The sequence below is a fragment of the Hevea brasiliensis genome, chromosome 15, assembly GCF_030052815.1.
Source record: "Hevea brasiliensis isolate MT/VB/25A 57/8 chromosome 15, ASM3005281v1, whole genome shotgun sequence".
Lineage (NCBI taxonomy): Eukaryota > Viridiplantae > Streptophyta > Magnoliopsida > Malpighiales > Euphorbiaceae > Hevea > Hevea brasiliensis.
In genome coordinates, this window is record NC_079507.1 from 51,344,524 (window position 1) to 51,488,702 (window position 144,179).

The following is a 144,179-nucleotide window of genomic DNA, read 5'->3' on the forward strand; positions in this document are numbered from 1 at the left end:
GTATCTATATTTATTTGATATGTGACTCTATATCATTGTTCTGCCTTGTGTAAAATTTGAGGATGAATTTTTTGTAAGGGGGAAAGAATGTAACACCCCAAATTTTTAAATAATTATTTTATGTATCATATATGAGTCTTGCCTATTTTTGGAGGGCCTAGGAGGGACCATATGATGTTGATGGGATATGGATTGAGGTGTATGATTTAGAAGCATTATTTAAGCCCTTTTGCAGGTTGGGTAAATCCTAGGCACAAGAGAAATTCCGTCAAATTTTCAGCAAAACTGAGGCTATCTTTGACTCTTTCAAAGTTTTATTTTAAGTAAATATTAATCAGTTTGTAATGTAATTATTTAGGTGAGTCGGGCCAGCCTTTCTTTTCCGCTTAGCTATCGCAGTGACTTGTAAAGTATTGTGAGTAGATATTGATTTTATTTACAATTTCAATATTATTGTTATTATATGTCACAGCATGCCCATGCATCACTTATAGATATATGTATTAGCTACTATAGGCACGCTTTGTGTTGCATCTTTACTTGATAGTTTGATGTGGGTGTCGCCTGGGGTAATTTGGAGCTGTGTGCATGAGTTGGTGTGCGTGTGGTGTATTAGTGGTAGATATGGGTAAGACGGGCAAATCGGCTCGAGCTAGTCTCGCTTAGGGCCCAGTCCTTTTGTGATAAGTCAGGATGAGTACGACTTTGAGTTGATTTCGCTGACTCCCGCACTTGGATTGTAAGAGAAAGTCTGGCTCGAGTTGATCTCACTGGCAAGCCTTGGATTGAGAGAGCTGTATAAGGGATTAGCTCTCATATTGTATTTATACTGGTGTGACATACGGGTGTGTGAGTGCTCTAAATTATTCTTTATGCGAGTATTATTGAAATTGTTTAAAATTGCTGATATATGCTGCATTTCATCCTTAGGGATATATTAGTACTAGACAGTTATAAAAATTGTATGTAAAATCAATATCTTACTTTATGAGTCTAACGCTTACTCCTGTTTACCCTATTTTTTCAAGTTATAAGAGGACCTTTATTTGTCATTAATCTGCTTTCTTCCTTGCAGGTCCATTAGTTGCTATTTTCGTATTCCATATTGTTTATTTTGAAATCTAGATATCTGCATGTATTAGAAATATTTTATTTGGTATGGGACTATAAAAGAATATTTATTTTGGAATGTAACACTCCTCACCCATCTATAGTGTAGCCGAGCAAGGCATGTCACACTCGGTGCCAGAGCACCCTATCTTATCTTACTTTATCCCTTTAAAAATTTTAAACTCATTATATTTTAATATAAATTAAATTTATAGGAGAAACTGACGGAGTTTCCCCTAATTTATTACCGTTTGGAGTGTCTCGCTATTTACCTGTTTAAAAATCTCATATAAATTTTTAATAAAATAATATATGATCTCATCATCATCAACTCACATTCAATTCTTGCAACTAGCATTCATGCGTATTCATTCATGCGCGATTTATATATCAAAATTCTCAAATTTATTAATTTACATGATTTACACACTAATTATATAAATTCATAATTTACATAATATACAAATTAATTACATAAATTCATAACGTACATTACAACATCCTGAATATTTATAATGTACAAAATACATAATATGACCTATATAGGCTTGATCTACATGCATTACTGAGGAGGTGACAACTTTGGACACTTCTGCAAATCCAGACTCTAAAATTTCAGTCTAATATCTACTGGGCTTTGTTTTCAGTATCTACGAGAAGAAACAATCTATTGCACTAAGCATTTCTGCTAAGTGGTGCAATAATACAATAAGGAAATAATATACAAATAAAGATAAAAATAAAGCCTAATTCATGTAATCAAAAATTATTTTGATTCATATAGAATTTTAATACTAAATATGTTTTTCATTCTTGACATTCTTTGGAAGTGCTTATCTCTTAATTTCACAGTAATATATATATATATATATATATATATATATATATATATATATATATATATATATTATACAAAATTAATTAAAATATTAAAACTTATATTCATAATACTATAGAATATGCATTTGTAATATTTATTTAAGTTAAATTTATTTTACTAATCTTTTTATCACTTTATTTCACATTTTCTTATATTTTAGATTATTTCATAATAAATAAAACTTTATAGCTAATTTAGTTCATTTCAGGTATCTCTTACTCATTTATTTAATTTCTAATATTATTAATTCTTAATATTCTTAATTTATTTCACTGCCCAAGTAACCTATGACAGGCTGACTAAACTGGATAAGCGGGTCCTTGGCACTGGACACCGTGGTGTCTCGACCCGTCATACCATGGGACGCAAAACGTCAACCATGTATGCAATCAATATAGCTAACACTAGGGGTGTGCAAACGGTCGGTTCGGTTCCGAACCGAACCGAACCGATAAAACCGAAAATCGAAAATAAAAAATTTTAAAAACCGAACCGAACCGATTGATAAGAGAAAACCGAACCGAATCGAATCGATAAATTTCGGTTCGATTCGGTTTTAAACCGATCAAACCGAAATTTATAAAATTTCATATTTTTAACATTAAATCTAAATAATAAAAACATAAAAACAAAAAAAAATTAGAAATCAAAACTCAAAAATCTTTAGGTTCGGTTCGATTTTCTTTGATTTTGGTTCGATTCGATTCGGTTCGATTCAATTTGATTCGATTTTTTTTATTTCCTATATATTAATAATTTCGGTTCGGTTCGGTTTTTTTGATTTTTTTATGAAAATAACCGAACCGAACCAATTAACCGAAATTATTAAAATTATAAACCGAACCGAACCGATTAATTTTTAAAATCGAACTGATTGAACCGAATTAATCGGTTCGGTTCGGTTTTTCGGTTTAAACCGAAAACTGCACACCCCTAGCTGACACAGGGCACCGCAGTGCCTCAAGCCGTCATACCATTAGACGTAAATAAGTAAAACGTCAACTACATATGCAATCAATATGGCTAAGAAGCCATGATAACAAATAGTCAGGCATACAAACCATAAATATGGGCATAAAGCTATAAATACAGGTATAAAGTCTTACGCAGTACTGCTCAATCAATCTCCTATTGGCATGCTAATCTATCCAATCTGACACACGTGTCTAGGCAATATATGGGCACTTTAGTACCATTAAGTATTCCTATGTTCCATTACTTTATTATATGTTCTATTTATATTTTATAGCATTTAAATTCTATTCCTAGTGGGAGCATAAATTACCATACTACATTTTTTTTCATAATTCATGTATTCATCATATCATTCATATGATTTATTTATTCATTACAATATTTATATGAATTATCATTCACAATTCAAAAAGTGTTTTATATACTAAGTATTTGTAATTCACATTATTTACACTCTTGTACCATTTATTGTACAAGGTATTATTATTTTATTTGCAATGGGAACATATGTTCTAATTATGGTTTCACCTCATTTCTACATTTAATGATTCCTTTATGTGAATCACATTTCATAATTCAAGTTGTATTGCTAATATATTATGAGTTCTATTGGTGATAGAGTACAAGCCCTAACTACCTATTCACATGAATTAGACGTTCATTTAGTCACTTAAGTGGTTACCATTCATATTTCAAGTCATCCCTAACATTTTCTTGGATTTCAGATTTATACCTTAGTTTCCTCTAGCAATTTGGCCAAAATGCATAGTCTATTTGGCCATACTTCCTTCATGAAAGTTGTTCCTCATTGTTTTAGATTTAATTCTCTTTTTGAATCATTCAATTTGAAGTTATATAACTCTAATTATGGTTAATTTACTAAGACTGGTTCACTGACCAATTCCTGTTCTAGAACTAGGTAGATTCTAGAAATCTCACTTTGTCCAGCTATTGGGACAAACTATAATTTTATTTTGGCTTAGTGTTCTTCATATGAATTGTTTCCCTATGTCTCTTGGTCATACATGTTCAAAATCACTAATTTTCAAGCTATATAGGATGAGTTATGGTTATTTAACTGACCTGGACCCCTAAACTCTGTCCATCCAGAATTTCAGGTTCAGGTCAATCTTTGCAACCCACATTTGAGGTTCTTACACTTAAAATTTGAGTGAGATTTCTAAACCAAAATTTTAGCTTTATTTCTTAAGCTTCCATATCAATTTGGGTCATCTCAATTGTAGTTTTCTACAGGAAGTTATGGCTCATTTACTATTCAGATGTCAAATGGTCAATTTGTCCAGGTGCAGGAATTTCCATATTGGAAAGTCCTAAATTCTCCTAGCAATTTCCTTAAGTTGTATTTATTTTTGGATTTTGGTCAAAAAATAAAAATTATAGTTCTAGGTCTTATGAAGATTTTGGCTTTGGTTTCACTACATTTGCAGCTTTGTAGGCTAAGTTATGGCATTTTTGCCACAACTGGTCGGATAGGCTAATGTCTAGGTTTTCTGGTAAGGTTCTGGTTTTGGTCAGCTTTGCTGACCCAACTTGGTCTAACAAATTGATTAGGTTAGGGTCAACTGGGATCTAAGTTCTTCATAGGAAATGTTATCATATGTCTAAGCTTTCCAATGGTTCAAAAATCAGGTCATTCTGACCTTCCTAGAGTGAGTTATGGCCATTTGAACATTTACTATTCATATGATCATTTTTCTAGGTCCAGATTTTGGTTACCCAGATTCAAGCCAATTTTAGGTCATTGGGTTTGGTTTCTGGGCATAGTTTCTTCATGAAAAATGTTGCATTATGTCCTAAGTTTCACCTCTAATTGGCCTTATACCAATTGAAGCTACACAATTCAACTTATGGCTACCAAAACTCATTGGACTCAAGGTCCAGAATTCCTACACACAAGAACACTTCCAATTTCCAACATTCCAACTTCACAACCAACTTCAATTCAAGCTCAATATGCATCAATCGGTCAATAATTGACCTCAATGCTTCAATTAAACATTTCCAGCCAATAACCCTAAATTTTCCCTCCAAAACCCTAACTTCCAATCCATGAATCATGCAACACATCCCAATTAAGGTCATCAATCATTCATATGTCATTATCTAAGCTTGTATTTAGATTTTAGTTCAATAAAACTCATCAATTACTCATCCTATAAGTGTTGGCCAAAATTTGCTTCTCAATTTCACACATGATTTTCTTCAATTTCTTAATTATTTGTTCATATTCAAACTAAATTTCAAGAAGTAAACAAGATTAGGAAGTTAATATGCCCTAACCTTATTTGATAAAATTCCCAACTTGTTAAACCTTCACTTTTCCTCTTCTTTTTGCTATTAAACACTTGATCAAGGTCTAAAATCAACTTTTAATGTTAGGAGCTAGGGTTTTTATGGTGAGAATTGTGGGAAATTTAAGCTTGGGAGAAGAAGAAAAATGAGGAAGAGAGAGTAGAGAGAGGTTCGGCCATACATGCTAAGGGAAGAAGATGAATTGGTTTTTTTATTTTAATTAATCTCTTTTTATCCTTTCATGAGTGCTTGCCAAGTTTTAATTGGGTGGAGGTTTTTAATTACATCATTTTTGCTTATGGCTTATGTCATAATTAGGATTTAAATTTCATTTGTTTTTATTTCTTTTTCTTCTTTCTTTTATCATTTTTAATTAAATTTTTATCAATATTTATTCATAATTTAGGACATGGATCTCACTTACTTAAATGGACAAGTTGGTCAAAAATCATCTCTGAAGATGAAATGACCAAAATGCCCTTCATTTTGTTTACTAAGCTAAAATTGTCTGTATCAATTAACTAAAATTTTCTTATGTTTTCTTGGCATCCTATTATCATCTAAGCCTCAAGAATCCTTCACTTGAGTCCCAAAAATTATTTTACAGGGTTTCCCACGGGTCTAGGGTTGCTAACTGTCTTCATAGTCGCTTCCCGTTAGGGTTACCTATCGCCATAGCTCCGGCTCATTTAACTTCTTTGTATCTCATTTCCTAAATTTTTTCTTACTTGTTCTTATCATTATTTGGGTTATTTATGACTCTTCACTCTAATTTAAATATAGTTTCAGACATCTGACTGTGTGGATAGACATTGGTCATCGAAACAGTAGAACGTACGGACTACCTAAAGTCAGGATGTCACAATTGTAAACTTATTAATCTATGTATGTGTGAATGTGTAGATGAAGGTTCACCTTGGGTTAGGGAGCTGAGCTCCCATTTGATTTATATTGCTATGTTGGGAATGGTGAGGGTGAGCTGAGCTCCCCGAATATATGTATTATATGATTACAGGTCGAGCGAGCTAAAAACTCCCCGTTGGATGGTCCAGGTTATGGTCGGACTCTGTCCGATTATTTTCTTGAAATGGGCTTCAAGGTTAGGCTAATGAACAGTTAGGCTTACTACGGGCTTTATGCTGATCCAAGTTCTAGTGTCAGTCCGGTTCATGGGATTCGGTCGTGACACTTCCCCTTTGGTTGGAGAGAAAATCTCTCCCTCCTCACGTCCGAGCAGGGCTTTGTGGATAAATAAAATTTTAGGGGTAGATTTAGGGGTTTTCTATGAAGGTATTGTTTGATCTGTCTATTATGATGTTGTTTTGCATACAAGTTTCTCTAAAAGCCTCAGCTAGTTAGCTTGAGCATATGGATTAGGAATGGCAAAAGGATGAAGAAACTGACGATAGTATCTCACTAAGTCTAAAAGACTAACCCATAAGGTATAAGTGAGATGCTAATAAGCCCTATCACCTCCATCATCTACCGACTCCAGTGCTGCTCTGATGCTTCCTACTCCATCGCTAGGTCTCATGGCTAGTGTTGCTAAGTCCTAGCATTTATCCTCGAACCTTGGGTTGTGTTTTTTAGGGACTTCATTTATCAGGTGTCTAGCCGTTTGTCCCCTTTGGAGCTTTAATTGGGTTCACACTTTCCCTGGAGATGGTCCAGATGGTGGTTTCTGGGACAAATCGAGCTTTATAAAGCTTCTGCCATGTAATGCGATAAAGCTCTCATTCTGGGTTGGGTTTGAGGCAATATCCATCTCTAGCTAAGGTTTTATGGTTGTAAGTTTAGACTTTTTTGAGCTGGGTTAGGTCTTGTAATAGCTAGAATTTTATTTTTTTGGCCATTGGCTTTCTTTGTATAGCCTTCAAGGGCTGTTTCATGTTGTCTTTAGCCTTAAACCTCCTGTTGTATCAAGATTCAAGCCCTTGATTATTAATGAACTAACTTTTTTGTCCTTGAGGTATAGCATAATTAATACTTGTGTCCCTTTATTTTTAAAAGTTAATGGTTTCATCCTTGAGTTTTAATTAATTCGACATTTAAGTCATTCCATCCAAATTTTCATTAAATTTCAGCTAATTAAAAATGACCAAAATGCCATTAATTTAATTTTTGCTAAAATTTTTCATTCTTCCCTCCCATCTCTTTTGTCATTAACCAAATAGAAACCATTACTACATCCTCCATTCACACTAAACAAAAGCTTAAATCTATAATGGATAAAGCAAAGAATCAAAAACCATAACCATTCACAAATGGTGTTTCTCTCAGGCATTTCATCAAACAAGATACACAAATTGCACATATATTCCCTAATCCATTCAAAATATAAATCCAACAAGCAACATATATAAAATCCAACAAATACAATAGCCTGCCAAAAAGTCATCTCCCCACTCAAATATACAAACCCAACAAAGAACAAAATAAAATCTAATAAATATCAGCATTAGGAGTTTAAAATCGCATGTTTTGGAAGTAGATGGTAATGAAATTAGATTTGGAAGAATGAAAAAGAAGGAAACAAAAGAAGAAGCTGATAATCCTCATCATATACTCTACCCCCATCCATGGAAGAATCCAAATTCAATGTAGGGCCTAAGTGTCTTGATCACCACAGTCCGATTCAACAAATTCTTCCCCCAAACAGTCCCCCTGGCCTTTCATATATTCACTAAAGAAACTTTCACTTTCACCTTCTTTTTCTCGAAGCACCATTTTCAGTGTAATAGAGAGGCTAATAGTGTAAGGAGAAGTTCTCAACATGAGTTATGCAGGTGGGGGAGAGATCTGCAATGGCATGGGTCAGTGGTTTGGTTGAATGTCATTTGTGCACTACGGGTGATGGTAACTTTATGTGTGGTCTAGAGGTGGAGTCTAAGGGGGTTGTGCTTTGGAGTTACAATAGTCGTTATCGCGATGTTGAAATGTTGCGGAAGAAGGAACTAAGGGTAGGGGTTGAACACAAATTGGGGAGAGGGGATTGCTTGGATAAAATTGGGTGGGGAGTATTTATTATTATTATTATTATTATTATTATTATTATTATTATTATTATGATACAAGGGCGTTTTAGAGATTTAAAATAATTTTCTCTTTTGATCCATTGATTAATTAACAAAATCATGGATGGAAGGACTTCCATTTTAATGGTATCAAAATTCAAGGATAAAACTATTAAAACTTTTAAAAATAGAGAGACAAAAATATTAATTATGTCATATCTCAAAAATAAAAAAAAATTAAAAAAAAAAACTTTCCTTTAACTTTTTTCATGCTGCGTGTTGTTTTCCATTAGGACAATGCTACCTACACACAATTTTGCAGGAAACATGAAAGCCTCCTTTCTAGTTTCTCTATTTCGTCTACCTTCTTCTCATTTTCTAAAGAGGATTAATTAGGTTGTGGTCCCACCTCCACTGGGTCCTGCTCCATTCTAGTCTTAATTGTATACAGATACTGATTTCTCAAGTTTTCCTTTTTTTTTTTTTTTTTTTCTTTCAAAGTTTGTAGAACATGAATTATTTCAATACGATACATCTAAAGAATAAAATAAAATTTAAGATTCTATATTACCACAGACCACCATCATGTACTTATTTTTAATCACATGCTTATGTGATGATGTGTAAGTGAAAACTGCAAAATTAGCCCATTTACTTTCTTCATAGGATCAAAGAGGTGCAAAATCTTCCCTCACAACAGAACTAGATTAGTATGTGATATCTTAACCTCAAAAAAATTAGAAAAATATTAAAAACAATTAATTTTCCTTTCATACCAAACAAATCATATTTTCTTAGCAGATCAGAAATGTTTAAAACTAGGAAAAGAAAATTAGTTTAAACCATTTAATTTTTTTAATTTTCATATTAATAAAATTCAAAGAAAAATTCAAGTATGCACTCAGAGAATTAAAATATAGTACTCTGTACTCTTCATAGATACATAATTATAGTTATTCCTTGAATAAAAACAGTAAATTTCATGTTTTATATGAGAGAGAAAGCATGTATTTCAAGAACACAATAATCTCTCAGAATTTGAGACTTTATATAGGAAATAAATTATAATATATTACAATAACAGATTTGATTTGACTTAAGAAAATAAGTTTAATCAGTGAAAAAGCATAACCTCCATAATAAGGAAGAACAGTATGGAGTCAAAAGTAAAAGAGAGTTGAATTGAAGAGTAGAATGCAAGGCCCATTTCTGTAAGCTGCATGAACGCAAGAGGCAACATTCCCCATTAATTAATCACTCATTCTTTATTCATTTAGCAGACAAAGAAAAGGAAAGAAAGTCTCATATATCTCTTTCAATTAATAATGCCAAATCAAGAATCTAGTAACGGAAATATTTACACAACTAATAAATTATAATAAAACAAAACAAATTCACCTAATTTCAGCAATCTTTCAGCTCAAACTCTTCCGATTCCATAAACAGAATTATTAGAATGGTGGAAAATTCCTGCCCATGCCGTTCAGATTAGCAAAGAAACCAACCAGTCCTTGCCTGTAAGGTAAGTATGATTTTCTCTTATCTCCTTCCTTCAAGGCCTTGTTCCTCACATAGAACACCTCGTGTGCCGATACTTTCTCTTTGGCCTTGCCTGGTTTTGCAGCAATTATTTTGCCTTTATCAACTTTCTCCTCTTTCTTCCTCCCCAGATTGATATTATTATTGTTATTATTGTCACGACGATGATCTGGATTCAAAAATATCAAAGATTCCTTGCCGCCGTCGCTGCTGCATCTACGAAGATGCAGCAAATCTCGCAATCGCCACCGTTGCTTCGACGATGATCCAGTGGAATTGCTCTTTTTGCACCTTGACTGCGAAGGCGAAGCCGAAGGAGAAGGTGACGGTGACGGTGACGGTGACGGTGACAACCTTTGCTGTGTCCAAACACAAAAAGTTCCCTGTGAGACTCTGTCTAATTCGTCCGCCTCCGATGAAGACGAAGACGGAGGATCTCGATCATCAATGAACAGATTCTTCAAAGGTAATCGAACAGCGGACGATGTCACTTCTTCGCGATCTCTTCTCTGTTTATTTGACTCATTTCCACAACTCAAAAGGAGATCTCGATCGAAGAGCGGGAAAACCGGGAAGGCGACTTCATGATCTCCGTCGATTGTTGTGCAAGCGTCGGGATTTGAGCGTACCAAAACAAACTCGAAATCATCGTCGTCGACGTCGCCATAGCTGCCGCTACTTTCGTTCTCGTTTTGGTTCCTGGAAACAGGAGCTCCGTTATTTGCTTCCTCTTCCCCGACTTTTGCTGCGATACACGCCAGTTGATCAGAGGAGTAGCTATTGAAGCTGAGACAAAAGGACACCGTAGATCCTGGATCTTGCATTTGGAACTGCTCTTTTCAGTTTCCCAGATAGAGAGAGAGTGAGAGAGACAAAAAACGGGGAGAGAGAAAGAGACTTAGGTAGAGAAATGAGGGATTGTTGGGGTACGAGCAACGTGTGAATGAATACTTATACGCACGAACGCCAGTGATTATGAAGAAAAAAAAAATCATTAAAAGGTAATTAAGTTAAAGAGGAAATTGACAGTAGATCAGAGTTGTTGCTTTGAGGAAAAAAAAAATAGAGTTGTTGCGTATTTGGCACGTAGAAAGAAGAGTGGATTAAGGTAGTTTGAATATTAAAAAAAAAGAAATTCAAAATTAACAAAATTAATAGGGAATAATATATTTTTAAAATATAATAATTAATTAATTAATTTTAAAAAATAGAAAAATTAAATAATATTTTTTAAACACAAAATAAATAATTAATTTTATTAAAATATAAAAATTAAATAATAATTTTCCTAAATTAAAATTCGGTATATGCCTATGTCAACGGCGAGCCATCGAAGCGCCCGCCAATCGCATAATTTTTTTTTTTTTAAAGAAAGTACAGAAACTTTGGTGTAAAGTGGACTAACAGAATGATTTAGTTTTTGGACTAATAAAATGAGATGAAATGAATTACAGTCTAATAATAATAACTTCGGGCCCTCTCTTTTGTGTCTCTAGAAAATGTAAATAGTCTATGCCTTGAACCCTGGAGTAAGTTTTCAATGTATAGACCATGGCATTGCTGCAAGTTTGCACCTTTGGGCCTACAAGGGAAAAAAAAAAAAAAAAAAAAAAAAAAAGAAGCGCAAGAGCGTCAATAGAAATTTGCTTATCCACAAAATAAAGCAATTTAAAAACGAAAATTTTTCATTTTTAAATTAAAAATTTGTATTTTTAATTTGAATTAGAAATAAAAAAATTATAAAAATTATAAAGATCCATTTCTAATTAGTTTGTTACTAAAAGTTATAAAAGGGAAAATTTTTGTCTGTTTTTAAATTAAAAATGGATTTAAAATGAAATACCATCTATTTTTAATTTAATTAAAAATGAAAAAATATTTTGTTTTTAGTTTCGTTTCTATTTTTTTTCTATTTCTAATTAGAAAAGGAATTAGAAACACAGTATATTCTGTTTATAATTAGAAAAGAAATTAAACCGTTTTAAATTAAAAATAAAGTCTTATTTATTTTTAATCCATTTCTTTTTAAAAATAGAATTTTGCTTATAATAAAAAAATATTTTAGAAAAAGTATGTTTAGAAAATGATTTTTTTTCTCCATTTTATAATTAATAAAGGTGAATTTTTTTTAAAAAAAATTAAATTAATTATTTTTAAGTATTTTAAAAAATAAATTTTGAATAAAATAGTAAATTACTACAAAAATTACAATATAAATACTATTTTTAATATTATAAAAATAAATATAAAATTATTAAAAACAGAATTACTAATAAAATTTTAAAAAAATTATCATTAATATGTTGGAATGAACAAGTATTAAAAAATAAATTAATAAAAAAATTATTAATAAATTTATAAAAAAATAAATTATTACTAAAAACAATAAAAAAATATTATTAAAAATTTACAAATAAAAATAAATTAACAAAAAAAATAACCATAAGTGCATTAAAATAAAATTTACTAAAAATAAATTACTAACAATAATTAAGGTGGAGAAAGTATTAGGAATAAAAAACGAAAAGGATAAGAGAAAAATGAAAAAAACAAAGAAAATGAAAAAAAAAATGAGAAAAACGAAATGAAATAATATTAAAAAAAAGCAAAAGAACAAGAAAAATAAAGAAAATGAAATAAAATGGAAAAAAGAATGAAATGAGAGAAAAATGAAATGAAAAAAGTATCAATAAGAGGAAAAAAAAAGAAAAAAAAATGATACAAAAGATAAAATAAGAGAATGAAGAAAAAAAATGAAAGAAAATAGAAAAAATAGTGAAGTGAGAGGGAAAAAAAAAAGAATGAGTGAAATGAGAAAGATAAAGTTTTTTTTATATGCGAATTAGATTGAATAAAGCACACTTGGTCTTATTACTCTTTCCTCAACTTTTAAATATGTCAATTCTGAAAAGCTATGGAACTCAAGTGTAAAGTATATAGAGTCGAGAGAGCTTATTTTCTCTTTAAATAAATTATAAATTCTTCTCTATGATCTCTATACCCAATTTGAAAGATAAGAATTAATTTGTTTGCAAGCTAAGGCAGTACCAATTCTGATCTTTTGAAATGAAACTTGACGGAGCAGAGCTTATTGCTAGTGGAACAAAAGAAAGGAAATAGGGAAATCAACAAAATGATTAGTTCCTCTTTTCTTTTCTTTATAGTTGTATCTATTGTAATAAGAGAATGTTCTTAGTTTAGTTTGGTAGAACATGGGTCTCCAAAACTTGATGTTGTAGGTTCAAATTTTACAAAGCATGAATCCAAATCAACAAATCCCTTTGTCAAGATATGACAACATAATTGTATTGAATACATTTGCTATTGCGGAATTCATTTCTTGCATCTAATCGTCTAGTGTTATAACTAAGAAGATGGTTAGTCAAAGAATTGGTAATTGCCTTCTTAAAGGTCACTAAAGGCATTTGCTGACTTGTCATGAATATAGTTCAATTTAGTTTAGGCTTGAGATGAAGATCCTTTCGTGGTAATATTATAGACATAAATAGTTCAATCTTTCTCCTATACAGAAAGTTCAGTCTTATGTTATGTAGTGAGAGACTTTCTTTCATGTTTAGTCTTATGCTTTGTTTTCTCTTTCTTGATCTCACCTTTGCTTGTAACTTGACTATTAGGGTTGCTGACGGTTAGGGTAAATTGGCAACTCGCGTAGCCATACACATGCCAATCTTTTACTTGTTTCTAAATATGTGGACAAATTTTTTGGCACTAATTAGAAATGGAAATTTTTCATTTTTAATATGTTATTAAATTTAGCACCATTTTTTGTGATAAATTAGCAACAAATTCTTTTTCATTTCTAAATTCGTCTTCTATTACATTTATAATTTGTTGCTAAATTTAATATACAAATTTAGTTATTATTTGTTATAAGTCTATTGCAAATTAGAAACGAACATAATCCATTCTATTTCTAATGCTTAATTTCATCCATCATCTTTCAACTCTAAGGTTATTTTATCATCGTTACTCAACTTTAATTTGTATTAGAAAAAATATTTAAACTTCAATTTAATATGATGAAAGTCATTTTACTAGATTCTATTAGGTATTTCGATTAGAAACTATTCTCTGGACATGCCTAGATAGATTAGGCACAATAAAAAATATTTCTCTTTCTACCACGTGAAGAAACTAATTTCTCTAATTGTAGTTGAAAGATTACTTATAACCATTACATTTCATCTAATTTCTTCTTTATTTTTGGACAAATCAAATCTTGAATTATCTTTTATTGCATCTAATCACCTAAACATGTCCAAATCAACTTCTGATTAAAGTACCCAACGAAATCTGTCCAGACAGACTTTGACATAATAAATTAAAATTTGAACAGATACAAATTGAAATTAAGAGATAGCAATAAAACAAACTTTAAAATTAAGGGACGATGGATGAAATTAAGCAATAAAAAATTTGCCTCTCAAACACGAAGCATTGTCTCCCAAAAAAATCTAGACATCAGCGAGCTCAACATTTTTCATGCTGCAAGCTGTTTTCCATTAGGACAATGTTACCTACACACAATTTGCATGAAACATTAAATCTACTTTCTGGTTTCTGTCTGAAATTCTTTCTGGTTAAGGTTTATTTATAGGTATTAACAATTTAAATACATTGTTATTTTCTATATATACAAATAAAACAACATGTATAATTAGAAAAAAAAATGATTATATGGGAGTAATTAATTTTGCTAAATTTGGTGTCAAGTACATTTTGTAACTCAAGTTGATCAACATTCAATCAATCTGTGGTTCTATTTATAAGGGACATCTTCCTTCATTCTTTGTCATTATATATAAAATTGATTAAAAATAATAAATATAATTTATTTATTGATACAAATATAATTAGAATAAAATATGAAAAAAAATTTATATATTCAATAGAATTTTGTCAAATTTCATTATTATAATTTAAAATGTAAAAACTTTTAAAATCATTTTTTTGTCAATTCATTCATAATTTATTTTTTATTATAATTTTTATTAATCATATTTATTATAACATCAATAATATAGTTATTTTATATACTATTAAATATGTTATGATTATTGATAGCACTCACTATTTTTAAGAAAAATGAAAGTGCTGCCCTCTTTAGTATAATATTATTAAATTTCAATTATTATTTTTAAAATGTAAAATCTTTTAAAAATCTTTTAATTCTTTTAATCAATTCATTGCTGATTTATTTTATATTATGATTTTTTATTATATAATTACTCATTTTTCATAATAATAATAATAATATAATTATTTTTATGCTATTAAAGAAATTTTATCCTGTACTTTTAGAATAGGAATATAATAACACTTCTACTGTAATTAGTGGCATTATATAATTTTTCATATTTATTATAACATCACTAATTAGTTATTCTGTGCTATTAGATTTCATCATTCTGGACTGATATTTACCATAAGGGTATAATGGTACTTTAACTGTTCTAATAAAAATCTTAAAATTTTAGTGTTTAACATCAACGAAGCCATCAAATCATCAATTTACAGATATCAACAATAGATACCTTCGCATTGCAAGTATGAGAACCAAATACTTCTGGTAATTTTCTCTTTGATCACCAAAAGCAATGATGAACTTAGTAGTCTTCAAGATTGGGCTTGCAATCTCTGAAAAATCCCTGAAGTCCTCTTCTCCCTGTCGCACGCACAACTGCAGGCACTGTTTTACGTATTTCGGTTGATCTTTCTTACTTTCATCAACACTAATTTTATGGGTTTAAATCTCAATTATAATTTTTTATATTTTAAAATAATATTAATTTTACCATCTGATGAACATATTCAGTATAAATGGGATTAATTCTGATTTATTGAATTATGATTAATTTTGATTCATTGTTTTTTTTAATAATAAATAATAATGAGTCTTAGCAAATATATTAAATTGGTATATGATGTGAGGATATATTTCTAAAAATATTTATAAAAAAATTAATTGTATTGTTTGCAAATTAGCACAAATTATAATTAAAAAAAATGATAAAAAAAGGAAAGAAATCTGGACTGAGAAGTGCGGAGGCGACAGCCGACAGCATTATTGGAACCAAAGTAAATGAGCGGATTCAAAATACGGAGGAGAGAAGTGCTGATGGCGTGGACTTTCTAGAAGATAACAAATCAGTTCCATGACGTCCTCACCATAACCTCTGCATTTGTACACATGGAATCCTTCCACGCACCAGCCTCAACTTGCCCCACGTGGCTTTTGGTGTCTCTTTTTTATTGGATTCGATTACGAAATTAATATTATTAATAAATTTAAAAAAAAAAAACTTTGTTAAAATTTGAACCAAAATACCTTAATTTTGGTTTTTTTAATTTTATTTAAGATCACTTGAATGTAAAAGATAAAACATTTGCCGTTAGAGATGATAATGAATAAATAATTAAATTTAGAATGAGTTTAAAGTAAAAAAATAATATTCGTAATAAATTTAAATTAAATTTATGTTAGGTATTAGTTATTTAAATTTATTTATATAATTAATTAATTATAAAATATATTTTTTTATAATAATATTTATAAATTTTTATATATTATATTTTAAATAAATAAAATTAAAATATTTAATGAAATTATTAAATTTTTAAAACACAAATTATTAATAAAAAAGATTTTTATGTAGATACGTTCTAAGTTTTAAAATTTATTATATAAATCCTTTTATATATGTTTTAAATATGTTGGTTTTATTTTTTATTCATATTGTCATAATTTTTTAAAATAATCAATTAATATTGAGTTTGAATCGTATATTTGAATTTAAAATTTGAATTTTAAATATTATATTTGAAATTTATATAGTGTTTGCTATAAATAAATTTCATAAAATAAAATTTATTTACAAATCTAAAATTTTAATATTTAGTCTAAATAAAAATTTATTTAAATTTCTTAATAATTAAGTATATGAAATTTATTGATAACTTCAAATCCATGATTTCAAATACAAGGTAAACTATTTACCATAGTGAAAATTCTCTTTAAGGTATTTATTTATCATAATTATAAATTTAGAGTATTTAGTTAATATAATTAAAAGTTTGATAAAAAATTTAAATTTTCTAAATTAATTTCTCAATATGAAGATTAGAATTTATAATTTAAAATTAAAATGTTTCGCTATAATTATAAATAATAGCAAACATTTAGTTATTTACAGCCACTTGCCCTTTATTTAATTATATTAATCTTTTTTTATAAAATTGGATAAGGAGATCATATGCTAAGTTGACCTTTTTTTTGATAGGCTATGCTAAGTTGACCTTGAGTCGGCATGTAAACACAATTGGTCGAGCTAAATATGAATAATTTTTTAGAAAACAAAATCAAGTCCACAACTAAGCTACGTTTTGTTAATTGACGTATAAAATCAATGCTCCAGATGTACTGTATAATTAGTCAATACTTTCTGATATTTGTATTAATTAATTATAATTAAATATTTACATTTAAATTCATAAATTTATTATATACACTTTAATTAATTTTATATAAGTCTTAATATAAATATTTATCCTTCATAGGGATGGCAATGGGTAGAGTATCCGTGAAAATCACCATACTTGAACATGAATCCGAACTCGATTAATATTATTAAAACTCAAACCTGTTCTAAATCCGTTTAAAATTTATTTTCAACTATCCGAACCTGTCCCAAATCCGATTACTATTATCCGAAAAAAACTCAAATCAGTTTAATTTTATATATTTTAATTAATATTTTTATATAAAAAATTATTTTAATTAATAATTTATATTTTAAAAATTTAATAATTTTATAAAATATTTAAATTCTATTTTATATAAAATAAAATATATAAAAATTTATAAATATTATTAATAAAAATATATATTTTATATTTGATTATGTAAACGGGTTCGAGTAACGAATACCCAACATATAAAACTTGAACCTGACACGAACCCGCTGCGGATATTATTTTTCAAACCCGAACCCGTTTTCAAACCCGTTTATGTTATACCCAAACCCGTCTTATTAGAGTTTGATCTGATTGAATACCTATAAAAAATTCAACCCATTGTCATCCCTAATATATAGTTATTAAACTCATTTTCATATGAAATCGAAATACATTAAATATACCCTATTTAGATGTGGACCTTCCATATATTTAAAATGGGTATGATTGCTTTAATTTGCTTGTGCATGGAGGGATTTTTTCCTTCAAGGTTTAGTTTTAATTTTTATAGCAGCCATTTATAGTTTAATCGGAAAATTTTAGTCAGTTTAGCAGGCGCAGGCATCACTTAATTATCAGAAATTTCTAATCTAAGTCAAACCTTTGATGATACCAAGATTTTTAGGACTGCTTAATTAATCTAAATTTTTTAATTAACTTATCTCTTTTTAATATTTTAATTTTTAATATAAGATATTATGTTTTTTTTTTTAAATATGTAATTGTCTACATTTTGACTGATATCGTATTCAAATAAAACTCTCTTAACAATAATACTTTTAGGATTAGAATCTTAACTTTATGAATAAAATTTACAGATATAACATATTATGTTGTTACATTCTTAGAAAGAGGTAATTAATAATTATTTAAAAATATAAATTTATTTAGTTTTTAATAGATATATAATTATTTAAAATTTTAATATTAATTTAAATTATATTTAATATAATTAATTAAAAATTTTAATATTAATAACATTATTTTATTAATGTATCGTGCAAGTTATGCAATTAACGCTCCTGATTAAGGGACAGCGAAGCCCAAAAAAATCTATATTAAAATTTGAACCTGGCGTCGCCCGGACTCGAACCGGAGACCTTCAGTGTGTTAGACTGACGTGATAACCAACTACACCACGACACCCCGTTGAGTGTCTTAGTTTTCAAAACTTACTTAAGACGTTAACTCTCTCTTTTTGTCTCTGCATAAAAATGCGTTCCATGGTTTTCCCAAGCGAGATCAGAGTCGCTCTCTACGTTTCCTGGATGATTATTTCAATTTCTTTGGGAACTTTTAATTTTCATGTAAACTTTTCCTTTTAAAAAAATTGTTTCACCTTCACTAAAAGTTAAGAGAATATTAATGGGATTTAACTTAATGATATTAAAATCGTTTCACTCTTAAGAATATGAGTTTTTAAATTCAAATTTAAATCGGATCAATTATATAAAAAAAAAATAAAAAACAGTGAAATTACAATGTATTTTGTGGTGGAGATTATATGACATTGAAAATATAAAATATTTTTTAAAAATTAAAATTGGGATTTTTTTAGAATAAAGTATATTTTAATACAATATATTTTTACATTTTTAGCATTGAGGACATATATTTTATTTTGTTATAATTAAGGACATGAACTTTGATTTCATTTGCATCATAAGAACAAAATGCTACGATGTGTTAAATGATGCTGATATGGAGTCATGCATAATGTTGCATGTCGATGTGGCACTCATGTATAACATGGCACTGACATTGCATCATTTATGATATAGTGATGACATCAATGCCACGCCAACTATTTTAATTTTATGATTCATTTGTCACCAAAATATGTGAAAGTATATGTTCTAAATTATAATAAATAAATAATTAAAATTCAAACTTTAAATGTTAAAAGCACAAAAATTTCAAAAATACATAAAAAAAGGAAAGAGAGAGGGGATAATGAGAGAGAGAGAGAGAGAGAGAGAGGGAGGGGGGGGGGGGGGGAGAGGGAGAGATGAAGAGAAAGGCATGGGTTTTTATTTTGTATTATATAACATGAATTTAATTAATAAAATAAAGATCAAATAAAAATAAGGATCTCATTTCTATTGGAGAGGGAGTTAATAATTTTGTTTTAAGGATTTTTGTTAACAAAAAAAACCTAAACAAATGAATTTAGTAGAATATTTGATTTTTTTTATATTATCTCTCCCATATCGATTTTATTTGATTTTTTCATGTACTTTTAAAATTTTTATGCTTTTAAAGTTTGAATTTCATTTTTATTTTTTTATAACTTAGGACATGTAATTTTTTTGCATTGACAAAATAAATGACGACATAAAAATTACTAATGTGGCATTAACGTCAACACATCACATTAGAACCACATCATACAATATGTCACATCATCACAACGTCATATATAAGGGCCACATTGGTTTGTCACAGGTATATAAAGTCAAAGTTTTTATTCTTAATTACAACGAATGCGAAAGTACAGGAAAAGGGTACTTTGTTGTTTTTTTTTTTAACACTTTTACTTCCTGTGCATACATAAACACATTTTTTTTGTCATTATTGGAAACACTCCATTTTGCATTGCATTGCACAATACAACTATACAATAGGACCAAATAATTAAGGACATGATGCTTAATTAATTAATTAAAATAATCCAACCACCTAATCTTCACTACTGCTAGCTCGGTAATGGCTGTAATGCTCTGAACTGAACCAGCTAACTCTCTCTCTCTCTCTCTCTCTCTCTCTCTCTCTCTCTCTCTTCCACCACAACCAGCAACTAGATTGACTTCGAAGTTAACCAAATGTGTATTTTTATGTATGCAAAAATCCATTAGACTTAGTAAACACAACAATAGAGAGACATAATTTTGTTTCTTCACATTTAAGGAAGGAACATAAAGATGATTGGGTGCAGAGAGTTTCCTTTAATGATGTAACACCCCTATATGCATAGTCCTGTGCAAATTATTGTTCCGGTAACCGGTGTCGGTCTGGACAATTAAGAGGATTAGAATCATATTTAAGTCACCTAGAAAAGCCCTGAACAGAAATTAGTAGTGATTATCAGAAGGTTAAATAAAGATCAGAAAAATAGAACATCAAAGGTTAAATGAGCAGGGGGACACAGCGATGGGTGACCGCACCAAGAAGTGACTATGAGATCAGTCAAAACCCTAAATTTATACGGGGCATTGTGACACCGCAGGCCTAAGAAAAATTGCGAAGCTAAGGGAAATGTGAAAATCACAGGAAAAGGTAGAGAACCAGATCAAATAATTAGATCAGGGTTCCAGAAGAAACACAGTATTATTGGCAAACCGGATTAGACCGGTGATGGGCAAATTGGTCAATTCACCCCTAGAGGTGACTCATGACCTAACTGTCCAATAAAATCTGAGAAATGAAAATTTTGAAATATAGAATTAAATTTAAGAAGTATGGAGAAAAAGAAAGGAAAAGAAAAAGAAAAGAAAATAGGATTATTACATCATGGTGCCATCATCTACATGACCTCAAAATTAATTTCCCATTTGATTAAGAATTTGACCAAGTCAATTTTAAGGATAAATACTCATAAAAAAAAATAAAAAATAAAAAGTTATCTTCAACCTTCCTAGCCGTCCCTCTCTCCTCTCCCAATTCTCTCTCTAATTTTTTCCATGGAAGCTTATTACCAAGCTTTCTAAACCCAAATTAAGCCATAAATTCTTGGTGAAAAACAATAGAAACTTCAAATGGAACCTCAAGGGGGAAATTAGAAGGTTAAGAATTGAAAGAAATTGAAGAAAAGATGGGATATAATTTTGCTCACAAGTAAGTTTTTCTTTCTACCTTTATTTGTTAAATTATATTTGAATTAAGGTAGTTAGTGAGGTTTAAAATGGTTAAATGGTGTAATTTAGAATGTGTTTGAATGGTGAGAAGTTAAGTCAAATTCGGATTGGTGAGGGGTCACTACTGGACAACCTGACCTAGGTCCCTTTCAGGGACCAAAACTATAATTTTGCCACTCCAATTGGTGTGAGGCTAATTGGAGATGAAAATAGACACATAATGACACATTTTTCATTTAGAAACCATGCCTAGAAAGTGACTCTAAGTTAGTGAACAATTAGGTCAAACCCGGAATTGGTACACTGCCACTGTACAAAAATGACCAAATGAACAGTCATTTGCCCATAACTTGGTCTAGGAAGGTCCAAATGACTTGATTTTTGTGGCATTGGAAAGGTATGACATAACACTACAACTTTTATGGAGAACACCAACTCAAATTCTGCCCATAACCAAGTTGAATTGTCACCCAAATTTGGGTCACTAAAACTGCCAGAACCAGAAATTGCCCAGAATTTCTGGGTTTGAACCAATCCGGCCAGCCTTAGAAAAATAGGCATAACTTGATCTACAAAACTCCAAATGGAGTGATTCAAAAAGGGACTTAAAGCTAAGACAATAAGGAACAACTTTAATGAGGGACATTTAGCCAAATTTCTACAGTAACCAGACCAATGGAACAGAAGAAAATAGTAACCTAAAACTGAAAATTTACAATTTCTCTTAGAAGACTTAAAAATTGAATTGGCAATCAATGCCAATAAAATTAACACCCAAAATGTGATATATGAGTGCAATTAGAATTAATAAACTTATTAAGTATGAAAAAGTCAATATTTTGACTTGAATAGTGCTATGAATAATACCACTATACACAAAAATGTGAAAGACCCGAAATTATAAACCATAATAGGTATGATAAGTCTGCAAAGAAATTGTTGGAATTTAAGTATTAGAAATGGATATTAAAGCACTTTAAATTTATGTGTTTCAGTTAAAAAGGAAATTTTCGAAGGAGAAACGAAAGGTGGAGTAAATTAGTCAACAGAGAGGTTTGTGCACAGCTAGTTTTACATTGTTAAAGTTTTGCATATTTTATTTGGTTAAAGGATTTTAGTTTCTTTATGTATTATGTTTACCAATTATTGAATTTATTTCAATAATTATTGAAATGTGTTATGGTATAAATGAGTTTAGTTATGGGCAAATGATTAAGTTATGATTTTATTTTTGATATGGATTGAATGAATCCAGTTTCAGAAATTTGTGATTGAAATGGGATTTGCATGGGAAAAAAAATACAAATTGATTTTTTGAATTGTGATGGGCATAAAAATTATTGGATATTGGAATTGACATTGAATTAAATAGTGTTGTGATTTATGCTCACAAAAAGGACAAAGAGATTCATTATATTATTTTATATCTCACTATAGATGCTTGACTAGGTTATTACCCGTCTCTTTCATTTGTTGAGGAGACAATGGAGTTAGCTTTGTTTTGATTACTATGGTACGTGCACAGGCTTAAATTCTCCTCCTATTAAAGGTTAGATCTAAGTTTTTCATTTCCCCTTTTGGAAGTTGCATTATTGTGGTGTATACTGTGCACCATGATTCGACCTCCCCGACCATAGGGGGTTAGAATCCGATTCGATCTCCCTGACCATAGGGAGTTAAAATCGCCTCGAAGATGGCCCTTACGGATTAGTCTTGCATAGTTAGTGAGATGAAGAATGGGTTTTGAATAGTAAGAATTATGATTTCAAATGGGAGTTATGCATAATTGATTTTATTAAAATTAAGATTTGTTTCCATAAATTATTGGAATTACTTTAAATGTTTAGTTATGATTTGATAAATTGAAATTCTTGAGCAGAGTCTTTTTAACAAATGATTTATTTTATTGGCAACGAATATTTTGATTTTTGGAATTTTGATTGAATTTCAAGATTTCCAAATTCTTTGCTAAAATTATGGCAAGGTATTGTATATTATATTTTAAATTATAGTTGTGCACCACTGAGTTCACCACTCAGCGATAGCTTTGTATGTTGTCGCAGGTGAAAGTAAAGATAGAGCAGTCGAGTGAGATTTCCGGTAGCTACGCCTTAAAGACTCATTGGGATTAGCTTCGGGTATATTAGAGGTATACTATTGTACATTAGAGTTTGATATATGCATATAATTATATGTATGTAAATTGTTTGAGCAGTTGTACAAAAACTCTTATAATATTATTTTGGTAAGTAATGAAATCAAATTATTGTAATCTTAATTTGAGAATTTCTTTACTTGTATATTGTTGTAATATTAATTTTATTATCCTAATGAGTATGATATTCAAATTTCCTCTTGAGTTTTGAACCCATGTATGGCTTGAAAATTGAATTAAGTTGATTGTGTTGAATTGGGATATGAAAATGATTTGTATTGGAGTTGTGGTTGAGAAAACATATTGGAAGTGTTTTCCTTTCAGGTTTGAAGAACTATTTTCTCAAAATACAGCCAGCACTCTATCGAAATTTGGAAAAATTTTCGCAACACCAGATTTTAATCAAGAATTTGATTTATGACTTAGTGTCAATTAAAGGTTTTTAATACTTGATAAAAATTACCCACCAACTTAAAAATGAACAAAAATTGTTTTAAAATCTCTTGTAGTATATTTAATGGATTACCGGTAGGTGAAGTACGGTAATTCATTAGGTGTACTACGGGATGATGTTATGTCTTACGGAGGAGTAAGGTGTGACAAATGAGAGGCACCACCACCACGCAGTCATTGTGCAAATCGAGAGTCACAATTGCATATGCCATTGGGATTTTCCTTAGATGCGTCTTTGCCTTCTTTCTCCCTCGTGGATTTTTCCCTTTCAATCCTCATTTCACTCTCGCCAACTCTCCAATTCCATTGCCCAAGTTCCTAATCCATTCTTCTCTTTTTGTTTTTGTGATTTTAATGATTATGAGCTTTATTTTTCTGAATGATTTGTTTGTTTGTTATGGCATCCTACATATTTTTCTACTGAGACAATTTGTGCTGTTTGTTTAAAAAGTCTGAATTAGATTGAACCCATAATCCAAATTCCATGGATAATTGTGTTGTCATGGATTTCTTGTCTCGTAGATGATTTTTAGGTATCAACTCGAAATGGGAAGAAAAAATTATTATTATTCTTTTTATTATTATTATTATTATTATTATTATTATTATTATTATTATTATTAGTAATGTCTTTCTTGTGATATGTGGAGATTCTTTCATAATGTTAGTAATTTTGTCGTTAATTCTATACGTTTATCTACTATTTAGCTTTTAGCTGATGATTTGGGGATAGTTTGTTGACCACAAATGAAAATTTTCCCATTTGTTTGTTATTAGGTGGTACCAACATCATGTGAATCATCTAAGAGGTTGAACATGTTGAAAGCAGAGTTTGCAGCAACATCAGTGAAAAATGTTGAGTTAAAGAAACAAGTAAAGGAGCTAATTAAAAAACTTAGATGGGCTGAATAGGGGAAAGATCAAGCACAGAAGCAAGTTGCAGTGTTGGATGAACAACATAAAGCTTTGCCTTTTGGCACTACTAATGATTTGAGAACAAATCCAACAGTCATCCCAGATGAATCTGTGAATCCAAGATTAGCAAATATGCTAGAGAAAGTTGTTGTCCAATGAGAAATTATAGTTGCTTTAGCAAATTCCAATGTGAAGGAAATGTTGGAGGTTTGGTTTAATAACATCAAGAAAGTATGTATACCTAATTATTTGGTTATTGCTTTGGATGATGAGATTGCCTATTTTTGTTAATCAAATGATGTTCCTATATATAAGAGAGATCTAGATGATGGGATTGATTTGATAGGAAAGACTAGAGGTAACAATGCTATTTCAAGATTGAAATTTCATATCTTGTGAGAGTTCTTGCAGTTGAGATATAGTGTTCTTCTCTCAGATGTTGATATTATGTATTTGCAAAATACTTATGATTACCTTTATCGGGATTCAGATGTGGAGTCCATGACTGATGGCCATAATAATTTAACAGCTTATGGTTATGATGATGTCTTTTATGAGCCTCCTATGGGTTGGGCTCGATATGCTCATATAATAAGGATATGGTTTTACAATTCTAGCTTTTTCTACCTTAGACCTACAATTCCTTTAATCAAACTTTTGGACTGTGTAGCCAATTGGCTTTCTCATGAGAAGGCTTGGGATCAAGCAGTTTTCAATGAGGAGCTCTTTTTCCTTTCACATCCTCGGTTCAATGGACTCATTTAATAATTTGATGTTTGGATTTACTTTTATTGATTTTGAGTTGATACTTGAGAAAATGAGTGGCTAAATATTTTAGCTAGGGATTTGATGTAACTAGACTTGATTTAATCTCTAAATTTTGATCTAATTTTCTTTACTTTACTAATAGCTGTTATTTTTTAGTTAATGCTTTTGAATATCTTGGCAAATACTTGAATGATTTTAGATTTATAATCTATGATTGGAAAACATAATTATGATTTTGATTTGCTAATAACTATCATAGATTTCAATTAAAAGTAGAAACTAAGATTGGGTCTATGGAGTTTTGTTGAAATAGTATTTTTCTTAATGTTCTAATTAATTAAGTAATTATCTATTGGAAATAGCAGTTAATTCTTTAATTAGAAGGTTTGATAATGCTCGAAAGGGATTATTAAATGCTTTTAATTACTAACCCTTGCAAGAGTAGTTAAAATTGGTTATTAAATAAAATTAATTGAGATTAATTATTGGGTCAAGTGAAATCAATATCCCTAGCCACTTTTAACTGGTTTAAAACTCAAGGTTTTCATTGCTTTTATTATTTAATTTCCAATTTTAGTTAATTTCATCCTTAATTTAATTTTAATTTCTTAAATTTAATCCTTAATTTAATTTTAATTTCGTAAATTTAATCCAATTCGATCATCTAGATATTAGTAAATTAACATAAATTTTGGTAATTAAAGACAATCCTTGTGGGAATGATATTCTACTCACTCTTTATTACTTGTATGATTCCGTGCACTTGCGAACGCGCATTAAGTTTTTGGCGCCGTTGCCCAAGGATTGACAACTTTAATATCAAAAGAGTTGATTTTATTGGTAATCTAGGCATTTTTATTTTGTTGAATTTAATTTTGTGTTTTTGCTTTGGTTATTTTCAAGTGGTTTATGAGAAGATTGGTTAACTCAAGCTCATTGCAATTTGATCCTGAAACTGAGAGAACTTGTAAAGGGAATAGAAGACAAGTTAGAAAAGGAAAGAAGGCTAAAAAAGAGGTTAATATTGAAATAGAGGACATGAATCCAAAAGTTATGATTGAAGAAGTGGTAGATAAAGAGCAAGAGCCACAAGTTCCAAGCCAACAAAGGAGGGTTTTGCGAGATTACATTAGATCAATAGTGTTTAGTTCTACATTGAGCATTACAGGACCTCTGGTGCAAACTAACAATTTTGAGCTGAAGCCTGCTCTTATTCAAATGGTTCATACTGCATGTCAGTTTGGAGGGACTGCAATGAGAATCCTGATGTCCATTTGGAGAGTTTTCTCATGATTTGTGACACATTGAAGTTTAATGGAGTATTAGATGATGCCATTAGATTAAGACTGTTCCCATTCTCACTAAGGGATTGGGTAAGAGCATGGTTGAAATCTTTACCTGCTGGGTTTATCACTACATATTTGGCAAAAAAGTTTATGGATGAATTCTTTCCCCTAGCCAAGACTGTGAAGCTAAGAAATGAAATCCAGATGTTTACTCAAGCTTGGGATAGATTTAACGATTTGATGAGAAGGTGTCCACACCATAGACTACCTAAGTGGTTATTGATTCAGAGTTTCTACAATGGATTGAATGGTCATACTAGAAGCAATGTAGACTTTGCAACAAAAGGATCACTTTTGGGGAAGTCAATTGGTGAGGGTCATGAGCTGTTGAAAGAGTTAGCAGATAATTACTATCAATGGCCTAATGAGAGGAACACAACAAGGAGAGCTGCTGGAGGTCATGGGGTTGACTCCATTATTGCACTGAATGCTAAAATGGATTTTATTTCTAGAAGATTGGATAAGATGTCAGTGAATGCAGCTACCACTAGCACTAGAGCACTTGTATGTGAAAATTATGTTGGGCCACATGCAACAAGGGATTGCTACATAGATGAGTCATTCTTCCATCCAGTACAAGAGTAAGTTCAATATATAGGTAATCTTGGAAGGTAGCAGAAAAAATTCATTTTCCAACACAAACACCCCTGCTTGGAAGAATCACCCTAATTTTTCATAGGAAGGACAATAACAATAGCAATAGCCTAGTTATTAGAATAGAGCACCACTTAGTGTTTCACAACCAGAGAAGAAATAAAGCTTGGAAGATATTATTGCAAATATGGCTAAAACAACTGATAATTTCATAAATGAGACCAAGATGAACTTCCAGAATCAGAATTAAAATTAAAATCAACAAGCTACTATTAAAACTTGGAAGTGCAAATGGGACAAATAACTAGCATGCTATCTGAAAGGAATCAAGATAATTTGTCTAGCAGCACAGAGACTAATTCTAAAGAGCAAGCTAAGGCTATTACTTTGAGGAGTGGAAAGCAACTTAAAGATCTCTAAAAGAAAGAGAAGGCAAAGGAAGTTGAAAGTTAAGCAGAATGAGGAAGTACAATTGAAGGAGAGAGTATCAGAGTCAGTAAAACCTTACATGCCTCCTATACCATGTCCATAGAGACTCAAGCAACATCAAGAGGACACAAATTTCTTGAAATTTTTAGAGGTGTTTAAGAAGTTACACATAAACATACCTTTTGCAGAAGCATTGGCACAAATGCTAAGTTATGTCAAGTTTTTGAAAGATATCTTATCTAAGAAGAGAAGGCTAGAGGATCATGAACACTGATGTTGACAGAGGAATGTAGTGCAATTATCCAAAACAAGTTGCCATCCAAGTTAAAAGAGCCAGGGAGTTTCACTATCCCTTGCAATATTGCCAATGTAGAATTTACTAGAGCTTTATGTGATTTAGGTGCCAGTATTAATTTAATGCCTCTTTCTATTTTCAGGAAACTTGGGCTAGGAGATATAAAGCTAAACAGTGTTTCCTTGCAATTGGCAGATAGATCAATAACTTATCCTAAGGGCATAACTGAAGATGTTTTGGTCAAGGTGGATAAGTTTATATTTCTAGTGGATTTTGTGGTGTTAGACATGGAGGAAGATAGAGAAGTGCCATTAATTTTGGGGCGCCCATTCCTTGTAACCGGCAAGGCACTCATAGATGTTCATGAAGGTAAACTCACACTTAGAGTGGGGCAAGAAGAGGTAACATTCAATGTTCTTCATTCTACTAAACATCCCATGGAAAATGATGAATGTTTTATGATGGATATTATTGATGAATGTGTGCATGAAATGATTAATGCTGTGAAAATTGATGATAAGATTACTTGTGTTAAGGATAATTTGTGATTAGATGCTATTCAAGATATTGAGTGTGATTTTGTGCATGACACTGGATGTGAACTTGTGCACAATGTTGAGATAAGATATGAAAAAGTGGAATAAAATTCAGTTCCTAAGTTGGAACTAAAATTGCTCCCAAGTCATCTTAGATATGCATTTTTAGGAGAATCTTTAACCTTTCCTGTGATTGTTTCTGCAAATTTGAATGTTGAGCAAAAAAACAAACTTTTGCATGTTTTGAGACAACATAGGATTGCTTTGGGATGGTCTATATCTAATATTAATGGTATAAGTCCTAGTTTTTGCATGCTTAAGATTTTGATGGAAGAAAATTATAAGCCTTCAATTGAAAATCAATATAGGTTAAATCCCAATATGAAGGAGGTAGTGAGAGCTAAGGTTATGAAATTGTTGGATGCTGGAATTATATATCCTATATCTGATAACAATTGGGTGAGTCCAGTTTAGGTGGTTCCTAAGAAGGGGGGAATAACAGTAGTGCAAAATGAGAAAAATGAGTTGATTCCCACTAGAACTATTAGGGGATGGCGTGTTTGTATTGATTATAGAAAGTTGAATAAAGCCACTCGTAAGGATCACTTTCCATTGCCATTCATAGATCAAATGCTTGAGAGATTGTCTAGTTATCCTTTCCATTATTTTCTTGATGGATATTCTGGTTATTTTCAAATTCCTATTGCACCTGAAGATAAAGAAAAAACCATATTCACCTGTCTTTATGGGACTTTTGCATATAGAAGGATGCCACTCAAGTTGTGTAATGCACCCGCAACATTTCAGAGATGCATGATGGCAATTTTTTCTGACATGGTTGAGAAATTCATTGAAATTTTTATGGATGATTTTTCTATTTTTGGACCTTCTTTTGACCTTTGTTTGGCCAACCTTTCCCAAATTTTGCAAAGATGTGAAGAAACTAATTTAGTGTTGAATTGGGAAAAATGTCATTTTTTGGTGCAAGAGGGGGTGATTTTAGGCTATAAATTTTAGTCAGAAATATTAAGGGAGATAGAGCAAAGGTGAAAGTAATTGAAAAATTACCTCCACCAATATTAGCAAAAGGAGTAAGAAGTTTCCTTAGCCATGCGGGCTTTTATAAGAGATTTATAAATGATTTTTCTAAAATCACTAAACCTCTTTGCAATTTGTTACTTGAGGATACACCTTTTCAATTTACTAATGATTGTTTAATTGCTTTTAACAGGTTAAAGAAAGAGTTAATTTCAGCTCCTATCATTATTGCACTAGATAGGAGTTTACCTTTTGAATTGATGTGTGGTGCAAGTGATTTTGCAATTGGAGTAGTATTGGGACAAAGGAAGGAGAATAAACTTCATGTGGTGTATTATGCAAGCAGAACTCTAAATGACACTCAATTGAATTATGCCACAACTGAGAAAGAAATGCTAGCTATTATTTTTGCTTTTGATAAATTTAGATCATATTTAATTGGAGCAAAAATCATAGTTTATACTGATCACTCTGACAATTAAGTACTTAATTCAGAAAAAAGATGCTAAACCAAAACTAATTAGATGGATACTTCTTTTGCAGGAGGTTGATTTGGAAATCAGAGACAAGAAAGGAGCAAAAAATCTTGTAGCAAATCATTTGTCTCGACTGGAGTTGGGAGAGCAAGAAGAAAAAAATCTGAGTTACCCATAAATGAATCATTCTTGATGAGCAATTAATAGTAATAGTCCCATCTATCACTCCTAGGTATGCTGATTTTGTGAACTATTTAGCATGTGTGATACTTTCTTCTAATATGTGTTATCAACAGAGAAAATTTTTTTTGCATGATGTTAAATTTTATTTGTGGGAGGATCCTTACTTGTTTAAATATTGTTCAGATCAATTGATTAGGAAGTGTGTTCCAAATGATGAGAGAAATAGTGTGATCAATAATTGTCATTCATTAGAGTGTGGGGGTCATTTTGAACCTACCAAAATAGTTGCTAAGATATTACAATCTAGTTTTTATTGGCCAAATATGTTTAAAGATGTTTATGCTTTTGTTACTTCTTGTGACTGGTGTAAAAGAACCGGTAATATCTCAAATAAACATGAAATGCCTTAACAAATATCTTAGAAGTTGAATTGTTTGATGTATAGGGTTTAGATTTTATGGGTATTTTCCTGCTTTTTATTTAAATCATTATATTTTGGTGGCAGTTGAGTATGTATCTAAGTGGGTTGAAGCCATTGCTCTTCCAATGAATCACTCCAAAAGTGAATTGAGATTTTTAAAGAAATACTTTTTTATGCACTTTGGAGTACCAAGAGCAATCATTACAGATGGTAGTAAGCACTTTTGCAATAAATATTTAGACTCCGTGCTAACTAAATATGATGTTACTCATCGTGTAAGTGAACCATATCATCCTCAATCAAGTAGGCAAGTTGAGGTTTCTAATAGAGAGCTCAAAAGAATTTTAGAGATCACAGTGAAAGCTTCAAGGAAAGATTAGTCTAAGAAATTAGATAATGCACTGTGGGCATATAGGACTACATATAAGACATCGATTGAAACATCTCCATATCATTTGGTGTACAATAAAGCTTGCCATTTACCTGTGGAATTGGAACATAGGGCCTATTGGGCAACAAGGTTCTTGAATATGGATGCAAAAGTTGCTGGAGAGAAAAGGTTACTTCATTTAAATGAATTGGAAGAATTTCGCCTCCATGCTTATGAGAATGCGAAAATTTACAAGGAGCAAAACCAAGAGATGGCATGACAAACATATTCTGAGAAGAGATTTTCATGAGGGTCAGAAGGTCCTACTCTACAATTCTTACCAGTGGTTGTTTCCTCGCAAGCTTAAATCAAGATGGTTAGGACCTTTTGAGGTGGTTCAAGTCTATCCATATGGTGTGGTGGAGGTAAAAAAGGATGATAGAACCTTTAAGGTGAATGGTCAAAGGTTAAAGTTGTACATAGAGAGAGAGTTTGAGCAAGTGAAAATGGCATTGTTGCTAGATTAAAGTGAAAAGAAAAATGGTCAAGCTAAGGACCTAAAACAAGCGCTCTTGGGAGGCAACCTAAGCAAAACATTTTGATATCCTTTCTTTTTGTCATTCTTTTATGTTTTGTTCATATTTAGTTGCATTTTATTTTAGTTGAAGTATTTCCCCAAATTTTGATTAGCATTGTTTTCTTTTGGTTATATTTATAGAAAAAGAAAATGTGAAGAAAAATGAATGAGGTTCACAAGAAAGGGGTAGAAAGTTAAGTTTGGTGAAGTAAGGGAAAAGGCATGCATCAAAGGAGAGTGACTCTAATCTTTTATTGCCTTTATGAAATTCATTGTATGCATGATTAGGTCATTGAGAATGAAATTCCTGATTTTGAGGTGATATGCTTAATTTTGATGTTGTTGCAATCTTATGCATATCTTGTGCTTGGTGGATATTTGTGAAGTTGAATAATGTTATTTTGTTATACCAATGTGAAGAAAATGCAATTTTGATGTATGATTTTATTAGAGCTACATTTTGCATTGAAATGGAGTAAATTTTTTTTAGAAGCAGTAAACTTCATGGCTAGGTAGGAGTTAGTCATGTTAGGGCATGTAATTCATTGTTTAAAAGAAGTTGAATTTAATTTGCTAGAAAAAGTTTTCATGAGAAGCAGTAAAGGTCATGGCTTCATGTGAGTTTACAGTTCAAAGTCCCTTAATTGTGCAAATTTTTTTTATTCTCTCATATTCTTTTATTAGTCAACTTCATTTCACCTCATGCCATGTGATCCTATTTTGTTTTTTATGCAATTATTCTTACACACTATTATTTCATAACACCTTCTCTCCTCAAGCATCAACATTTACCTTTTCTTTTTCTTTCTTGTCGACAAACATGGTCTAGCTACATCACTTTCACGCACAATTCCATTATACTCCATTGTAGGTCCCCTTTTGCATTTCCACATCCATGGCATACACTTATTTTTTAGTTAGTGCTCTTTTTCTTGTTCTTCTCCTTTAATTTGTTTTTTTGTTTTTGTAGTTATTTTCTTGTTGCTTAGAATTAGTTTGCATTTTTCCACTAACTAAACATATTTGATCTCTTTCTAAAATTAAAATTGTTGCCTTGTGCTTTAACTTTTTACCTTCCTCTATCATCTTTATCATTATCTCACTTTTATCCCCAACATTTCCCATCAATTAGGGTGTTAGCTTTCAAGATTAAATTTTCTAAACCCTAAGTGTTACTTTTCTTTTCTAAATTGTAGTTGAAAAAAAAATGTCTCCTACAAAGAAATCAAAGCATCAAGAAGCATCTTCCTCTTCTAAAAGAAAAACCATTGTGTATGAGAGAAGGAGATCACCATCACCACACCAACCACTAGTACACTCTTTGGCACCTCTTGCTAGTTAAGGTATTAATGTAGAACACCAAGAGAGATATACTAAGCTTGCTCAAAGGCTTATTGTGTCTACAAGATTTATGGATAATGGTCTTTTGAATGAATTGGGGTTGCTTGAAGATGTTCATGTAGCATTGAACAATATTGGTTGGGAGAAGTTTGTTGAATTGAGAAAGCCCACATATTTGGAGCCTACATTGGAATTCTTAAGTAGCTATTCTTGTAAATTGCATCTCACTGAGTCTAATTCAGAATCTTGGAGTAAAATCAAATTTTAATTGAATGGAATAGAGAAGGAAATTTATACCAGAGAATTTAATAATTATTTTGAATTTGATAAGGATGGCATTAAGGTTATTCCTTCAGACTTTTGTCAACAAGAAGCTTAGGGTATGCTTACAGGGGTTCTTTGTGGCCAGTTTATTAGCAGTCAATTTAAAGCTTCTAAGATTCAATATCCTGCTCTTAGATTTCTCTATAGATTCATGACTAGTACTATTTATGGCAGGGGAGAGAGCAAAGGAACAGTGAACAAGAATGAATTATTTTTTATGTGGGCTATGTTGAAGAAGAAGAAGGTAAATATTGGTTATTGGTGTAGTAACCAGTTACAACATATTTCTACGATGAATACTAGCAAAATTGTTGTGGGAGGTTTGATCACTATCATTTGTGAAAAGCTTCAGGTGGATCCAGTGAGTGAAAATTTTAAGTTGATAGAAGGAAGTATGATCTTAGATTCAAATACTCTATTGAGGCAAGGAATATGGAGAAAAGAGGGAGATAGGATGGTTGGGATGAGCTCAAATAGGACTAGGAGTTTTGAAGCCAGAAGGATAGAAGGTGGGTCTAGTTCAAGACATGAACATGGGGAAGACAGTGAGTTTATGGATGTTGACCTTGGAGCTTCACCACTTGCTCTACCTTTTACTTCACCACTTTGGGAAATTGTGTTGGCTAAACTTGATCAATTGGACATCAAAATGGAAACAAGATTTCAGGAATTGGATAGCAAAGTGGATAGCGAAGTTCAAGTAATGCAAGCTGAAATTCAAGACGTAAAAGCAAGAATTGATGAGCTAGAGAGAACAAATGATCATTTTTGGGGTCGCCTTGAAGAAAAGATGGATCAAATTCTGCAATTATAAACATCACTTTTATATCTTCCCTTTGTTGGCTTCTATGTTTTAGACCATAGTAGTATTAACTCCTTTATTTGTTAGAATTGTGCATATTTTTTTTGGCTACTTTTTTACACTATGTGGCTAGTACATTTTGCTAATGAAAATGCTTAGTTAAATTAAATGTGATGTTTGTTAATTGAATGAATTGTGTTGATGTTTAGCTTTGAATTGGGCATATTATGTGGTGATGTGGACCAAAGAGGTTACTTATTTTTCTTCGTTTAACCATTGAGAACAATATTTTTAATAAGTTTGGGGGTACATATGATATATATTTTATTTTATTTTATTTTATTTTGTTTTGTTTTATTTTTGTACATAAAATTTTTGTTTTGTTTTGCAAAATATGGTTGCAATTTGATTAAGAAATTTAGAAAAAAAAATAGTTTTGGCCATTGTTATTTTTAATTATTTCAATCTGAGTTTGAGAGTTAAATCTATAGTATAGTTATTTTAGATTTGTGATGTGCTTTAATGGGATTATATACAATTAATGATTAATTTTGTTTCGCCAACCTTGCATGTTTATTTTATTTTGTGTATGGAAATGAAATGTGGATAGTGTGTCTAGGAGATAAAAAAAATATTTTAATGTGAGAATTAATTAATTATTGGGAGTGAAGCATGTTTTGATCTTAATTAATATTCCTTCTTTTGATGTATATAGTTGTACATAAAAAAAAATCAACAAAATAAAATTACACAGTCTACTCCGCTGATTTGAATTGCAAGTAACTAGGAACATTCTTGAGCCCCATGTTTGTTTTTGAGTAAAACAGCAGCTTGAATTATAAATATGCAAAGCACCTTGATTTTGTGATTGCTAAGTAACTGGATGCCTTCATGACCAATGTCGGTATTTGTGTAAGAAGGCAAATGAAGATATAAGGAAGAGTGCCAAAATGTTGTTCATAAAAAAAAAGAGTAAATAAATAAAGAAATAAGAAGGGAATTGAAAATTAAGGTTTCAGTATGTTTTGATTCATGATGATTGGTTGATTTTTATTTCTATTTTGTTTTGTTTGTGCTTTTTGAGTCTCCTAGGAATACTATCTCATTAATCAAAATAGATTGATGAAATTACATGTTTGGTTGAAGGGTAGAGTTGAATTGCTTTATTGAAATTTAAAAAAAGCAAAATGATTATTAATTGTATAGAGTGTCACTTGTGTATGAATAGGTTGAAATGATTAAACTGTAGAATTTGATTTTTGAATTTGTGATTGAGATGATTAAATTATAGCATTTGGATAGAATTATTCTTTTCTGAGTTAATTTATCAAATTTGCAATTATGTTTGAAATTTTTAGGTTTTATCAAATCTCTCATTTGTGCTTTATATGTTCTTTTGCTTGAGGACAAGCAAAAACTCAAATTTGGGATATTTGATAAATAGTATTTTTATAGAGTTAATTGTATTAATTCATGTAAATGTTTAGTCTTTTAATTAATTTTAATTATATTTTATAGTTTTATTTAGCTAAAAGTTAATTTCTTTCATTTTAATTGATTTTTGTTATTTTTAGGGAAAAATTATAAAGAAGAGTGAAGAATCGGAGAAAATCTAATTTTGCCAGAAGATCTCATGGCCAGCCATGAGATACTTATGGTTGCCTGTGAGATTGAAGAAACAAGCATAGCTTCTTATAGGATGATAATAGGGCGCATAGCTAGCCATGAGATTGCCTCTTACATGTATGGTTGGCCATGAGATGGTCTTTGGGAGGTTAGTTTTCACTTAATAGATTTTTGATACATCATCAAAAGAGGGAAAAGGATCCAAAAGAGGGGGTTGCTAGAAATTTGAGCTGGAGAAGACATTTTTTGGAGGTCTCTTGGCACCCAAACACTCCAAAAAATTTCATTGATGAGGAAAAGCAGGAAATTATAGAGGGTTTTTCTTGGAGCATTTGGAGGCTAGAGCAAGGGTTCTTCATCAAGCACACTTAGAGTTTATTCTTTTTATTCTTTTCTTTTATTTTCTTTTATTTGAACTCATTTGTTAATTTGATGTTTGGATTTATTTTTATTGATTTTGAGTTGATACTTGAGGAAATGAGTGGCTAAATATTTTAGCTAGGGATTTGATGTAACTTGACTTGATTTAATTTTTAGATTTTGATTTAATTTTCTCTACTTTGCTAATAATTGTTATTTTTGAGTTAATACCTTTTAGTATGATTTTAGATTTATAATCTATGGTTGGAAAAATGATTATGAGTTTGATTTGATAATAACTATCATAGATTTTAATTAAAAGTGGAAACTAAGATCAGGTCCATTGAGTTTTGTTGAAATAGTCTTGTTCTTAATGCTCTAATTAATTGAGATAATTCTCTATTGAAAAATAGGGGATTAATTCTTTAATTAGAACATTTAATGATGCGGGATTATTAAATGCTTTTGATTATTAACCCTTGCAAGAGTAGCTAAAATTGATTATTAGACAAAAATAATTGAGATTAATTATTGGGTCAAGTGAAATCAATATCCCTGGCCACTTTTAATTGGTTTATAACTCAAGGTTTTCTTTGCTTTTATTATTTAATTTCTAATTTTAGTTAATTTCATCCTTAATTTAATTTCTTAAATTTAATCCAATTCGATCGTCTAAATATTAATAAAATTAATATAAATTTTAGTAATTAAAGACAATTCTCATAGGAACGATTCTCTACTCACTCTTTATTACTTATACAATTCCATGCACTCGCATACGCGTATCATATGGCAAGGCCAAAATAAATTGACACCTTCTGAGACAAATTTATATCCTTTTCATCAGACCTCTGTCCAATGCTCATCTTAAAATTTTTCCCGTATGAAGATAGATTATTAGTGATTTACAACCCACTGTTCTTCAATTTCACAGTCATTTACAGTTCCATGCCTCAGGAGTCTTTTTAATTTTATTTTTCCTATACTTTTTATGGCTCAATATTGTTTGAGGCATGCAAGGAAATGCAAGAACATCTTGCAATAGCATTTAATGTTTAGTGCATGCTGAACATGGAATGAAAGTGCTGTCTATGATCTTGAGCTTTACATTGGAAGAGACTGGAATAATTGTTGGGTCCACTCAACTCCACAACTTCAAAGATATCTGCTTGAATATTTTAGTTTATGGTAGAGAATGCCACTAGCATGCAGCTGACACCTTTACCATTTACAAGAGAGCATCAAAGCTCAATTCTTTGAAAATAGGCATGCCCCTTTTTGGTGCTACTTCTTGCTATTGGCATTCTTAGGTCCTGAACCTGTAATTTGAAAGGCTTCCCTTCTAGTGAAACTCGGGGTAGCAGAAGGTTGGACTTCAGGACTTGTGTAGTCCAAGGCTTACTTAAGAATACAGGGGGAAAAATCCAATCCGCAGAAAGTACTCTCTCTTCCAATGAAGAACATTCTGCATGCCTAGCACCACTGCGTCAGGATTCAGGATGGACCCTTACCTGTCTCAGAGATCAGTGAGGGTGAGTTTCTATCTTCAAAATGCAGAGCGATGAACTCTCTGGCTCTACCATGCCTCTAATCGGATGGATTTGGGACTTGAGGTTGAGCCATCTTTCAATGCCGGGGAACTAGGATTGCTCTCCCTGCCTTCCCTTGCTTTGTAAAAGAGGTTGTTTACAAAGAACAACCTTATGTTGCTTCCACACCCTTTCTTTTATAGATTATAAATATATAAAAATTGATAGAACCAATCTTTTACATTGTTATTTAATTCGCTGTTAAAAAATATTACTATCTATTATTAAAATAAAATATTATTTAAATATATTAATTAAAATTTAAAAAAATTATTTTCAAGTTAAATTTAATCTTTTCAAAAAATAAATTTAAATCATTATGTCAAATTCACTTTTTCTAAAAAAAAATTTGCAGATAAGCGTTCTTCATTTCTTTTTTTTTTTTTCTTTTTTAACTGATGTGTGATTTTTTATTATTATTATTGCATTATTTCATTATTAAATATTTAATATTTACATAAAAATTTATCATTCAGACATTTTCACAAAAAATAATCCAGATGATATATAAAGAAATCATTAGTTTTGGTGTAAATCACATTTTATTTTTTTTATAATAATTTGAAAATATCAATCTTAATTTAAAAAAACAAATCAATAGTATAGATGAATTTTGACTTCAGGGCAATAATGGAAACATTATTATTTATTTTTATTTCCAAATATAGAAATAGTAATATTCATAAAACCTTTAAAGGCAGAGAATACAGTGCTTGTAACATGGCCATGGCCTCAAAACAGGAAACTTAAGAACAATACAACGATTCAAGCCCAGCAAATAAAAAATCCAAGTCCAACCAACAGCGTGGTGCCAGCAAAAGAAAAGGTCTCAACTGCATTGTGAGAAAGTTGAGATTATAAATTTTTCATTGAAAAAGTATAAATGTAAAATGATAAATATAGTAATTAAATTATAATATTAACTTAATTAATTATTTTAATATATAAAATAATTTAAATATTTATATAAATTTAAATTAAAATAAATTAATAAATAATTTAATTAATACTCTCTCTCTGTATTTAATATGATATAAATATTTTAAGTAATCTTAACAGTATACATCTAGTACACGCACATCTCTTACAATCTCAATCTGAATCTCTTCTATTTATTAGTAAATTAACTATAAACAAAATTTTATAGTATAAATAATAAAATTATATATTAATAAATTTAATTCCTAAATATATGTATAATGGCGGGAAGTAGAGGAGTTTGTTATAATCAGAACTCCAGAAATAACCAACCCCATTTCACTTAAAAGAGAAAGAAACCTTCTTTCTTCGCTTTCTCTCTCAAGTTTTCCCGAGAAAATTAAAGGAGTCATCATGCAGACAGATCCACCTCGCAAACCTCTACTTAGATGCCCTCCGCTCTTCTTCTACTCCATCCTTTGCATTACTCTTTCTCTGATACTCCCTTATGTCTATTCACAACGGGAATCATTTTCTTTTGAGGTATATTCAGTTTCTTGCACTTTCTCTCACTTTCTTGCATTCTTTGAGCTCATGTGTGTAATTTTTCTTTTTTAATTATATACACACAGTTTTTTGGGCCATTGGAACCTGAGATTTCTGATGAAGTATTTCACTCACCTGAGGCTTTCAAGAAGGACTATTTTGAGATGGAGAAGAACCTCAAGATCTTTTTGTACCCAGATTGTTTCGAGAATGGGCACCTCAGTGACCATACAGAGAAGCCTTCCGGGAGGTATGCTAGTGAAAGTTACTTCTTCAAAAATATCCTAGAGGGCCAGTTCTTGACTAAAGATCCCAATGAAGCTCATCTCTTCTTTATTCCCTTTTCTTGTCTCAAATTGAGGAGAGAGGTGACAAATTTGATGAAATTCTTTTTCTATATTTCTTCTGTTACTTGTTTTGATTTTGGGCATTTGGAATTTTGATTGCAAGTGATGGAAGTAATTTTGGGTATCTCTGATCCTCGTAGAATTTTATTCAGGGAAGATCCTATTTGAATATATCTGCCACTGTCGATGATTTCGTCCAGAGCTTGATTTCCAAGTACCCCTACTGGAACAGAACTTTAGGTGCTGATCACTTTGTTGTGATTTGCCATGACATTGGCTTAGTTGCTACTGAACAAGTTCCACTTCTTGTAAAAAACTCAATTCGAGTTGTTTGTTCTCCAATCTATGGTTCTGAATATATTCCACACAAGGATGTTTCCTTCCCACAGATATTCATGCCATTGCCAACACTTTATGAGAAACATGGAGATCATATACATAACAGGTAATTCGCTGGTGTAGATACTCCGCATTTTTTATCAGAATAACACAGAACTGGTAATTCCTATATTATTAGTTCTTGCTTGGTAAGAAATTTCTTGCAGCTTCTTCCTTTGAATTATGCTTCTTCACTTTGTGTTTTCTACTTACCATTGTGGCACTTCAATGACCAGAATAACTGTCATTACCTTGCAGGAATATCTTAGGTTTCTGGGCTGGTCGTCGCAATTCTAACATAAGAGACACCCTGGTGCGTCTTTGGCAGAATGACAACGAACTTAACATCCAGCACAACTTCATTAATAGAGCTCATAAAGGACATTTTAAATATCAGGAGAAGTTTTATAGGTCTAAGTTTTGCATGTGTCCTCGTGGGTCTTCCATCAATGGTGGTCGTATTTCACTCGCAATTCACTATGGATGTGTTCCAGGTATTAATTTTGTAGACTGTTTTTTCTCTAGTGTTTAATCTAGAAGCCTGCCCTCTTGTTGTTTCTAAGCAGTTTTCGTTACTTTCTGCAGTTATCTTGTCTGACTACCTGGATTTGCCATTCAGTGACATTCTTAACTGGCAAAAATTTTCTGTGATAGTGAAGGAGAAAGACGTCAATAATCTCAAGAAAATACTTCAGGACATACCAGATGAAGAATATAGAACCCTGCAGAAAAACACGATCAAGGTAAGTAAATTTTCAATTCCAAATGGGTTGACAGTATCCAGTTATCATTTCCCAGCATTCATTTTGGAAAACCATCATACTTCCCTGGAAATTTACTGAACCCTTTTTATGAACCGTTTCATTTCTTTTTATCCATTGTTCTTGTAAATCAGGTCCAGAAGCACTTCCAATGGAATACACCTGCAGTCAGACTTGACACATTTCATATGGCAATGTATGAACTGTGGCTGCGTCGCCATGTTATCAGGTCCTGAGTTACCGGAGCTTTCCCTAACAGTACAAGCCACATAAGGCAACAATTGATTTCACTGACTCAATTTTAGCCCTCCATTCATGTAAATTTGACATGATTCCTCTGAGCTTAAGAAATATCTTGCATTAGCTTTCTTAAACTGTAAAGTGATATTCAATGAGTAGTTACCTGTTACCAGGAGAAGTTCTATAGCTACTGTTCCTACTTTTCACCCTATTGTGAATGTCTGCTAAAATAATTAGGCATGGTTTCTAAACTATGAAGGATTAATATATGGTTAGTCTCCAACATGCTTGAAGTCAAAATTCCCAGGGATCTCAAATTCCAAACCTGAAACATTGCCAAGCTCATCCCAAGAGTCCTGGAAGTCCTGATAAATGTAAAGATGAATTGTAATAAAAATAATAGTTTTGAAGTTGCTATGATTAAAATCCGTTATATTTAATTTAAAATTAACTTTAAATAATATATAAGTAGTGATTTTTTTTTTCAATAATAATTCGAACAATAATACTAAACTGACACAAATAGGTAGTTGAGCAGCAACCTCAATGGGATTAGAGGTCAGCAGAATTGGTGAAGTCCTCAATGGTGGGAAGGTCAAGGAAAACTGCATTAAGCACATGAATGGGGAAATTTCGCCCTTTGTTTTGAACATTAATAAGCAGCTGCTGCTGCTATTAAAGCTTGCAAAATGAGATTTTCAAGCCATCAGATAGAAAATCCTGTAAACATGGGTCTCCATGACCTCCAGGCTCCAGGCCCACTATGCTTTTAAGGACAAAATTTAGATTCAATCCTTGAGAAAACATTGCTGGAAGGAGTATAATAATAATAATAATAATAATAAGTAATGGAAGAGAAAACTAGGCTTAGCTGAAGGTCAGAAGCTGTCCCTTTCCTCTTTTGCACGCTCTGCCGCCATGCGAATTACCCCCTGCAAGTTGTGCATTGAGAATTTGGTTGCATCTTGTAGCAGCCTTAGATTCAAGTCAATTTATAGATTGCACGTTAATTAGTTTAGATTAAAATATTAATTTTTTATTATAAAAACTAATTTTTATTCATTTAATTTTAAATTAATATTCGAATTGATTGGATGGATCCAAATAAGTCAATTTTCATATTAGATCATTCAGGTTGTCAAATTGATAATCAATTTTACAAGTCATTTGGTTTTGAATTATTTTAGATTTTGTACAAGTCAAAACAAATTACGAGTTACTTTAAATCGAATAAATCAGGATCAAATTAAAATTTGCCATACCCATTTATAATTAAAATTACAAGTGATAACTCAAAAAATGGCTAACTAAAAGAAAATTAAGAAATTAATATTCAAATCGAATTCAAATTTATAAAAATAATTAATTAAATGTTTTATATTTTATATTTTAAATAAATATAATTTAAATATAAAATAGTATTATTAAAATTTTAAAATATAAATAATTAATAACAAATGGAATGTAGAATACATGCATGCTTGTTAGGGAAACAAATCACAAATTAAAAATATATTAAATTACATAATATTTATTATATTTTACTATTATTATATTTATTTACTTGATCTTACATTACTAATTAGTGCATGAACACCAATGAACACAAACGCTAATAATATACAAAATAACAAAGGCCGTCAAACATAAATGTCACTGATGGTCAAGCATGCATCAATTCATCCGATCAATTCTACATGTTTATCATCTCACATTACTAGCCCTATATAATCATCCAATGCCAAAATTTGAATTGAAGTACAATTGCAGGATTAATGAAGAAGTCAAACAAAACTGCATTGATTGGGAAATTCAACTTTTAGTTTTGGACATTAAGCAGCTGCTATTATTATACCTTATAAACCATGTTAATAGCTAGAATGAGAAATTAATGTTTATCATTGGGTTAACATAAAAACCATCACTTACAAATAGCCCAAGTATCCCATGCAAGATTTCTCAGCCATTACAAAAACAAAAACAAATTTAAGAATTCTAAGCTCGCCAACATAATATGAAAGTTGCTAATTTCCTTGTAGCTCTTGGTGTCTTGGCTTTGGCTTCGCATTCGCCATTGCCTACGATCCTAGCCCTCTCCAGGACTTTTGTGTGGCAACTGATGATTCTAACTCTGGTTGTATGCAATGCAACTACTTAATTATATGTTTCTCCTTTTTATTACTATATTAATTGTTTTGAATCTTGAATGAGATGATGATATATTACATTAATATTTCTTTCCTTTAGTGTTCGTGAATGGAAAATTTTGCAAGGATCCAAAGCATGTGACAGCAGATGATTTCTTCTTTTCTGGGCTTAATGCTGCTAGCGAAACTTCAAAACAGCTGGGAGCACGTACCAATCTTTTAACGGTGGATTCTATTCCTGGACTCAATACTAATGGTCTATCCATTGTTCGTATTGACTATGAAGCAAATGGTGGACTAAACCCACCCCACCATCACCCTCGAGCTTCTGAGATCTTAACTGTCTTGGAAGGAACCCTATATGCTGGTTTTATCACTTCCAGTCCTGATCATCGTGTTTTCAGCAAAGTTTTAAAGGCAGGAGATGTTTTTGTATTTCTATCGGGGCTCATTCACTTCCAATTGAATATTGGAAAAACTCCTGCAGTTGCCCTAGCTGCATTAAACAATCAAAATCCAGGAGTTGTGACAACAACAAATACTGTTTTTGGAGCCAGCCCATCCCTTAATCCTGATGTTCTAACAAGAGCATTCCATCTTGACAAGGATCTGGTTACCAAACTTCAGAAACAAGAATGGTTGAATCCATCAGAGCTAAACAACTATTCAAGCAGATATTAATTCACATTGAGGCCATTCGACCATTAATTGCAATAAATTAAAAAAAAAAATTAGAAGATTCATGTTATTTGTGTTTATCTCCTAGTGAATTGTATCATAATCTCTCAATGAGTTTACTTTAAAAGCAATGTGTTATTGCAATTTGTTAAAGGTGATGGAACTAGAAGAATTTAATTTCTAACATCATGCATATAAAATAATTTTTAATAAATTTATAATTTAGCTAATTTAATTATTATGAATAGCTTTAAATTTGTGTTAGTCATATTTTATGTTAATTAAATGTACTTTTAATTTTTTTAAATATTAAAAAATATAATTGATGAAATTTTAACTCCGATTAAAATTTATTTCTAAATAATCAAATCATTGCTAAAACTATTTATATCTTGATTTAATAAAATTTATATAGACTAGAAAATTTATATATTGTTTGAAAAATTGTTTATTAGTATAAGTCATATCCATCATAATTGTTTGGTCAATAATAAATTTTGATAAAATTATTACAACACAAATATAAATAATACGAATTTAAACAACTCAGTTATATTCATTAGGATGAAAAATATAATTAAATAATAATTAAAATATATAAAATTTAAGACTATATAAGAAAGGTAAAGTTTTTAACCTTGCAATTTAAATATTATATTTCAAAATTAACAATAAAGGAAATACGGCTAATTATTAACTATATGGAAAGAACTAAAAAATAGTACTTCTTAGATATAATAAAATAATTTTTATTTAATTATAGAGAGATGAGACCTATATTTTTAAAGATATAATTACATATAAACTGAGTGCACCTAATAATTTCTCAGCAAATATTTCAAATTTAAAAAATAATATTACTAAAAAATCCAACATATACAAAAGAAAAGTTTTGTAGTAACCATTAAATATTCATCTACAATATTAAACTAAATATACCATGCTTGCTTTGGAATAAAATATTTGTAAGAAAGAATTTAATTTAATTTTCACATAATTATATTTTATTTTTATTTTTTTAAATTAAATTTTTTTAAAATTAAAAAGAATTAAATTCTTTTATTCAATCTAAATATAAAAATTAACAAAAATAAATTAATTAAATCAAATTTTTGTAAAATCTTAGTTTTCTAACAGAGGGTAAATGATTGAATAATAAAAGTTAATGACCCCATCCTAAATAAGAGATAAATCTCACCATTAATATATAGAAAGACTGAAATTCAAAATTATATATATATATATATATATATATATATATATATATATATATATATATATATATATATATATATATATATATCCACCAAGTGGAGGATGCTTTCCATTTTTTCAAACAAAATCAAGATAGTTATTATTATTATTATTTTATATAAGTGGCTTATGTTAAATTTGTTTATGTAAAAATATAATAATATGATGATTTGTATTTCAGAATATTGTATTTTATTTTTGATTAATAAAATATAAAAAAAAAATTTAAAACTAAACTCTGACATTAAAAAATAAATAATAAATCTATATATCTGGAAACCCTATTCCATAACCATGCACTCCATGCAAGATTTTTCATTGCTAGCCAAACCAATAACACATAATGAAAGTTTCTAATTTCGTTGTAGCTCTTGGTGTCTAAATTGGGTTTGGCTTCCTCATTTGCCATTGCTAGCTTGTGACTTCTGCGTGGCAACCGATGACGCTAGCTAGCCATCTCCATCTAGTGTGGTATGTTCTTATCTTTAAATAATTTTGTCTCATTATCAATGGCATTAAAATTAAAACTTTGATATTATAAATTACAGGCCTCTTATTATTTACTTATTTATTCATTTTAATTAAGGGTGGTCACTGAGTATAATATACCTTCTTTTCATTTTAAACTTTTTTGTGTATTTTTTGAGAGGTAAAAAGATACTAATCAATGTTTGTCTTAATTTATAAATTAGTTCATTCACCTTAAGTTATGTAAAAAAATGCCAACTCTTATGATACTAAAATTATTTTCCAAAAAATAAAGAATTTGAATTCAAATTCTGTGAGAGTTAAATCAATAAATGAAAAAAAATATATGATTAATATATTTTATTGTATGTGCTGAGAAACAAATCACAAATAAAAATTTAAAAATATGTTAAGCTGCAGGGTATTTTTTTATATATACTTTGCTTTTATTATATTTAATTACTTGGGTGTTACATAACTAATTACCTGAACACCAAAGCTAAAAATATACAAAATAACAAAGGCCACCAACATTATTCATTGATGGTCAAGAACCAATTCAGCTAATCAACTCTACATTGTTAGCCCAATATAATCATACAACGCCAAAATTTGAATTGAAGTGTAATTGCAGGATTGTTGAAGAACATCGACTAACTGCTGGTCAAAGAAAACTGCATTGATTTGGAAATTCAACCCTTAGTTTTGGACATTAAGAAGCTGCTATTATTATACCTTGCAAACCATGATAATATCTAGAATGAGAAATTAATTAGTTGAGTTTAATTTGAGAACAGATGGGTTGCAGCAGCCATAAAAGTGGAGTGTTGGCGTTGCCATTTCGAAGAAGCCCATGACCACCTGACATGGAATTAATCAGGAATTGAGAAGAGAAATCAAACAAAGCGGGAGGCCGAAAAAGACCTTGCATGCTTGATATTTGAATAGCATTGGGTCAACATAAAAACCATCAACTATAAATAGCCAAGCATCCCGTGCAAGGTTTCTCATCCCTTACAAAAACAAAAACAAATATAAGAATTCCAAGCTCGTCAAACATAATATGAAAGTTGCTAACTTCATTTTAGCTCTTGGTGTCTTGGCTTTGGCTTCCTCACTTGCCATTGCCTACGATCCTAGCCCTCTCCAGGACTTTTGTGTCGCAACCGATGATGCTAACTCCGGTGGTATGCAATGCAACTACTTACTATATTTTAATTATTATTTTTTTTAAGTTTTTCCCCAGAATGAGATGATATATTGCAATGTTTCTTTCATGTAGTATTCGTGAATGGAAAATTTTGCAAGGATCCAAAGCATGTGACAGCAGGTGATTTCTTCTCTTCGGGGCTTGATGTTGCTAGTGAAACTTCAAAACAGCTGGGAGCACGTACCAATCTTTTAACGGTGGATTCTATTCCTGGACTCAACACTAATGGACTATCCATAGTTCGTATTGACTATGAAGCAAATGGTGGACTAAACCCACCCCACCATCACCCTCGAGCTTCTGAGATCTTAACTGTCTTGGAAGGAACTCTATATGCGGGTTTTATCTCTTCCAATCCTGATCATCGTGTTTTCAGCAAAGTCTTAAAGGCAGGAGATGTTTTTGTATTTCCATTGGGGCTCATTCACTTCCAATTGAATATTGGAAAAACTCCTGCAGTTGCCATAGCTGCATTAAACAGTCAAAATCCAGGAGTTGTAACGACAGCAAATACTGTTTTTGGAGCCAGCCCATCCCTTGTTCCTGATGTTCTAACAAGAGCATTCCATCTTGACAAGGATCTGGTGACCAAACTTCAGAAACAAGAATGGGTGAATCCATCAGAGCTCGACAGCTATTCAAACAGCTACTAATTCTCATTTAGTTCATTTGACTATAAATTGCAATAAATAAATAAATAATCAGAAGATTCAAGTTATTTGTATGTATCTCCAATGTACTGTATCATAATAAGGTGAGATGCTTATTGCCTCTCTCAATGAGTTTATTTTACGTGCTATTGCAATTTGTCAATAAAATTCTTATAAAAAAAAAACTATTAATATAGAAAGTAATATATATATATATATATATATATAATCACAGGCATGTGTTATGTATTTTTAGATTTTTTTTATCTAAATCTGATTTATTATAGATTTAAAATATAATATATATGATAGGACTCGCTTATTAAATTAAATATATAAATTTTATATATTTATATCTTAATATATAATAAGGTAAAAATTTATCTATATTTTCTCTTGACAGATGATGCTTTAATTATTTAATATATTTTATTATGTTAAATACTAATTAAAAATTTTAAATTGAATTAAAAACTGTTTAAGAGTCGAACAAGATATATAGAATGTCACACCTTACCCCTCTATAAGGCATAACATGATCCCGTAGAATACTTAATGAACTACCGAACTTCACCTACCGATAATTCATTAAGCACCCTACAAGGGATTTTAAAACAAATTTCTTACTTTTAGTAAGTGGTGAGCATTTCTAATGAGTATTTAAAACATGTACTTAAGTGGAAAGCTAGTTGGAAATTTTGGCCCATTTTATTTTTCCGCAAATTTTATAAAAATTTTGCCAGAGTTCTGTCTGTATTTTGAGAAAACAGTTCTTCAAATACTTGTAAAAAGCACTTCTAAAAATTCTTCTCAACAACTGCTTCAATTTCATACTCAATCTCAATCAATTTCTCAACACATTTATCAACTTTCGAATTTCAAATCCACTATCCAATGATCATCAAAATACTAGCAATCCATTTCATTCAAATTAAATAAAATAGTTTCATTCATATTTCATTAGAAACAAAACACATCATTACAAAATTTACATTAAGAGAATTTCAAATTACAATATATATTACAACTTTATACAAATTTTATACAAACTGCTCAAGACCCATTTTTACATGTCCATACATTTATGTGTAATATATACATCAAAAGAAATATTTACAGTTAGGGTATAAATTATACCCAATAACTTCTAGCAGGTAGCTCCCCTGTCCTCAGCAGCTCAATCTGCTGCTCCTCTAGTATCTATATCTGCGACAGCATGCAAAGCTATCGCTGAGTACTAGGACTCAGTAGTGCACAAACTAATAATTTAAAACTTAATACAATTTATGCTTGACAATTCATAACAAATAGAATTTTAAAATTTCCAAATTCTTCAAAATCCATGACCTTCAGAAATCAACATTTTCATTCATGTAAATTATTCATTCGAATAACATTTTGATCAAATAGTAACTATCTATTTACATTTCTTTTAATTTCCGAGACAATGCAAAAATTTTTGAATCATTGACAAATTATTTATTTCAATCACAATTTATCAAATCATGCATAATTTAAAGGGCGTTGCCAACAATACACACAGTCGAACCCATGACCCAAAATTCGAATAGATGCCGTATTGTACACCACGACATTTCACATTCTCTCAATAACCGAGGCTAAAAGGGAGAAACAAAGACTAGCTAGTATATATGAGTACTCATTCACATCATTCCCCAACTGGCAAGCCAGAGAGGAAGAAACTCGCCCCATCAAGTGGAGGAGTTATCTCACTAGATAAGCTAATGAGAATTCACAACATATTTTGTCATGTCAACTGTGGTTTCAAATCATATTCAAAACAATTTCTATTTGTAAAGTATTTACAAATCAACATATTTAATCATCATAAATTCATACTCAAGGTTGGCAACACATCAAACTTAAAATTTACAATCCTCAAAACAATGCAATAAATCCTTAAATGCATAAGAAAATTTATATTCAAATTATACAATTTCATTCAATAAGTTAAAATTCTCAACACAACAAAATCATAAATCATACAATAAATTTATTTCAAATCAATTTGGAATTGAAAAATAACAAAAGAGTTAGTTGTGCACAAACCTCAAACGAGTCGTTCCTTAACCTCGACTCGGTTCCTCGGGTTCCTTCCCGATATTCTTTTCAACTGAAACACACAATTTTACAATGTTTCAGTACTAGAACTTAACATAAATCCAAAATAAATTTAGCTTCACAATTACTTAGCTCTAACGTGCTAAATTCGACGTTCTTGAAATTTTGTGTTTCGGGTTACTATTCACTACACTATTCAAGTCAAATTGTTGACTTTTTAAGGCTTAATAGGTATGGGAACTCCCACTTCACCCACATACCACATTTTGGTTATTAAACTTGTTGGTTTTGGTCATTTTCTCAAAGCTTAGGTCATTTTGGCAAAATTGCCAATTTTCGGTTTTGGTGCTCCGAAATTGTACTGTTCCATTGGTCGATCTACTGTTGGAATTTGATAAAACTTCCTTCATAGAAAATGTTCCTTATTGTCTTAAGTGTATTCTCATTTTTGGATCACCTCAATCGGAGTTTTTTAGCTCAAGTTATGGCCAAAATACAATTATTGTTCACGTGCACTGTTCATACTGGTATTCTGGTTCTGGCAGATTTTTGATCCAACTTTGTTCAGTAATTTGATCAAGTTAAGTTCATAATTTGGTCTAACTTTCTTCATATGAAATGTTCTACTATGTCTTAAGTTTCCATCGGTTCAAGAATCGCCTAAATCGGAGTTTTCTAGAGAGAGTTATAGCCATTGGAACTTTACTGCTCAATGGCAATTCTGCAGAGTTACAGGTTCAATAACTCAACTTTTCTCAATAATTTGACTAGGTTAATGGCATAATTTGGGATGATGTTCTTCATGAAAGTTTTAGATCTATATCTTATCTAATTACAGTTAAAATTTCAGGTTAATTTGACCTACCTAGCTCAAGTTATGACCAAATGAACAGTTATTTGGTCAGTTTGTGCAGTGGCAGCCTGCTCTCATTTCACTTTGGTCAATTGTTTCACTAAGTTTTGGTCAGTTTTTGGGCATGGTTCCTCAATGAAAATTGTGTCATTTTATGTCTATTTTCATCCCCAATTGGTGGCATATCAATTGGACTTGTAAAATTTGAGTTTTGGTCCTTCAAAGTTGGTTTGGTCATGCTGCAATTGACCTACGAATTTGTCTTCCATTCTAACAATTCCCATACATTTCCCTTGGTCATTATTGACCATTTTTCAGTCCACAATTGGTCAAAGATATCATTTATGCATTTCTCCAAAATTTAGTTCACAAACCCTAAGTGCCATAAACCCTAATTTCTAATTTATTAAAATTCATTAAATCAAAGTGTGCCAATCACATCTACTTGCTCAATTAGGCTTGTATACACATTTACTTGAACTAAAACATATCAACACTTCACAATCCCATGGCTGGCTGAAATTTACATCTTTGTTCTCATACATAATTTTCTCAATTTTTCATGTTATTCTATCCATTTCTACTCTAATTCAAACATTTTTACTAAAAAAAAAGGTTGGATCAACTTACTTCAATTGAAGTTTTTCCAAAAGCTCCAATTCTTCTAATTTCTTCTTTCTTTTTGTTCTCAATAAGCTTGTCAAGATCCAACAATAAGATTTACATAAGAAATTTGTGGGATTTATGGGGTTGATTCAAGCTTTAAAAGCTTGATTTTTCATGGCTATGGAGGAACAAAGGAGAAAAGAGAGAGAGAGGAGAGATACACGTTTTTCATTTGAAGAAGAATGATTTTTTTTTCTTTTCTTTTAGCTAATTTAATTTATGGAAGACCACCAAAAATCTAAATTAATAATTAACTTAATTAATTTATTTTATGACATCATGCATGAGGTCATGCATGATGTCATCACTTTTTTTTTTTTACTTTTTCATTTTCCTCTCTTTTTTTTTCTATTTTTCTATTAGTTCTTTAATTTAATTCTCGATCCCAAAATTTTCTTTTCTCCGATTTTATTTGACAGTTAGGTCAGGAGTCAGCTCTCGGGGTCAATTGACCAAATTACCCCTCGCCGGTTCATCCCGGTTTGCAAATAATTCTATATTTCTTCCGGCTCTCTGACCTAATTATTTGACTGACTTAACAGTTCTTTTTCGTGATTTTCTCTTTTCCACTGTGTCCATAAGGGTCCTAAGGACCGCAGCGTCACTTTTTACGGTTCGAAATTTGAGTTTAAAACGACTTCGCAGTCGTTCCCGAGGAGGTCACTCATCACTGTGACTCTCGGCTCGTTTAACCTCTTATGTTCTGTTTTTCTTATTTATAGTTAACTAATTAAACATTACTAATTATTTGTATTTATGGCTTCTCAAGTTGTCTTAAGTATGGTTCTAATCCCCTTAATTGTCCGGACCGACACCGGTCACCGGAACAGTGAAATCTACCAGGCTATACAAACGGGGGTGTTACATAGAATTACAGTACTTTTAAATATTAAATTTAAAATAAAAATAATATGAAGTAATTTTTAATTAAAAATTTTCAAATTTATCTCGTATAATTTAAGATTCAATCAAACTTTATCTTATATATCTACCTTTTTTTTAAAAAAAAAAAAATCTGGCACTATCCGCATAGAAAAAGAAATCTTGGTAATATATAACGAGCTGTGCAGATTAGCTTCTGAGTTTCTTGGTTAATTTTGAACTCCCCTCACTGTTACAATATTGTTTTTTTAGACTTTGAAACGAATAAGATATTTATTATTAATAAATATTATTTGAAACAAAGTTTTTTAGTCTCTAATGTTATATTATTTGTATCTCTAACAATAAATTTTTTGAAGAACAATTTATTTATTTTTAAATATTATATTATTTATTTTTAATAATGAACTTTTGAGACAAAATCTTATTAGTATCTAAAACTATATTATTTGTTTCAAATTTATTAAGGTTACTAAAAAAATTCATCTTTCTCATGTCAAAAATATATTTTTAATTACTAATTGAACTCTACTTGATTGAGTTATTCTCTAATGCTTCTTTGATTTTAATTGTCTCAGATTCCAAAAAATGCCATAAATTGGGTAACTAATTCAGGAAGAGCTCCTTGGCAGACGAATGTTATTCTCAATAAAATCTCCAGTTGTCTTCTTTCTCTGCCCTCAATTTCATTCATCTATGTTTTCAGGGAGGCAAATGGTGTGGCTGATTATTTGGCTAAGCAGAGGCAGTTTGTTTGACTAAGCAGGCAGGGACTGTTTGGATCTCATAATTTTATTACTTTTTTTGTGAAATATCGGATTGGCTGTGCTGTTGCTACGTCTAAATCTGGTAAATGAAGGTTGTAGGTTCATCGCCAATTTTCTAACGCCCTCTCATTTTATCTCTTTGGCACATGAAGATTTGTTCAATCATATCTTTGTTTGTTTGTTTTTTTTTTTTTTTTTTTTTTTTTTTCTTTTGTAACAACAATATGTGCTGGTTTCTTATTGTCTATGCTTTGGTTGTTCTCTTGGATGTGTTAATGAACTCATATTGTTGTACCCTTGACTTGCCCTTGGTTGTTCTTTTGTATTAAATTTTTTCACTTAGCTTGCCAGATTTTATATCTAGGTGTATGAGGATTTTATAAGGTGTTAATCATAATATTCTAAATCATTAAGTTAAACAAATGTTAATAATTAAAAAGCTACAATCAATCACACATATAATTGTAATAAATTTTAAAATTTTACAAATATTTTTAATATCAATCAAAATAATTAATATATTTTTTTCTCATAATAATTTACATTGTATCATCAAGTAATTTTTAAAATTAAATAATTTTTGAGAAAAAAATTATATGAATATACTTCTACTAATTAATCACAAATATTTTAATAATTTTAAATTATTTATATATTGAAAATTTAAATTATAAATTATGAATCAAAAAGGCCAAAAAAATGTAAAATAAAAAAAAAAAAATCCCACGCCGTTTTCACGGAGCTAGGGAGGCATTGGCTTTCCCCATAAAGCCACCTCCCAGCCTTTTTTAAAATGCAAGTTCAATGCCACACTAGTGATTATAGCTTTAATTCAATTCCTTTTATCTTTAAAAGAATTTTAATTTAATTATACTTTAAATAAAAATCATTAATAGTATTATGGAAGAATTAATATATAAAAACAAAATAATTTATTTCTAAAATTATTACTAAAAGTAAATTTATTTGATACCAGAAATTAGATTTGAAAAAAAAAAAAAACCTCTAAAAATAGCTTTAGAGTAAATAATATAATTTGTTAAAATAACTTTAAAGGTAAATAATATAATTTATAAATATATATAGATTTTTTTATTTCTATAAATTATTTTTTACATATAAATATATATTTTTAAAAGTTTAATTAGGGTCAAATACAAATTTGTTCTTTTATTATTAATTATTATTAATTATATTTAAGTACAATAATAAATTGGATAAATATTTATCTCAAAGATATAATTATTTTTCGAGACAAAATTATAAATTTTAATATAATAAATTTGATGTAATGTCTGCACAGGAGATTTTATATATATATATAATAAATTTATTCAAGGTTTTCCTATGCTATGTCAAATTAGCTAGATTTTTGTGTATGTGTTTACAAGGCCACTTTATGGGCCAAGTCTTGGAGAAGCCCATTGTAAAAATTAAGATTATTTTTATATAAATTTTGTATAAAAATTTCTAATTTAAATTTTATTTAATTTGAACTCATTTAACCTAATTTTTATTTAACTAATTTTTCAAATTGAGCTCATATTTATCTTATTTTAAAGCTCAAGAATTTGAATTCAACTTATTAAATTAATTAATTAAATTATTAAAAATTTTATCTTTTATTAACTATTATCTTTTTTTTTTTTGGAAATATTATTAATTATTATCTAAAAAACTCATTTAATAATAAACCAAATAAATTATAATAATGCAATTAATTATATTATACTAGCCATAAATTATATATATTTTATATAATTATATTATCACGACCCAAAATTCTGAGCCATGACTGACGCATAATTTAAATATTTTTAAATCATGCAAGCCTTATCAGAGTATCTTGAATAAATACATTGTCACTTACTAATACAAAAAAAAAAAATAGACAAAATGCAAATAAACGAAATACTGAATAAACATCATAAATATCCCATAAGTAAACTGCGGAGTCTCTACAGATTTCAAATAAAAACTTAAACTGTTCAATAAACTAAAGTAATTATTAGTCCGAGAAAACATGAATTCGGACATACCATGAGAATAGATCAAAGATTGTCCCTCTTTAAAAAATGAATTGAATATTTGGATCAGCTGCAGAATTCTACTGATATAAAACAGATAACAGACAAAGAAAACGTGATTTGAGCTGATGCTCAGTGAATGATAATTATAGCACACAACGGAATAGGAACAGGCAGACGCTTGATTAATTTCATAATAAATTTTCCATTCAATAAAACCATGCTCCTGCTATCAAAATCATTAATAAAATAATTTCATAAAACATATATATAAAAGAAGTTCATTCATTAAAAATTTTATGGAACAGTGTACTAGGGTGATGATACCCCACATTACCAAAAATCAGATGATAAGCACGCTATCAAATCTTAGATACCTTCCTCCTTCTTCACAGATATCAATGCATATGATACTAATGTAAACCATAAATTGCAATGATGCATAACTCAACAATGTAACCTAATGCTGTGATAGTCCACACAGTGGGGCCAGATAACAGATACAGATACTGGGCATAGGTACCAATTCAAAACAGAAAATCAATTTATACAAATCAATCAAAATCAATATAAAAATTTCAGATAGCAAATAATAACTGATAGTGCAATTCTAACAGTTTATTTCAATAATTTCAAAGAGTCAATAAGATCAAATCAATTTCAAATTAATTCAGTGTAACACATCGGTAAATTTCATAGTCAAATATCAATCAATATAAATACATTAAAGGTCTGTTCCCGAAATCCTAATGGCTCTAATGCAGAGTTAATTGGCAAAATCAATTATTTAATTAAAATCGGAATAAAATTCAATAATAAAATAAAACTCTAGAAAATCACATGTAAAATAATTATTAAAATATTAATTTAAAATTTCATTTAATAACAAATTTAATGCTAAGAAATTTTAAAAGGGACTAAAACGGTGTCATGTATAATAATTATCACTCACCTGAAACCTCCAAAACAATAGCTAGATTCAATAAAAGAGACAATTTCAGCTGACAGATTGAATATTCGAATCTCCTACATATCTAAAATATACTAAAAATTTAATCAATTAAACTAATATAATAGACCCATTAAATATATTATAAAAATTTTTTTAATATAACAACAATATATATATATATATATATAAAATCTAAATTCAAGGTTATTATCTCACAGTACTCATGATCAACCCAATTCAATACTAATGATCAAAGAAGAAAAAAAATGAATTTGTAGAGTAGTTGTAACAAATCAAGGAAAGAAAATAAAATCAAATTCACCCATTATTGAACAAAGAACAAGAATTTTTACCTTGAAAATAGAATCGAAGGTGATTAACAGAGAAATAAAAATTTAGGAATTCTCTACGCACATTAGATTATAAATCGTAAATATATATATATATATATATAAAATCTAAATTCAAGGTTATTATCTCACAGTACTTGTCGCAAGGGTTTTTGCTGTCGCTTGGACGAACACTCACCGAAGTGGGAAAAGTGAGGAGTCGCCACTTTAATTTTGAGGGAAATTAAAGAAAACTATTTGTAAAGGTTAATTAAGAAGAAACCACTTTGAAAACAGAGATTCTAGGTTCGGGGTTCGTATACGGGTGAGGAAGGTATTAGGCACCCCACCTCGTCCCTCAACGAGAGTAAGCAGATTTAACATTATGCTCTTTATAAATTAAAATTAGTAATTTGGGGGTTGGAGTGACGATGTTAATCCTTTATAAGGATAGAAGGAATATTTGATATTTCACTATTCAGGGTTGCCCAAGAACATGAGTACGTGAGATGACCCTTAGTGAGTAGGTGTCGGGTAGCGAATTTTTGTTTAGGGGGTTACTTTGTGTATTGAAGTTGTGATATTTTAATTTGAGTTTTAGTTAAGAGAATTCGGGTAAGGACTCTCTCTTGATCTCTTAGTGTATAAATTTAAGTGGGAAAGTTTAGATAAGAACTCTCCTCCGATCTCCACATATTTTATTAAAATTTTAGCTGAGAATCGGGTAAGAACTCTCCCCCAATCTCTTAAAGTATTCTGATTAAAGTTTAAGTGAAGGATTTCGGATAAGAACTCTCCTCCAATCTCCACACCCTTTTTTTTTTAGTTTTGGCTAAGGATCAGATAAAAACTCTCCCCTCGATCTCTAAATGTATTCCGTTTAGAGTTTTAAGTGAAGGATCTCAGATAAGAACTCTCATCCGATCTTCACATATTTTTTTAAGATTTTGGTTGAGAATCGGGTAAGAACTCGCCTCTAATCTCTTAAAGTATTCTGCTTAAAGTTTTAGGTAAAGGATTTCGGATAAGAACTCTCCTCCGATCTCCACATATTTTTTAAGATTTTGACTGAGAATCAGGTAAGAACTCACCCCCGATCTTTTAAAGTATTCTGCTTAAAGTTTCAGGTAAAGGATCTCGGATAAGAACTCTCCTCCAATCTCCACATATTTTTTAAGATTTTGACTGAGAATCAGGTAAGAACTCACCCTCGATCTCTTAAAGTATTCTGCTTAAAGTTTTAGGTAAAGGATCTCGGATAAGAACTCTCCTCCAATCTCCACATATTTTTTAAGATTTTGACTGAGAATCAGGTAAGAACTCTCCCCCGATCTCTTAAAGTATTATGCTTAAAGTTCTTAAGTAAAGGATCTCGTATGAGAACTCTCCTCCAATCTCCACATATTTTAATTAAAATTTTGGATGAGAATCGAGTAAGAACTCTCCACTGATCTCTTAAAGTATTATGTAGAATTGCATATCGTAAGAACTTTGAACTAAGGATTCTGGTGACCGAGGGCGCAAGAAACCCATGCAAAGCTTTTCCTAACCCACTGAGCCTTAGAACTAGAGAGTGGATGCAAGACTGAACTCCCCACCGATCTCCTATGTGATCGCCTTATCAGAACTCTTTGATTAGCGATATCCGATCTCTATTAATCACTAGTTTGGGATCTGATCCTATCTCGATTCCCACTCTATTATATTATCCCCTGGGCTCGTTTTGTAGCTCGACCTCATAACTTATTCATCTGATCTATTATTCGACCTTTTATTACAACTATCCTTTCGTCATTTTATTTGTTCAAAAACTCTCCTATGGTAATATCCCTGCCTACGTTCTTTTGAGTATTTATAGGTTGCTTGTGAATTGCATGTCTACTTTCGAAGGAAGTGAAAACTAAATGACGATAAATAGAATTTGTAAATAAAATAAAAGAAGGCACAAGAAATAACTATTGACCTGGACAATCTATTTGAGATTTCAGTGCAACTGGATGTAGAAATTTCAAAAGAAAGCTGGAGGCAATAAACAAGGGTATTCGACCAAATAATAGTTTAGACGCTTACTTCTGGGGGGTTAAGGAGACGGATGGAATGACTCCAGAATCCTCAAATATTGCAAAGTTGAAAGCTTACGACCGAAGGACTAGTGCTTACTTCGAAGTAACGGGAACCAAATTGGAATGCAGTTGAGTTGAAGCAATGGGAACTGGGTCGGAATGAAGAGTAATATACTAATGTTAGGGCGATGAAGATGAAACCGAACTAAAAAAGGAAAAATGGTCTCACGGAGTAATGAACAGACACTGAAAATGAAGGATTTCAGGGTCCAGAACTCCTTCAATGAAGGTACTTAAGAAAATTAGTTTCTAAAGTTTCTTGATTCTACGAAAGCTCATAATGGCAAAGTGGCAAGACTGAATCAAATTTCAGAGCCTTTCCACTATAATCACCACCATCTTTTCTTTTTCTCCATTCTACAGTATCGCATGTAGGTATTTATAGGGAACGGGTGCGCATCATGAAGGGTCAGGATCTCATCAGGGGAGACGGAGGGTTTAGATTCAAAAAGACATAATCCGATGTCTGAGAATTAAAAAGAATCAAAATGGAGGGTTGGGATTTTATTCAGAATATCTGTCCTTTCTTCTTTTAATCCAACGGCTCAGGGTCTTGCCTTACAAGATGGATCCGAAGGCTGGAAATAAAAAGCATTGAACCTGTTGTCTACTTTTTGATCCAAGGGTTTCGGGTCCATCCTTACAATTGTGATCATCGGTGGAGATCAAAATGTACAAAATTGCCTTAACTATTTTGGCGTCTATCAGCTAGGTAGGCGTTTCTACAAATAAGGCGTGCGGTGAAGATTTGATCACGCCTGCAACGCTTTAACTAACTCGACTCTGATTATGAAGAGAGTCATTTGAAAGCTATTCAATCTCTCCGTGCTCTCCGATCTCTATTTCTTTCGATCTCCCTATTATGACCTTCTACTTTTCCGATCTCTCTAGTATCAAGTCCCTTCTCATTTCCCGTTCTCTCCCATTCTAGATCTTTCTTCCTCATCTAACTTGCCTTGATCAATGCAATTAATTCTTCAGTTACCGATGCATCCGCTTTGGTTTTTGTATGCAATAAATGCCCAGCCCCTATATATACGCACTAACGGGGAAATCCCCCTCACACTTCACTTTTTTTCCTTCAGTTTTTTTTTCTTAAAGCTCTTTTTCTCCAATTCAAGCTTCTCCGGTAAAAAATTCTGATTATGGCTGCTTTTGATCTTTTCTCGACTGTTTTCTTCACCCTTCGCCTGAAAGTTTATGACCCTGGCGATCGGAGAACCATAAGGATGTTATCTGATGACAGTGATGGAACTGGACTAATTTACCGATTAAGATTGAAAGTGATGAATGTGCCGATCTCGAATCGGTCTACCGATGCAATGGGTGGACCGATCTCGAGCAAGAGGACTGCTAATTTCAATCTTAATGTCGGTGACTACCACTTGAAGTTCATTTGGTCCCTCACCACATCGGGCATCCCGACTGCAGCTCGGTTCTGGTTGATGACATCGATGATGACTCCGCTCACTATCGTGAGAGTTATAGTCACCCTATCTGAGCTGCACATCTATCCAATACCTGTGGCTGGCTTTTTGATTAAACACATCTTTTGATTTGGCCATAAGACTAGGCTTTGACATAGGCCATTACTAGGTAAGATATAGTGTTGATCTTTAGAGATCGCCCAAATGATGTAATCCGATATTTAAAGATTTCCCCAATGATGTAATCCGATCTCATGAGATCGCCCAAATGATGTAATTCGATTTTTTGGAAATGAAATGAAATTTTATTTGAAGTTTTTTATTTTATTATTGCATTAGTTATTTTTTCGATCTCTGATATGCATGTCCGATCTGAGCCCTGAACGAATCACCACTGGCCAATCCATGGTTTTTGAAGTTTGTTCGATCCGAAGACCTCAGTTAACCGATCTCATTTATTCAATTTTTGTTATGTTTCTGGAACCTTCTTGCCATGTGTCGAGGAAGTGGCCAGTTCCGCTACCCGATGCGTCGTTTGGGACTTAATGAGCATTTAATGCTCAGAGGGGTATAAATAGGGATGAGGAGCGTCAATCATTTCCTTATGTCATTTTCAGAACCTCTCTAGTAATCTCAGCATTTTCTCTCATTTCTTCAAGTTTTTCCGGCATCGATCACATTTTCAGAACCTCTCTAGTAATCTTAGAATTTAATTTAATTTTCACATAAAAATGCCAACTCTTATGATACTAAAATTATTTTCCAAAACATAAAGAATTTGAATTCAAATTCTGTGAGAGTTAAATCAATAAATGAAAAAAATATATGATTAATATATTTTATTATATGTGCTGAGAAACAAATCACAAATTAAAATTTAAAAATATGTTAAGCTGCAGGGTATTTTTTTATATATACTTTGCTTTTATTATATTTAATTACTTGGGTGTAACATACTAATTACCTGAACACCACAGCTAATAATATACAAAATAACAAAGGCCACCAACATTAATCATTGATGGTCAAGCACCAATTCAGCTAATCAACTCTACATTGTTAGCCCAATATAATCATACAACGCCAAAATTTGAATTGAAGTGTAATTGCAGGATTGTTGAAGAACATCGACTAACTGCTGGTCAAAGAAAACTGCATTGATTTGGAAATTCAACCCTTAGTTTTGGACATTAAGCAGCTGCTATTATTATACCTTGCAAACCATGATAATATCTAGAATGAGAAATTAATTAGTTGAGTTTAATTTGAGAACAGATGGGTTGCAGCAGCCATAAAAGTGGAGTGTTGGTGTTGCCATTTCGAAGAAGCCCATGACCATCTGACTTGGAATTAATCAGGAATTGAGAAGAGAAATCAAACAAAGCGGGAGGCCAAAAAAGACATTGCATGCTTGATATTTGAATAGCATTGGGTCAACATAAAACCCATCAACTATAAATAGCCAAGCATCACGTGCAAGGTTTCTCATCCCTTACAAAAACAAAAACAAATATAAGAATTCGAAGCTCGCCAAACGTAATATGAAAGTTGCTAACTTCATTTTAGCTCTTGGTGTCTTGGCTTTGGCTTCCTCATTTGCCATTGCCTACGATCCTAGCCCTCTCCAGGACTTTTGTGTGGCAACCGATGATGCTAACTCTGGTGGTATGCAATGCAACTACTTACTATATTTTAATTATTATTTTTTTTAAGCTTTTCCCCAGAACGAGATGATATATTGCAATGTTTCTTTCATGTAGTATTCGTGAATGGAAAATTTTGCAAGGATCCAGAGCATGTGACAGCAGATGATTTCTTCTATTCGGGGCTTAATGTTGCTAGTGAAACTTCAAAACAGCTGGGAGCACGTACCAATCTTTTAACGGTGGATTCTATTCCTGGACTCAACACTAATGGTCTATCCATAGTTCGTATTGACTATGAAGCAAATGGTGGACTAAACCCACCCCACCATCACCCTCGAGCTTCTGAGATCTTAACTGTCTTGGAAGGAACTCTATATGCGGGTTTTATCTCTTCCAATCCTGATCATCGTGTTTTCAGCAAAGTCTTAAAGGCAGGAGATGTTTTTGTATTTCCATTGGGGCTCATTCACTTCCAATTGAATATTGGAAAAACTCCTGCAGTTGCCATAGCTGCATTAAACAGTCAAAATCCAGGAGTTGTGACGACAGCAAATACTGTTTTTGGAGCCAGCCCATCCCTTGTTCCTGATGTTCTAACAAGAGCATTCCATCTTGACAAGGATCTGGTGACCAAACTTCAGAAACAAGAATGGGTGAATCCATCAGAGCTCGACAGCTATTCAAACAGCTACTAATTCTCATTTAGTTCATTTGACTATAAATTGGAATAAATAAATAAAAAATCAGAAGATTCAAGTTATTTGTATGTATCTCCAATGTATTGTATCATAATAAGGTGAGATGCTTATTGCCTCTCTCAATGAGTTTATTTTACGTGCTATTGCAATTTGTCAATAAAATTCTTATAAAAAAAATAACTATTAATATAGAAAGTAATATATATATATATATATATATAGAAAGTAATATATATATATAATCACAGTTATGTGTTATATATTTTAGATTTTTTTTTATCTAAATTTGATTTACTATAGACTTAAAATATAATAAATATTGTAGGACTCGTCTATTAAATTAAATAAATAAATTTTATATATTTATATTTTAATCTATAATAAATCAGATTTAGGTAAAAATTTATCTATATTTTCTCTTGACACATGATGCTTTAATTATTTAATATATTTTATTATGTTAAATACTAATTAAAAATTTTAAATTGAATTAAAAACTGTTTAAGAGTCCAACAAGATATATAGAATTACAGTACTTTTAAATATTAAATTTAAAATAAAAATAATATGAAGTAATTTTTAATTAAAATTTTTCAAATTTCTCTCGTATAATTTAAGATTCAATCAAACTTTATCTTATATATCTGTCTTTTTTTAAAAAAAAAATCTTAGCTTCTGAGTTTCTTGGTTAATTTTGAACTCCCCTCACTATTACAATATCGGTTTTTCAGACTTTGAAACAAATAAAATATTTATTATTAATAAATATTATTTGAAACAAAGTTTTTTAGTCTCTAATGTTATAGTATTTATATCTCTAACAATAAATTTTTTGAAGAACAATTGATTTATTTTTAAATATTATATTATTTATTTTTAATAATGAACTTTTGAGACAATCTTATTAGTATCTAAAACTATATTATTTGTTTCAAATTTATTAAGGTTACTAAAAAATTCATCTTTCTCATGTCAAAAATATATTTTTAATTACTAATTGAACTCTACTTGATTGAGTTATTCTCTAATGCTTCTTTGATTTTAATTGTCTCAGATTCCAAAAAATGCCATAAATTGGGTAACTAATTCAGCAAGAGCTCCTTGGCGGACGAATGTTATTCTCAATAAAATCTCCAGTTGCCTTCTTTCTCTGCCCTCAATTTCATTCATCTATGTTTTCAGGGAGGCAAATGGTGTGGCTGATTGTTTGGCTAAGCAGAGGCAGTTGTTTGACTAAGCAGGCAGGGACTGTTTGGATCTCATAATTTTATTACTTTTTTGTGAAATATCGGATCGGCTGTGCTGTTGCTACGTCTAAATCTGGTAAATCAAGGTTGTAGATTCATCGCCAATTTTCTAACGCCCTCTCATTTTATCTCTTTGGCACATGAAGATTTATGTTCAATCATATCTTTGTTTTTTTTTTTTTTTTTTTTAATTTTCTTTTGTAACAACAATATGTGCTGGTTTCTTATTGTCTATGCTTTGGTTGTTCTCTTGGATGTGTTAATGAACTCATATTGTTGTACCCTTGGCTTGCCCTTTGTTGTTCTTTTGTATTAGGTTTTTTCACTTAGCCTGCAGATTCTATATCTTGGAGTATGAGGTGGTCTGCTAACTAGAATATATTTAACTCTGCCTATAATAAGGTTTTCTTAATTTTATTCTATTAATAAAATTTTCAGCTTATTAAAAAAAAAATGAACTCTATATAAATTTTTTAAGGTGTTAAAGGTTCTGATCATAATATTCTAAATCATTAAGTTAAACAAATATTAATAATTAAAAATCTACAATCAATCACACATATAATTGTAATGAATTTTAAAATTTTACAAATATTTTTAATATCAATCAAAATAATTAATATGTTTTTTTCTCATAATAATTTACATTGTATCTTCAAGTAATTTTTAAAATTAAATAATTTTTGAGAAAAAAATTATATGAATATACTTCTACTAATTAATCACAAATATTTTAATAATTTTAAATTATTTATATATTGAAAATTTAAATTATAAATTATGAATCAAAAAGGCAAAAAAAAATGTAAAATAAATTCACGGAGCTGGGGAGGCATTGGCTTTCCCCATAAAGCCACCTCCCAGCCTTTTTTAAAATGCAAGTTCAAGGCCACACTAGTGATTATAGCTTTAATTAAATTCCTTTTATCTTTAAAAGAATTTTAATTTAATTATACTTTAAATAAAAATAATTAATAGTATTATGGAAGAATTAATATATAAAAACAAAATAATTTATTTCTAAAATTATTACTAAAAGTAAATTTATTTGTTGCCAGAAATTTTATTTGAAAAAAAAAAACCTCTAAAAATAGCTTTAGAGTAAATAATATAATTTGTTAAAACAACTTTAGAGGTAAATAATATAATTTATAAATATATATAGAGTTTTTTTTTTATTTCTATAAATTATTTTTTACAGATAAATATATATTTTTAAAAGTTTAATTAGTGTCAAATATAAATTTGTTCTTCTATTATTAATTATTGTTAATTATATTTAAGTACAATAATAAATTGGATAAATATTTATCTCAAAGATATAATTATTTTTTGAGAAAAAATTATAAATCTTAATATAATAAATTTGATGTAATGTCTGCACAGGAGATTATATATATATATAATAAATTTATTCAAGGTTTTCATATGCTATGTCAATTGGGCTAGATTTTTGTATATGTGTTTACAAGGCCACTTTATGGGCCAAGTCTTGGAGAAGCCCATTGTAAAAATTAAGATTATTTTTATATAAATTTTGTATAAAAATTTCTAATTTAAATTTTATTTAATTTGAACTCATTTTAACCTAATTTTTATTTAACTAATTTTTCAAATTGAGCTCATATTTATCTTATTTTAAAGCTCAAGAATTTGAATTCAACTTATTAAATTAATTAATAAAATTATTAAAAATTTTATCTTTTATTAACTATTATCTTTTTTTTTGGAAATATTATTAATTATTGTCTAAAAAACTCATTTAATAATAAACTAAATAAATTATAATAATGCAATTAATTATATTATAATAGCCATAAATTATATATATTTTATGTAATTACATTGTCACGACCCAAAATTCTGAGCCGTGATCGATGCATAATTTAAATATTCTTAAATAATACAAGCCTTATCAGAGTATCTTGAATAAATACATTGTCACTTACTAATCTAAAAAAAAATAGACAGAATGCAAATAAATAAAATACTTAATAAAAATTATAAATATCCCATAAGTAAACTACGGAGTCTCTACAGATTTCAAATAAAAACTTAAACTGTTTAATAAACTAAACTAATTATTAGCCTGAGGAAAGATGAATTCGGGCATACCATGAGAACAGATCAAAGATTGTCCCTTTTTAGAAAATGGACTGAATATTTGGATCAGCTACAGAACTCTACTGATCTGAAATAGATAACAGACAGAGAAAACGTAGTTTGAGCTAATGCTCAGTGAATGATAATTATAGCACACAACGGAATAGGAATATGCAGACGCTTGATTAATTTCATAATAAATTTTCCATTCAATAAAATCATGCGCATGCTATTAAAATTATTAATAAAATAATTTCATAAAACATATATATAAAAGAAGTTTATTCATTAAAAATTTTATGGTACACTACTCCAGGGTGATGATACCCTACATCACCAAAAGTTAGATGGTAAGCGCGCTACCAAATATTAAATACCTTCCTCCTCCTTCACAGATATCAATGCATATGATACTAATGCAAACCATAAATTGCAGTGATGCATAACTCAACAATGCAACCTAATACTATGATAGTCCCACGGTGGGGTCAGATAACAGATACAGATACTGAGCATAGGTACTAATTCAAAACAGAAAATCAATTTGTACAAATCAATCAAAATCAACATAAAAATTTCAAATAGCAAATAATAACTAATAGTGCAATTCCAACAGTTTATTTCAATAATTTCAAATAGTCAATAAGATCAAATCAATCTCAAATTAATTCAGTGTAACACATCGGTAAATTTCATAGTCAGATATCAATCAATATAAAGACATTAAAGGCCTGTTTCCGAAATCCTAATGGCTCTAATGCAGAGATAATTGACAAAATCAATCATTTAATCAAAATCAGAATAAAATTCAATAATAAAATAAAATTCTAAAAAATCACATGTAAAATAATTATTAAAATATTGATTTAAAATTCTATTTAATAGCAAATTTAATACTAAGAAATTTTAAAAGGGACTAAAACGGTGTCATGTACTATAATTGTCACTTATCTGAAACCTCCAAAATAATAGCTAGATTCAATAAAAGAAACAATTTTAGCTGACAGATTGAATATTCGAATCTCCTACATATTCAAAATATAGTAAAAATTTAATCAATTAAACTAATACAACAGACCCATTAAATATATTATAAAAAAAATTTTAATATAACAACAATATATATATATATATATATATATATATATATATATATATATATATATATATATAATCTAAATTCAAGGTTATTATCTCACAGTACTCATGAGCAACCAAATTCAATACTAATGATCAAAGGAGAAAAAAAAATGAATTTGTAGAGTAGTTGTAACAAATCAAGGAAAGAAAATAAAATCAAATTCACCAACTATTGAACAAAGAACAAGAATTTTTACTTTGAAAATAGAATCGAAAGTGATAAATAGAGAAATAAAAATTTAGGAATTCCCTGTGCACATTAGATTATAAATCGTAAATTTATATATATATATAATCTAAATTCAAGGTTATTATCTCACAGTACGCATGATCAACCCAATTCAATAGTAATGATCAAAGAAGAGAAAAAATGAATTTGTAGAGTAGTTGTAACTAATTAAGGAAAGAAAATAAAATCAAATTCACCCACTATTGAACAAAGAACAAGAATTTTACCTTGAAAATAGAATCGAAAGTGATAAATAGAGAAATAAAACTTTAGAAATTCTCTATGCACATTAGATTATAAATCATAAATTTATATATAATCTAAATTTAAGGTTATTATCTCACAGTACTCATTATCAACCCAATTCAATAGTAATGATCAAAGAAGAGAAAAAATGAATTTGTAGAGTAGTTGTAACTAATAAAGGAAAGAAAATAAAATCAAATTCACCCACTATTGAACAAAGAACAATAATTTTTACCTTGAAAATAGAATCGAAAGTGATAAATAGAGAAATAAAAATTTAGGAATTCTCTGTGCACATTAGATTATAAATCATAAATTTATATATATATATAATCTAAATTCAAGGTTATTATCTCACAGTACTAATGATCAACCCAATTCAATAGTAATGATCAAAGAAGAGAAAAAATGAATTTGTAGAGTAGTTGTAACTAATCAAGGAAAGAAAATAAAATCAAATTCACCCATTATTGAACAAAGAACGAGAATTTTTACGTTGAAAACAGAATCGAATGTGATGAATAGAGAAATAAAAATTTAGGAATTTTCTGCGCACATTAGATTATAAATCGTAAATTTTTATATATTTATATATATATACACACACACACACACATATAACAATAATGAAAAATGATGACAATACTTGTTGAGAATATTTGGTGGAAAAAAGGAGGTGACAAACAGGTTTTGAGAGCAAAGTTTAGCAGAAGAGATGATTGGGGTATATATATTTTAAGAATTCTATTAGGTGTAGAATGGAATAAGAGTTATTATTGAATTGAGTTGTTCAGATTACAGATGTATATTTAATTTCGAAAATAATATTTATATACAAATAAATAAATAAGTCATCCAATAAAATATTATTTATTTTATTTTATTATTATTATTTTAGATAAATATTTTAAATTATTGTTAGATAATTAAAATAAATAAATAATTAAATAGATAAATATTGGGTTTCCACATACATCCCCCCTTAAAAGAAATTCGGTCCCCGAATTTAAACAGACAAAATTCTAACCTGAAGAATTAAATAAGTGGGGATATTTGGCTTGCATTTCAGATTCTGCCTCCCATGTGGCCTCACTACTTCAGTGATTTTGCCACAAGACCTTAACCAAAGCCACTTCCTTAGACCGGAGTTTTCTAATTTGTCGATCTAAAATCTTTACTGGTTACTCCTCATATGACATATCATCCCTAAATTGTATAGTCTGAGGTCGTAAAACATGAGATAGATCTGGTACATACTTCTTAAGCATAGAAATATGGAAAACTGGATGTACATGTGCAAAACTAGGTGGAAGGACAAAACGGTAAGCAACTGCTCCAATTCTTTTCAAAATTTCAAATGGACCAACAAAATGAGGGCTAAGCTTTCCTTTCTTTCCAAACCTCACGATTTCTTTCATCGGTGAAGCTCTCAGAAATATATGATCATCAACCATAAACTCTACATCTTTACGCTTAAGGTCAGCATAACTTCTCTGTTGACTTTGAGCAGTCAAAAGTCTAACACGAATTAGTCGAACCTTCTCTGAAGTTAACTGTATCAACTCTAGTCTAGTAAGCCTTCTTTCTCCAACTTTATCCCAACAAATCGGTGATCTACACCTTCGACCATATAATGTCTCGTATGGAGCCATCTCTATACTTGCCTGATAACTATTATTATAAGCAAACTCTACTGAAGGCAAATGATGATCCCAATAGCCACCAAAATTCATAACACATGCACGAAGCATGTCCTCCAATGTCTCAGATAGTCCTTTCATTTGTCCATCTATCTGAGGGTGAAAAGTAATACTAAAGTATACCTGTGTTCCTAAAGCTTCTTGGAATTTCTTCCAAAATCGAGAAGTAAACTGAGTATTTCATTTTTTTCAAATAAAATCAAGATAGTTATTATTATTATTATTTTATATAAGTAGCTTATGTTAAATTTGCTTATGCAAAATAATAATTTGATGATTTGTATTTCAAAATATTGTATTTTATTTTTGATTAATAAAATATAAAAAAATTAAAAACTAAACTCTGACATTAAAAAAATAAATAATAAATCTATATATCTGGAAACCCTATTCCATAACCATGCACTCCATGCAAGATTTTTCATTGCTAGCCAAACCAATAACACATAATGAAAGTTTCTAATTTCGTTGTAGCTCTTGGTGTCTAAATTGGATTTGGCTTCCTCATTTGCCATTGCTTGCTTGTGACTTCAAGTGGCAACCGATGACGCTAGCTAGCCATCTCCATCTAGTGTGGTATGTTCTTATCTTTAATTTATTTTGTCTCATTATCAATGGCATTAAAATTAAAACTTTGATATTATAAATTACAGGCCTCTTATTATTTACTTATTTATTCATTTTAATTAAGGGTGGTCACTGAGTATAATATACCTTCTTTTCATTTTAAACTTTTTTGTGTATTTTTTGAGAGGTAAAAAGATACTAATCAATGTTTTTCTTAATTTATAAATTAGTTCATTCACCTTAAGTTATGTAAAAAAATGCCAACTCTTATGATACTAAAATTATTTTCCAAAAAATAAAGAATTTGAATTCAAATTCTGTGAGATTTAAATCAATAAATGAAAAAAAATATATGATTAATATATTTTATTGTATGTGCTGAGAAACAAATCACAAATAAAAATTTAAAAATATGTTAAGCTGCAGGGTATTTTTATATATACTTTGCTTTTATTATAATTAATTACTTGGGTGTTACATAACTAATTACCTGAACACCACAGCTAATAATATACAAAATAACAAAGGCCACCAACATTAATCATTGATGGTCAAGCACCAATTCAGCTAATCAACTCTACATTGTTAGCCCAATATAATCATACAACGCCAAAATTTGAATTGAAGTGTAATTGCAGGATTGGTGAAGAACATCGACTAACTGCTGGTCAAAGAAAACTGCATTGATTTGGAAATTCAACCCTTAGTTTTGGACATTAAGCAGCTGCTATTTTTATACCTTGCAAACCATGATAATATCTAGAATGAGAAATTAATTAGTTGAGTTTAATTTGAGAACAGATGGGTTGCTGCAGCCATAAAAGTGGAGTGTTGGTGTTGCCATTTCGAAGAAGCCCATGACCATCTGACATGGAATTAATCAGGAATTGAGAAGAGAAATCAAACAAAGCGGGAGGCCAAAAAAGACCTTGCATGCTTGATATTTGAATAGCATTGGGTCAACATAAAAACCATCAACTATAAATAGCAAAGCATCCCGTGCAAGGTTTCTCATCCCTTACAAAAACAAAAACAAATATAAGAATTCCAAGCTCGTCAAACGTAATATGAAAGTTGCTAACTTCATTTTAGCTCTTGGTGTCTTGGCTTTGGCTTCCTCATTTGCCATTGCCTACGATCCTAGCCCTCTCCAGGACTTTTGTGTGGCAACCGATGATGCTTACTCTGGTGGTATGCAATGCAACTGCTTACTATATTTTAATTATTATTATTATTTTTTAAGTTTTTACCCAGAATGAGATGATATATTGCAATGTTTCTTTCATGTAGTATTCGTGAATGGAAAATTTTGCAAGGATCCAGAGCATGTGACAGCAGATGATTTCTTCTATTCGGGGCTTAATGTTGCTAGTGAAACTTCAAAACAGCTGGGAGCACGTACCAATCTTTTAACGGTGGATTCTATTCCTGGACTCAACACTAATGGTCTATCCATAGTTCGTATTGACTATGAAGCAAATGGTGGACTAAACCCACCCCACCATCACCCTCGAGCTTCTGAGATCTTAACTGTCTTGGAAGGAACTCTATATGCGGGTTTTATCTCTTCCAATCCTGATCATCGTGTTTTCAGCAAAGTCTTAAAGGCAGGAGATGTTTTGTATTTCCATTGGGGCTCATTCACTTCCAATTGAATATTGGAAAAACTCCTGCAGTTGCCATAGCTGCATTAAACAGTCAAAATCCAGGAGTTGTGACGACAGCAAATACTGTTTTTGGAGCCAGCCCATCCCTTGTTCCTGATGTTCTAACAAGAGCATTCCATCTTGACAAGGATCTGGTGACCAAACTTCAGAAACAAGAATGGGTGAATCCATCAGAGCTCGACAGCTATTCAAACAGCTACTAATTCTCATTTAGTTCATTTGACTATAAATTGCAATAAATAAATAAAAAATCAGAAGATTCAAGTTATTTGTATGTATCTCCAATGTATTATATCATAATAAGGTGAGATGCTTATTGCCTCTCTCAATGAGTTTATTTTACGTGCTATTGCAATTTGTCAATAAAATTCTTATAAAAAAAATAACTCTTAATATAGAAAGTAATATATATATATATATATATATATATATATATATATATATATATATATATATATATATATATATATATATATATATATATATATATATATATATATAAAATCACAGTTATGTGTTATGTATTTTAGATTTTTTTTTATTTAAATCTGATAAAATCACAGTTATGTGTTATGTATTTTAGATTTTTTTTTATTTAAATCTGATTTACTATAGACTTAAAATATAATATATATTGTAGGACTCACCTATTAAATTAAATAGATAAATTTTATATATTTGTATTTTAATCTATAATAAATCAGATTTAGGTAAAAATTTATTTATATTTTCTCTTGACGCATGATGCTTTAATTATTTAATATATTTTATTATGTTAAATACTAAATTAAAAATTTTAAATTGAATTAAAAACTGTTTAAGAGTCCAACAAGATATATAGAATTACAGTACTTTTAAATATTAAATTTAAAATAAAAATAATATGAAGTAATTTTTAATTAAAAATTTTCAAATTTATCTCGTGTAATTTAAGATTCAATCAAACTTTATCTTATATATCTACCTTGTTTTAAGGCCACCTCCCAGCCACCTGGCTTTCCCCATAAAGCCACCTCCCAGCCTTTTTTAAAATGCAAGTTCAATGCCACACTAGTGATTATAGCTTTAATTAAATTCCTTTTATCTTTAAAAGAATTTTAATTTAATTATACTTTAAATAAAAATCATTAATAGTGTTATGGAAGAATTAATATATAAAAACAAAATAATTTATTTCTAAAATTATTAATAAAAGTAAATTTATTTGTTGCCAGAAATTAGATTTGAAAAAAAAAATACCTCTAAAAATAGCTTTAGAGTAAATAATATAATTTGTTAAAACAACTTTAGAGGTAAATAATATAATTTATAAATATATATAGAGTTTTTTTATTTCTATAAATTATTTTTTACAGATAAATATATATTTTTAAAAGTTTAATTAGTGTCAAATATAAATTTGTTCTTATATTATTAATTACTGTTAATTATATTTAAGTACAATAATAAATTGGATAAATATTTATCTCAAAGATATAATTATTTTTTGAGTCAAAATTATAAATCTTAATATAATAAATTTGATGTAATGTCTGCACAGGAGATTTTATATATATATAATAAATTTATTCAAGGTTTTCATATGCTATGTCAAAGTAGCTAGATTTTTGTATATGAGTTTACAAGGCCACTTTATGGGCCAAGCCTTGGAGAAGCCCATTGTAAAAATTAAGATTATTTTTATATAAATTTTGTATAAAAATTTCTAATTTAAATTTTATTTAATTTGAACTCATTTTAACCTAATTTTTATTTAACTAATTTTTCAGAGCTCATATTTATCTTATTCTAAAGCTCAAGAATTTGAATTCAACTTATTAAATTAATTAATAAAATTATTAAAAATTTTATCTTTTATTAACTATTATCTTTTTTTTTTGAAATATTATTAATTATTATCTAAAAAACTCATTTAATAATAAACTAAATAAATTATAATACTGCAATTAATTATATTATAAGAGCTATAAATTATATATATTTTATATAATTATGTTGTCACGACTCAAAATTCTAAGTCGTGACCGACGCATAATTTAAGTATTCTTAAATCATGCAAGCCTTATCAGAGTATCTTGAATAAATACATTGTTATTTACTAATACGAAAAAAAAATAGACAAAATTCAAATAAACAATATACTGAATAAACATCATAAATATCCCATAAGTAAACTGCGGAGTCTTTACAGATTTCAAATAAAAACTTAAACTGTTCAATAAACTAAACTAAACTAATTATTAGCCCGAGAAAACATGAATTCGGGCATACCATGAGAACATATCAAAGATTATCCCTCTTCAGAAAATGGACTGAATATTTGGATCAGCTGTAGAATTTTACTGATCTAAAATAGATAACAGACAGAGAAAACGTGGTTTGAGCTAATGCTCAGTGAATGATAATTATAGCATATAACGAAATAGAAACAGGCAGACGCTTGATTAATTTCACAATAACTTTTCCATTCAATAAAATCATGCTCATGCTATCAAAATCATTAATAAAATAATTTTATAAAACATATATATAAAAGAAGTTCATTCATTAAAAATTTTATAATTTTTATGGTACAGTGCACCAGGGTGATGATACCCCACATCACCAAAGGTCAGATGGTAAGCACGCTACAAGATATTGGATACATTTCTCCTCCTTTCCTTCACAGATATCAATGCAAATGATACTAATGCAAACCATAAATTGCAATGATGCATGACTCAACAATGCAATCTAATACCGTGATAGTCCACATGGTGGAGCCAGATAACAGATACAGATACTGGGCACAAGTACCAATTCAAAACAGAAAATCAATTTGTACAAATCAATCAAAATCAACATAAAAATTTCAGATATCAAATAATAATTGATAGTGCAATTTCAATAGTTTATTTCAATAATTTCAAAGAGTCAATAAGATCAAATCAATCTCAAATCAATTCAGTGTAACACATCAGTAAATTTCTTAGTCAGATATCAATCAATATAAAGACATTAAAGGCCTGTTCCCGGAATCCTAATTGCTCTAATGCAGAGTTAATTGAAAAACTCAATTATTTAATCAAAATCGGAGTAAAATTCAATAATAAAATAAAACTCTAGAAAATTATATTTAAAATAATTATTAAAATATTGATTTAAAATTTCATTTAATAACAAATTTAATGCTAAAAATTTTTAAAAGGGACTAAAACGGTGCCATGTACTATAATTATCACTCACCTGAAAGCTTCAAAACAATAGCTAGATTCAATAAAAGAGACAATTTTAGCTGACAAATTGAATATTCAAATCTCCTACATATCCAAAATATAGTAAAAATTTAATCAATTAAACTAATATAACAGACCCATTAAATATATTATAAAAAAAATTTTAATATAACAACAATATATATATAATCTAAATTCAAGGTTATTATCTGTCACACCTTACCCCTCTGTAAGGCATAACATGATCCCATAGAATACCTAATGAACTACCGAACTTCATCTACCGATAACTCATTAAGTACCCTACAAGGGATTTTAAAACAATTTTCTTATTTTTGATAAGTGGTGAGCATTTTCTAATAGGTATTTAAAACATTTATTCAAAGTTGAAACTAGTTAATATTTTTTGCCCATTTTATTTTTCCGCAAATTTTATAAAAGTTTGCGAGTTAAAATCTGTATTTTGAGAAAACAGTTCTTCAAATACCTAAAAAAAAAACACTTCCAATAATTTTTTCTCAACAAATTCTTCAAATTCATAATCATCTTAATCAATTTCAACACATTTAACAACTTCCAAAAATTCAAATCCACCATTTTCAATATCCAACAATCATCAAAATACTATTAATGAATTTCATTCAATTTAAAATAAAATACTACCAATCATATTTCATTAATGACAAAATAATTTATATATACATCATACCAGAAATTTACATTAAGAAAATCCAAACTAAAATTTATTATAACTTTATACAAACTTTGTACAAGCTGCTCAAGATCGATTTTACATGTCCATACAATTACGTGCAATACATACATCAAAATAAATATTTACAGTCAGGGTATAAATTATACCTGATAACTTCAAGCAGGTAGCTCCCCTGTCCTCAGCAGCTCAATCTGCTGCTCCTCTAGTCTCTATATCTGCGACAGCATATAAAGCTATCGCTGAGTGGTGAACTCAGTGGTGCACAAACTAATAATTTAAAACTTAATACAAATTATTCTTAATAATTCATAATGAATAAAAATTTAAAATTTCTAAATTCTTCAAAATCCATGACATACAAAAATCATTATTTTCATTCATGCAAATTATTATTTGAATAACATTTTGATCAATTAATAACTAGTTATTTACATTTCTTTTAACTTCCGAAACAATACAAAAATTTTTGTCATTTTGTAATTAAATTTTTGTCATTTTGTAATTAAATTTTTATTTTCTCATATGTATTTGGGATTTATGTAATGTATTTTGAGGTTCATGTAAATAATAAAGATTTATGATTATGTATGGAAGTAATTTGAGTATTTAATTGTTGTTTATATATGAGAACCCTGAGAAAGGGATGTTTGAGAAATGAAAAGGTTGTTGAGACCTGAAATTGAAAATTTGTTGAGATCTTGATATTGAGTTTTGTGATGATATTGGAGTTGAGAATGAATAAATTTGTTTATTGGAAGTGTTTTTAACAGGTTCCGAAGAACTGTTTTCTCCATTTTTAGCCGGTACTCCGCCGGATTTTCTATAAAATTTTCGGAACCTCAAATAAATAAAAATTTTGCTAAATGGCTTAAATAAAGTATATTTCATAAATTATATGTAAAAGCATGATATAAATTAATTAAGGTATATTAGAGTGTGCCGATACACCGTGTGGCATTACTTACTCAGGTATCTTTGTACGGGTAAGGGGTGTCACATTTAGTGGTATCAGAGCACAGTTTAGGCGTTTCTGGGCCTAGATTGAGTCCATACCATGCATTGCATTTGTAAGAGTCGAGGTAACACTAATGCAGATCTGTTTGTTTTTATTATTTTGAATAGGATATGGACCCTTCATCTCAGAGAGCTGTTAAGGAGGAAGTGGAGAGTCATGCTCCACTGCGGCCAGTGAGGCCCGGGGTATGAGAGAATCTGCTCCTTGACTCAAGCGAGCACCTTTCGCCACGAGCCATGTTCCAACAAATGGCCGACTTCTTTAGACAAATGGTAGGGTAATGCCGTGACACCACCACCACCGGCTCCACAGTAAATCACACTGGAAAGGCTAAGAAAGTTTGGGCGGTGGATTTCTATGGCAAGAGAGAAGATGACTCTGTTGCGGTAGAATTGGTTGAGCAGGCAGGCGAGTCCTAAAACAACTCCACTGCACTCGAGCAAAACGGAAAGCTGCCATATCTTTCTTTGCAAGGCGATGCATATGAGTGGTGGGACAACGTGTCGATGAAGTGCAGCCAGAAGCTGTAACTTGGGACTTCTTCCTCTCTGAATTCAAGAAGAAATATGTGGTACCGTATACCTGGAAGAGAGAAGAAGAGAGTTTATTAACTTTGAGGCGACAGTGTATCGGTGGCGAATATGAGAAGAAATTTGTCCGATTGAGCCGTTATGGAAGGGAGATAGTCCCTAATGAAGCGAGAAAGATGTAAGAGATTTGAAGAGGACTAAATGACAACATCAAGATCCAGCTCAACGCCTTGGGAATCACAGAATTTACCAAGTTAGTGGAAGGCTGCAATAAAGGTGGAAAAAGTAAGAATCGGTGGCGGACCGAGAAGAGAGACAGCAGAAGAGGGGCCCAGTCGGTCTAGTTCGTCTGCATTTGGGAAGAAGTTCAAGGGTCCTCTGCACGAGTTCAGCTCGGCCACGAGTCGAGTCGATCTCGGGGCCAGCCACGATTCACCCCTAGGAGAGGTCGGTCCACACCATCGGTGGGCAGCTCTCCGAGGATGAGGTTCGAGGACCAGCCCGGCATCTTACGCATGTCCACAGCATGCGAAATGGCACAAGAGAGTGTTGGAGAGTGGCGGTGCTGTTTAAGATGTGGGTCGACAAAGCATCACCGAGAAGCGCCCACGTAGAACTACTCTGACTACTCCAACACAAGCGGACACACTGCTCCTGCACCACAGAGGTAGAAAATGCGGTAAGTCGCGCGGTGGGACCATCACGAGGCACGCATCGAGCGGTGAGAGGCGGATAACGGACCACCTGCGAGAAATTATGCCACGAGAGCTCGGGAGGAGCAAGATGCCGGGCGTCATCGAGTGCGTTCTCCTCTACACTACACTGTGCATGCATTGGTGGATCCGAGATCCACTCATTCATATATCTGCATCAACCTACCCGTAGAAAGGGGATACTAGTAGGGAAGAGTGACCAAGACATTACGATCACTAATCCATTGGGCCACGATGTAGTGGTGAACAAAGTATACAAGGGTTGCCCGTTAAGGATTGAGGGTATGAATTCTTGGCGGACTGATTGAGGTGCCCTTCCACAAGTTTGACGTGATTTTGGGAATGGACTGGTTGTCACGTCATCAGGCAATGGTTGATTGTAAACTAAAGAGGATTTCTTTGAAAACTTCTGAGGGTAATGAGATCACCGTTGTGGGTGAAAGGACGATTTCTGTCAATGTCATCTCGACCACGATTGCAAGAAGAATGATGAGAAAAGGCTATGAAGCCTACCTAGCACATGTGGTGGATACTAGGCGAGCTAAGCCAAACACTGAGTGATATACCCACGATGAGAGACTTCCCAGGGGTATTTCCTAAAGAATTGCCTGGTTTGCCACCAGAAAGGGAAGTCGAATTTGCTATTGAGACACTGCCTGGTACAACACCCATTTCCATTGCTCCTTATAGAATGGCACCCACGGAATTGAGGAGTTGAAAACTTCGATTTGCAAGAGTTACTTGATAAGGGGTTTATACGCCCATGTGTCACCATGGGGAGCTCCGGTCTTTGTTTGTGAAAAAGAAGGATGGGACTTTGAGGCTTTGCATTGATTCTGCGATTGAATAAAGTGGTATGAAGAACAAATATCCGTTGCCTAGAATTGATGATCTGTTTGATCGGTTGAAGGGAAGCGAGAGTATTTTCTAAGATTGATCTCGAATCAAGGTATCATCGATTGAGGTGAAGGATGTAGATGTGCCAAAAGCGCATTCGAGGACCCGATATGGGCATTATGAGTTTTTAGTGATGCCCTTTGGCCTAACAAATGCACCAGACATTCATGGACCTTATGAACCGTATCTTCCATCCATACTTAGATCGGTTTGTAGTGGTCTTTATGATGCATGCATTTTAGATCATCATTTAGGTGTAATTTTTGCACATTATTTACCCTTGTTCATAGCTATTATTATAGATAATAGTATATATTTAGTCAATTTTATAATTTTCACACTTCTTAGTTTAATTTTTGGAATTTATTTGTTTTGTAGGGTAAATTTGGAGAAATTTGATGTATTTTGATCAGAGTAGCCAATTGGAGGAGATTAAAGTCGAATTGCAAAAATTTTGAAGTTGAGTAAAAATGGCGAGGCGACACAACTGCGGCTGGCAACCGATTAGCTTATGTCGCGAGTTGTGTCGATCGTCGAATATTCACGCCGAGCGACACAACCCGCGACACAAGCGGCTCGGCTTATGTCGTTTTCTTGAAAATAATTGACGTGGCATTTCCGTTACTCCAGCTTTTTACCTCACTTTCTCTGGAACCTTCCCCCTTTTACCCATTCTAGGGCAGACCCTTAGCCTATATAAAGCCTCATTTTATCATTTTCTTTCCATAAAGAGCAAGGGAGGCAAATTCGGAAAAGTTAGAAAGAGAGAAGGAGGAGCACTTTCTGCATTCTTTTTCCAGCAGCTGCAGATCACGTTTTCTGCACTTTTGTGCAGCAGAATCTGCTGCAAATTTCTTTGAGTTTTTCTACCCCTTTAGCTTACATTTCCATTATTTCTTCATTTCTTCATTTGGGTTTGTCTTTAAACAATGATTTGTGAGTAGTTTATTGAGATTCTAGAGATGGGTTTGTAAATATTGATTTGTATTGTGGTTTTGAACTGATTTAGCCATTTAAATGGGATTTGTTATATTTTGATTTATTGCTTGTGTGCTTATTGCCTTGCTTGATGAATGGGCCCTCATTAAGTTAAGTTTTAATCCTTAATAGATGGACTGAAAAGTGAATATTGGGGATGGATAATCTTGCAACAAACTTTATTTTCTTGGTGTTAGAAATAAGCTAAGAAGATTAAGGGGAATTTTCCAAAAATCAATTTTATGCATTAGTTGGGTTTTTGTTAGATTTGAAATACCGTGAAAACAGGGTTTGATTTAATGAAAACCAATTTTGAGATGCTTGAAAAAGGTTTCAAAAATTTAAGAATTGATTTCCCTCAAAATTGCAATTCTCATGTGTTTGGCTAAATTAAGGATAAAACACATGCAAACAATATGGAAAATCAAATCTGTAGAATCAATTTTATTTTTATTGAATTTAGATTTAATTCCTCTCAAATTTCATAAATAGAAATTCCACATTAATTTTTGGTAATCTAGTTTAATTAATTTTAGTTAATTGTTTGATTTAGCATTAATTCCTTAAATACCAATTTTAATTCCAAATTTCATTTTACATCTTTAATTTTTGTCTTAATTTTAATTTTTAGATTTTATTTTTAATATCTTTTAATTTTTGTCATTCTAATTATCTTATACTTTTATTTCCAATTTAAGCACAATTCCCTGTGGGATCGATATCATTTTTTAAAACTATACTACTGTGACCCGTGCACTTGCGGACACACAACAAGTATCAAGTTTTTGGCGCCGTTCTTGAAGTGATTGTTTGTTTTTAAGTTGGATTTTAATTGTTTTAAGCTAATTAGAATTTTTATTTTCTTTTATTTTCACTATTGTTCTGATGCATATATTTTGCATAATCATTTAGGTTTAATTTCATAGCTATTTTATTTGATTATTAGTCACTTTTAGCTAATTTCATTAGTTATTTAGTTAGTTTTCCATAATTGTCAATTTTGGATTAATTTGTAATTTTTACTTTGTTTTGTAGGAAAAATGGTGTTTTTGAAGGACTAAAGAGAATTTTGCCATTGAGGAGTGTCTTCTACAGCAAAAAGATGTCAAAAACAAGTTTTCAAGCTGAAATATGCATTGACCAAACTGTGCATAACTTGCCGCATAAGCTATGCAGATCTGCATAAGGAGAAAGATCACTTTTCCAGAACCAGCCGAAATGTGCATAAGGAGACTGCATAGCTTATGCACATTCTCGCCTCCCTTATGCACATTCACGAAATTGTGCATAACCTATGCACCAAGTCATGCAGCTTCGCATAAGTGACCCAGAACCAGTAGCGCATAAGGGAGTGCATAACTTATGCGATCCACTTATGCGATCCATGAAGAGTTCATTAATGAGCTGGCAGGAGATTCCCTCAAATAATTCCTCCTAGAACATACCATTTTAGGGCTCCATGTCAGAAAAATGCCATAAATAGTCCCATTTTCTCATTTTAGAAGGGAGGACAAGGAGCAAAGAAGAAAAGGAGAGGGGCTGAGCTGAATTTGAAGAGCCATCTTCACCTTCCACACCATTTTTTAACTAAGATTTGCAGATTTCTTTCTTTCTTTACACTTTTCTACATTTCTAGTGTTTAATTTCTTACTTCTTAGCTTAGATTAAAGCTTTATTTCCATTTAAACTCATCATATCTTGTAAGCATTATGGATAGTGAGTAGTTTACTTTTGATTCTGGAGTAAGGGATGTAATATTTTAGTTGTTTTTGTGGATTTGGTAGGTTAGCCCCAATTTAATGAATTTATGAGGTTTAATCCATTTCTTGTGTGCTTATTCACATGCTTAATGAAGGGCCCCATTAAGTTATGTTCTTAATCCTTGGTTGAAACACCGAAAGGAGAAAACCAAGTGATAGTTAATCAAGAAATTGGACTTAATTAACTTAGATCTAGAAATAGACTAAGGGTTAAGAGGGTTTTAATAGATTGATTAAAGAACCTAATGGGTCTTGGTTAATTTTAACTCCACGAAAGTAGGATTAAGTTAATTAAGGCACTCTTTGTCTCACTCGAAAGAGTTTTCAAAGGATTTTAGAATTAATCTCCTTTAAACCCATAAATTTCATGGATTGGGCTAGCTAGGGAAAATCCCAAAATAGCTTGAATATGAAATCCCGAACTCCGGAATCACCTTTTTATCATTGTTAATTTCTAATCGAATTTAATTACTTGCCATTTTGAATATTGCCATATTTGAATTTGCTTTATTTTAATTTGATGCAAATTTAGTTAAATCATTACATAGTTGAATAGATTATTAATTTTGCATATATAGATTTCATACTCCAATACCCATCAATTTATTACTTTAATTTCAAAAATAGTCCAAATTAGTTAGCATTTTTTTTATCAAAAATTCAATCATTAACACAACTCCTCGTGGGAACGATATCTTTTCTATATTACTTGTACGACCCGTGCACTTGCGGTTGGGCCACATCAAGTTTTTGGCGCCGTTGCCGGGGAGTTGTTTGCTTAAGATTGAATTCTTGATTATTTTAGTTGTTTTTTAGTTTTATCTCTGTTATCTTTTCATTTTGTGTTTGTTTGTTCTTTTTCAGGTACTCTTAATCTTTTATGAGAAGAGCTAGAAGCACAACTGATACATCCTAATTATTCAACCCTGAAATTGAGAAATTTTGTAAGGCCAACAAGAAAGAAACCAGAAAAAGAAAAGAAGCCTTGATAGAAACTGAATTAGAAGCAGACATGGCTGATGAAAGAATTAGAATTGGTGTTGGTAATGCTGGAAATGATCAAAATAATGAAAATGCAGCCCATGGTGAAGAAGTTGTTAATGCTAACGTGCCTAGGGGAAGTATGATGGATCATGCTTTTCCACGTTTTGATGACTTGAGAGAGAGCATAGCAAGACCAAGGATTGATGCAAATAGTTACAAGATGGATTTTGGAGTCCTTCAAATGATTCAGAATTCTCAATTTGGGGGTCATCCTTCTGAAAATCCACACACACATCTGAAGAAGTTTGCTATGATTTGTGACATGCTAAAACAACACAGAGTATCGATGATGCAAGGCTAAAATTGTTTCCATTCTCTTTGAAAGATAGAGCATTGGATTGGCTTGATTCTTTACCTCACAACTCAATTACAAATTGGGAGCGACTCAACGATGCATTTCTTGCCCAATACTTTCCACTGGAAAAACTCAAGAGTTGAGAATCAAATGATTGCTTTTAGACCAAGAGAAGATGAGACTCTTTATGAGTCATGGATGAGATGGAAGGAGTTGGAGAGACAATGTCCACATCATGCCATTCCCAAATGGATGATAAACCAGAATTTTACACAAGCGTCACTCCTGCTATCGGAGGATCATTGATGCTCAAAGCGGAGGAATTCATCATTAAGCATGAAGATGAAGCTTATGAGTTATTAGAGAAAATAGCAAAGAAACGATTATCTATGGAGTAGTCCAAGAGGGTCAACTCCAACTCAAAAAGGCAAGTTCTTTGGAATGTATGAGCTTGATCCATTCAACATCATCAATGCCAAATTTGATGCACTCACTAATGTCCTTGCAAAGAAAATGGAGGATTTAAGTATGCTAGTCAGTTCATCATCATGATCTGGAAGTTCTCAACAAGTTACTTATGCAGAAGGAACAATGAGCTGTGGAGTAGATTATCCTTCATATGCTTGGAGGAATCATCCCAATTTTCATGGGAGAATCGGCAAAATCAAGCTTCAACTCGAACTTTCCATCACAACAACAAGAGCATCAATACCAACAACCTAGGCAACCACCACCTAGTTTTCAGCAAAAGAATGCAAATACTGCACCTTTACCAAGACAACAAGAACAAAGTTCCAACACCGATGATGTATTACAACAAATTATTGCTAATCAAATTAAGATTGATGAAGAGTTGAGAGATATGAAAGATAGGCTGGAAAAAATTAAAACACACAATAGGATCTTTGGAAAATCAGTTGCACAACAAGCATGCTCATCAAGTACCAATTCTATGGGAAACTTCCTAGTCAACAGAAAATCCAAGGGAGCAATGTCATGCCATCACCTTGAGGAGTGGTAAAATAGTGCATCTTGAGAAGAGTTAAAAAGCTGAGAAGAGAGAAAATGAGAAAGATGTCAAGGGAGATGAAAAACAAGAGAGTGTAGAAAAAGGTAAAGAGGAGGTTGAAGAGAAAGAAGAGAAATATATACCTCCAGAGCCTTACAAGCCATAGCTTCCCTTTCCACAGAGATTTCAAAAGCCAAGCTTGATAAGCAATTTGGGAAGTTCTTAGAGGTTTTGAAGAAGCTATATATAAATGTGCCTTTTATCGATGCTCTTTCCCAAATGCCTTCTTATGCTAAGTTTTGAAAGAAATTCTCTCAAACAAAAGAAGACTTGAAGATTATGAGGCTGTAGCCTTAAGCGAGAATGTAGTGCTATCCTCCAAAGGAAACTTCCTCCAAAGCTCAAGGATCGGGGAGTTTTCAATTCCATGCCATATTGGGAATCATGTTCTATAAAAGCTTTATGTGATTTAGGGGCTAGTGTAAGCCTTATGCCCCTCTCCATCTATGAGAAGCTTAACATGGGAGATCTTAAGCCAACCCACATTTCTCTTCAGTTGGCAGACAGATCAATTAAATATCGAAGGATCTTGGAAAATATACCACGAAGGTTGGAAAATTTTACATCCCGATTGACTTTGTCATTTTGGACATGGAAGAGGATTCTCATATGCCAATCATTTTGGGAGGCCTTTCACAGCTACGGTGGTGCTTTGATTGGCGTGAAAGGTGAAAAGCTTACTCTTAGAATCGGAGAGGATCGGTTAGTCTTCAATATTGGCAATGATAAGAAGAAGCAACATGAAGATGTAGACTCTTGTTTGAGAATTGATATAGTTGATGAGTTAGTAAAGAGCACTTTAGAAAGAGCTATCAGAAGGCTTCTCTTGAAAGTTGTCTTATCCATGAAGGAGTATCAATGATGAAAATCCAAAAGAACTGCATTTGCACAAGATTTGAATAGTAAACAACCATGTCCTATGGCACCAATCTTAAAAGATGAGCAAAGGGAGAAAAGAGAAGTAAAGCAACCATCTCTCAAAGAAAAGATGCACCAAAGGTTGTCAAGAAAGAAATGGTCGGATTTTTAGACAAAGCAACAAGAATCTTCTCATGTGATGGAAAGAAAATGAAGTATAGATTCATTGAAGCGCCTATAGGAAACAGAGGCAATAAATTCCAATTTCAGCCACCATGAAACATGAAAATAGTCCTAAGGACTATAAATTAGCGCTCTTGGGAGGCACCCCAAGTCCTTTTATTTTGCTTTTGTTGATTTACTTTCATTTTCATTAATTTTGTTTTTATCTTAAATTTCCTCAAATTCAATTTTTGACATTATTAAATCTTGTCCCTTGTAGATGTATATCAATGAAGAAAGGCTGGTGAACTATTGGGAGCTGCAATCTGGTTATTGCAGAGGAAAAATGCAATCTGCAGAAAAGGAAAAGTCTGCAATGAGATAGATTACATCCTTGGTACTGTCTGGTTTATGCGAGAGAGGAAGAAGAAATTCTGACAAAGAGGGTGTTTGGCAGCAGATGGCTTGTGTTTTTGGTGAGGTTGGGTGTGAGACTTTTAAGTATGTGTGATTTTAATCTTAATATGGTGGTAAGTGAGTCATTTTTGCAGTTTTGAGCTTCTTTGGGTTGTAGGATTCAAGGTAAAAATGCTGCATTTTCTTGGCAAAACTTGGAGACTTCATTTCATCATTTGTGGTTAGATGCAACTTCATGCAAATTTTATGGAGTTTTATGTGCTAAATGTTGATTTGCAGAATTTTTCTTAAAATGGCATAGTTCTCAAAGGTCTTTTATGTAGGATCCATTTTTACATGCTTGTGTGATGCCTTTTTGATATACTTTGTATATATTGATGTGTTTTTGGTGAAACTTCTCATGGTTTATGCTTCATGGAATTATATTTCCTCATTCTAGGTATTTTCACACTTGCAATCCATGTTCTATTGCATTCTTGATCTTGCTAACTTGTGCATAAGCAACTGCATAGCTTATGCAATCCTGCATAACCACAATTCTTGCCATTTTCCACCTTTATTGCAAGTGCATAAGGAGAGTGCATAGCTTATGCATACGCATAACCTCATTTTGTCAAATTTCATATCTGTCAAAACTTGCATAAGGTGAGTGCATAAGTTATGCATACGCATAACCAAAAACTCAATTTCCAGTGCGAAGTGCATAAGCGAGTGCATAACCTATGCACTTGTGCATGACCAATCGAGAAAATTCCAAAAGTTACAGAGACTGCATAAGCAATGTGTATAGCTTATGCATACATAACCAAAGACTACGAATTTCAAAACCCAGAAGAGTGCATAAGGAGAGTGCATAACTTATGCACTTCCGCATGACCAAAAAAAAAAAAAAAAAATGCAACCCTTATTGCCACTCATGCGAGCGCACGGCTTTTGCACCCTACTTATGAAAATGTTTTGGAAAAGTTAAAACCTGATTTCACTTGTATAAGGTGTGGGCATAACTTATGCACTTCCGCATGACCAAAAAAAAAAAAAAAAAAAAAAAATTTGCAAATATTTTACATAGCCTATGCAACCCTTATTGCCACTCATGCAGAACCGCACGGCTTATGCACCCTACTTATGCACATGTTTTGGACAGCACTTTACTCCGCATAACCTGTACAGCCTCTTATGCATCACCATTATTCCTTGAATTCTCATCTACTCTATACCAGGTAACTCTTTCCTTTTGCTCTTAAATTTCACAATTCTGGTAATTTCTCTTTACTTTGAATTTTGATAATGCACTACTTGAGACATTGAGGACAATGTCTAATTTTGAGTTTGGGGTGCACATTCATTTTGATTTTGCTTCATTTTTTTACATTTTGAGTATAGGAACATCTCATCCCATTTCATTTACATATATTGTAAATATTTTACATATACATCCATACATACATATACATAACACATTTACACACACATTATACATCACTTAGAAATTATACACTTTGCACACAAATAGACTTCTTCCATTTAGTTAATGCATTGCTCATTTTTAGGAATCATGCATCATGCATTAAAATCTTTTGCCAAATCCCTTGAGTATTGAAAAGTTGCCTATGAGAGTGATTTGACTTACCTTTAGTTGGGTTTGTGGATTGAAAGTTTCCTAAGAGGTGCAAAGTTTTGAAGTGTCTATCCCTTGCCTATATCTTCTTAGCCAAAAGCCACCCAACTAGTCCTTTAGAGATTGGAGTGTTTAGAGGAGTTATTGGATATAAGGTAGTCAAATGATGTCTCACCAATCCTAGAACAAATTTTCTAAACCTTTCAAGGCGAAATATCGACATACTTGAAAAGAGAGATGATTAGGCATTCTTTGATTTAAACCTTCTCATTTTAAACCTTTGGCCCTTTTTCCTAATTAAAATTGACCTTTGAAAACCCCTTTGAGCCTTTTTATCCCTAATTTTTCTTGAAATCCTTATTGCTACCTAGCCAATGAACCAAACACTCCAACCCTTTTCATGAGAATAATATTGAATATTAGGTACACTTTCTAAAAAATAAAAATAAAAATAAAAATAAAAATAAAAAAAAGAAAAAAATATACAAAAAAAGGGAGAAGAAGTGCTTGTCATCTTGTAAAAGTGCTAGTATATGTGCTTTTCACTATCGCCATTCAAAATGAAAGAAATCCACTCAAAGTATTAAAAGGAATGAGTTTGGGGGTGGCAATTTTAGGGACAATCATAAAAAAGAAAATGCAAGATACAAGTTTAAAGTATCAAAATGTCCCTCCATTTTTATGTGTTTTGCTAGCACTTGACAATTCTCATTGTGTACTTCTCTCCTCCATATATATAAAAAAAAGAAAAAAAAAAAAGAAAAAAATTATAATAAAATAAGAAGTGTACCTTATGTTGTTAAGATTTGAAATATTCTCATGCTTTGAATCCTTTTTACCCATTCTTCTTCTTAGCCTCATTTTGAACCCCATGGCCCCATTACATCCCTAAAAAGACCTTTGATCTCTTGATAGTATTTGCTACATTAGTGGAGATAGGAGTAGGGAATTTGCCTATGGGATTGGAAAATTATCCATTCATTCATTTAATTCCATCATTCTATATAGAGACACTTTGACTATTGATTGTTCTAGAATTCCTTTTGAGCATGACTCTCTCTTTTGATTGGTTGGTTTGGGGATTTTGAATGATAATTGACTTGATGGCTAAGCGGTGAAAGCTTGGATAAGCATTAGATTCTTTGCATTTTGAAGGATGGGTATATGGATTGTTAGTATGGCTAAAGGTGTGTTTAGTTACTTTAATAGGTGATTTTCATAGTTCTTTGGATAAGGCACCCCTAAAAATTTTTTGCATTTTATTTTAAAGTTTGCTTGAGGACAAGCAAAAGCTTGAGTTTGGGGGTATTTGATGCATATATTTTGCATAATCATTTAGGTTTAATTTCATAGCTATTTTATTTGATTATTAGTCACTTTTAGCTAATTTCATTAGTTATTTAGTTAGTTTTCCATAATTGTCAATTTTGGATTAATTTGTAATTTTTACTTTGTTTTGTAGGAAAAATGGTATTTTTGAAGGACTAAAGAGAATTTTGCCATTGAGGAGTGTCTTCTACAGCAAAAAGATGTCAAAAACAAGTTTTCAAGCTGAAATATGCATTGACCAAGCGTGCATAACTTGCGCATAAGCTATGCGGTCTGCATAAGGAGAAAGATCAGCTGTTCAGAACCAGCGAAATGTGCATAAGGAGATGCATAGCTTATGCTCATTCTCGCCTCGCTTATGCACATTCACGAAATTGTGCATAACCTATGCACCAAGTCATGCGACCGCATAAGTGACCCAGAACCAGTAGCGCATAAGGGTGCATAACTTATGCGATCCACTTATGCGATCCATGAAGAGTTCATTAATGAGCTGGCAGGAGATTCCCTCAAATAATTCCTCCTAGAACATACCATTTTAGGGCTCCATGTCAGAAAAATGCCATAAATAGTCCCATTTTCTCATTTTAGAAGGGAGGACAAGGAGCAAAGAAGAAAAGGAGAGGGGCGGAATTTGAAGAGCCATCTTCACCTTCCACACCATTTTTAACTAAGATTTGCATTTCTTTCTTTCTTTATACTTTTCTACATTTCTAGTGTTTAATTTCTTACTTCTTAGCTTAGATTAAAGCTTTATTTCCATTTAAACTCATCATATCTTGTAAGCATTATGGATAGTGAGTAGTTTACTTTTGATTCTGGAGTAAGGGATGTAATATTTTAGTTATTTTTGTGGATTTGAACTGGGTTAGCCCCAATTTAATGAATTTATGAGGTTTAATCCATTTCTTGTGTGCTTATTCACATGCTTAATGAAGGGCCCCATTAAGTTATGTTCTTAATCCTTGGTTGAAACACCGAAAGGAGAAAACCAAGTGATAGTTAATCAAGAAATTGGACTTAATTAACTTAGATCTAGAAATAGACTAAGGGTTAAGAGGGTTTTAATAGATTGATTAAAGAACCTAATGGGTCTTGGTTAATTTTAACTCCACGAAAGTAGGATTAAGTTAATTAAGGCACTCTTTGTCTCACTCGAAAGAGTTTTCAAAGGATTTTAGAATTAATCTCCTTTAAACCCATAAATTTCATGGATTGGGCTAGCTAGGGAAAATCCCAAAATAGCTTGAATATGAAATCCCGAACTCCGGAATCACCTTTTTATCATTGTTAATTTCTAATCGAATTTAATTACTTGCCATTTTGAATATTGCCATATTTGAATTTGCTTTATTTTAATTTGATGCAAATTTAGTTAAATCATTACATAGTTGAATAGATTATTAATTTTGCATATATAGATTTCATACTCCAATACCCATCAATTTATTACTTTAATTTCAAAAATAGTCCAAATTAGTTAGCATTTTTTTTATCAAAAATTCAATCATTAACACAACTCCTCGTGGGAACGATATCTTTTCTATATTACTTGTACGACCCGTGCACTTGCGGTTGGGCCACATCATGTTCCTTGTGTTTTTCAGGTACTTTTCTTGTTTATGAGACGATCGAAAAGCACAAGTGATACTGAATTGTTGTTCAATCCTGAAATTGAAAAATTCTGTCGAGCCAACAAAAAGGAATACAAAAAAAGAAAAGAAGCAGAAAAAGAAGAACAACAAATATTTGAGCAAGAGGAGACAATCGAAAATATGGAGAATCAAAATAGAGCTATTGGTGGAAACAATGGAGGAAATGAGCAAAACGGGCAAAATGCAGTTGCTAATCAAAATGATCCTCAAAGAAGATCCATGTTAGACTATGCTTTTCCTAGATGTACTGATGTGAGAGATAATAGACCTATTATTGGAGCTAATCAATTTGAATTAAAAACTGGTCTTATTCAAATGGTTCAGAATTCACAATTTGGAGGTAGCCCACTTGAAAATCCTCATTCTCATTTGAAGAATTTTTTGATGATATGTGGTACACAAAGACAACACAGGTTTGGATGAAGTTATTCGGCTCACCTTATTTCCATTCTCTCTTGATTGACATTGGAGAGGTATGACTCACACCCACAAGCTATTATAGCTACTTGGGAGCAGCTATCTCAAGCTTTTCTATCTCAATTTTTCCCACCTGGGAAAACTACTCATTTGAGGAATTTGATGGTAGCTTTTAAACCAAGGGATGATGAAACTTTGTATGAATCTTGGATGAGATTTAAGGAGCTTGAAAGGCAATGTCCTCATCATGAAATACCGAAATGGATGATTGTTCAGAATTTCTACACGAGTTACTCGACCATAAGAAACACAATTGATTCACAAGCGGAGGAGATTTCATGAGAATGACAAGTGAAGAATGCTATGATCTATTAGAGAAGATTGCTCATAATACCCATTTATGGGAAATCCTAGAGCACTTGAGCCAAAGAAGGTGGGATTTATGAACTTGACTCAGTTAGCTACATGAATGCAAGATTTGATCAGTTGACTCAGCTTCTTAGTGATTTTTGCACAAAGGCAACAAACTCAACTCCTACAACTATGCAACAAGTTACCTTCACAGATGGAACCCAAAGTTGTGGAGTTGATTACTCTTCTTATGGTGATGATTATTTGCAAGAACAAGCTGCTTATACAGGAGGTTATCAACAGAAACCTATGGGAAATGCTTATTCTAATGTGAACAACTCAACATGGAGACCACAAGCAACTTTTGCTCAACAAGGCCAAAGCTCAAACTATACTCATAACCAGCAGTATGTGCAGCAGAATAAGCCTCAATTTCAGCCTCAATTTCAGCCTCACAGTACTCATTATCAACCCAATTCAATAGTAATGATCAAAGAAGAGAAAAAATGAATTTGTAGAGTAGTTGTAACTAATAAAGGAAAGAAAATAAAATCAAATTCACCCACTATTGAACAAAGAACAATAATTTTTACCTTGAAAATAGAATCGAAAGTGATAAATAGAGAAATAAAAATTTAGGAATTCTCTGTGCACATTAGATTATAAATCATAAATATATATATATATAATCTAAATTCAAGGTTATTATCTCACAGTACTAATGATCAACCCAATTCAATAGTAATGATCAAAGAAGAGAAAAAATGAATTTGTAGAGTAGTTGTAACTAATCAAGGAAAGAAAATAAAATCAAATTCACCCATTATTGAACAAAGAACGAGAATTTTTACGTTGAAAACAGAATCGAATGTGATGAATAGAGAAATAAAAATTTAGGAATTTTTTGCGCACATTAGATTATAAATCGTAAATTTTTATATATTTATATATATACACACACACACACACACATATAACAATAATGAAAAATGATGACAATACTTGTTGAGAATATTTGGTGGAAAAAAGGAGGTGACAAACAGGTTTTTAGAGCAAAGTTTAGCAGAAGAGATGATTGGGGTATATATATTTTAAGAATTCTATTAGGTGTAGAATGGAATAAGAGTTATTATTGAATTGAGTTGTTCAGATTACAGATGTATATTTAATTTCGAAAATAATATTTATATACAAATAAATAAATAAGTCATCCAATAAAATATTATTTATTTTATTTTATTATTATTATTTTAGATAAATATTTTAAATTATTGTTAGATAATTAAAATAAATAAATAATTAAATAGATAAATATTGGGTTTCCACATACATCCCCCCTTAAAAGAAATTCGGTCCCCGAATTTAAACAGACAAAATTCTAACCTGAAGAATTAAATAAGTGGGGATATTTGGCTTGCATTTCAGATTCTGCCTCCCATGTGGCCTCACTACTTCAGTGATTTTGCCACAAGACCTTAACCAAAGCCACTTCCTTAGAATGGAGTTTTCTAATTTGTCGATCTAAAATCTTTACTGGTTACTCCTCATATGACATATCATCCCTAAATTGTATAGTCTGAGGTCGTAAAACATGAGATGGATCTGGTACATACTTCTTAAGCATAGAAATATGGAAAACTGGATGTACATGTGCAAAACTAGGTGGAAGGACAAAACGGTAAGCAACTGCTCCAATTCTTTTCAAAATTTCAAATGGACCAACAAAATGAGGGCTAAGCTTTCCTTTCTTTCCAAACCTCACGATTTCTTTCATCGGTGAAACTCTCAGAAATATATGATCATCAACCATAAACTCTACATCTTTACGCTTAAGGTCAGCATAACTTCTCTGTTGACTTTGAGCAGTCAAAAGTCTAACACGAATTAGTCGAACCTTCTCTGAAGTTAACTGTATCAACTCTAGTCTAGTAAGCCTTCTTTCTCCAACTTTATCCCAACAAATCGGTGATCTACACCTTCGACCATATAATGTCTCGTATGGAGCCATCTCTATACTTGCCTGATAACTATTATTATAAGCAAACTCTACTGAAGGCAAATGATGATCCCAATAGCCACCAAAATTCATAACACATGCACGAAGCATGTCCTCCAATGTCTGTATAGTCCTTTCTGACTGTCCATCTATCTGAGGGTGAAAAGTAATACTAAAGTATACCTGTGTTCCTAAAGCTTCTTGGAATTTCTTCCAAAATCGAGAAGTAAACTGAGTATTTCATTTTTTTCAAATAAAATCAAGATAGTTATTATTATTATTATTATTTTATATAAGTAGCTTATGTTAAATTTGCTTATGCAAAATAATAATTTGATGATTTGTATTTCAAAATATTGTATTTTATTTTTGATTAATAAAATATAAAAAAAATTAAAAACTAAACTCTGACATTAAAAAATAAATAATAAATCTATATATCTGGAAACCCTATTCCATAACCATGCACTCCATGCAAGATTTTTCATTGCTAGCCAAACCAATAACACATAATGAAAGTTTCTAATTTCGTTGTAGCTCTTGGTGTCTAAATTGGATTTGGCTTCCTCATTTGCCATTGCTTGCTTGTGACTTCTGCGTGGCAACCGATGACGCTAGCTAGCCATCTCCATCTAGTGTGGTATGTTCTTATCTTTAATTTATTTTGTCTCATTATCAATGGCATTAAAATTAAAACTTTGATATTATAAATTACAGGCCTCTTATTATTTACTTATTTATTCATTTTAATTAAGGGTGGTCACTGAGTATAATATACCTTCTTTTCATTTTAAACTTTTTTGTGTATTTTTTGAGAGGTAAAAAGATACTAATCAATGTTTGTCTTAATTTATAAATTAGTTCATTCACCTTAAGTTATGTAAAAAAATGCCAACTCTTATGATACTAAAATTATTTTCCAAAAAATAAAGAATTTGAATTCAAATTCTGTGAGATTTAAATCAATAAATGAAAAAAAATATATGATTAATATATTTTATTGTATGTGCTGAGAAACAAATCACAAATAAAAATTTAAAAATATGTTAAGCTGCAGGGTATTTTTTTATATATACTTTGCTTTTATTATAATTAATTACTTGGGTGTTACATAACTAATTACCTGAACACCACAGCTAATAATATACAAAATAACAAAGGCCACCAACATTAATCATTGATGGTCAAGCACCAATTCAGCTAATCAACTCTACATTGTTAGCCCAATATAATCATACAACGCCAAAATTTGAATTGAAGTGTAATTGCAGGATTGGTGAAGAACATCGACTAACTGCTGGTCAAAGAAAACTGCATTGATTTGGAAATTCAACCCTTAGTTTTGGACATTAAGCAGCTGCTATTTTTATACCTTGCAAACCATGATAATATCTAGAATGAGAAAATAATTAGTTGAGTTTAATTTGAGAACAGATGGGTTGCTGCAGCCATAAAAGTGGAGTGTTGGTGTTGCCATTTCGAAGAAGCCCATGACCATCTGACATGGAATTAATCAGGAATTGAGAAGAGAAATCAAACAAAGCGGGAGGCCAAAAAAGACCTTGCATGCTTGATATTTGAATAGCATTGGGTCAACATAAAAACCATCAACTATAAATAGCAAAGCATCCCGTGCAAGGTTTCTCATCCCTTACAAAAACAAAAACAAATATAAGAATTCCAAGCTCGTCAAACGTAATATGAAAGTTGCTAACTTCATTTTAGCTCTTGGTGTCTTGGCTTTGGCTTCCTCATTTGCCATTGCCTACGATCCTAGCCCTCTCCAGGACTTTTGTGTGGCAACCGATGATGCTTACTCTGGTGGTATGCAATGCAACTGCTTACTATATTTTAATTATTATTATTATTTTTTAAGTTTTTACCCAGAATGAGATGATATATTGCAATGTTTCTTTCATGTAGTATTCGTGAATGGAAAATTTTGCAAGGATCCAGAGCATGTGACAGCAGATGATTTCTTCTATTCGGGGCTTAATGTTGCTAGTGAAACTTCAAAACAGCTGGGAGCACGTACCAATCTTTTAACGGTGGATTCTATTCCTGGACTCAACACTAATGGTCTATCCATAGTTCGTATTGACTATGAAGCAAATGGTGGACTAAACCCACCCCACCATCACCCTCGAGCTTCTGAGATCTTAACTGTCTTGGAAGGAACTCTATATGCGGGTTTTATCTCTTCCAATCCTGATCATCGTGTTTTCAGCAAAGTCTTAAAGGCAGGAGATGTTTTTGTATTTCCATTGGGGCTCATTCACTTCCAATTGAATATTGGAAAAACTCCTGCAGTTGCCATAGCTGCATTAAACAGTCAAAATCCAGGAGTTGTGACGACAGCAAATACTGTTTTTGGAGCCAGCCCATCCCTTGTTCCTGATGTTCTAACAAGAGCATTCCATCTTGACAAGGATCTGGTGACCAAACTTCAGAAACAAGAATGGGTGAATCCATCAGAGCTCGACAGCTATTCAAACAGCTACTAATTCTCATTTAGTTCATTTGACTATAAATTGCAATAAATAAATAAAAAATCAGAAGATTCAAGTTATTTGTATGTATCTCCAATGTATTATATCATAATAAGGTGAGATGCTTATTGCCTCTCTCAATGAGTTTATTTTACGTGCTATTGCAATTTGTCAATAAAATTCTTATAAAAGAAATAACTCTTAATATAGAAAGTAATATATATATATATATATATATATATATATATATATATATATATATATATATATATATATATATATATAAAATCACAGTTATGTATTTTAGATTTTTTTTTATTTAAATCTGATTTACTATAGACTTAAAATATAATATATATTGTAGGACTCACCTATTAAATTAAATAGATAAATTTTATATATTTGTATTTTAATCTATAATAAATCAGATTTAGGTAAAAATTTATCTATATTTTCTCTTGACGCATAATGCTTTAATTATTTAATATATTTTATTATGTTAAATACTAAATTAAAAATTTTAAATTGAATTAAAAACTGTTTAAGAGTCCAACAAGATATATAGAATTACAGTACTTTTAAATATTAAATTTAAAATAAAAATAATATGAAGTAATTTTTAATTAAAAATTTTCAAATTTATCTCGTGTAATTTAAGATTCAATCAAACTTTATCTTATATATCTACCTTGTTTTAAGGCCACCTCCCAGCCACCTGGCTTTCCCCATAAAGCCACCTCCCAGCCTTTTTTAAAATGCAAGTTCAATGCCACACTAGTGATTATAGCTTTAATTAAATTCCTTTTATCTTTAAAAGAATTTTAATTTAATTATACTTTAAATAAAAATCATTAATAGTATTATGGAAGAATTAATATATAAAAACAAAATAATTTATTTCTAAAATTATTAATAAAAGTAAATTTATTTGTTGCCAGAAATTAGATTTGAAAAAAAAATACCTCTAAAAATAGCTTTAGAGTAAATAATATAATTTGTTAAAACAACTTTAGAGGTAAATAATATAATTTATAAATATATATAGAGTTTTTTTATTTCTATAAATTATTTTTTACAGATAAATATATATTTTTAAAAGTTTAATTAGTGTCAAATATAAATTTGTTCTTCTATTATTAATTATTGTTAATTATATTTAAGTACAATAATAAATTGGATAAATATTTATCTCAAAGATATAATTATTTTTTGAGTCAAAATTATAAATCTTAATATAATAAATTTGATGTAATGTCTGCACAGGAGATTTTATATATATATATATAATAAATTTATTCAAGGTTTTCATATGCTATGTCAAAGTAGCTAGATTTTTGTATATGTGTTTACAAGGCCACTTTATGGGCCAAGCCTTGGAGAAGCCCATTGTAAAAATTAAGATTATTTTTATATAAATTTTGTATAAAAATTTCTAATTTAAATTTTATTTAATTTGAACTCATTTTAACCTAATTTTTATTTAACTAATTTTTCAAATTGAGCTCATATTTATCTTATTCTAAAGCTCAAGAATTTGAATTCAACTTATTAAATTAATTAATAAAATTATTAAAAATTTTATCTTTTATTAACTATTATCTTTTTTTTTGAAATATTATTAATTATTATCTAAAAAACTCATTTAATAATAAACTAAATAAATTATAATACTGCAATTAATTATATTATAAGAGCTATAAATTATATATATTTTATATAATTATGTTGTCACGACTCAAAATTCTAAGTCGTGACCGACGCATAATTTAAGTATTCTTAAATCATGCAAGCCTTATCAGAGTATCTTGAATAAATACATTGTTATTTACTAATACGAAAAAAAAATAGACAAAATTCAAATAAACAATATACTGAATAAACATCATAAATATCCCATAAGTAAACTGCGGAGTCTTTACAGATTTCAAATAAAAACTTAAACTGTTCAATAAACTAAACTAAACTAATTATTAGCCCGAGAAAACATGAATTCGGGCATACCATGAGAACATATCAAAGATTATCCCTCTTCAGAAAATGGACTGAATATTTGGATCAGCTGTAGAATTTTACTGATCTAAAATAGATAACAGACAGAGAAAACGTGGTTTGAGCTAATGCTCAGTGAATGATAATTATAGCATATAACGAAATAGAAACAGGCAGACGCTTGATTAATTTCACAATAACTTTTCCATTCAATAAAATCATGCTCATGCTATCAAAATCATTAATAAAATAATTTTATAAAACATATATATAAAAGAAGTTCATTCATTAAAAATTTTATAATTTTTGTAATTACGATCTGCACCAGGTGATGATACCCCACATCACCAAAGGTCAGATGGTAAGCACGCTACAAGATATTGGATACATTTCTCCTCCTTTCCTTCACAGATATCAATGCAAATGATACTAATGCAAACCATAAATTGCAATGATGCATGACTCAACAATGCAATCTAATACCGTGATAGTCCACATGGTGGAGCCAGATAACAGATACAGATACTGGGCACAAGTACCAATTCAAAACAGAAAATCAATTTGTACAAATCAATCAAAATCAACATAAAAATTTCAGATATCAAATAATAATTGATAGTGCAATTTCAATAGTTTATTTCAATAATTTCAAAGAGTCAATAAGATCAAATCAATCTCAAATCAATTCAGTGTAACACATCAGTAAATTTCTTAGTCAGATATCAATCAATATAAAGACATTAAAGGCCTGTTCCCGGAATCCTAATTGCTCTAATGCAGAGTTAATTGAAAAACTCAATTATTTAATCAAAATCGGAGTAAAATTCAATAATAAAATAAAACTCTAGAAAATCATATTTTAAATAATTATTAAAATATTGATTTAAAATTTCATTTAATAACAAATTTAATGCTAAAAATTTTTAAAAGGGACTAAAACGGTGCCATGTACTATAATTATCACTCACCTGAAAGCTCCAAAACAATAGCTAGATTCAATAAAAGAGACAATTTTAGCTGACAAATTGAATATTCAAATCTCCTACATATCCAAAATATAGTAAAAATTTAATCAATTAAACTAATATAACAGACCCATTAAATATATTATAAAAAAAATTTTAATATAACAACAATATATATATAATCTAAATTCAAGGTTATTATCTGTCACACCTTACCCCTCTGTAAGGCATAACATGATACCATAGAATACCTAATGAACTACCGAACTTCATCTATCGATAACTCATTAAGTACCCTACAAGGGATTTTAAAACAATTTTCTTATTTTTGATAAGTGGTGAGCATTTTCTAATAGGTATTTAAAACATTTATTCAAAGTTGAAACTAGTTAATATTTTTTGCCCATTTTATTTTTCCGCAAATTTTATAAAAAGTTTGCCAGAGTTCCGTCTGTATTTTGAGAAAACAGTTCTTCAAATACCTAAAAAAAAAAACACTTCCAATAATTTTTTCTCAACAAATTCTTCAAATTCACAATCATCTTAATCAATTTCAACACATTTAACAACTTCCAAAAATTCAAATCCACCATTTTCAATATCCAACAATCATCAAAATACTATTAATAAATTTCATTCAATTTAAAATAAAATACTACCAATCATATTTCATTAATGACAAAATAATTTATATATACATCATACCAGAAATTTACATTAAGAAAATCCAAACTAAAATTTATTATAACTTTATACAAACTTTGTACAAGCTGCTCAAGATCGATTTTACATGTCCATACAATTAGGTGCAATACATACATCAAAATAAATATTTACAGTCAGGGTATAAATTATACCTGATAACTTCAAGCAGGTAGCTCCCCTGTCCTCAGCAGCTCAATCTGCTGCTCTTCTAGTCTCTATATCTGCGACAGCATATAAAGCTATCGCTGAGTGGTGAACTCAGTGGTGCACAAACTAATAATTTAAAACTTAATACAAATTATTCTTAATAATTCATAATGAATAAAAATTTAAAATTTCTAAATTCTTCAAAATCCATGACATACAAAAATCATTATTTTCATTCATGCAAATTATTATTTGAATAACATTTTGATCAATTAATAACTAGTTATTTACATTTCTTTTAACTTCCGAAACAATACAAAAATTTTTGTCATTTTGTAATTAAATTTTTGCCATTTTGTAATTAAATTTTTATTTTCTCATATGTATTTGGGATTTATATAATGTATTTTGAGGTTCATGTAAATAATAAAGATTTATGGTTATGTATGGAAGTAATTTGAGTATTTAATTGTTGTTTATATATGAGAACCCTGAGAAAGGGATGTTTGAGAAATGAAAAGGTTGTTGAGACCTGAAATTGAAAAATTGTTGAGATCTTGATATTGAGTTTTGTGGTGATATTGGAGTTGAGAATGAATGAATTTGTTTATTGGAAGTGTTTTTAACAGGTTCCGAAGAACTGTTTTCTCCATTTTTAGCCGGTACTCCGCCGGATTTTCTATAAAATTTTCGGAACCTCAAATAAATAAAAATTTTGCTAAATGCCTTAAATAAAGTATATTTCATAAATTATATGCAAAAGCATGATATAAATTAATTAAGGTATATTAGAGTGTGTCGATACACCGTGTGGCATTACTTACTCAGGTATACTGTACACGGGTAAGGGGTGTCACATTTAGTGGTATCAGAGCACAGTTTAGGCGTTTCTGGGCCTAGATTGAGTCCATACCATGCATTGCATTTGTAAGAGTCGAGGTAACACTAATGCAGATCTGTTTGTTTTTGTTATTTTGAATAGGATATGGACCCTTCATCTCAGAGAGCTGTTAAGGAGGAAGTGGAGAGTCATGCTCCACCTGCAGCAGCTGAGACTGGGGGTATGAGAGAATCTGCTCCGCCAGCTCAAGCAGAGCCTGCTCAGCCGCCACAGGCCATGTTCCAACAAATGGCCGACTTCTTTAGACAAATGGTCAGTAATGCCGTGACACCACCACCACCGGCTCCACAGTAAATCACACTGGAAAGGCTAAGAAAGTTTGGGGCGGTGGATTTCTATGGCAAGAGAGAAGATGACTCATTGCGGTAGGAATTGGTTGAGCAGAGCAGGCAGAGTCCTAAAACAACTCCACGCACTCGAGCAAAACCCGAAGTCGCCATATCTTTCTTTGCAAGACGATGCATATGAGTGGTGGGACACCGTGTCAGATGAAGTGCAGCCGTAAGTCAGAACTTGGGACTTCTTCCTCTCTGAATTCAAGAAGAAATATGTGGGTACCGTATACCTGGAAGAGAGAAGAAGAGAGTTTATTAACCTGAGGCAGAGACAGCTGTCAGTGGCCGAATATGAGAAGAAATTTGTCCGATTGAGCCGTTATGGAAGGGAGATAGTCCCTAATGAAGCAGAAAGATGTAAGAGATTTGAAGAGGGACTAAATGACAACATCAAGATCCAGCTCACTGCCTTGGGAATCACAGAATTTACCAAGTTAGTGGAAGCTGCAATAAAGGTGGAAAAAGTAAGAATCAGTGAGCAGACCAGAAGAGAGAGACAGCAGAAGAGGGGCCCAGGTCAGTCTAGTTCAGCTCCTGCATTTGGGAAGAAGTTCAAGGGTCCTCCTGCACAGAGTTCACTCACCACAGTGGTCGTGGTCTCGGGGCCCAGCCACGCTCACCCCTAGGAGAGGTCACCCACACCATCGGTGGGCAGCTCTCCGTGGATGGGGTTCGAGGACCAGCCCGGATCTTCTCGCATGTCCACACCTGCGAAATGGCACAAGAGAGAGTGTTGGAGAGAATCGTGCTCATTTAAGATGTGGGTCGATAAAGCATCACCGAGGAACCGCCACGTAGAACTACTACAGCTACTCCAACACAAGCAGACTGCTCTGCACGCACTACGAGAGGTAGAAAATGCGTAAGTCCGACGCGGTGGGACCATCACGAGGCCTGCATCGAGCGGTGAGAGGCGGATAATGCACCACCGCCGTAAATTATGCCCTGAGAGCTCAGGAGGAGCAAGATGCCCCGGACGTCATCAGGGGTACGTTCTCCCTCTACACTACACCTGTGCATGCATTGGTGGATCCAGGATCCACTCATTCATATATCTGCATCAACCTACCCGTAGAAAGGGGGATACTAGTAGGGAAGAGTGACCAAGACATTCTGATCACTAATCCATTGGGCCACAGTGTAGTGGTGAACAAAGTATACAAGGGTTGCCCGTTAAGGATTCAGGGGTATGAATTCTTGGCAGACCTGATTGAGTTGCCCTTCCACAAGTTTGACGTGATTTTGGGAATGGACTGGTTGTCACGTCATCAGGCAATGGTTGATTGTAAACTAAAGAGGATTTCTTTGAAAACTTCTGAGGGTAATGAGATCACCGTTGTGGGTGAAAGGACAGATTTCCTGTCCAATGTCATCTCAGCCACAGTTGCAAGAAGAATGATGAGAAAAGGCTATGAAGCCTACCTAGCACATGTGGTGGATACTAGGCAGGCTAAGCCAAACCTGAGTGATATACCCACAGTAAGAGACTTCCCAGAGGTATTTCCTAAAGAATTGCCTGGTTTGCCACCAGAAAGGGAAGTCGAATTTGCTATTGAGACACTGCCTGGTACAACACCCATTTCCATTGCTCCTTATAGAATGGCACCCACGGAATTGAGGGAGTTGAAAACTCAGTTGCAAGAGTTACTTGATAAGGGGTTTATACGCCCCAGTGTGTCACCATGGGGAGCTCCAGTGCTGTTTGTGAAAAAGAAGGATGGGACTTTGAGGCTTTGCATTGATTACCGGCAGTTGAATAAAGTGACTGTGAAGAACAAATATCCGTTGCCTAGAATTGATGATCTGTTTGATCAGTTGAAGGGAGCAGGAGTATTTTCTAAGATTGATCTCAGATCAGGGTATCATCAGTTGAGGGTGAAGGATGTAGATGTGCCAAAGACTGCATTCAGGACCCGATATGGGCATTATGAGTTTTTAGTGATGCCCTTTGGCCTAACAAATGCACCAGCGGCATTCATGGACCTTATGAACCGTATCTTCCATCCATACTTAGATCGGTTCGTAGTGGTCTTTATGATGCATGCATTTTAGATCATCATTTAGGTGTAATTTTTGCACATTATTTACCCTTGTTCATAGCTATTATTATAGATAATAGTATATATTTAGTCAATTTTATAATTTTCACACTTCTTAGTTTAATTTTTGGAATTTATTTGTTTTGTAGGGTAAATTTGGAGAAATTTGATGTATTTTGATCAGAGTAGCCAATTGGAGGAGATTAAAGTCGAATTGCAAAAATTTTGAAGTTGAGTAAAAAATGGCCGAGCGACACAACTCGCAAAGACAACCGAATTAGCTTATGTCGCAGGTTGTGTCGATCGTCAGATATTCACGCCGAGAGCGACACAACCCGCGACACAACTGACTCGGCTTATGTCGTTTTTACTGAAAATAATTGACGTGGCATTTCCGTTACTCCAGCTTTTTACCTCACTTTCTCTGGAACCTTCCCCCTTTTACCCATTCTAGGGCAGACCCTTAGCCTATATAAAGCCTCATTTTATCATTTTCTTTCCATAAAGAGCAAGGGAGGCAAATTCGGAAAAGTTAGAAAGAGAGAAGGAGGAGCACTTTCTGCATTCTTTTTCCAGCAGCTGCAGATCACGTTTTCTGCACTTTTGTGCAGCAGAATCTGCTGCAAATTTGCTGGGTTTTTCTACCCCTTTAGCTTACATTTCCATTATTTCTTCATTTCTTCATTTGGGTTTGTCTTTAAACAATGATTTGTGAGTAGTTTATTGAGATTCTAGAGATGGGTTTGTAAATATTGATTTGTATTGTGGTTTTGAACTGATTTAGCCATTTAAATGGGATTTGTTATATTTTGATTTATTGCTTGTGTGCTTATTGCCTTGCTTGATGAATGGGCCCTCATTAAGTTAAGTTTTAATCCTTAATAGATGGACTGAAAAGTGAATATTGGGGATGGATAATCTTGCAACAAACTTTATTTTCTTGGTGTTAGAAATAAGCTAAGAAGATTAAGGGGAATTTTCCAAAAATCAATTTTATGCATTAGTTGGGTTTTTGTTAGATTTGAAATACCGTGAAAACAGGGTTTGATTTAATGAAAACCAATTTTGAGATGCTTGAAAAAAGTTTCAAAAATTTAAGAATTGATTTCCTTCAAAATTGCAATTCTCATGTGTTTGGCTAAATTAAGGATAAACCACATGCAAACAATATTGAAAATCCAATCTCTAGAATCAATTTTATTTTTATTGAATTTAGATTTAATTCCTCTCAAATTTCATAAATAGAAATTCCACATTAATTTTTGGTAATCTAGTTTAATTAATTTTAGTTAATTGTTTGATTTAGCATTAATTCCTTAAATACCAATTTTAATTCCAAATTTCATTTTACATCTTTAATTTTTGTCTTAATTTTAATTTTTAGATTTTATTTTTAATATCTTTTAATTTTTGTCATTCTAATTATCTTATACTTTTATTTCCAATTTAAGCACAATTCCCTGTGGGATCGATATCATTTTTTAAAACTATACTACTGTGACCCGTGCACTTGCGGACACACAACACCGTATCAAGTTTTTGGCGCCGTTGCCGGGGAATTGTTTGTTTTTAAGTTGGATTTTAATTGTTTTAAGCTAATTAGAATTTTTATTTTCTTTTATTTTCACTATTGTTCTGATGCATATATTTTGCATAATCATTTAGGTTTAATTTCATAGCTATTTTATTTGATTATTAGTCACTTTTAGCTAATTTCATTAGTTATTTAGTTAGTTTTCCATAATTGTCAATTTTGGATTAATTTGTAATTTTTACTTTGTTTTGTAGGAAAAATGGTGTTTTTGAAGGACTAAAGAGAATTTTGCCATTGAGGAGTGTCTTCTACAAGAAAAGATGTCAAAACAAGTTTTCAAGTCAAATATGCATTGACCAAATCAGGCATAACTTGCCGCATAAGCTATGCAGATCTGCATAAGGAGAAAGATCACTTTTCCGTAACCAAATTAAATGTGCATAAGGAGATCTGCATAGCTTATGCACATTCTCGCCTCCCTTATGCACATTCACGAAATTGTGCATAACCTATGCACTAAGTCATGCAACTGCATAAGTGACCTGTAATCAGCTGAAATCAGATAAGGGATCGCATAACTTATGCAGTCCACTTATGCAGTCCCATGAAGAGTTCATTAATGAGCTGGCAGGAGATTCCCTCAAATAATTCCTCCTAGAACATACCATTTTAGGGCTCCATGTCAGAAAAATGCTATAATTAGTCCCATTTTCTCATTTTAGAAGGGAGGACAAGGAGCAAAGAAGAAAAGGAGAGGGGCTGAGCAGAATTTGAAGAGCCATCTTCACCTTCCACACCATTTTTTAACTAAGATTTGCAGATTTCTTTCTTTCTTTACACTTTTCTACATTTCTAGTGTTTAATTTCTTACTTCTTAGCTTAGATTAAAGCTTTATTTCCATTTAAACTCATCATATCTTGTAAGCATTATGGATAGTGAGTAGTTTACTTTTGATTCTGGAGTAAGGGATGTAATATTTTAGTTATTTTTGTGGATTTGAACTGGGTTAGCCCCAATTTAATGAATTTATGAGGTTTAATCCATTTCTTGTGTGCTTATTCACATGCTTAATGAAGGGCCCCATTAAGTTATGTTCTTAATCCTTGGTTGAAACACCGAAAGGAGAAAACCAAGTGATAGTTAATCAAGAAATTGGACTTAATTAACTTAGATCTAGAAATAGACTAAGGGTTAAGAGGGTTTTAATAGATTGATTAAAGAACCTAATGGGTCTTGGTTAATTTTAACTCCACGAAAGTAGGATTAAGTTAATTAAGGCACTCTTTGTCTCACTCGAAAGAGTTTTCAAAGGATTTTAGAATTAATCTCCTTTAAACCCATAAATTTCATGGATTGGGCTAGCTAGGGAAAATCCCAAAATAGCTTGAATATGAAATCCTAACTCCTAATCACCTTTTATCATTGTTAATTTCTAATCGAATTTAATTACTTGCCATTTTGAATATTGCCATATTTGAATTTGCTTTATTTTAATTTGATGCAAATTTAGTTAAATCATTACATAGTTGAATAGATTATTAATTTTGCATATATAGATTTCATACTCCAATACCCATCAATTTATTACTTTAATTTCAAAAATAGTCCAAATTAGTTAGCATTTTTTTTATCAAAAATTCAATCATTAACACAACTCGTGGGAACGATATCTTTCTATATTACTTGTAATGACCTGCACTTGCGGTTGGGCCACATCAAGTTTTTGGCGCCGTTGTCGGAGTTGTTTGCTTAAGATTGAATTCTTGATTATTTTAGTTGTTTTTAGTTTTATCTCTCAATATCTTTTCATTTTGTGTTTGTTTGTTCTTTTTCGTACTCTTAATCTTTTATGAGAAGAGCTAGAAGCACAACCGATACATCCTAATTATTCAACACTGAAATTGATAAATTTTGTAAGGACAACAAGAAATAAAACAGATAAAGAAAAGAAGACTTGATATAAAATTAATTATAAGCAGACATGGCTGATTAAAGAATTAGAATTGGTGTTGGTAATGCCGAAATGATCAAAATAATGAAAATGCAGCCCATGGTGAAGAAGTTGTTAATGCTAACGTGCCTAGGGAAGTATGATGGATCATGCTTTTCCACGCTTTGATGACTTGAGAGAGAGCATAGCAAGACCAAGGATTGATGCAAATAGTTACAAGATGGATTTTGGAGTCCTTCAAATGATTCAATTCTCAATTTGGGGTCATCCTTCCAAAATCCACACACACATCTCAAGAAGTTTGCTATGATTTGTGACATGCAAAAACAACCTGAGTATCTCGATGATGCAAAGAAGGCTAAAATTGTTTCCATTCTCTTTGAAAGATAGAGCATTGGATTGGCTTGATTCTTTACCTCACAACTCAATTACAAATTGGGAGCAATTTCACCGATGCATTTCTTGCCCAATACTTTCCACTGAAAACTCAAGAGTTGAGGAATCAAATGATTGCTTTTAGACCAAGAGAAGATGAGACTCTTTATGAGTCATGGATGAGATGGAAGGAGTTGGAGAGACAATGTCCACATCATGCCATTCCCAAATGGATGATAAACCAGAATTTTTACACAAACGCTACCTCCCGCTATCAGAGGGATCATTGATGCTCAAACTGGAGGGGAATTCATCATTAAGCATGAAGATGAAGCTTATGAGTTATTATAGAAAATAGCAAAGAACAGTAATATATGGAGTAGTCCAAGATGTTAAACTCCAACTCAAAAAAGGCAAGTTGCTTGAATTTATGAGCTTGATCATTAAACATGATCAATGCCAAATATGATGCACTCACTAATGTCCTTGCTAAGAAAATGTAGGAGTTAAGTATGCTCGTCAATACATCGTCATGCTCGAAGTTCTCAACAAGTTACTTATGCGTATGAACAATGAGTCAGGAGTAGATTATCCTTCATATGCTTGGAGGAATCATCCCAATTTTTCATGGGAGAATCAAGAAAATCAAGCTTCAACTCGTAACTTTCCATCACAACAACAAGAGCATCAATACCAACAACCTAGGCAACCACCACCTAGTTTTCAAAGAAAAGAATGCAAATCGCACCTTTACCAAGACAAAGAAGAACAAAGTTCCACCACAGAGGCTTTATTACAACAAATTCTTGCTAATCAAATTAAGCGTGATGAAGAGTTGAGAGAGATGAAAGCAAGGTCGAACAAATGCAAACACACAATAGGATGCTGGAAAATCAGATTGCACAACAAGCATGCTCATCAAGTACCAATTCTATGGGGAAACTTCCTAGTCAAACAGAAAATCCAAGGGAGCAATGTCATGCCATCACACTGAGGAGTGGTAAAATAGTGCATACTGAGAAGAGTGAAAAGCCGAGAAGAGAGAAAATGAGAAAGATGTCAAGGGAGATGAAAACAAGAGAGTGTAGAAAAGGTAAAGAGGAGGTTGAAGAGAAAGAAGAGAAATATATACCTCCAGAGCCTTACAAGCCATAGCTTCCCTTTCCACAGAGATTTCAAAAAGCCAAGCTTGATAAGCAATTTGGGAAGTTCTTAGAGGTTTTGAAGAAGCTATATATAAATGTGCCTTTATCGATGCTCTTTCCCAAATGCCTTCTTATGCTAAGTTTTTGAAAGAAATTCTCTCAAACAAAAGAAGACTTGAAGATTATGAGATCAGAGCCTTAATCGAGGAATGTAGTGCTATCCTCCAAAGGAAACTTCCTCCAAAGCTCAAGGATCCAGGAGTTTTTCAATTCCATGCCATATTGGGGAATCATGTTCTATAAAAGCTTTATGTGATTTAGGGCTAGTGTAAGCCTTATGCCCTCTCCATCTATGAGAAGCTTAACATGGGAGATCTTAAGCCAACCCACATTTCTCTCTTCAAGTGCATTGATCAATTAAATATCCGTATGATCTTGGAAAATATACCATCAAGGTTGGAAAATTTTACATCCCGCTTGACTTTGTCATTTTGGACATGGAAGAGGATTCTCATATGCCAATCATTTTGGGAGGCCTTTCTGCACACCGGTGCTTTGATTGACGTGAAAGGTGAAAAGCTTACTCTTAGAATCGGAGAGGATCAGTTAGTCTTCAATATTGGCAATGATAAGAAGAAGCAACATGAAGATGTAGACTCTTGTTTGAGAATTGATATAGTTGATGAGTTAGTAAAAGAGCACTTTAGAAAGAGCTATCCGAAGGCTTCTCTTGAAAGTTGTCTTATCCATGAAGGGAGTATCAATGATGAAAATCCAAAAGAGGCTGCATTTGCACAAGATTTGAATAGTAATCCACCTTGTCCTATGGCACCAATCTTTCAAGTTGAGCAAATGGAGAAAAGTGAAGTAAAGCAACCATCTCTCAAAGAAAAAGATGCACCAAAGGTTGTCAAGAAAGAAATGGTCGGATTTTTAGACAAAGCAACAAGAATCTTCTCATGTGATGGAAAGAAAATGAAGTATAGATTCATTGAAGCGCCTATTGGAAACAGAGGCAATAAATTCCAATTTCAGCCACCATGAAACATGAAAAGAGTCCAGCTAAGGACTATAAATTAGCGCTCTTGGGAGGCACCCCAAGTCCTTTTATTTTGCTTTTGTTGATTTACTTTCATTTTCATTAATTTTGTTTTTATCTTAAATTTCCTCAAATTCAATTTTTGACATTATTAAATCTTGTCCCTTGTAGATGTATATCAATGAAGAAAGGCTGGTGAACTATTGGGAGCCGTAACTGTTATTGCAGAGGAAAATGCAATCTGCAGAAAAGGAAAAGTCTGCAGCAGATAGATTCTGCCCTTGAGCCGCAACTGGTTTATGCAGAGAGGAAGAAGAAATTCTGCAAAGAAAGAGGGTGTTTGCAGCAGATGGCTTGTGTTTTTGGTGAGGTTGGGTGTGAGACTTTTAAGTATGTGTGATTTTAATCTTAATATGGTGGTAAGTGAGTCATTTTTGCAGTTTTGAGCTTCTTTGGGTTGTAGGATTCAAGGTAAAAATGCTGCATTTTCTTGGCAAAACTTGGAGACTTCATTTCATCATTTGTGGTTAGATGCAACTTCATGCAAATTTTATGGAGTTTTATGTGCTAAATGTTGATTTGCAGAATTTTTCTTAAAATGGCATAGTTCTCAAAGGTCTTTTATGTAGGATCCATTTTTACATGCTTGTGTGATGCCTTTTTGATATACTTTGTATATATTGATGTGTTTTTGGTGAAACTTCTCATGGTTTATGCTTCATGGAATTATATTTCCTCATTCTAGGGTATTTTTCACACTTGCAATCCATGTTCTATTGCATTCTTGATCTTGCTAACTTGTGCATAAGCAACTGCATAGCTTATGCAATCCTGCATAACCACAATTCTTGCCATTTTCCACCTTTATTGCAAGTGCATAAGGAGAGTGCATAGCTTATGCACTTCTGCATAACCTCATTTTGTCAAATTTCATATCTGTCAAAACTTGCATAAGGTGAGTGCATAAGTTATGCACTTCTGCATAACCAAAAACTCTGAATTTCCAATTCTGCCGAGGGGTGCATAAGCAGAGTGCATAACCTATGCACTTGTGCATGACCAGAAATCAGAAAATTCCAAAAGTTACCGAGACCTGCATAAGCAATGTGTATAGCTTATGCACTTCTGCATAACCAAAGACTCTGAATTTCAAAACCCACCGAAGAGTGCATAAGGAGAGTGCATAACTTATGCACTTCCGCATGACCAAAAAAAAAAAAAAAAAAAAAAAAATGCAACCCTTATTGCCACTCATGCAGAACTGCACGGCTTATGCACCCTACTTATGCACATGTTCTGGAAAAGTTAAAACCTGCTGAGACTTGTATAAGGAGAGTGCATAACTTATGCACTTCCGCATGACCAAAAAAAAAAAAAAAAAAAAAAAAAATTGCAAATATTTTACATAGCCTATGCAACCCTTATTGCCACTCATGCAGAACCGCACGGCTTATGCACCCTACTTATGCACATGTTTTGGACAGCACTTTACTCCGCATAACCTGTACAGCCTCTTATGCATCACCATTATTCCTTGAATTCTCATCTACTCTATACCAGGTAACTCTTTCCTTTTGCTCTTAAATTTCACAATTCCTGGTAATTTCTCTTTACTTTGAATTTTGATAATGCACTACTTGAGACATTGAGGACAATGTCTAATTTTGAGTTTGGGGGTGCACATTCATTTTGATTTTTGCTTCATTTTTTTTACATTTTGAGTATAGGAACATCTCATCCCATTTCATTTACATATATTGTAAATATTTTACATATACATCCATACATACATATACATAACACATTTACACACACATTATACATCACTTAGAAATTATACACTTTGCACACAAATAGACTTCTTCCATTTAGTTAATGCATTGCTCATTTTTAGGAATCATGCATCATGCATTAAAATCTTTTGCCAAATCCCTTGAGTATTGAAAAGTTGCCTATGAGAGTGATTTGACTTACCTTTAGTTGGGTTTGTGGATTGAAAGTTTCCTAAGAGGTGCAAAGTTTTGAAGTGTCTATCCCTTGCCTATATCTTCTTAGCCAAAAAGCCACCCAACTAGTCCTTTAGAGATTGGAGTGTTTAGAGGGAGTTATTGGATATAAGGTAGTCAAATGATGTCTCACCAATCCTAGAACAAATTTTCTAAACCTTTCAAGGCGAAATATCAGCTTATACTTGAAAAGAGAGATGATTAGGCATTCTTTGATTTAAACCTTCTCATTTTAAACCTTTGGCCCTTTTTCCTAATTAAAATTGACCTTTGAAAACCCCTTTGAGCCTTTTTATCCCTAATTTTTCTTGAAATCCTTATTGCTACCTAGCCAATGAACCAAACACTCCAACCCTTTTCATGAGAATAATATTGAATATTAGGTACACTTTCTAAAAAATAAAAATAAAAATAAAAATAAAAATAAAAAAAAGAAAAAAATATACAAAAAAAGGGAGAAGAAGTGCTTGTCATCTTGTAAAAGTGCTAGTATATGTGCTTTTCACTATCGCCATTCAAAATGAAAGAAATCCACTCAAAGTATTAAAAGGAATGAGTTTGGGGGTGGCAATTTTAGGGACAATCATAAAAAAGAAAATGCAAGATACAAGTTTAAAGTATCAAAATGTCCCTCCATTTTTATGTGTTTTGCTAGCACTTGACAATTCTCATTGTGTACTTCTCCTCCATATATATAAAAAGAAAAAGAAAAAGAAAAAATTATAATAAAATAAGAAGTGTACCTTATGTTGTTAAGATTTGAAATATTCTCATGCTTTGAATCCTTTTTACCCATTCTTCTTCTTAGCCTCATTTTGAACCCCATGGCCCCATTACATCCCTAAAAAGACCTTTGATCTCTTGATAGTATTTGCTACATTAGTGGAGATAGGAGTAGGGAATTTGCCTATGGGATTGGAAAATTATCCATTCATTCATTTAATTCCATCATTCTATATAGAGACACTTTGACTATTGATTGTTCTAGAATTCCTTTTGAGCATGACTCTCTCTCTTTTGATTGGTTGGTTTGGGGATTTTGAATGATAATTGACTTGATGGCTAAGCGGTGAAAGCTTGGATAAGCATTAGATTCTTTGCATTTTGAAGGATGGGTATATGGATTGTTAGTATGGCTAAAGGTGTGTTTAGTTACTTTAATAGGTGATTTTCATAGTTCTTTGGATAAGGCACCCCTAAAAATTTTTTGCATTTTATTTTAAAGTTTGCTTGAGGACAAGCAAAAGCTTGAGTTTGGGGGTATTTGATGCATATATTTTGCATAATCATTTAGGTTTAATTTCATAGCTATTTTATTTGATTATTAGTCACTTTTAGCTAATTTCATTAGTTATTTAGTTAGTTTTCCATAATTGTCAATTTTGGATTAATTTGTAATTTTTACTTTGTTTTGTAGGAAAATGGTGTTTTGAAGGACTAAAGAGAATTTTGCCATTGAGGAGTGTCTTCTACAAAGAAAAGATGTCAAAACAAGTTTTCAAGCTGAAATATGCATTGACCAAATCAGGCATAACTTGTCGCATAAGCTATGCAGATTCGCATAAGGAGAAAGATCACTGCTCAGAATCCACCGAAATGTGCATAAGGAGATCGCATAGCTTATGCACATTCTCGCCTCCCTTATGCACATTCACGAAATTGTGCATAACCTATGCACTAAGTCATGCAGCTCGCATAAGTGACCTGTAATCATGAAAATCAGATAAGGGACTGCATAACTTATGCAGTCCACTTATGCAGTCCCATGAAGAGTTCATTAATGAGCTGGCAGGAGATTCCCTCAAATAATTCCTCCTAGAACATACCATTTTAGGGCTCCATGTCAGAAAAATGCCATAAATAGTCCCATTTTCTCATTTTAGAAGGGAGGACAAGGAGCAAAGAAGAAAAGGAGAGGGGCTGAGCAGAATTTGAAGAGCCATCTTCACCTTCCACACCATTTTTTAACTAAGATTTGCAGATTTCTTTCTTTCTTTATACTTTTCTACATTTCTAGTGTTTAATTTCTTACTTCTTAGCTTAGATTAAAGCTTTATTTCCATTTAAACTCATCATATCTTGTAAGCATTATGGATAGTGAGTAGTTTACTTTTGATTCTGGAGTAAGGGATGTAATATTTTAGTTATTTTTGTGGATTTGAACTGGGTTAGCCCCAATTTAATGAATTTATGAGGTTTAATCCATTTCTTGTGTGCTTATTCACATGCTTAATGAAGGGCCCCATTAAGTTATGTTCTTAATCCTTGGTTGAAACACCGAAAGGAGAAAACCAAGTGATAGTTAATCAAGAAATTGGACTTAATTAACTTAGATCTAGAAATAGACTAAGGGTTAAGAGGGTTTTAATAGATTGATTAAAGAACCTAATGGGTCTTGGTTAATTTTAACTCCACGAAAGTAGGATTAAGTTAATTAAGGCACTCTTTGTCTCACTCGAAAGAGTTTTCAAAGGATTTTAGAATTAATCTCCTTTAAACCCATAAATTTCATGGATTGGGCTAGCTAGGGAAAATCCCAAAATAGCTTGAATATGAAATCCCGAACTCCGGAATCACCTTTTTATCATTGTTAATTTCTAATCGAATTTAATTACTTGCCATTTTGAATATTGCCATATTTGAATTTGCTTTATTTTAATTTGATGCAAATTTAGTTAAATCATTACATAGTTGAATAGATTATTAATTTTGCATATATAGATTTCATACTCCAATACCCATCAATTTATTACTTTAATTTCAAAAATAGTCCAAATTAGTTAGCATTTTTTTTATCAAAAATTCAATCATTAACACAACTCCTCGTGGGAACGATATCTTTTCTATATTACTTGTACGACCCGTGCACTTGCGGTTGGGCCACATCATGTTCCTTGTGTTTTTCAGGTACTTTTCTTGTTTATGAGACGATCGAAAAGCACAAGTGATACTGAATTGTTGTTCAATCCTGAAATTGAAAAATTCTGTCGAGCCAACAAAAAGGAATACAAAAAAAGAAAAGAAGCAGAAAAAGAAGAACAACAAATATTTGAGCAAGAGGAGACAATCGAAAATATGGAGAATCAAAATAGAGCTATTGGTGGAAACAATGGAGGAAATGAGCAAAACGGGCAAAATGCAGTTGCTAATCAAAATGATCCTCAAAGAAGATCCATGTTAGACTATGCTTTTCCTAGATGTACTGATGTGAGAGATAATAGACCTATTATTGGAGCTAATCAATTTGAATTAAAAACTGGTCTTATTCAAATGGTTCAGAATTCACAATTTGGAGGTAGCCCACTTGAAAATCCTCATTCTCATTTGAAGAATTTTTTGATGATATGTGGTACACAATGACAACCCGAGTTTCAGATGAAGTTATTCGCTCACCTTATTTCCATTCTCTCTTCGGATTCAAAGATTGGAGTGGTATGACTCACTCCCACAAGCTATTATAGCTACTTGGGAACAGCTATCTCAAGCTTTTCTATCTCAATTTTTCCCACCTGGGAAAACTACTCATTTGAGGAATTTGATGGTAGCTTTTAAACCAAGGGATGATGAAACTTTGTATGAATCTTGGATGAGATTTAAGGAGCTTGAAAGGCAATGTCCTCATCATGAAATACCGAAATGGATGATTGTTCAGAATTTCTACACTGCAGTTACTCCAGCCATAAGAAACACAATTGATTCACAAGCAGGAGGAGATTTCATGAGAATGACAAGTGAAGAATGCTATGATCTATTAGAGAAGATTGCTCATAATACCCATTTATGGGGAAATCCTAGAGCACTTGAGCCAAAGAAGGCTGGGATTTATGAACTTGACTCAGTTAGCTACATGAATGCAAGATTTGATCAGTTGACTCAGCTTCTTAGTGATTTTTGCACAAAGGCAACAAACTCAACTCCTACAACTATGCAACAAGTTACCTTCACAGATGGAACCCAAAGTTGTGGAGTTGATTACTCTTCTTATGGTGATGATTATTTGCAAGAACAAGCTGCTTATACAGGAGGTTATCAATGAAACCTATGGGAAATGCTTATTCTAATGTGAACAACTCAACATGGAGACCACAAGCAACTTTTGCTCAACAAGGCCAAAGCTCAAACTATACTCATAACCAGCAGTATGTGCAGCAGAATAAGCCTCAATTTCAGCCTCAATTTCAGCCTCACAGTACTCATTATCAACCCAATTCAATAGTAATGATCAAAGAAGAGAAAAAATGAATTTGTAGAGTAGTTGTAACTAATAAAGGAAAGAAAATAAAATCAAATTCACCCACTATTGAACAAAGAACAATAATTTTTACCTTGAAAATAGAATCGAAAGTGATAAATAGAGAAATAAAAATTTAGGAATTCTCTGTGCACATTAGATTATAAATCATAAATATATATATATATAATCTAAATTCAAGGTTATTATCTCACAGACTAATGATCAACCCAATTCAATAGTAATGATCAAAGAAGAGAAAAATGAATTTGTAGAGTAGTTGTAACTAATCAAGGAAAGAAAATAAAATCAAATTCACCCATTATTGAACAAAGAACGAGAATTTTTACGTTGAAAACAGAATCGAATGTGATGAATAGAGAAATAAAAATTTAGGAATTTTTTGAGCACATTAGATTATAAATCGTAAATTTTTATATATTTATATATATACACACACACACACACACATATAACAATAATGAAAAATGATGACAATACTTGTTGAGAATATTTGGTGGAAAAAAGGAGGTGACAAACAGGTTTTTAGAGCAAAGTTTAGCAGAAGAGATGATTGGGGTATATATATTTTAAGAATTCTATTAGGTGTAGAATGGAATAAGAGTTATTATTGAATTGAGTTGTTCAGATTACAGATGTATATTTAATTTCGAAAATAATATTTATATACAAATAAATAAATAAGTCATCCAATAAAATATTATTTATTTTATTTTATTATTATTATTTTAGATAAATATTTTAAATTATTGTTAGATAATTAAAATAAATAAATAATTAAATAGATAAATATTGGGTTTCCACATACATCCCCCCTTAAAAGAAATTCGGTCCCCGAATTTAAACAGACAAAATTCTAACCTGAAGAATTAAATAAGTGGGGATATTTGGCTTGCATTTCAGATTCTGCCTCCCATGTGGCCTCACTACTTCAGTGATTTTGCCACAAGACCTTAACCAAAGCCACTTCCTTAGAATGGAGTTTTCTAATTTGTCGATCTAAAATCTTTACTGGTTACTCCTCATATGACATATCATCCCTAAATTGTATAGTCGAGGTCAGAAACATGAGATGGATCTGGTACATACTTCTTAAGCATAGAAATATGGAAAACTGGATGTACATGTGCAAAACTAGGTGGAAGGACAAAACGGTAAGCAACTGCTCCAATTCTTTTCAAAATTTCAAATGGACCAACAAAATGAGGGCTAAGCTTTCCTTTCTTTCCAAACCTCACGATTTCTTTCATCGGTGAAACTCTCAGAAATATATGATCATCAACCATAAACTCTACATCTTTACGCTTAAGGTCAGCATAACTTCTCTGTTGACTTTGAGCAGTCAAAAGTCTAACACGAATTAGTCGAACCTTCTCTGAAGTTAACTGTATCAACTCTAGTCTAGTAAGCCTTCTTTCTCCAACTTTATCCCAACAAATCGGTGATCTACACCTTCGACCATATAATGTCTCGTATGGAGCCATCTCTATACTTGCCTGATAACTATTATTATAAGCAAACTCTACTGAAGGCAAATGATGATCCCAATAGCCACCAAAATTCATAACACATGCACGAAGCATGTCCTCCAATGTCTGTATAGTCCTTTCTGACTGTCCATCTATCTGAGGGTGAAAAGTAATACTAAAGTATACCTGTGTTCCTAAAGCTTCTTGGAATTTCTTCCAAAATCGAGAAGTAAACTGAGTATTTCATTTTTTTCAAATAAAATCAAGATAGTTATTATTATTATTATTTTATATAAGTAGCTTATGTTAAATTTGCTTATGCAAAATAATAATTTGATGATTTGTATTTCAAAATATTGTATTTTATTTTTGATTAATAAAATATAAAAAAAATTAAAAACTAAACTCTGACATTAAAAAATAAATAATAAATCTATATATCTGGAAACCCTATTCCATAACCATGCACTCCATGCAAGATTTTTCATTGCTAGCCAAACCAATAACACATAATGAAAGTTTCTAATTTCGTTGTAGCTCTTGGTGTCTAAATTGGATTTGGCTTCCTCATTTGCCATTGCTTGCTTGTGACTTCTGCGTGGCAACCGATGACGCTAGCTAGCCATCTCCATCTAGTGTGGTATGTTCTTATCTTTAATTTATTTTGTCTCATTATCAATGGCATTAAAATTAAAACTTTGATATTATAAATTACAGGCCTCTTATTATTTACTTATTTATTCATTTTAATTAAGGGTGGTCACTGAGTATAATATACCTTCTTTTCATTTTAAACTTTTTTGTGTATTTTTTGAGAGGTAAAAAGATACTAATCAATGTTTGTCTTAATTTATAAATTAGTTCATTCACCTTAAGTTATGTAAAAAAATGCCAACTCTTATGATACTAAAATTATTTTCCAAAAAATAAAGAATTTGAATTCAAATTCTGTGAGATTTAAATCAATAAATGAAAAAAAATATATGATTAATATATTTTATTGTATGTGCTGAGAAACAAATCACAAATAAAAATTTAAAAATATGTTAAGCTGCAGGGTATTTTTTTATATATACTTTGCTTTTATTATAATTAATTACTTGGGTGTTACATAACTAATTACCTGAACACCACAGCTAATAATATACAAAATAACAAAGGCCACCAACATTAATCATTGATGGTCAAGCACCAATTCAGCTAATCAACTCTACATTGTTAGCCCAATATAATCATACAACGCCAAAATTTGAATTGAAGTGTAATTGCAGGATTGGTGAAGAACATCGACTAACTGCTGGTCAAAGAAAACTGCATTGATTTGGAAATTCAACCCTTAGTTTTGGACATTAAGCAGCTGCTATTTTTATACCTTGCAAACCATGATAATATCTAGAATGAGAAAATAATTAGTTGAGTTTAATTTGAGAACAGATGGGTTGCTGCAGCCATAAAAGTGGAGTGTTGGTGTTGCCATTTCGAAGAAGCCCATGACCATCTGACATGGAATTAATCAGGAATTGAGAAGAGAAATCAAACAAAGCGGGAGGCCAAAAAAGACCTTGCATGCTTGATATTTGAATAGCATTGGGTCAACATAAAAACCATCAACTATAAATAGCAAAGCATCCCGTGCAAGGTTTCTCATCCCTTACAAAAACAAAAACAAATATAAGAATTCCAAGCTCGTCAAACGTAATATGAAAGTTGCTAACTTCATTTTAGCTCTTGGTGTCTTGGCTTTGGCTTCCTCATTTGCCATTGCCTACGATCCTAGCCCTCTCCAGGACTTTTGTGTGGCAACCGATGATGCTTACTCTGGTGGTATGCAATGCAACTGCTTACTATATTTTAATTATTATTATTATTTTTTAAGTTTTTACCCAGAATGAGATGATATATTGCAATGTTTCTTTCATGTAGTATTCGTGAATGGAAAATTTTGCAAGGATCCAGAGCATGTGACAGCAGATGATTTCTTCTATTCGGGGCTTAATGTTGCTAGTGAAACTTCAAAACAGCTGGGAGCACGTACCAATCTTTTAACGGTGGATTCTATTCCTGGACTCAACACTAATGGTCTATCCATAGTTCGTATTGACTATGAAGCAAATGGTGGACTAAACCCACCCCACCATCACCCTCGAGCTTCTGAGATCTTAACTGTCTTGGAAGGAACTCTATATGCGGGTTTTATCTCTTCCAATCCTGATCATCGTGTTTTCAGCAAAGTCTTAAAGGCAGGAGATGTTTTTGTATTTCCATTGGGGCTCATTCACTTCCAATTGAATATTGGAAAAACTCCTGCAGTTGCCATAGCTGCATTAAACAGTCAAAATCCAGGAGTTGTGACGACAGCAAATACTGTTTTTGGAGCCAGCCCATCCCTTGTTCCTGATGTTCTAACAAGAGCATTCCATCTTGACAAGGATCTGGTGACCAAACTTCAGAAACAAGAATGGGTGAATCCATCAGAGCTCGACAGCTATTCAAACAGCTACTAATTCTCATTTAGTTCATTTGACTATAAATTGCAATAAATAAATAAAAAATCAGAAGATTCAAGTTATTTGTATGTATCTCCAATGTATTATATCATAATAAGGTGAGATGCTTATTGCCTCTCTCAATGAGTTTATTTTACGTGCTATTGCAATTTGTCAATAAAATTCTTATAAAATATATATCTCTTAATATATATATTAATATATATATATATATATATATATATATATATATATATATATATATATATATATATATATATATATAAAATCACAGTTATGTATTTTAGATTTTTTTTTATTTAAATCTGATTTACTATAGACTTAAAATATAATATATATTGTAGGACTCACCTATTAAATTAAATAGATAAATTTTATATATTTGTATTTTAATCTATAATAAATCAGATTTAGGTAAAAATTTATCTATATTTTCTCTTGACGATAATGCTTTAATTATTTAATATATTTTATTATGTTAAATACTAAATTAAAAATTTTAAATTGAATTAAAAACTGTTTAAGAGTCCAACAAGATATATAGAATTACAGTACTTTTAAATATTAAATTTAAAATAAAAATAATATGAAGTAATTTTTAATTAAAAATTTTCAAATTTATCTCGTGTAATTTAAGATTCAATCAAACTTTATCTTATATATCTACCTTGTTTTAAGGCCACCTCCCAGCCACCTGGCTTTCCCCATAAAGCCACCTCCCAGCCTTTTTTAAAATGCAAGTTCAATGCCACACTAGTGATTATAGCTTTAATTAAATTCCTTTTATCTTTAAAAGAATTTTAATTTAATTATACTTTAAATAAAAATCATTAATAGTATTATGGAAGAATTAATATATAAAAACAAAATAATTTATTTCTAAAATTATTAATAAAAGTAAATTTATTTGTTGCCAGAAATTAGATTTGAAAAAAAAATACCTCTAAAAATAGCTTTAGAGTAAATAATATAATTTGTTAAAACAACTTTAGAGGTAAATAATATAATTTATAAATATATATAGAGTTTTTTTATTTCTATAAATTATTTTTTACAGATAAATATATATTTTTAAAAGTTTAATTAGTGTCAAATATAAATTTGTTCTTCTATTATTAATTATTGTTAATTATATTTAAGTACAATAATAAATTGGATAAATATTTATCTCAAAGATATAATTATTTTTTGAGTCAAAATTATAAATCTTAATATAATAAATTTGATGTAATGTCTGCACAGGAGATTTTATATATATATATAATAAATTTATTCAAGGTTTTCATATGCTATGTCAAAGTAGCTAGATTTTTGTATATGTGTTTACAAGGCCACTTTATGGGCCAAGCCTTGGAGAAGCCCATTGTAAAAATTAAGATTATTTTTATATAAATTTTGTATAAAAATTTCTAATTTAAATTTTATTTAATTTGAACTCATTTTAACCTAATTTTTATTTAACTAATTTTTCAAATTGAGCTCATATTTATCTTATTCTAAAGCTCAAGAATTTGAATTCAACTTATTAAATTAATTAATAAAATTATTAAAAATTTTATCTTTTATTAACTATTATCTTTTTTTTTTGAAATATTATTAATTATTATCTAAAAAACTCATTTAATAATAAACTAAATAAATTATAATACTGCAATTAATTATATTATAAGAGCTATAAATTATATATATTTTATATAATTATGTTGTCACGACTCAAAATTCTAAGTCGTGATGACGATAATTTAAGTATTCTTAAATCATGCAAGCCTTATCAGAGTATCTTGAATAAATACATTGTTATTTACTAATACGAAAAAAAAATAGACAAAATTCAAATAAACAATATACTGAATAAACATCATAAATATCCCATAAGTAAACTGCGGAGTCTTTACAGATTTCAAATAAAAACTTAAACTGTTCAATAAACTAAACTAAACTAATTATTAGCCCGAGAAAACATGAATTCGGGCATACCATGAGAACATATCAAAGATTATCCCTCTTCAGAAAATGGACTGAATATTTGGATCAGCTGTAGAATTTTACTGATCTAAAATAGATAACAGACAGAGAAAACGTGGTTTGAGCTAATGCTCAGTGAATGATAATTATAGCATATAACGAAATAGAAACAGGCAGACGCTTGATTAATTTCACAATAACTTTTCCATTCAATAAAATCATGCTCATGCTATCAAAATCATTAATAAAATAATTTTATAAAACATATATATAAAAGAAGTTCATTCATTAAAAATTTTATAATTTTTATGGTACAGTGCACCAGGGTGATGATACCCCACATCACCAAAGGTCAGATGGTAAGCACGCTACAAGATATTGGATACATTTCTCCTCCTTTCCTTCACAGATATCAATGCAAATGATACTAATGCAAACCATAAATTGCAATGATGCATGACTCAACAATGCAATCTAATACCGTGATAGTCCACATGGTGGAGCGGATAATGAATCTGACATCGGGCACAAGTACCAATTCAAAACAGAAAATCAATTTGTACAAATCAATCAAAATCAACATAAAAATTTCAGATATCAAATAATAATTGATAGTGCAATTTCAATAGTTTATTTCAATAATTTCAAAGAGTCAATAAGATCAAATCAATCTCAAATCAATTCAGTGTAACACATCAGTAAATTTCTTAGTCAGATATCAATCAATATAAAGACATTAAAGGCCTGTTCCCGGAATCCTAATTGCTCTAATGCAGAGTTAATTGAAAAACTCAATTATTTAATCAAAATCGGAGTAAAATTCAATAATAAAATAAAACTCTAGAAAATCATATTTTAAATAATTATTAAAATATTGATTTAAAATTTCATTTAATAACAAATTTAATGCTAAAAATTTTTAAAAGGGACTAAAACGGTGCCATGTACTATAATTATCACTCACCTGAAAGCTCCAAAACAATAGCTAGATTCAATAAAAGAGACAATTTTAGCTGACAAATTGAATATTCAAATCTCCTACATATCCAAAATATAGTAAAAATTTAATCAATTAAACTAATATAACAGACCCATTAAATATATTATAAAAAAAATTTTAATATAACAACAATATATATATAATCTAAATTCAAGGTTATTATCTGTCACACCTTACCCCTCTGTAAGGCATAACATGATACCATAGAATACCTAATGAACTACCGAACTTCATCTATCGATAACTCATTAAGTACCCTACAAGGGATTTTAAAACAATTTTCTTATTTTTGATAAGTGGTGAGCATTTTCTAATAGGTATTTAAAACATTTATTCAAAGTTGAAACTAGTTAATATTTTTTGCCCATTTTATTTTTCCGCAAATTTTATAAAAAGTTTGCCAGAGTTCCGTCTGTATTTTGAGAAAACAGTTCTTCAAATACCTAAAAAAAAAAACACTTCCAATAATTTTTTCTCAACAAATTCTTCAAATTCACAATCATCTTAATCAATTTCAACACATTTAACAACTTCCAAAAATTCAAATCCACCATTTTCAATATCCAACAATCATCAAAATACTATTAATGAATTTCATTCAATTTAAAATAAAATACTACCAATCATATTTCATTAATGACAAAATAATTTATATATACATCATACCAGAAATTTACATTAAGAAAATCCAAACTAAAATTTATTATAACTTTATACAAACTTTGTACAAGCTGCTCAAGATCGATTTTACATGTCCATACAATTACGTGCAATACATACATCAAAATAAATATTTACAGTCAGGGTATAAATTATACCTGATAACTTCAAGCAGGTAGCTCCCCTGTCCTCAGCAGCTCAATCTGCTGCTCTTCTAGTCTCTATATCTGCGACAGCATATAAAGCTATCGCTGAGTGGTGAACTCAGTGGTGCACAAACTAATAATTTAAAACTTAATACAAATTATTCTTAATAATTCATAATGAATAAAAATTTAAAATTTCTAAATTCTTCAAAATCCATGACATACAAAAATCATTATTTTCATTCATGCAAATTATTATTTGAATAACATTTTGATCAATTAATAACTAGTTATTTACATTTCTTTTAACTTCCGAAACAATACAAAAATTTTTGTCATTTTGTAATTAAATTTTTGCCATTTTGTAATTAAATTTTTATTTTCTCATATGTATTTGGGATTTATATAATGTATTTTGAGGTTCATGTAAATAATAAAGATTTATGGTTATGTATGGAAGTAATTTGAGTATTTAATTGTTGTTTATATATGAGAAACCTGAGAAAGGGATGTTTGAGAAATGAAAAGGTTGTTGAGACCTGAAATTGAAAAATTGTTGAGATCTTGATATTGAGTTTTGTGGTGATATTGGAGTTGAGAATGAATGAATTTGTTTATTGGAAGTGTTTTTAACAGGTTCCGAAGAACTGTTTTCTCCATTTTTAGCCGGTACTCCGCCGGATTTTCTATAAAATTTTCGGAACCTCAAATAAATAAAAATTTTGCTAAATGCCTTAAATAAAGTATATTTCATAAATTATATGCAAAAGCATGATATAAATTAATTAAGGTATATTAGAGTGTGCCGATACACCGTGTGGCATTACTTACTTAGGTATACTGTACACGGGTAAGGGGTGTCACATTTAGTGGTATCAGAGCACAGTTTAGGCGTTTCTGGGCCTAGATTGAGTCCATACCATGCATTGCATTTGTAAGAGTCGAGGTAACACTAATGCAGATCTGTTTATTTTTGTTATTTTGAATAGGATATGGACCCTTCATCTCAGAGAGCTGTTAAGGAGGAAGTGGAGAGTCATGCTCCACCTGCAGCAGCTGAGACTGGGGGTATGAGAGAATCTGCTCCGCACTCAAGCGAGCACCTTTCGTAGCCACAGGCCATGTTCCAACAAATGGCCGACTTCTTTAGACAAATGGCTGGGGTAATGCCAGCAGCACCACCACCACCAGCTCCACAGCAGAAATCACACCTGGAAAGGCTAAGAAAGTTTGGGGCAGTGGATTTCTATGGCAAGAGAGAAGATGACTCATTGGTACCGAGAATTGGTTGAATGCAGTGCAGAGTCCTAAAACAACTCCACTGCACTCCAGAGCAAAACCTGGAAGCTGCCATATCTTTGCTGCAAGACGATGCATATGAGTGGTGGGACACTGTGTCCAGTGAAGTGCAGCCAGAAGCTGTAACTTGGGACTTCTTCCTCTCTGAATTCAAGAAGAAATATGTGGGTACCGTATACCTGGAAGAGAGAAGAAGAGAGTTTATTAACCTGAGGCAGAGACAGCTGTCAGTGGCCGAATATGAGAAGAAATTTGTCCGATTGAGCCGTTATGGAAGGGAGATAGTCCCTAATGAAGCAGAAAGATGTAAGAGATTTGAAGAGGGACTAAATGACAACATCAAGATCCAGCTCACTGCCTTGGGAATCACAGAATTTACCAAGTTAGTGGAAGCTGCAATAAAGGTGGAAAAAGTAAGAATCAGTGAGCAGACCAGAAGAGAGAGACAGCAGAAGAGGGCCTGTGTCGGTCTAGTTCAGCTCTGCATTTGGGAAGAAGTTCAAGGGTCCTCCTGCACAGAGTTCAGCTCAGCCACAGGGTCAGGGTCAGTCTCAAGGGCCCAGGCCACAGTTCACCCCTAGGAGAGGTCAGTCCACACCATCAGTGGGCAGCTCTCCAGGGATGGGGTTCAGGGGACCAGCCCCAGCATCTTCTGCATGTCCACACTGTCTGAAATGGCACAAGAGAGAGTGTTGGAGAGTAACTGGTGCCTGTTTAAGATGTGGGTCGATAAAGCATCAGCTGAGGAACTGCCCACGTAGAACTACTACAGCTACTCCAACACAAGCAGCATGCACCGCCTCCCGCACTACGAGAGGTAGAAAACTGTAAGTCCGACGCAGGTGGGACCATCACAAAGGCCTGCATCTCGAGCCAGAGAGGCGGATAATGCACCACCTGCCGTAAATTATGCCCCGAGAGCTCGGGAGGAGCAAGATGCCCTGACGTCATCGAGTGCGTTCTCCTCTACACTACACCTGTGCATGCATTGGTGGATCCAGGATCCACTCATTCATATATCTGCATCAACCTACCCGTAGAAAGGGGGATACTAGTAGGGAAGAGTGACCAAGACATTCTGATCACTAATCCATTGGGCCACAGTGTAGTGGTGAACAAAGTATACAAGGGTTGCCCGTTAAGGATTCAGGGGTATGAATTCTTGGCAGACCTGATTGAGTTGCCCTTCCACAAGTTTGACGTGATTTTGGGAATGGACTGGTTGTCACGTCATCAGGCAATGGTTGATTGTAAACTAAAGAGGATTTCTTTGAAAACTTCTGAGGGTAATGAGATCACCGTTGTGGGTGAAAGGACAGATTTCCTGTCCAATGTCATCTCAGCCACAGTTGCAAGAAGAATGATGAGAAAAGGCTATGAAGCCTACCTAGCACATGTGGTGGATACTAGGCAGGCTAAGCCAAACCTGAGTGATATACCCACAGTAAGAGACTTCCCAGAGGTATTTCCTAAAGAATTGCCTGGTTTGCCACCAGAAAGGGAAGTCGAATTTGCTATTGAGACACTGCCTGGTACAACACCCATTTCCATTGCTCCTTATAGAATGGCACCCACGGAATTGAGGGAGTTGAAAACTCAGTTGCAAGAGTTACTTGATAAGGGGTTTATACGCCCCAGTGTGTCACCATGGGGAGCTCCAGTGCTGTTTGTGAAAAAGAAGGATGGGACTTTGAGGCTTTGCATTGATTACCGGCAGTTGAATAAAGTGACTGTGAAGAACAAATATCCGTTGCCTAGAATTGATGATCTGTTTGATCAGTTGAAGGGAGCAGGAGTATTTTCTAAGATTGATCTCAGATCAAGGTATCATCAGTTCAGGGTGAAGGATGTAGATGTGCCAAAGACTGCATTCAGGACCCGATATGGGCATTATGAGTTTTTAGTGATGCCCTTTGGCCTAACAAATGCACCAGCGACATTCATGGACCTTATGAACCGTATCTTCCATCCATACTTAGATCGGTTCGTAGTGGTCTTTATGATGCATGCATTTTAGATCATCATTTAGGTGTAATTTTTGCACATTATTTACCCTTGTTCATAGCTATTATTATAGATAATAGTATATATTTAGTCAATTTTATAATTTTCACACTTCTTAGTTTAATTTTTGGAATTTATTTGTTTTGTAGGGTAAATTTGGAGAAATTTGATGTATTTTGATCAGAGTAGCCAATTGGAGGAGATTAAAGTCGAATTGCAAAAATTTTGAAGTTGAGTAAAAAAATGGCCGAGAGCGACACAACCTGCAGCACAACCGAATTAGCTTATGTCGCAGGTTGTGTCGATCGTCAGATATTCACGCCGAGAGCGACACAACCCGCGACACAACTGACTCGGCTTATGTCGTTTTTACTGAAAATAATTGACGTGGCATTTCCGTTACTCCAGCTTTTTACCTCACTTTCTCTGGAACCTTCCCCCTTTTACCCATTCTAGGGCAGACCCTTAGCCTATATAAAGCCTCATTTTATCATTTTCTTTCCATAAAGAGCAAGGGAGGCAAATTCGGAAAAGTTAGAAAGAGAGAAGGAGGAGCACTTTCTGCATTCTTTTTCCAAAGAAATGCAGATCACGTTTTCTGCACTTTTGTGCAGCAGAATCTGCTGCAAATTTGCTGGGTTTTTCTACCCCTTTAGCTTACATTTCCATTATTTCTTCATTTCTTCATTTGGGTTTGTCTTTAAACAATGATTTGTGAGTAGTTTATTGAGATTCTAGAGATGGGTTTGTAAATATACATTTGTATTGTGGTTTTGAACTGATTTAGCCATTTAAATGGGATTTGTTATATTTTGATTTATTGCTTGTGTGCTTATTGCCTTGCTTGATGAATGGGCCCTCATTAAGTTAAGTTTTAATCCTTAATAGATGGACTGAAAAATGAATATTGGGGATGGATAATCTTGCAACAAACTTTATTTTCTTGGTGTTAGAAATAAGCTAAGAAGATTAAGGGGAATTTTCCAAAAATCAATTTTATGCATTAGTTGGGTTTTTGTTAGATTTGAAATACCGTGAAAACAGGGTTTGATTTAATGAAAACCAATTTTGAGATGCTTGAAAAAGGTTTCAAAAATTTAAGAATTGATTTCCCTCAAAATTGCAATTCTCATGTGTTTGGCTAAATTAAGGATAAACCACATGCAAACAATATTGAAAATCCAATCTCTAGAATCAATTTTATTTTTATTGAATTTAGATTTAATTCCTCTCAAATTTCATAAATAGAAATTCCACATTAATTTTTGGTAATCTAGTTTAATTAATTTTAGTTAATTGTTTGATTTAGCATTAATTCCTTAAATACCAATTTTAATTCCAAATTTCATTTTACATCTTTAATTTTTGTCTTAATTTTAATTTTTAGATTTTATTTTTAATATCTTTTAATTTTTGTCATTCTAATTAGCTTATACTTTTATTTCCAATTTAAGCACAATTCCCTGTGGGATCGATATCATTTTTTAAAACTATACTACTGTGACCCGTGCACTTGCGGACACACAACACCGTATCAAGTTTTTGGCGCCGTTGCCGGGGAATTGTTTGTTTTTAAGTTGGATTTTAATTGCTTTAAGCTAATTAGAATTTTTATTTTCTTTTATTTTCACTATTGTTCCTTGTGTTTTTCAGGTACTTTTCTTGTTTATGAGACGATCGAAAAGCACAAGTGATACTGAATTGTTGTTCAATCCTGAAATTGAAAAATTCTGTCGAGCCAACAAAAAGGAATACAAAAAAAGAAAAGAAGCAGAAAAAGAAGAACAACAAATATTTGAGCAAGAGGAGACAATCGAAAATATGGAGAATCAAAATAGAGCTATTGGTGGAAACAATGGAGGAAATGAGCAAAACGGGCAAAATGCAGTTGCTAATCAAAATGATCCTCAAAGAAGATCCATGTTAGACTATGCTTTTCCTAGATGTACTGATGTGAGAGATAATAGACCTATTATTGGAGCTAATCAATTTGAATTAAAAACTGGTCTTATTCAAATGGTTCAGAATTCACAATTTGGAGGTAGCCCACTTGAAAATCCTCATTCTCATTTGAAGAAATTTTTGATGATATGTGGTACACAAAGACAACCTGGAGTTTCAGATGAAGTTATTCGGCTCACCTTATTTCCATTCTCTCTTCGGGATTCAGCATTGGAGTGGTATGACTCACTCCCACAAGCTATTATAGCTACTTGGGAACAGCTATCTCAAGCTTTTCTATCTCAATTTTTCCCACCTGGGAAAACTACTCATTTGAGGAATTTGATGGTAGCTTTTAAACCAAGGGATGATGAAACTTTGTATGAATCTTGGATGAGATTTAAGGAGCTTGAAAGGCAATGTCCTCATCATGAAATACCGAAATGGATGATTGTTCAGAATTTCTACACCAGAGTTACTCCAGCCATAAGAAACACAATTGATTCACAAGCAGGAGGAGATTTCATGAGAATGACAAGTGAAGAATGCTATGATCTATTAGAGAAGATTGCTCATAATACCCATTTATGGGGAAATCCTAGAGCACTTGAGCCAAAGAAGGCTGGGATTTATGAACTTGACTCAGTTAGCTACATGAATGCAAGATTTGATCAGTTGACTCAGCTTCTTAGTGATTTTTGCACAAAGGCAACAAACTCAACTCCTACAACTATGCAACAAGTTACCTTCACAGATGGAACCCAAAGTTGTGGAGTTGATTACTCTTCTTATGGTGATGATTATTTGCAAGAACAAGCTGCTTATACAGGAGGTTATCAACAGAAACCTATGGGAAATGCTTATTCTAATGTGAACAACTCAACATGGAGACCACAAGCAACTTTTGCTCAACAAGGCCAAAGCTCAAACTATACTCATAACCAGCAGTATGTGCAGCAGAATAAGCCTCAATTTCAGCCTCAATTTCAGCCTCAATTTCAGCCCACAAGGCAGCCACATCCTGGATATCAAGCAAGAGCACAACAATCCCTTCCACCTCATAAACCAAAGCCAACCTTGGAAAGCATGATGGAGAAATTTTTTGCTGAACAAAGCAAGATGAATAGCAAATTGGAGGAAGAAATGCAACACATGAGACAAACCATGGATCAATTACAAGTCCACAACCGCATGTTGGAGACTCAATTGGCGCAACAAGCAAGCTCATCAGGAAGCAATTCCTATGGGAAACTACCTAGCCAACCACAAAACCCTCATGAACAATGTAAGGTTGTGACCTTGAGAAGTGGTAAAAAAGTTGGTCAAGAGAGTGAAAACAAGAGAGAAGAAAAAGAGAGCACAAAAGAAGAAAATTCAGTTGAGAGCAAGAAAAATGAAAAAGAGGAAGAAAGCAAAAGTGAGCAAGATGAAGGAGAGAAACCATACATCCCGCCTGAACCTTACAAGCCCACCCTTCCCTACCCTCAAAGATTCATCAAGCACAAGCTAGACAAACAATTTGGCAAATTCCTTGAAGTGCTAAAGAAGTTGTATATCAATGTGCCATTCACTGAGGCACTATCCCAAATGCCAAGTTATGCCAAGTTTTTGAAGGAGATTCTTTCCAACAAGAGAAGGCTAGAAGATTATGACACCATCAACTTGGGAGAGCAATGCAGTGCTATAATTCAGAAGAAGTTACCTCCCAAACTCAAAGATCCGGGTGTATTTTCCATTCCTTGTCATATTGGTGATAATTGTGTGGCAAATGCCTTATGTGACCTTGGAGCTAGTGTCAGCCTAATGCCTCTTTCAATATATGAGAAGTTGAATATGGGAGAGTTGAAGCCCACAAACATGTATCTTTCATTGGCTGACCGTTCAATTAAGTATCCAGAAGGCATTCTAGAAAATGTGCCTATCAAGGTTGGGAAATTCTACATTCCAGTGGACTTTGTCATTCTAGATATGGAAGAAGACACAAAAGTTCCTATCTTATTGGGAAGACCCTTTTTGGCAACAGCTGGTGCATTAATTGATGTAAAGGGTGAGAAATTGACACTTAGAGTGGGAGATGATCAAATGATATTCAACATCAATCCAGCCATGAAAAGGAAACATGAAGAAGTTGAGTCTTGTTTGCGGGTAGACATTATTGATGAGATTGTTCAAGAGCATTTCAGAAAAAGCTATCCACAAGACCCACTTGAAAATTGCTTAGTCCATGGTGGGAGCATTGATGATGACAATCTCAACATAGCTGCTTTTGCACAACACTTGGAGAGCTCTCCACCACATCCTGAAGCCACAATTTTTCAACTTGAAGGAGTGCAAAATTTGGAGATCAAACCACCATCATTAAAGGTAGAGGATGCCCCAAAGGTAGATCTTAAACCTCTTCCTTCCAACCTCAGGTATGCTTTTCTTGGACCAAATGAAACATATCCTGTTATAATTAATGCATGTTTGACTGATATTGAGAATGAAAAATTGTTGAGAGTTTTGAGAGAATATAGAAGAGTTTTGGGTTATACAATTGATGATATAAAGGGAATTAGTCCAACAGTTTGTATGCATAGGATTTTCCTTGAGCCAAATAGTAAACCTTCCATTGAACATCAAAGAAGATTGAATCCTACAATGAAGGATGTTGTGAAAAAGGAAATCCTAAAATTACTAGTCTTTGGAATTATTTACCCTATTTACGACGAGGAGTGGGTTAGTCCTGTGCATGTTGTACCAAAGAAAGGTGGGGTGACAGTTGTTAAAAATGAGAATAATGAATTAATACCCACTAGAACTGTTACAGGTTGGAGAATGTGCATAGACTATAGGAAGTTGAACAATGCCACAAGAAAAGACCATTGTCCTCTTCCTTTTATGGATCAAATGTTAGAGAGATTAGCCAAGCATTCATTCTTTTGTTACTTAGATGGATATTCTGGTTTCTTTCAAATTCCAATACATCCTGATGACCAAGAAAAAACTACCTTTACCTGTCCCTATGGCACCTTTGCCTATCGAAGGATGCCATTCGAATTGTGTAATGCGCCTGGCACATTTCAAAGGTGCATGATGGCCATTTTTTCTGATTTTATTGAAGAAATTATGGAGGCCTTCATGGATGACTTTTCAGTATACGGCACTAATTTTGATTCATGCTTGACTAATTTGTCTAAAATCTTGCAGAGATGTGCTGATAATGATTTGGTGTTGAATTGGGAGAAATGCCACTTTATGGTCCAAGAGGGGATCGTTTTAGGGCATTTAATCTCAAATAGGGGAATTGAAGTGGATAGAGCTAAAATAGAAATTATTGAAAAAATGCCCCCTCCAACCACTGTCAAAGGAGTGCGGAGTTTCCTTGGACATGCCGGGTTTTACCGGCGATTTATTCAGGATTTTTCTAAAATTGCTAAACCCTTAACAAATCTTTTGAATCATGATGTTAAATTTGATTTTAATCAAGATTGTATGGTTGCTTTTTGCAGATTGAAGACGGCATTAACAACAGCTCCTATCATGCAACCCCCAGATTGGACTTTGCCATTTGAAATCATGTGTGATGCAAGCGAGTTTGCTATTGGAGCTGTCCTTGGCCAGCGAAAAGATAGAAAACCTTATGCCATTTACTATGCAAGCCGAACCCTTGATGAAGCTCAAGTTAATTATGCCACAACTGAAAAGGAGTTCCTTGCGGTAGTATTTGCACTCAATAAATTCCGTTCTTATTTGGTCAACTCAAAGGTAATTGTTTTCACTGATCATGCAGCAATAAAGTATTTAATGAGCAAGAAAGAAGCTAAATCTAGGTTGATTAGATGGATTTTATTACTTCAAGAATTTGATTTGGAAATAAGAGATAAAAAGGGTGTTGAGAATGTGGTGGCTGACCACCTTTCTAGGATAAAAACTGAAAATAAAGATGATGAAATTGTGCCAATTGATGAATTTTTCATGAATGAGCAGTTGTATGTGTTGAATTCTGCACTTCCATGGTTTGCTGATATTGTGAATTTCTTGTCTTGTGGTGTCTTGCCACCTGATTTATCTTGGCAGCAAAAGAAAAGATTCTTGCATGATGTTAAATTTTATTCTTGGGAAGAACCTCTTTTGTTTAGAAGATGTAATGATGGAATAATTAGGAGATGTATACCAGAGGAAGAAATAAATGATGTTATTTACCATTGTCATTCCTCTGACTATGGTGGTCATTTTAGTGTCTCAAAAACTGTTGAAAAGGTCTTAACATCAGGTTTCTATTGGCCTAATATGTTTAAACATGTGAGAGACTTTGTAAGCAAATGTGATAGGTGCCAAAGAGTAGGCAACATTTCCAAGAGGGATGAGATGCCCCAACAGTCCATATTAGAAGTCGAATTATTTGATGTGTGGGGAATTGATTTCATGGGGCCATTTCCATCTTCTTATGGGAAAAAATATATCTTGGTAGGGGTGGACTATGTATCTAAATGGGTAGAAGCTATTGCTACACCTACCAATGATGCAAAAGTTGTGGTGAAATTTCTAAAAAAATTTGTTTTGACCAGGTTTGGTGCCCCACGTGCCATAATCAGTGATGGTGGTAGCCATTTTTGCAACCAACAATTTGAAAAATTGATGAGAAAATATGGGGTAAAGCATAGGATTGCCACACCATATCACCCTCAAACAAATGGCCAAGTAGAAATCACAAATAGAGAAATCAAGCAAATCTTGGAGAAAACTGTCAATAAGTCCAGAAAAGATTGGTCCCTTAAATTAGATGACACTCTTTGGGCATATAGAACAGCATTTAAAACCCCCATAGGAACTACAACTTATAGGTTAGTTTTTGGGAAATCATGCCATTTGCCCGTAGAGTTAGAACATAAAGCTTATTGGGCCATAAGAGCAATCAATTTTGATTTACAAACTGCTGGACACAAAAGACTTTTGCAACTTGATGAGTTAAAAGAATTGAGACTTGATGCTTATGAAAATGCTAGGATCTATAAAGAAAGAACAAAAAAATGGCATGATAAGCATATCAAGAAAAAGGACTTTAAAGAAGGAGATTTGGTTCTCTTATTCAATTCAAGGTTGAAATTTTTTCCAGGAAAATTAAAATCAAGGTGGTCCGGCCCATTTAAAATTGTGAAAGTTTTCCCCCATGGTGCTGTTGAAATTTTTGGTGAAAAATCTGGTAATTTCAAGGTAAATGGGCAAAGGTTGAGGCACTATTCAGTTGGTGAGCCAATTGAGAAGATAGCAACTTGCTATCTTTCTCATTCTCCATGAAATTTTGAATAAGTATGGTCAAGCTAAAGACCTAAACTTAGCATTTTTGTGCATAACTCCCAATCTTTCTTTCATTTGATTTAAGATTTTTTTTTATATACTCCTTATTCAGAGTTTAACATTGTTCTAATTTCCTTGTGCAGATGGGATGCAATGCATTGCAAGCAAATGAGCAATAAAAATTTTATTTTTTAGCTTTAAATTTTAGGTTTTTAATTTGTTCACTTATAATTTTCATCTCTCTTTTGTTGAATATTTGCTGGTTCATATTGCTGGATTCATTGCCCTTTTGGTTAATTTTAAGAGAAAATTTTTCCAAATTTTAACATCTTGGTTTAACAAGAAAATTATTTGAATATGGGTGTGTGAATTGGTGCTTTGAAAAAATTATTTTGTGCGAGTATTTGATGAACACAACAAGTTGGACAATTAGAATTCATGTTATGAAGGTTTAATTATTTGAAATCTAATTTGTTTCAATTTTTTTAGGTGCTATGAAATTTGGTCAAATTGGGCAGCAGATTACATAACCAGGTTTGCTTGTGTCGCGCTTGTGTTATTTGGGCACCCTTTTGGGATAAAACTCCCTTCATCGGAATGGGCCAGAAAGAAACCCAAAGCCCTAAAAACTGCACTCCCACCAAGCCCGAAATTAAACCTAAAATCCAAACAAAACCCAAAAGCCTATACCCAAGCCCACAACCCAAACCTAAAGACCCTAACCCGATAGCCCATTACCTTCATCTTCCTCTCGACATCGCCCCCGACACAACCCTCCCTGCCGTAACCTTCATTTTTCCTGTCGCCTTCACCGGCCGCCATTCTTCCCATATTTCTCTTTCTCCGATCACGACATTCCATTTCGCCATGTCCGAATCCCCATTATCCTTCGAAAACTCACCTCCCCACTCCTCACAGCCGCCACAACCCCAAACCACGCCACCCATGCAAGCCGACCCATCGCCGGCCCATTCTGGTGACGCTCCGATCACCACCTTCAAGAAGAAAAAGGCGAAAAGTATCAAACCTCACAAATCGACGGGCGGCGTCAAGCAGAAACAACCAGAACCGGCCACAAAATAACCCCCAATCTCGCCTCCAATGCCGGACGCACCTGCTGACCGACGTGGCATTCCGAAATCAGCAGTTAAGCGCCCCGGTACGTCTAAAGGTAACCTTGCATTCCCTTCCTCTTCACCTACTGCTATACATTGGATATTACCTACTGCCGAAATGAAGAAAAATAAGGCAAGAGTTGCAGCCCGACAAATGGTTCAAACTCGGTATTTGGATGTGTCTACACTTAAAACCTTGAAGATTTATGATGAAATGCAGTCTCTGTTAGATGCTTTAGGTTGGGTGCGATTTGCACATAAACAGGAACTGGTCTACCCCATTTTAGTGCAGGAATTTCTGGCCTCCCTGTCCACTAATGAGCATAAAATTGCTTTGGACAATGACTTGACGATCCATTTTAGATGCCTTGGTCAAGACAGGGTGCTGTCTATGGATAATTTTCACCATATATTTGGCTTTCCACCTGATGGTCTGTTCAAAATACCTACTAACCAATGGGACTATAATGCATGTGAATTTTGGAAGCGCATTGCCCCTTCAGCAGGTAACTTCAAACCAGGACACAGTAAGGCCTCCAAAATTGAAAATCATGCCTTGAGATTGCTTCAGCGCCTAATTGCAAATACAATTTTAGGCAGAGGATCCAGTGTTGGCACAATGTCACAGTATGATCTATTCTTTTTGTGGTGTGCAAAAACCGGCAAAAAGGCTTCCCCTGGTTATTATTTCTGCCGCCATGTGATTCGCCAGACCACTAGGGGTACTGGTAGTATTGTCTTTAGAGGCTTGATCACACCTATTGCACATTATTTTGGGTTTAATCCTCAAATGCACAAGTGTCCTGCTCTTCCAACTGGTTTGTTATTTTTGGATGGACCTCATCTGGCCAACCAAAAATTTTGTATCAAAAATGAAGCTACTAAGCAGTATGAGATTCCTGCACTAACAGACAAACCACCTGGTTCTCCCACTGCCATTAGTTCATCCTCAGACTCTGAGCGACCATTTGTGCAGCCTTCTACACAACCTCCAAGACGAGCTCCACCAGCCGCTCAACCTGCTTCTGGACCATCCATAGCAACTCTTTTGACATTCATGGAGAATCTCAGTGATGAGATCTATTCTTTTCGGCAAATGACGGATGTTAATTTTCAGACACTGCGAGACTTAGCTGACATATATTTGGATCGAAGTGCTGAAATGCAAGATGAATTGAAAATCATGCGAGCTAAGCTGGAGAAGATCGAAACAAACTGTAATCGATTTTGAGCATCATCTCTCCACAGCAGCCACCACAAGCACCGCCTCCACAAGATGGCAAGGGCAAAGGACTTCTCGTACCCGACTGACCAGCTTTTATTCTCCATTTACATTTCATGTCTTTAATTACTTAGTATTTTGAACTTATTTTGCTTGTGTTGTTTTACTTCAACCCTTTACTTATTCAGTTTTTTTTAGTTCCTCATAAAATACATTTTTTCTTTTATGTCTTTCGTACATTGCTCACTTGCTTTTATGTGCTACTTCGAATTCACACTTGATAATTATATTTTCTCGCGCTTAACTTCCCTATTCCAAATTTTTGAGATTAATCGATTTAATTAATGGATTCCATTGCCTTGTTTCTTTTGCAATGAGTGCAAGAAATTTGTCCAAATTTTATCTAATTAAATTGGCTGCACTTCAATGAGGTAACAATTCTCATCTCGACTTGTGTCATCACAACACAAGTTGTGCTCTCGCTTATGCAACATGGTAATAATTCTTTATGCACATATCGCCTACCCATTTTCTGCACATTTTTAACATTGAGGACAATGTTCATTCTAAGTATGGGGGAGAGGGTAAATTTTTTGCAAAAATTACTTTTTCCTTTTTCATTTAGCAACACACTCATACTTGTACATATTCACATACATACACTTGCATATAGCTTCATACACTTAGTTATGCATATTTAGTTGCATATAGGTTGACTTGACATTTACACTCATGCATTTCATTTAAAATTTTTGGATTTTTAAACCAGTCTTTGAATTCCATAAGCCACTTATTCAAGCAATCCAACTTGCCTTTAGATGGTTAGTGGAATGAAAGTTCCAGCTGGGTACAAAGTCTTAAGCATTATTCTTTCTCTTACTTAATAACTGAAAATTAATACATTCATCTAGGTATGCAGATTCTGATTAGTTATTTTGAGTTTTGAGTGTCTGGATAAGCCTTTAAGAAAGAAAATGGTCATTGTCGTCTCACCATTCCTAGAACAAGCATCTTAGATCTTTCAAAGCGAAATCTTTAACTTGCATTTGATAAGAATATGATTTAGGCATTTCTTCATATTTTAAACCTCACATTTAGCCTTAACCTACCTTAATTTCATTTTAACCCTTGAAAACCCCCTTGAACCTTAAATCCCTAATTTCTTTGGAACCCAAATCATTTACCTAGCCATTAAACCTAAACACTACCACCTATTATGAGAATAATATTTTAGCAATTAAGTGCATAAAAAAAAAAACTTGGAGGATTGAAACATCTTGAAAAGTGCTAGAGTAATTGTGAAAAGTTGATAAAAAAAAAATAAATAGTCACAAAAATATCCCAAAGGTAATTTTGGGTGTGACGTGAAATAGGGACACATACAAAATAAAAAAATATATTATAAAAGTAGTCCCTTTATTGCGTTAGCACTTAAGATTCATTGTGAATTTCTTTCCTCTTGATAAAAAAATTAGTATTATAAAAAAAAAAATGGATGCACTTTGAGTTTCATGGTTAATATTATTCTCATATTTTGTTTACCTTATTCCCTTTCTTTGATAACCACAATCTTACCCTATTTGACCCCATTACAACCCTTAAAAAGACCTAATGATTCTTTGAAAAATGCTTGTTACATTAGTAGAGTTAGATCTTTTATGCTTGCATATGGGTTTGGCAATAAAATCTTCCATACATTACTCACCATCTATTTGAGACACATTGGCTATCTATTTCATTTAGGTTTGTTTTGGCACAATTGACTCTTGTAGCTGATTGGTATTTGTTGCTTGGGTTGATTGGTTAATTCTTAGCTATTCTGTAATAGTTGAGAGTGCTTGCTTCATTCTTTGTGCTTTTGCTGGTGGGAATTTGGAATGTTGGTGGCTAGAGGTAAGTTGGTGGTTTGGATTTGTGATTTTTGTGTTTTCAAAGACTGATTCTATTCCCTTCCAAATGAGTTTTAATGAAATTTTGCTTGAGGACAAGCAAGAGTTTGAGTATGGGGGAATTTGATGCATGCATTTTAGATCATCATTTAGGTGTAATTTTTGCACATTATTTACCCTTGTTCATAGCTATTATTATAGATAATAGTATATATTTAGTCAATTTTATAATTTTCACACTTCTTAGTTTAATTTTTGGAATTTATTTGTTTTGTAGGGTAAATTTGGAGAAATTTGATGTATTTTGATCAGAGTAGCCAATTGAAGGAGATTAAAGTCGAATTGCAAAAATTTTGAAGTTGAGTAAAAAAATGGCCGAGAGCGACACAACCTGCAGCACAACCGAATTAGCTTATGTCGCAGGTTGTGTCGATCATCAGACATTCACGCCGAGAGCGACACAACCCGCGACACAACTGACTCGGCTTATGTCGTTTTTACTAAAAATAATTGACGTGGCATTTCCATTACTCCAGCTTTTTACCTCACTTTCTCTAGAACCTTCCCCCTTTTACCCATTCTAGGGCAGACCCTTAGCCTATATAAAGCCTCATTTTATCATTTTCTTTCCATAAAGAGCAAGGGAGGCAAATTCGGAAAAGTTAGAAAGAGAGAAGGAGGAGCACTTTCTGCATTCTTTTTCCAAAGAATTGCAGATCACGTTTCTGCACTTTTGTGCAAAGAGACCCATCGCAAATTTCTTTGGGTTTTTCTACCCCTTTAGCTTACATTTCCATTATTTCTTCATTTCTTCATTTGGGTTTGTCTTTAAACAATGATTTGTGAGTAGTTTATTGAGATTCTAGAGATGGGTTTGTAAATATTGATTTGTATTGTGGTTTTGAACTGATTTAGCCATTTAAATGGGATTTGTTATATTTTGATTTATTGCTTGTGTGCTTATTGCCTTGCTTGATGAATGGGCCCTCATTAAGTTAAGTTTTAATCCTTAATAGATGGACTGAAAAGTGAATATTGGGGATGGATAATCTTGCAATAAACTTTATTTTCTTGGTGTTAGAAATAAGCTAAGAAGATTAAGGGGAATTTTCCAAAAATCAATTTTATGCATTAGTTGGGTTTTTGTTAGATTTGAAATACCGTGAAAACAGGGTTTGATTTAATGAAAACTAATTTTGAGATGCTTGAAAAAGGTTTCAAAAATTTAAGAATTGATTTCCCTCAAAATTGCAATTCTCATGTGTTTGGCTAAATTAAGGATAAACCACATGCAAACAATATTGAAAATCCACTCTAGAATCAATTTTATTTTTATTGAATTTAGATTTAATTCCTCTCAAATTTCATAAATAGAAATTCCACATTAATTTTTGGTAATCTAGTTTAATTAATTTTAGTTAATTGTTTGATTTAGCATTAATTCCTTAAATACCAATTTTAATTCCAAATTTCATTTTACATCTTTAATTTTTGTCTTACTTTTAATTTTTAGATTTTATTTTTAATATCTTTTAATTTTTGTCATTCTAATTAGCTTATACTTTTATTTCCAATTTAAGCACAATTCCCTGTGGGATCGATATCATTTTTTAAAACTATACTACTGTGACCCGTGCACTTGCGGACACACAACACCGTATCACTTTATTGATGATATTTTGGTGTATTCCAAGACCAGTGAAGAACATGATGAGCATTTGAGGATTGTTCTGCAAACCCTGAGAGAAAAGAAGCTGTATGCTAAGTTGTCTAAGTGTGACTTTTGGCTAAATGAGATTGCATTCCTTGGACACATAGTGTCAGCTGATGGGATTAGGGTGGATCCCAAGAAAATAGAAGCAGTGATGGAATGGAAGCCTCCCAGGAATACAACGGAGGTCAGAAGCTTCTTGGGGCTAGCTGGGTATTATAGGATATTTGTGAAGGGATTTTCCCTAATAGCTGCTCCAATGACCAAGTTGTTACACAAGAATGTCAGATTTGACTGGAATGACAAGTGTCAAACCAGTTTTGAGAAGTTGAAGGCTATGTTGATAGAGGCACCAGTGTTAACACAGCCAGTGTTAGAAAAGGACTTTGTGGTCTACAGTGATGCCTCTCATAATGGGTTAGGGTGTGTATTGATGCAAGAGGGGAAGGTGGTCGCTTATGCTTCCAGGCAGCTAAGGCCACATGAACAGAATTACCCTACCCATGATCTAGAGCTTGCAGCAATTATCTTCGCACTGAAGATATGGAGGCATTATTTGTATGGTGAAAAGTGCTACATTTACACAGACCACAAAAGTCTAAAATACTTGCCAACCCAGAAGGAGCTCAACCTTAGATAGAGGCGATGGATTGAGTTCCTGAAAGACTATGATTATGTGATTGACTACCATCCTGGGAAGGCAAATGTAGTTGCTGATGCTTTGAGCAGAAAATCCATCACAGCTTTGAGATCATTGAATGCCCGTCTATCTTTGGTTCGAGATGGAGCTATTTTGGCTGAGTTGCAAGTGAGGCCAAACCTGCTACAGCAGATTTTAGATGGGCAAAAGGCAGATAAAAAGTTAATGGCTATTATGAGCAAAATCCCAGAAGGAAAAGCAACTGGCTATGAGGTGAAAGCAGATGGGTGTCTATATTACAAAGGAAGACTGTGTGTACCAGATGATAGGGAATTGAAGGCCAGTATTCTAAAAGAGGCACACACCAGTGTATATGCTATGCACCCAGGAAGTACAAAGATGTATCATGATCTAAAGCTTCAGTATTGGTGGCCTGGTATGAAGAGAGACATAGCTGACTATGTGACTAAATGCTTGACATGTCAGCAAGTCAAGGCAGAACATCAAGTTCCATCGGGTTTGCTACAGCCTATATGCATACCTGAATGGAAATGGGATCGGGTCACCATGGATTTTGTAAGTGGTCTACCTCTTACTCGGAAGAAACAGGATACAGCATGGGTGATAGTTGATAGATTGATGAAGTCAGCACACTTTCTGCCAGTTAGGACTGACTACTCACTAGAGAAGTTAGCAGAATTGTATATCAGTGAGATAGTTAGACTGCATGGAATTCCACTTTCCATCATATCTGATCGAGACCCAAGGTTTACATCAAGATTTTGGAAGAAGTTGCATGAGTCCTTGGGTACACAACTCCATTTCAGCACAGCTTTCCATCCTCAGAAGGATGGGCAATCTGAAAGAGTAATCCAGGTAAACAATTAAAACCAATTAGATAAATACACATATTGAACTGAAATGATAACAATAACATGAAAAATATGTCAGGTCCTTGAGGATATGCTGAGGAGTTGTGTCATTGAGTTAGAGGGAAGTTGGGATAGATATCTTCCACTGGCAGAGTTTGCATACAACAATAGCTACCAAGATAGCATTCAAATGGCCCCATATGAAGCACTGTATGGGAGAAAATGTAGAACTCCAATGTGCTGGACTGAATTGGGCGAAGACAAACTGGTAGGGCCAGACCTGGTGAAACAGGCTGAGGAGAAGGTAAAATCAATCAAAGCCAACTTAAAGGTTGCCTCAGATAGACAGAAATCCTATGCCGACTTGAAGAGGAAAGAAATAGAATATGTGGTTGGCGACAAAGTGTTCCTCAAGGTGTCACCATGGAAGAAGGTATTGAGGTTTGGAAGGAAAGGTAAGTTGAGCCCTAGGTTCATTGGCCCATATGAAATCATCGAACGTGTGGGTCCAGTGGCCTATAGGCTAGCTTTACCACCAGAGCTGGACAAGATCCACAATGTGTTCCACGTGTCTATGCTCAGAAGATACCGCTCAGATCCTTCACATGTCATCTCCAGAGAAGAAATTGAAATACAGCCAGATTTGACATACGAAGAAGAACCTCTACGGATCTTGGCTCGGGAAGTGAAAGAGTTGAGAAACAAGCAAATTCCATTGGTGAAAGTGCTTTGGAGGCACCACAACACCGAGGAGGCAACTTGGGAAAGTGAAGAGACGATGAGGCAATAGTTCCCTCAACTGTTTGCATCAGGTAAATTTCGAGGACGAAATTTAAATTAGAGGGGAAGAGTTGTAACACCCTCCCGGTAACAACTCCGTACATTCTACTGTTCCGGTGACCGGTGTCGGTCCGGACAGCTAGAACGTCCGGAAAAATATTTAAACTAAAGTGAAGAACCAAAATCAACTCAAATATTAATAAGAAAAATTTAGTAAAAATTTTAGAAATAAAATACAACCAAGTTAAACGAGCCGGTGCCCTAGCGAGGGGTAACCCAGAGGGAAGTTGCGGTTCTCGCAACGAGGAGCCCTAGACCCGGGGAAAAATTTATAAAATAATTTTTGGGACTCCAGAGAAGGGTTACTGAGGTTCCTATGGCATTAGAATGCCAAGAAAATATTTAGAAAAATTTTTCAATCGGTACAGACAATTTTGACCCGTTAAGCCAAACGGAGGGCATTTTGGTCATTTCGCCTTCAGAGGTGATTTTTGGCCTACTTGTCCAGTTAAGTAAATAATTAATATGACATAAAATATGAATAAACATTACTAAAAAATTGAATTGAAATGAAGTAGAAAAGAAAAGAAAAGAAAAATGAAAAAAATGGGACTTTTGACATCACATGATGTCATTAAACTTTCTCTCTACCAATGACAATCAAGCAATTTCATTAAAAAGGGAAAATGAGGCAAAATTGAAACAAAAATTCTGTTCTTCTTCCTTCATCAAACGGCAGCCTCTCTTTCCCTCTCTCAACCTCCATTAAACCTCACTTCTCAAGCTTGATTTCTACTTTGTTTCACCACAAAACCATAACCTCTCTTCATTAAAATTTTATCCCACACCTTAAACAACCTTTTGGCAGCCTAGAAAGTGAAGGAAAGTGAAGTTTAGAGTTGGGAAAAATCTACCCTATTCAAGGTTAGTGCACTATATGCCTAAAACTCTTTAATTTCATGAATTGGAACTTGAATTTAGTAAGAAAATGTAATTTAAATGAACAAAATTCATGTGTATATGTACAAGAATTTTGGCTGCCCTAGTGAAGGAATAGGAAGGAGTATTTTTGATGAGCTTGAAGTGAACTAGAATCATGTTGGAAGTTTATAAACATAAGAATAATAAGTTGATATGCTAACTAAGGCATTTTGTAGAAAACATAATGTGAAGCTAGGGTTTTGGGGAGTGAAAATTTATTTGGCTTATGAAATTGTTAGAGAACATTTTAATGGTCAATTAGTGACCATTTGAGGAGATTTGACCATAATATGGACTGAAAAATAGCATGGTAAAGGGAATGACTATGCTGCCTAGGGACAGCAGCAATGGACTGAAATTTCAGTCCAATACACAGCCATAACTTTGGCTGTGTTAGTCCAATTGGTGTTTGGCCAATTGGACATGAAACTAGGCTTATAATGGCCCATTTTTGCTGAAGAAACCATGCCCAAAAGACCAAAGCAAGAGGACCAAAACTTGGCCCCAATCCGGATACCCTGCAACTGATTCTGCAGAATGACCAAATGAACAGTAACTGTTCATTTGGCCATAACTCACTGTAGATTTGGTCAATTGACCTGCAATTTTTACAGCAACAAGTTAAGACATATACAAACAACTTTCATGAAGAAATATACTCCAAATTATGGCCAGAACCAATTCAAAAATGCAATCACAATCACTGTTCATGTTACTGTAGATATTATTAATTCTGCAGATTGGTAATCCGGCCAGCTGTGGTTTTTGAGCCATATCTGGAGCTACAAAACTCCAAATGGAGTGATTCAAAAAAGGAAATTCAACTAGACAAAATGAGAAACAACTTTCATGTTTGTCATTTCCTCAAATTTCCACTGTAACAGTTCCTAATGGAACAGTAAAGTTATGGTACAAAATCTGAAAAATCTGCTCCTTTTGTTTAATGCTTAGAAATGGTATTAACGCTCAATGCCAACAAGTTTTAAATACAAAATGTGGTATGTTGGGAGTGCCAAAGTCAATGTACATATTTTCTATCCAAAAGTCAACATTTTTGTTGACCAATGAGGTAAATAGTAACACCAAAACATGAAATTCACAAATTGAAGAATTTAAAAGTTTCAAATGCCCTAGTATACCTAACAAGATTGGTTTGGATAGTTTGGCATGCCAATAGGGTTCAGTTAGCAGTACTGCACATGGCAATATGCCATTCCATGATTTCATGGCTTTTAGCCATTCTGACTTTGTATTGAGACTTGGCCTTGTGCCTGATGTTATCACAGCTTGTTAGCTGTTCTGTTGCACACCTGGAGATGCATATGTGACCGATGGTGTGACGGCCCGAGGTACTTGATACCCAGTACCAGTTTACCCGTTTATCCAGTCCAGTCATCTAGTGTAGGTTACTTGGGCAACTACATGAATGAAAGTGGACAAAGTTAACGAAATGAATGGATATACAAATACAAAACATGCACATACTATACATATTTATTTTCTGTTATTCTTGTTATTTTATTATTGCACCACTAAGCATTATTGCTTAGCGCGTTGCTTTTGCCACGCGTAGGTTCTGGAGATACAGATCGTGAGCCCAGTAGATCGCAGACTAGGTGAGTCCATCCTGCAGTTCTGCACAGTGTCCGTGTCACCTCGTCACCTACAGTGCATTGGTAGGACGCTAGATGTCATTTTGCCATTTTGTAATTAAACTTTTATTTTCTCATATGTATTTGGGATTTATGTAATGTATTTTGAGGTTCATGTAAATAATAAAGATTTATGGTTATGTATGGAAGTAATTTGAGTATTTAATTGTTGTTTATATATGAGAACCCTGAGAAAGGGATGTTTGAGAAATGAAAAGGTTGTTGAGACCTGAAATTGAAAAATTGTTGAGATCTTGATATTGAGTTTTGTAATGATATTGGAGTTGAGAATGAATGAATTTGTTTATTGGAAGTGTTTTTAACAGGTTCCGAAGAACTGTTTTCTCCATTTTAGCCGGTACTCCGCCGGATTTTCTATAAAATTTTTGAAACCTCAAATAAATAAAAATTTTGCTAAATGGCTTAAATAAAGTATATTTCATAAATTATATGCAAAAGCATGATATAAATTAATTAAGGTATATTAGAGTGTGCCGATACACCGTGTGGCATTACTTACTCAGGTATACTGTACACGGGTAAAGGGTGTCACACCTCATATGGAGCCATCTCTATACTTGCCTGATAACTATTATTATAAGCAAACTCTACTAAAGGCAAATGATGATCCCAATAGCCACCAAAATCCATAACACATGCACGAAGCATGTCCTCCAATGTTTGTATGGTCCTTTCTGACTGTCCATCTGTCTGAAGGTGAAAAGTAATACTAAAGTCTAACCGTATTCCTAAAGCTTCTTGGAATTTCTTCCAAAATCGAGAAGTAAACTGGGTATTCCATTTTTTCAAATGAAATCAAGATAGTTATTATTATTATTATTATTTTATATAAGTGGCTTATGTTAAATTTGCTTATGAAAAAATATGATAATATGATGATTTGTATTTCAAAATATTGTATTTTATTTTTGATTAATAAAATATAAAAAAAAATTAAAAACTAAACTCTGACATTAAAAAATAAATAATAAATCTATATATCTGGAAACCCTATTCCATAACCATGCATTCCATGAAGATTTTTCATTGCTAGCCAAACCAATAACACATAATGAAAGTTTCTAATTTCGTTGTAGCTCTTGGTGTCTAAATTGGGTTTGGCTTCCTCATTTGCCATTGCTAGCTTGTGACT

The 144,179-nt window shown here is 32.2% G+C and overlaps 6 protein-coding genes, 6 non-coding genes and 3 pseudogenes across 14 annotated transcripts; 8 read left to right on the plus strand and 7 right to left on the minus strand.

Moving 5' to 3' along the window:
* Positions 1 to 9,538: 9,538 nt before the first annotated feature.
* Positions 9,539 to 10,778, minus strand: LOC110660905 (uncharacterized). The gene has a single exon (XM_021819358.2). The coding sequence runs from the start codon at positions 10,653 to 10,655 to the stop codon at positions 9,744 to 9,746; it is 912 nt and encodes a 303-aa protein (XP_021675050.2). The 5' UTR covers positions 10,656 to 10,778; the 3' UTR covers positions 9,539 to 9,743.
* A 7,880-nt stretch (positions 10,779 to 18,658) lies between these two features.
* TRNAV-AAC (transfer RNA valine (anticodon AAC)) lies at positions 18,659 to 18,732 on the minus strand. Its single transcript has one exon. It is a non-coding gene; the product is annotated as a tRNA-Val (tRNA).
* Positions 18,733 to 24,198: 5,466 nt separating this feature from the next.
* Positions 24,199 to 25,728, plus strand: LOC110660878 (arabinosyltransferase RRA3-like; annotated as a pseudogene).
* A 13,553-nt stretch (positions 25,729 to 39,281) lies between these two features.
* On the plus strand, positions 39,282 to 41,590 carry LOC131173886 (probable glycosyltransferase At5g03795). Of its 3 annotated transcripts, none has more exons than XM_058136537.1 (6): positions 39,282 to 39,499; positions 39,589 to 39,870; positions 39,990 to 40,294; positions 40,486 to 40,721; positions 40,813 to 40,970; positions 41,123 to 41,590. In XM_058136537.1, the coding sequence occupies exons 1-6, from the start codon at positions 39,371 to 39,373 to the stop codon at positions 41,222 to 41,224; spliced, it is 1,212 nt and encodes a 403-aa protein (XP_057992520.1). In that variant the 5' UTR covers positions 39,282 to 39,370; the 3' UTR covers positions 41,225 to 41,590. The 3 variants fall into 3 exon arrangements, with proteins under 3 accessions (XP_057992520.1, XP_057992522.1, XP_057992521.1); XM_058136539.1 differs by having other exon boundaries at positions 40,882 to 40,970; XM_058136538.1 differs by having other exon boundaries at positions 40,002 to 40,294.
* A 1,511-nt stretch (positions 41,591 to 43,101) lies between these two features.
* LOC110662424 (germin-like protein subfamily 1 member 11) lies at positions 43,102 to 44,245 on the plus strand (annotated as a pseudogene).
* A 2,533-nt stretch (positions 44,246 to 46,778) lies between these two features.
* Positions 46,779 to 47,784, plus strand: LOC110672623 (germin-like protein subfamily 1 member 11). The gene is made up of 2 exons (XM_021835442.2): positions 46,779 to 46,962; positions 47,058 to 47,784. The coding sequence occupies exons 1-2, from the start codon at positions 46,839 to 46,841 to the stop codon at positions 47,636 to 47,638; spliced, it is 705 nt and encodes a 234-aa protein (XP_021691134.2). The 5' UTR covers positions 46,779 to 46,838; the 3' UTR covers positions 47,639 to 47,784.
* A 13,464-nt stretch (positions 47,785 to 61,248) lies between these two features.
* On the plus strand, positions 61,249 to 62,230 carry LOC131173880 (germin-like protein subfamily 1 member 16). Its single transcript, XM_058136501.1, has 2 exons — positions 61,249 to 61,408; positions 61,504 to 62,230. The coding sequence occupies exons 1-2, from the start codon at positions 61,285 to 61,287 to the stop codon at positions 62,082 to 62,084; spliced, it is 705 nt and encodes a 234-aa protein (XP_057992484.1). The 5' UTR covers positions 61,249 to 61,284; the 3' UTR covers positions 62,085 to 62,230.
* An 8,088-nt stretch (positions 62,231 to 70,318) lies between these two features.
* Positions 70,319 to 71,335, plus strand: LOC131173881 (germin-like protein subfamily 1 member 16; annotated as a pseudogene).
* Positions 71,336 to 82,283: 10,948 nt separating this feature from the next.
* LOC131174275 (small nucleolar RNA R71) lies at positions 82,284 to 82,390 on the minus strand. Its single transcript, XR_009144523.1, has one exon. It is a non-coding gene; the product is annotated as a small nucleolar RNA R71 (small nucleolar RNA).
* A 7,430-nt stretch (positions 82,391 to 89,820) lies between these two features.
* On the minus strand, positions 89,821 to 89,927 carry LOC131174240 (small nucleolar RNA R71). Its single transcript, XR_009144488.1, has one exon. It is a non-coding gene; the product is annotated as a small nucleolar RNA R71 (small nucleolar RNA).
* Positions 89,928 to 93,654: 3,727 nt separating this feature from the next.
* On the plus strand, positions 93,655 to 94,670 carry LOC110662425 (germin-like protein subfamily 1 member 16). Its single transcript, XM_021821376.2, has 2 exons — positions 93,655 to 93,844; positions 93,944 to 94,670. Exons 1-2 carry the CDS (start codon positions 93,721 to 93,723, stop codon positions 94,522 to 94,524), a joined length of 705 nt encoding a protein of 234 aa, XP_021677068.2. The 5' UTR covers positions 93,655 to 93,720; the 3' UTR covers positions 94,525 to 94,670.
* Positions 94,671 to 105,566: 10,896 nt separating this feature from the next.
* Positions 105,567 to 105,674, minus strand: LOC131174280 (small nucleolar RNA R71). The gene has a single exon (XR_009144528.1). It is a non-coding gene; the product is annotated as a small nucleolar RNA R71 (small nucleolar RNA).
* Positions 105,675 to 113,164: 7,490 nt separating this feature from the next.
* LOC131174241 (small nucleolar RNA R71) lies at positions 113,165 to 113,271 on the minus strand. Its single transcript, XR_009144489.1, has one exon. It is a non-coding gene; the product is annotated as a small nucleolar RNA R71 (small nucleolar RNA).
* Positions 113,272 to 116,996: 3,725 nt separating this feature from the next.
* LOC131173868 (germin-like protein subfamily 1 member 16) lies at positions 116,997 to 118,012 on the plus strand. Its single transcript, XM_058136485.1, has 2 exons — positions 116,997 to 117,186; positions 117,286 to 118,012. Exons 1-2 carry the CDS (start codon positions 117,063 to 117,065, stop codon positions 117,864 to 117,866), a joined length of 705 nt encoding a protein of 234 aa, XP_057992468.1. The 5' UTR covers positions 116,997 to 117,062; the 3' UTR covers positions 117,867 to 118,012.
* Positions 118,013 to 127,214: 9,202 nt separating this feature from the next.
* Positions 127,215 to 127,321, minus strand: LOC131174242 (small nucleolar RNA R71). The gene has a single exon (XR_009144490.1). It is a non-coding gene; the product is annotated as a small nucleolar RNA R71 (small nucleolar RNA).
* Between the last annotated feature and the right edge of the window lie 16,858 nt (positions 127,322 to 144,179).

Excerpts from the sequence above, each read along its gene's own strand:
- LOC110660905 (XM_021819358.2), bottom strand. The coding sequence starts at position 10,655 with ATGCAAGATCCAGGATCTACGGTGTCCTTTTGTCTCAGCTTCAATAGC.
- LOC131173886 (XM_058136537.1), top strand. The coding sequence starts at position 39,371 with ATGCAGACAGATCCACCTCGCAAACCTCTACTTAGATGCCCTCCGCTC. Across the intron at positions 40,295-40,485 it reads GGAGATCATATACATAACAG|GAATATCTTAGGTTTCTGGG; the intron begins GTAATTCGCTGG and ends ATTACCTTGCAG. Across the intron at positions 40,722-40,812 it reads TCACTATGGATGTGTTCCAG|TTATCTTGTCTGACTACCTG; the intron begins GTATTAATTTTG and ends TACTTTCTGCAG.
- LOC110672623 (XM_021835442.2), top strand. The coding sequence starts at position 46,839 with ATGAAAGTTGCTAACTTCATTTTAGCTCTTGGTGTCTTGGCTTTGGCT. Across the intron at positions 46,963-47,057 it reads CGATGATGCTAACTCCGGTG|TATTCGTGAATGGAAAATTT; the intron begins GTATGCAATGCA and ends TCTTTCATGTAG.
- LOC131173880 (XM_058136501.1), top strand. The coding sequence starts at position 61,285 with ATGAAAGTTGCTAACTTCATTTTAGCTCTTGGTGTCTTGGCTTTGGCT. Across the intron at positions 61,409-61,503 it reads CGATGATGCTAACTCTGGTG|TATTCGTGAATGGAAAATTT; the intron begins GTATGCAATGCA and ends TCTTTCATGTAG.
- LOC110662425 (XM_021821376.2), top strand. The coding sequence starts at position 93,721 with ATGAAAGTTGCTAACTTCATTTTAGCTCTTGGTGTCTTGGCTTTGGCT. Across the intron at positions 93,845-93,943 it reads CGATGATGCTTACTCTGGTG|TATTCGTGAATGGAAAATTT; the intron begins GTATGCAATGCA and ends TCTTTCATGTAG.
- LOC131173868 (XM_058136485.1), top strand. The coding sequence starts at position 117,063 with ATGAAAGTTGCTAACTTCATTTTAGCTCTTGGTGTCTTGGCTTTGGCT. Across the intron at positions 117,187-117,285 it reads CGATGATGCTTACTCTGGTG|TATTCGTGAATGGAAAATTT; the intron begins GTATGCAATGCA and ends TCTTTCATGTAG.